Raw genomic sequence first — 138,524 nt, 5'->3', positions numbered from 1 at the left:
AAAAACAAAAAATTCAATTTGGAATAGTTTAATTAACAATAAATTAAATTTTAGTCTCTACTTGTAGTCAACGATCATGTTATTGTTTCAAAATACAAAAAGAATTCTTATGTATATAAAATTCGACAAACATATATGTACAAATAAAATATTATTATATATTTATAGACAAGTAACAAAAGCAGACTCATTTTTGCATAACACAATTATTATTCAATTTCCAAAGAGTTTCATTCTATAATAAATGATATAGAGCCGATTACACTATTTGCTGCTAAATAAATATTTTAAAAATTTATTATTATATAAAACGTTTGCATAAAATATGTTAAGAATTAATTTTAAAATCTATATTAAATGCCTTAAATAAAACTAATAACAACATGTCATCGATGAATTAACGCTAAAGGCCCGGAAAAGAGTGTTACAGTATTGCAAGATGAATATAATCTGCGGGCTCGATCGATAGCAGAGTAGCGCGGAGTTGGGGTGTAGGGGGTTGGGCAACTTGGGGTTTGAGAAAGGCTGGGGATACTAAGGGGGGTTCATTGAGAACGTGTGGGCGGCGCGCGTGGGCGAGTCGCTTATATAGCCGCCCGAGCCTCCTTCCTACGTAGTCGTGTTCCAAACGCGCCCGAGCCGTCAGCAGATAGTGTAAAAAATGTGCAACATGCAACTTTCGAGTTTAAGGTATGTATATCAATATTTTTTTTTTATTCATATTGGATTGTAACAATAATTACAAACATTCTAATCAAATAAGTAGAAACTATAAAATAATAGTTTTAATTATAATCAAATAATATTATAACTAATAACAATATTAAAAAAAATTGTAAGCCATTGTTTAAATATATACGAATATAGAAATTCATTATCTTATACTTTAAACTTTAATATTCCAAATACGTACTTAAAATATTACAGTTCAAAATATTAATAATAGTTATGAAGAAAATTTATTTAATATATTATTTTTTGTAGAATGTTGATCGTCTTACTCGGCTATTTAATAGCACAAGCTAATTCATACCCAATGCAAGGATGGCCTATGTATCCACAAACTGCTAGAGAATATCCTGATGATGAGTATTATTATGCTCCAAAAGTTCAATATTACTATGATGCGCCAGCAATAAGCGTCCCTGAAGTTTATGGGCAAGTCCCTTATCCATATTACTATGATCCATATGACCATTTTACGTCAAATGATGCTCCAAAGAGACACGAAGAGAGACTAGCTGCACTGCCTATTGGACAAGAGACATGGTTTGAAAGTGATACTGCACCCCGCTGGCGATCTAACGACGTGGATGACGTCAGTGCAGCCTTTTTAGACAATTTAATTCTAACTCAAATGGCTCAAGACGCACAGAGACGCCGTGAGAATGCTCGCGCAGCCTTTCCGCCTGTTGATTATGAAGAGAGAGATACTGAAGATGAAGATGTACGTGAACTAAAAGCTTTGGCGGGAAAACCTCTCTACCATGTACCTAAAACGGTTCCCAGAACTGAAGATGAAGACTACTCTTCTGACGATGGTTTCATAAATTGGAATGGTAACAAAAGAAGCATGACAACTGAATCACCTATTTCTAGTACGGAAAAGCAGAAAATGGGACAAAAAGAAGAAGTAATGCTCCGACCAGCGCAAACCCAAATACATCAAAATTATCATACTGCACAAAACAAAAGAAATTCATCTTTTTATGACACAATCGCCCAACTATTAGCGAATAAATCGAAGAACGCAATTGCACAGGTAAGTTGCTATATGCATCTAAATTGTCATGTTATATTTTTATTGCAGAAAAATATAATTATACATAATACTTAATACATAATAATTGGTTCGGATATGTCTATAAGAAATATTCACAGTTGTTTTAGAACTTACTAAGACCGTGGAAACCCCGACGTCTAAAAATAGCATGGCCGGGCCGGGGGTGGCGGGTGACACGACAGGCTGAGAGGCCGGGTCAAACAGGGGAGGGGAAGGGTACTAACACTAAATATCACCTATAGAGCACTATCTACACACGTTTTCGACTTTCATTTATTAATAGACAAGGTCATTGAGTTAACATTTTCCTATTTTGTACACAGGAATCTACAAAACCACGGAGGATCGATAAACGCTTTGTGGCAGGAGATAGCGACCTCGTCGTAGAACTACGTGGATTGAAACATCGCATTGCAACTTAAACAGATGCATCTGATTACCGCCAACAAATATGAGACTGAGTATTAAGTAGATTAAATAGATATCGACCACGGCGATGTCATGGAAAACAGCCGCGAGACTTTCAAAATAACTAAAAAAAATTTGCATATACAATCATATCCATTATACAAACCGATACATCACCACTTAACCATCTTTGTATTAATAATAAGAAAAGTATTCACAAGATTATAACTTTACTACGTCCTTTTTTCGATATTTTAAAATATTTAAGACGCAATATCTACAGATTAGAGTAGATGTTAACCGAGTACCGAGGGCGCGTTACGAGTGTAAATTATCGTACAAAATATGACTATAATACCCATTATAGAATGAATTGACTGTATATGCATGGTACATAATTAATAAGAAAAAGTTGCTCCCTTCAATTGGCAGCTAATATATCGCACAACATAGTGTGCATCTGTAAATATTGTAGGTACTGATTGTCTAAGACTTAACTATTATTTAGATAGAAATTAATTCATCGAAATTTGTGAAAATAACAGCAAGAAAATGAGTATTTTCTGAAAAATACTTGAATTGTAATTCTATAAGTTATAAACAATTGATTGAGCTTGATGAAGTGACACTATTGTGAATGAGAAAAGCTTCTAAACTTTATCTACTGTTAATATATTTAGTATCGTTAAAACATATAATCGAGGAATAGACTGTTGTTAATCTCTGGCGGCCTAAATATTCAGTTCACAATTAAAATCACCAATTGAAACCGTCATCTCTTAAAATATTTTAAAAATGAGATGTAGGTAGTTGTAGTGCTTATAAACATGAGTATTGTATATTTTTATCGGTATTGCCTATAGGTACAAATAGGTAAACACGTCTCTGCAAGTGTACCATACACGACAACACAAAACTACCTATCTATATATAATGTTATCAGAATAGCTATTGTTATTCATACTTGTTTTTTCAGATGTCAAACCTCTTTTTTATATCTAAACATAAGGATTAAAGCAACTAATTCATAATAGTTTTACATGTGTCTATTTTGTACCTGTTCTATAGCCAGGTGCTAAGTATTATGATTTTAAATTATAATCGTCTACATTGACAATATCACAACTTGCAAAGCAAAATGTAATATAATTTATACGAATATATATTATAATATACCTATATATAATAAAATATCTATTTATCTATACTAATGATTCTCGCAAAATGCTGAGGATTAGGTGATATTTTAGCTTTACAGCTTCTTAACTAACATTTTAAAATACGATTGGTCTATGAGACTTTAATGAAAGTAACGTTTAAATAATTGCGTCCTTTATCTTTTCCATTGACCTAATCCGAAATTGAAAGTCATCCTTAGCTTTTTTAACTAGTAATTAAGATCTTCCCTCGAATTTGCTATCCTGCTGAACCACTGCGATTTCCTAATGTTTCTCGCAACTACGGATTCGACATTAAAACGTAGGTAACGTATCTTACAAAGTACATATCTGTTTATATAAAGTCAAATTACTTACATTCCTGTGTTAATAGATAGAATCTAACCAAATCCTGTAACTTAGTTTGTAATAAAATAATTAGTACCTATGACCTGTAAAGTATTACTAGTTGATGTTAAAGTTAATTATCGATATTACATTTCAAATGTAAATTGTCTGCATATAACTCGACTTTTTTGATTTATTTTCTCACAACTTATACGAATATTACTCATTTTTTAATATTTTCTTAACATATAATTTTTATATGTTTTAAAACACTTTCACAGTTTAATAATAATGAATTGCTCAGATGAATGTACGTACAGTATAAAATAATAATTCCCTTTAATTTATAGAGAAATTAACATATTTTAATACATATATATTTTATTTTAATAAAAATACAAAAACAGTGTACCTTTGGATGGAAGTCCAATTTTATTAGAAAACTACATATAACAATGTTGTATCTAAATAATGAAAAAAGGAGAAAAAATAAATGCCACTTCAATACAATGTCTCATTTCATTAATCCTTTTTAATAACTTTTTTTAATATTTCAATATATTAGTAATAGCCTATATTTACCTACGGGTACTTAATGTTTATGTAATCTATCTACGATTTTGACATTTTGATCGATATATATGTATACATATGTAGGCATGTATGCCCATCTGTTCCCTTATAACTTCTATAGTACTTACCATAATTTAACAAATGAGGTATCGCTGGAAACATTTTAATCATCCGTTAATTATAGATATTTGACGTTACATTAAATTAAATATGGCGCTTTTTAGAGGATATAAAGTCATGAACTCAAAAACAAACAAACGCGATGTTAGATATATGAAGAATACGTACTTTCTAAAATCACAGGTCAAATATGAGCCAAACATTTTTTCTCTCCAAACCTACCAAAAATAGCGGACTAGCTAAATTATTACGCCAAAATAATTTAAATAAAAAATCACGCCCTAAAGAGTATGAAACAAAAAAACTTATTTGAAATTGTTATAGACAGATAGATACTTTTTATTGTTTCATCCAAAAGATTACAATAGTGAACTTATTATAGATACCAACAATTACAAGAAATGATCACAGTGAAAAACAATGTTATATACAAAGTATTTAATATTTATTTTCAACATAATAAATAACATATGCATATTTATAATAATATTCAGAAGATAGCTTTGATCGTAAGCCATCTCATATATATGGTCATGTGTCGCCCTCTAGATGTATAAAGTGTTGAACTTTGCCCTAAAGCTTACTATACTATATTTTTATTTTTATATATTTTTATATCCGTAACATATGTTCCTTTGTTAAATTTACTTATATATATATACTTATTACGGATAGATCTTCAATCTTATCCCTATTCGTCAGCTTATTTATAATTCCAAGTTACGAAATAAAATATAAAATCCTATTTAGTTACACTGCAAACTTAAAATTCAAACATCATGAGGTGTTCTTGGTAGAGGGATTAGACGAGAGGAAAATGCTTGCAATGTAAAAACACATCAGAATAATTAAAACCAATGAAAAATGGATACTGTTTGCAAATTTATAAATAATAAAATATACACGGTGATATTTGTTTACTAAAAGTATTTTGAAACAAGCACATCGTCCACGTCTAGCCAGATTTGAAAGTTTTTTCATAGTCCACATTATTCAAAGATGTGTCAGATTATGATTTTTCTCTGATTTTTATCACTTTTAGCACGAACGTGGTTAAAAAAATATTGGTCTGTAGTTCTTCAGTAATTTATCACTATACAGTGCAGCTAGAGTAACATTTCCAATTTCATCCCACAAAAAATATCCATGTTAAAATCATTTGACACCATTGCCGGGTGAGATTAGCTTATTGTTTGTCATAAGTATTGGTCTTAGATTTGTATTGTAAGCAGCAGTGTTGTATACAATTCATAGAACATAGAACAGTCCATAGAACTTCTTGATCTTACTCCAAATTTTGCAAGCACTTCGTTTGTGGATCACACACATCGTGTGTGTTCCACCAAGTAGAGGAATGAGTAGTAATTTTAAGTTGAAGCTTGTCAGTGCCACATAAGGAATAAGAATTGCTCTCGACAAGAAATACAAGATTTTTTACATAATGGGGTGTAACTGGAAAAGGATGTGCCAACTGCGACACAGACGGATAGAGAGCCACATGAGCCGTGTACGATATTGGGACATATGATAATATTTGCGAAGCCCAAATATGAACCGTATGCATAAATTCTGAAGACGCTCAAGTTTATTTAACTGCTCTTCGGTGACATTTGAGTAACAGGAATCAACGTAGTCAAGGATGGGAAGGAGCGAGATGTTCATACATCTCGCATCTCGCAAGCGCAATTTTGGTATCCGTAAGAAGAACCTTACGCAACCTGTAAAGTTGCCGCAAACATCCTCCTGCTAATCTCAGCAATCTAAGGTAACCAGGATAATGTATTATCAAAATAAATGCTTAAATTTTTGTCACGTTGACTGTAGTTTAACTTAATTTCTTTAAAGATTACAGAAAGAAGATCATTCAAAGACATTCTAGAAATGTAACTAGGGCTACCTATGATTATAACCTGGGTTTTAGTCGGATTTACAGCAAGATCATAGGATTTGTTCCAGACAGATATTCGTTCGAGGTCTTCGTTTATTGTATTTACTGCAAAAGAAATATCAGTAAAAGGAACCCGGCAGTAAATTTGGAGATCATCTGCATAAAGATGGTAGGCAGACAGAAGCTGAGACGTGATATTGCTGATAAATAAAGCAAATAAAAGGGGACATAAGACGCCACCCTGGGGCACCGCAGATGTACTACACCAAAATGACAAAGAGTCGTTAATAGGAATATGCTGACGCGCAACCAGGTCATTACGAAACCACTCAATTGCCGTTGGAGATATGTTGAGGGAAGTCATCAGTTACAACAAAATGTAGAAATCAACGGTATTGAAAACATTACTAAAATCTAATAATGTTAGGACTGTCAGATCTGAGTTATTCATACCGAAACGGATGTCATCAGAGAAATTTACGAAAGCAGAAGTCGCATTGCGACCTGCGCGGAAACTAAATTGCAAAGGATATTTTTGGACAGAAACAAGTTTAATTGCTGATGTACTAACTTTTTCAGAGCTTTGTAAAGGAAAAAAAGAATTAATATAGGACGATAATTGGAGAAACATGTAGGGATATTTTTTAGGTAGAGAAATAAATAAGGCTTCTTTCCAAATATAAGGAAAAATACCTAAGGAAAATGCATTATTAAAGAGAAGAGTAATAGTTGGCAACAGGATATCAAGGATAGGCATAATCATAGCACGACTGATGTAGTCGGTACCCAGAGCATTAGAAGATATTGACAGTAAGCTCTTCTCGAGATCACAATTAGACAATTGTTCAAAAACAAAAGGAGTTCAATCAGACGTTGGAAGCGAAGAAAGATAAGACAGTGTTTTAACTTGTCATTAGAATCAACAATAGTAGAGTAACAGAAATATCTATTAAGGTTCTCAATATCAAAAATAGAGAAACTGCTATTGTGATTTCTTCCAACTCTTAAAGTTTTAAGAAATTTCTAGTCTTTGCCTAGATCTCCGTTCTCAACACATTTATGGATGTGGCGACACACCCTACACATCTTATTATAGAGCTCTATTACCTTTTCCATGCGTGAACTGGAGTAGATACTTATTATACTACGCTGTAAGCCGACTTGGATATATCTATTAAGCTAATTTTAAAACTGGAAGACTGGACTTATTTACATTGAAGTCACAGAACTTTTTATTCAACAATTTTTGTTTATTGGTTAGCCTGCAAAATTTAATATTCAAAATGCTAAGTATTGACAAAATTTTAGCATTACGGATTGAAAGCTTTTAGAGATGTTATTAAAATGTATTGTGTATAAAAAATAAATCATATAATATATATTATAATAAATAATTAATAATATAATAAATACTAATTATATTAAATTAACTTTTATTCTACTTCTTTTTCTTAAAATTATTTTTTTCAGTAAGTTTACGTAAAAAGTTAGTCACATGGATGTTTTGTAATTTTTTTGCTGAAGTCTATAAAATGCCAACAATCTTGAAACTTTTACAATGAAGATATTTCTACATCAGACCTTGCCGAGAAGCAGTATGAAAGTTAAAACATTGTATTATCGGTATTCGCAATGACCTATATACCTACATATGTACCAAATTTCATGATGATAAGCTGAGCTATTGAAGCGGAAGAAGCAAGAATCAAACTCGCCTTCACATTTATAATAGTAGTAGAAATTGTACTAGGTACAACAGTTGAGTATTTCTGTCTTTAATTAAGTATAGCCTCCAAATATAGATAGAGGGCCTCATATTTACTATAAAATATAATATTAAGTACCTTAGTAGGTACTTGATTATTTTTAAGGCTTACCTTAACTGGCCCATGAAGACAGCTAAAATCATAAAACATTGCAGGTATTTGAAAAGTGTATCATACCCTTTGTTTTGTTTGATGAAAAGTTATTCATTTAATTAGATACATAACTAAGTAACAAAATAAACGCCAGCGGAGAGAGGAAGGCGGAATATAGATAGACACTAATGTAACATTTATACAAGTAATTACGTGATGTACCACTTCGTTGTAGGGTAAATTTCAAATTTGAATAATTTACCTGTATATTAATGGTACAAATTAATGGTAAAATATCTTAATCCTTATAAATAACTCAATATTAAAATCCCCTTCCCCCATTCAAGTGATAGGAAGGAAAATAAAAACTTTTGCACACTCATGAGTTTATGAAGCAAAAAATATGAAATAATACAGTTTATTTATTTGATCAACTGGGTGAGCTTTACAATCTTCCAAATCGCTCATCCAGTAAAGCATCAGTACAAGAACATATAGATTATAATTAACAATAAGAGTGAAATACCGTATAACTACATAACAATAATAGAAATAACATTATAAATTATATAAAGGTGTGAATATTACAGGAAAAATAAAACGATGTAACAACTACCGGTTTAACTTATGTGTAATTAGATCGATAAAGCTCGACTAGTTTCAGGACTAAATTGGGATCCTTAATCATGAGCGGCTGTGACGCGAACGCAAGCCTGACTACGCACTTCGGCTCGTCACAGATAAGAAAAACGGCGTTTGGAAATCTTCGTCTTCTTCTTCATCTATTGTGTTATTGTCGCTGACTGTGTTGGTAATCCGTCGTGTTCACAGTGTTGCTTTTTTACTTGACGTCTTCAGCATTAACCATAAATGAAATGAAAAAGAGGAATGGTTTCGAGTGTTGACAGTCCTACAAGCTGCCAACCCAAGTGAATGCAAGCTTTTATCTCATGTCGAAAGGGTATCTGTATTTCTACCATATATAAGTAACAAACAAAATAGGACGCACATAACATAGATTTTTTTTAAAAGGATCTTTCGTCCTCCAGGTCGAATAAGGCAAAAGTTGCATTGTGTTCATCCAAGAACTTGCATCCCCTGAATGTTCCGGGAGTATATCTAATACCGTGTGACTGTGGTAGGAGCTACAAGACGTGTCGAAATGTGTCCACTAGACTTACTGAACACATAAGACACATAAAGAACATGAACAAATTGGCAGTGGCAGAGTATTCTTATAACCAGGACACGTCAGTCTTCATACTCTTTAACAAGGAGAAAGTATTTGTACGTGAGAAATACTGGGTTCCTCGAAAAATAAAAGAGGCTATTGAAATAATCGTCATCCAAATCATCGTCTTATCAGTGACGGTGCCGCGAACGTCTACAGCTCGTGTTCAGCGGGTCGAAGCACGCAGTCAAACTCACTCGCGTCACAATCACTCATAATTAAGGGTAATAATTGGTCCTAAAACTAGTCCAACTTTCACGATCTAATTACATGTAAGTTTAACCAGCAATTATTACATTTAAATAGAATGTTAACTTATAAAACTTTTAACAATAAAATGAAACGATGTTTTTAAATAACATTATTTTTTTTAGAAATTATCCAAAATCGTCCAATAAATTATGTCAATAAAGGTAATTTTATTTCATACTCGTATGGATCCATGAATCCTCCACGTGTGAGTTCAAATCACACCGTTTTTTTTATTACTAACTGACCCGACAGATATCCTTCCGCCAAATATTTCAATTTGCACCTGAGAACAGTTTTTATGAAAAAAATGAGGTTTTACAGTAATATTTTTTTTATTTTCCTCTTCTCCTGAATTTATGTATTCGAATAAATATTTAGCGGATTGATCCAGCCGTTCTTGATTTTTACGCTTAAAAACACAGTCAGTTATTCATTTTTTATTTTATGTAGCTACTAACTTACAATGTATTTTTAAATTTGTATTTCAAACATAATATAGTAATAATATCGTAATAAAATGGATAATAAGTAGTAATAAAATGGTTTTTCTTTAAATTAACATCCACTTCAACTTGAAATAGTTACATTCTGTTAGGATGAAATATTTGCTTCAAATTGAAAATTTGAAAGAGAAGAAGTAGGAAATTGTTCACATGCAAAAATTATTTTCTCGTAATAAAATCTAGACACGTCAATTTGAGGAACATACGAATATCTATGTGAGAGTTTCATATTAAATGCGATCATAACTTTCTCTTGCCAAAATGTGTAAAACTATCGCAATTATTTATCTATTTTCAAAAACAGGTACTATCCTTGTTATATAACAATTTTCGATGTTTTGAGCCAATCATTTTAAAAGTTTTCACATAACAAACTAAAACGATATTCATGGAATAATATTTTTTTACCTTTTACTAAAAAATTGGATTTTAAGGCAAAACTATGTTTAAAAAATTAAGAAACAAAATATGAAGTAGGTTCAAAATTTTAATGGTGTATTAATAGGCAACATATTCTATGATTAACATTTTACTTAATTAGCAGAACACTTTTTAAATAATAAGAAGTATTGAAAACTATACAATGTTTTTAAAATTTGACAGATGAAGTAGGTTCAAAATTTTAATGGTGTATTAATAGGCAACATATTCTATGATTAACATTTTACTTAATTAGCAGAACACTTTTTAAATAATAAGAAGTATTGAAAACTATACAAATGTTTTTAAAATTTGACAGATATTGCGACGTTACCGTACTTCAATAAGCTAAAATATGAATGCTCCAAAGGTCTAGGTATATTTTCTTCAGAATATAAATAAATAGACTATTCCGTCCTTGTAACCTCTGACCTTTTTCTACATTATCTATAAGTCGATTTTATCAGAAAACACGTAGATACGCCCACATCTTGTTGCTCACCGCTTATCCCATCTTGATATTTGTTAACAAATACCTACTTATATGAATCAAATCGAATATTTAATGATAAGTGGAGTGGTAACGACAATAAGACAAGTTCAATTTAATTTTCATTTAAAGAATAAAAAAACACTCCCTACACCATGTACTCTGAGGCATAAACAACCTGCCTGTGTACGTAGCATGTATATAGCTTAGAAGTATATTAGAAGTAGTACATGAGTACGTTATATTACGTCTATGGTGTACATAACCTTTGGCGCATATCATCTTGTCCGTCATAATAGAATAAAATATTTGAAATACCTATATACTACTTACAGTACTGGTAAAAAAATGGCTGATACGAAGGAAAAATTTATTGGCCGCAAACAAAATGTCCTTTATTTTCATATTACTTCACTGGTCTTCAAAGCAATTTGTTTGTCATCGACATAACTAAACAACTTATAAAATAAAGATAATCTTGATTCGCCTACTCATATGTATTTTTCGTAGCTGTGTTATCTTACGCTACCTTTTAAGAAAAGTCAAAATCAATTTTTTTTTCAATTTAGTTTCAAAAGAAACCCAATGTACCTATAGATAGATATCTTTTATTGGATAAAAATGAAAAAGTGACCCTGCCTACGCTATCGGTATACACTGGCGGGGTATTAACGATAGCTGATAGGTGAGGATGAAGTCAGGTAAGTTCGCCCATCGTGTCGAGTTCAACAAGATTGTTTCCAGGTCAACGATGGTTTCCAGGGGGAACCACATAGAGGTCGACCTAATATATATATAATAATATTGCTAGCAATGGGGCTGTCAAACTCCATTGCTAACAATCCCTTTTTCCCCCCTAGATATCGGAGCTGTGTTGATAATACCTATGCCTAACGCTAAGGCTGCTTTGATAATATCGAAGTAATAGGATATCAAATGTGAATCGATCAATCCGTTGTACTGCTGAAGGCCTATTTAAATTTAATATTGCTTTTTCTGTCATATATGGAAATGTACTATTTTCATGTTAAATATTTTATATAAGTATCACTACGAGTGCTAGAAAAATGTAAGTAATATTTTTTAATCCGATTTTTTTTTTATTATTTTACTATAGGTATCCGACAATAGTAATCAACCGATATTTTCACTTTAATAAAACATGTATTAATTTTAGATTACATAGAATAACTCCATACAAATTCTTCGAAATAAGCGGGTCAACTTTTTATATAATTGTGTTACCAGATTAAAAACTATTACTTTAGATTAAGGTAAACAGATGAAAGTCGTAACTTAAAATATAATTATGATTAAATATATGTTTCTAATATTTAACTTTATTTATATGTTTAATTGTATTATTTATTATAAATAATGCGTAGATAAAAAATAAATATATGATAGAAAGAACTTCATAATTATTTCATATTGATTTAAAAATGAGTAAAATTTTGAAGTGAAGGTTGAAAATCACTATTTGTGGATCCAAGTATACTTTAAATATGGAAGGATAATATCACTAAAAATGATGGTCATTTTGATTTTTTTTTACCGAACCAATTTCTTTGAATACGAATATTTCAGAATATTTATACCTAGATTTAAAACATATATTGGTATTAGAATTAATCGAAGTAGAAGCCATTTTAATTTTATGCAAGATTTTTGTTTGTTATGCAAGACTTATGTCTGAGAATGCAAAATATGAGCCAATTAATTTTAATCAAGTTAACTAAATGTAAAAATATTGAAATGTATTGTATCTAAAGTTTAAATTCTTAATACTATATTGTTAATCCTTATCCAAAAAAATATTTTTATCACTTTAAACATAAATGGTGGCCGTATTGAATAATTCTGACTCCAGATTCATATCTGAAATATATACAGATCCTCAGATATTGATTTTGAAAGTCAAATAACAAAGAAAATAAAAATGGATGCCATTTAGATTAATTCTGACACCGGTTTTATATTTGAAGTATATAGGGATCATCCGATGTCGATTTTAAATGTAATCGGTCAAAAAACAAAAAAATAGCAGTCATTTTTATTCAATCTGTCACTGGATCCATATTTAAAGTGTACACGGATATCTAGATTTTCATTTTAAAAGCAATCGTTCAAATAACAATGTCTGCATAATACTCAATAACATTATACAGTACAGTATCGCCGTGTAGGTTCCGGCATATATTAGACCACCCCTTCCTTTCCCGTGGGTGTCGTAAGAGGCGTCTAAGGGAGTTTATAGTGGAAGGATGGGAAGCAGCGTTCCTCTTAAAACATTTGTAAAAGCCTAACTGCGGTTGCTAACCTGCCTGCCAAGCGTGGTAACTACTGACAAACCTTTCTTTACGGGGAAGCCTTATGTTTAGCAATGGACAGTTAACGACTGAAATAATAAAAAATCATATAGTACATACCTACATAAATAAAATCTAGATAAGTTGACTCGTTTTTAAAACTCCAGGCTCTTTCTATATAATCTAAGGTACTAATCTATACAAAATAGGTATGTCATCTAATACAAAACCTAAGCATGTCAAAAATAAAGACAGCAATTTTCAGCCATCAAAATTTTTTTATCACAGTATAAGTAATAGTCTATTACGGAGAAACACCTTCCTAATACCTCTAGTTGTGCCCAATGCGTTCCGTTTCATATATTTCCTTTTAAAAAAATTCTCCTACCTACGATATATACAGTACAGTATCGCCGTGTAGGTTCCGGCATATATTAGACCACCCCTTCCTTTCCCGTGGGTGTCGTAAGAGGCGTCTAAGGGAGTTTATAGTGGAAGGATGGGAAGCAGCGTTCCTCTTAAAACATTTGTAAAAGCCTAACTGCGGTTGCTAACCTGCCTGCCAAGCGTGGTAACTACTGACAAACCTTTCTTTACGGGGAAGCCTTATGTTTAGCAATGGACAGTTAACGACTGAAATAATAAAAAATCATATAGTACATACCTACATAAATAAAATCTAGATAAGTTGACTCGTTTTTAAAACTCCAGGCTCTTTCTATATAATCTAAGGTACTAATCTATACAAAATAGGTATGTCATCTAATACAAAACCTAAGCATGTCAAAAATAAAGACAGCAATTTTCAGCCATCAAAATTTTTTTATCACAGTATAAGTAATAGTCTATTACGGAGAAACACCTTCCTAATACCTCTAGTTGTGCCCAATGCGTTCCGTTTCATATATTTCCTTTTAAAAAAATTCTCCTACCTACGATAAATGTTGACTAATTTAAAAAAAAATAGTATATGCTAGCACGGTTGCGTCCATCGCTAGATGAGTTATACCCATAGACTTAGTATTACATACTTCATAATCTAAGATCACCACAGCTATCTGTCAAAATAGGTAGGTAATCACTAAGTTGTTAAAGAGTTAACACTATCCTCATACTAACGAAACTAGATAATAAATCTATGTTACTTCCTAGAAATATCGACACAATGAAATTAATTCATAATGTTTTATAATTATTTATAATATGTCTTTGTTCAATATATTAATATCAATAGACATCAGAAAGACTTATCTACCTATTTAAGTCGTAAATTCTTTAAATTTAAAGAACTAGTTATATACATAAATCAAATTTAATTTAATTATTTTGTTAGAATATAGATAGTTTTAAATGAAAGAGGTTTACATTTCCCATATACATTCTGCCTCCATGTCGGCATGCAAATTATTAACAATGTGAGAAATTTTCATTTATTCTACACTATATTTATTTTCATTAGGCATATAAATCAATACATACATAATTTATTATAATAAACAGAAAATAAAACTTAAGAGCAAAAGTGCCAATAACATTTTTAATTTAACTGTTTGACTTTATACAAATGTTTTTTGTTCGAAGTGACGGCCAGTTCGAGTCGAACTTCAAATCAGAACGCATCTTCAAATTTAGTTCGCTTTCTTTTATTTATTTACTTTTTCATTATTTTATCCATTTATTATTTTTTTATTTATTTTTACGCGTAACTTTTTATCTACAATTGTAATGTACTTGTAAAATGAAATCATGACATTAATTAATATTGTTTTGTTTATAATAAAAACTATTTTTGTTTGAAGAATGATGAACCACTAAATTCCCGTTATCCATTCATTGTACATTCCACGTCAATAGTGTTTATATTTCTGAAATTAAGTAAAATGCGGCGTGCTAAAGGATACCAAGATCTAGATGATAGTGTTGTGGTGACTCCTAGGGCTCCGGCTCCGCCTATGCCTCCTCCCCAAGAAATCGAAATGGCATCCGTTACAGTTGTTCCTGATGGTATGTTCTGATAAATACAATACAAAATATATACCATTAATTCATGTTAATTTCACAATTTAAAAATTTATAAAAACTACTTATTCACTAATTTTCTTTAGAATTAAACCAACAAAGTAGGCAAATGAGAAATAGGAGAGAGCTTTACTCTCTTCTTGTCGGCATGCTTACTTAATGAGATACAATTAATGCGAATTTGTTGTATGGGTTAACTATTTCAAAAATAATTTATAGTGTACAGTTTATATTATAAGCATTGCAGATCTAGACTACCATATACTATCAAATGTGTAAATTAATAAATCTAAAACAACATAAGTGCTCTTGCCAAGGCGAGCATGGATAATTATTTCTAGGATGTTGTATAAGCCATCCTATTTATAATTACATTAGCAAATCTCACTTTTTATTTACTGCTAGGTTTTTGCCCACTACTTTGTTCATATGATTTCAAAAATAAGATGCCCAATGAATTTTACTAATTCTAGGTGACATAACAAAATAAAACACACCAGATTTTAAATTAGACCTTCAGGAACACAACAGCAACTACATTCAAGTGATGCCAAAACAAACAGTCAGATAGACAAAATTCCTAGAAGCTATTGTTTTAGCCTCTGCTGGTTTTATTAATACCCCTCTTATTAATTTTTCTTGTATATCTTCTATGTACAGACATTGTTTAGTTACTATTTTATTATATTAATAAAATAGTCAAAAGATAAATTTATGTTCAATTAATGATTGTTTTGATATTTCAGATACATTTACAGTAACTCAAGCGGTCAATGCTCTTGGATTTGGATGGTTTCAAGTGAAACTGTCATTGTGCACTGGCTTATGTTGGATGGCAGATTCTATGGAGATGACAATCCTAAGCATATTGTCACCAGCTCTACACTGTGAATGGAATATTAGCAAGTAATATGTTTACTCTAGTTAATTAACATAATATACTTTAAGCTTTCAGAAACACATATATAATTGTATGTATAGCATATTATACTATATTTTTATAGATGTGAAATATATATATAATATTAGACTTTCACTATTCTCCTTACACTTAATATACACAATTAATGAGTTCTTATTATAATTATTTATTTATTGAGCACACTGATCCTTAAACCCAGTTAACATGTTCATTATGTATATTAAGTCAAAGTTTTATTGTTGAAAAAATATGCTCATAACTGTAATTCTATATAAGGTAACAATTGACTTCAAAAAGAAGGAGATTCTCAGTTTGTTTATATATTGTTTTTTTTTATATTAGCTACCTCGTAACTCTATCAGTCGTAAACTAATTTGGATAATTCTTTTTTTATCTAAAATCATATATCTACATATTGGTCCCATAGAAATTTGATCTAAATCGGGTAAGAAGTTGGATTTTTTTTGTCTAACACAATCTTAACTATCTATTGTTACCACTGTAATGATATAACATTCAACCTAATAGTACTATGATCCTTATACTATGTGTACTACATGATCATAACAATTAATGTAAACATGTATATCCTTAAAATATATATAATTCCCCATAAGGGATGTACCTTTCAAATAGATACCCAAATAGATATGTATGCAAAATATCATTCAGTAAATAGACTGGATATTGTTAACCAGGAAGTTTATAATTGAGAAATTTTAAGTTATCCTATAGGAATGGTTGATTTTTATGTAAGAAAATGTGCTTTTCACACCATAGAAATAAGAAAAAAAAATAGTTAAAATATTATTTATGGCCAGTCTAAATCAAAATGTTTCTTTTAGGTATCAACAAGCTTTAACAACAACTGTTGTTTTCATGGGGATGATGTTGAGTTCAACTTTTTGGGGGAACATTAGTGACAGATATGGAAGAAAAACTGTAAGTATTTATAGCAATTGTTTATGGTACAATTGTTATTTTAAAATTATAAGTGCTTAATTCAAATAGTACTTAAATGTATGAAACAAGTACAAATCTATATATAGATTTTAAATTTTATATTGATATTTTATTTTTATAATGGATGAGAATTTAATTAACTATGTTATTGTTGACTTTAAATTTGTGATTACTGAATCAAACTGACTTGTGACTGATGAATAAGTACTAGATACTCAGGTATTCGAGTACTTAATTTATGGAATTTAGATACATAGTACTCATAACAGGATAGTAGTTGCATGTTTATCATTAGTTTTTGTTGCATGATTTCAAATTTTTTTTTCCTTAATTATCCTTTTTTTTTACAAATATTGAAATATTCAAATACCAAAAACCAGTGACTCACATATCAGCACAACACTAGATATTAAAACTGATCTCTTGCCAAAACATAATTTCTATACATTATGTTTTCTTCTTTTCTATACATCTGTACAAGTACCCACTCAAGATAATCTCTAAATTAAGCACTCTAATTGATATATATATTATTTATATATATATTGATATGATATTGTTTTGTAGGCACTCAGCATGTGCGGAGTTTTACTATTCTATTATGGATTATTAAGTGCAATAGCTCCAAATTTTCTGTGGCTATTATTTCTACGGGGACTCGTTGGTTTTGCCATAGGCTGTGTTCCACAATCGTATGTATAAACTTTACATAATCAAAATATACACATTTAAATATTTATGATAAAACTCTCATCTGTTAATGATTTATTAGCAGAAATATTTATTTAAGTGAAATATAATAGTAATAAATTCTCAACTCACCTTTTACAACATATTTTTTGTGTTCTTTTATGCAATATCTTTACCATTTTTAAATCGATTTTGATATATATTTATTTTTACAATCGATAGTTATTGAGTGATTATACTCCCGTGAAATTAACTTGGCTTGGCCCTGACTTAGCATAAGGGCTGCATATTCAAATCCTGCTTATTTCAAACTTTTTCCATCATACCATTAGAAATATTAATAATAATAATTAGTAGAATATTATTTTTATATTTCATTAAAGTTACTAAGCGTCTGATCATAATTAATGTAAAAATACAGCAAGATATTGGATACAAATTGAAAGAGAGAACTAATTTAATATGTAAAATATTTTTGTTATTCATATTCACTTTTACTAAATATTCTGATTAACTCATTATCTTAAATAATATTTAATATATTGTTTATAACCTGTATTTTATTTTATTTTCAGAGTTACTTTATATGCGGAATTTTTGCCGACAAAACAGAGAGCTAAATGTGTTGTTCTGCTTGATGTAAGTTTTATTATTCTTATATTTTTTAAGCAACTTCAAATGGAAGAAAGAGAAATTCTATGATAATTTTGTGTGTAATATACAGTTCTAAACCACGTTTGTGTTTCGTCACACACAATTTGTTGTTATTTCACAATCAGATTTATGAAGTAAATAAGTGAAATGAGAAGGACAAAATTTTAATTTATATCTTTATTGTCCACCAGTTTGACACACTGCTAGACCTTATTAGTTGCTTGTTTTGTTTGAACCCCATAAAATCTATACAAATACGTGTATTCATAAGCATGTCAATTTGTATTGAACTACCACATTCCATTATGTATAAATATGTATATAATTAGTAGTTGAGGATGTGTAGCAGCATCCCTCTTCTAACATTATCAAAACCTAATAGCGGTTGCCAAACTGCCTACCAAGCGTGGCAACTACTGGCAAGACCTCCCCCCTATGGTGAAGGCCTATGTTTAGCAGTGGAGAGTTAATGGCTGATATGATAATGTCTATGTACACATAAATATGCTTATCAGTGCTAAACAATTGTCTAGTACTTTAGTGCAAGCTCTACGTAATTTGAAACTAGACATTGCTGTGTGATATAACTAAAGCTATTTATTTAGTTACCTATATTTTATTGAACTTATATTTTTAGTGTTTCTGGGCATTGGGCGCTTGCCTGGAGGTAGCGCTAGCGCTGGTCGTGATGCCGACCCTGGGCGTGCACTGGCTCCTCGCATTGTCCACCATACCGCTGTTAATATTCGCCTTAATATGCCCGGTACATATCTGTCTTCTATATATACATATAATTATTACAATTATCATTTTTCTTTTTGACTAACTTCAAAAAAGAGAAGATTCTCAATTCGGTTCAATTGTTATATGTTAGAACTTCGTCATTTATTGATTTAGAAAATTCTTCTTTTATTTTACAGGATATACTTTTAAATTGATCCAATAGATATTTCATCAAAATCAGTTCAGTAGATTAGTTTTTATATCAACTAGTTTTATCATGATTGGAGTCGGTGTTTTTTTTTTTTGTGAAACGATTTCAACTTGTTATAAATAACTTACGACCCGCTTCAATTTCACGTTATGTAATGTGTACGTACTAACCTTCCGAAAAATATCATAATAACAGTACAAAATACAGACAGATGCAAACAGGATTTTTTTTAAATATTTTAGAATTGTTTTTACATAATTGTAATGTAATTAATAATAAAAAAAAATATGTATACCTACAGTGGTTACCGGAATCGGCGAGATTTCATGTTGCAAGTGGACAACCAGATAAAGCTTTGTCAACTTTGGAGCAGGTAATAAATTAGACAAGTTTATTATATTTAAAGCTGGCATTCTTGTGTTTTTATTATGACAGATGTAGACTAGCAAACCGCCTGTAATAACTAATGATTTTGCGGGACTTGAACATAACTTCACTAAACCAAAGACATTTATTACTTAGGATTTGTAAATGATGTTTAAAACCTTTAGGGGTGGACTATATGAAATAATATTTTATACTTTAGTTTCAGTGTGAATTAATGGGCCTATTTGATTTTTTAATAGGAAATCTAATAGACACAACCACTAGATAATGGCTATATAAGTAGCTTTTATGTAAAAGATTTACTAACTGATTGAAGTATGTCTGATTCGTGTATGTTGAAGTCGGCCTAATAACTCTTGACCATACGCCTTTTGTATTTTAATTGGTGAAAATGGAATAGTAACCGCCTGCTCTATGATATACGCTAGCAGGGCACCATTGGGGGATGATAGGTGAAGATGAAGACAGATCAGTTAATCCATTGTGATGAAACTTTTACTACTTGTATCTGCGACAATTCACATATTCTCGCGCCGTTGAAACATGCATCTAATATCATGAATCTTAAAGTGCCCTGCGATTTTTTTTGTATTATTGTATTGAAGGGTTCCACAATCGATCACGATCTTGCCTAATGGAAAGCGATGATGTGATCTAAGATGGAGCTAGCGGGCCTCCAAATAGCTAATTCATATTTGCTTTAAATTGGTGTATATAATATACACCAATACACTATATAATCTACATTTGGATGGACACACATAAGCACGGGGAGAGTTTCACTTCTTGACCATACGTATTCGTATAAATGTGTGCGTGTAAATGTAAACGACATAAAGATGGATACTCTCGCCTCGTCTTGTTGTCCGATGCCGAAAGGGTAAAGGAGGAATCAGGTCATGCAGTTCTTGAGCAAACACTCCACTATCCTGTGGAACACAGCGAGTCGCCCTACGAATTGGTGTAATTATATAAATATTAGTGATATGATAAATTGCCTCAGATCGCAAAAGACAACGGGCGCCCGATGTTGCTGGGCCGATTGGTGTGCGATGACTCGGTCGGTATCGGCCAACGCGGGCGGCTCAAACACCTCCTCATACCACACCTCAGGAACACCAGCCTGCTGCTTTGGTTTATATGGTATGTTTAATAAGTCTATTTCGTCATGCCGTAAAAGGTTCAAAAAATCGATTTTTTATTTTCAAAAAAGCGTCCTACGGTACATTTGATGAGGATGACTTATAATAAATATAAACCGAATCATGACATTGACGATTAGTTTTGATGTGCTGTTGAAATATCTGACTATATATGTGTATTTTTGTTCTATATTAAATTATAGAATAAAATAGAAAAGAAAAATCTAGAAGAATAGAGAATTCTTTTATTTTAAATCCATTACATTTGTCAGTAACTGAGACTAATAACCCTATTGCTAACAATATATCTCATAATAAAGTTGACATGCACGTTACCCTCTCCTGCAAACTATTGTAAGTAAATTCGTCATGTTAGCCTAAACACCTGATCCATCTTCGCCTATTATTCGTCACTGACACCTCACCATTGTAAATTGGTAACACAAGCGAAGTTACCATACCATTATAAAAAAACCTATGTTCATCTTATGTTCAGGATGTCATGCGCGTTCTGTTACTACGGCCTGGTGCTGATGACGACGGAGCTGTTCGAGAGTGACGCGCACGGTGCAAGCGAGACGTGCGCGGCCGACTGCCGCCCGCTGCACACTACTGATTATATGGACTTGCTGTGGACCACGCTCGCCGAGTTCCCTGGTATATTAAACTACCCTCAAATTTCACCAGAACATGTTGTATTTGCGACGTATATTTTATAGAAATGGTAAACTAATTTTACGAGAGCCTATATGGAGACCCTTTTAAACTTGTACCAATACATGATATCTCATGATTTTTCACAAAAAAAATTATACGCTCAATATTTGATATAAGAGCGAAATCTCTCGTTTTACATTATAACGATAAAATTGCACAACTGTGACTCCGGCTTGTTAATATTTTTTTTTTTTATTCTGGCTGTAGTTATGTGTAAAGAGAGTGTTCATCTTAAAATAATACTGTTACTACAGTAGCAAATATATATATATATATATATATATATATATATATATATATATATATATATATATATTTTTTTTTTTTTTTTTTGTGTAGAAATAATATATACACAATAAATTTTTTTTACAGGAATATTTGCAACTATTTTCGTGATTGAAAAGTTTGGACGGAAGAAGACAATGGCGTGCCAGTTTGTTATATTCGCTATATGTGTTTGTGTGCTCATATATAATGGAAAGTAAGTAACTTCTATTTTACTCTTTATGTTCTGCAGTCAAATTTAAGTTCGTAATTTCACAAACAGCTTGATCGCATTATTATTTAGTAGAGAAACTTTAAAATCAAGTACACAAGTAACAAAGTATCTATCCTAATTAACTTTCATTCAAATCTATTCAGTTGTTTTTGCGTAAAAAAGAGATGAAGATCCATCCATACAAACATCCTTACAAACTTTCGTAATTATAATAGTAGCAGAATACATTTTAAAATAGGTTTACTAAATGATAGAACAATAATTATTATATTTATATTAATACTCATATAGCTTATTAAAAAAATAAGTTTTAAGATATTTAATACTATTCCAGTCGGACATTTCTGACATGCGTCCTGTTCTTGGCGCGCGGTATCATAGCCGGATTGTTCCAGGCCGCTTATGTTTACACTCCAGAGGTAACAACATTGTTAATTTTATTATAAACTCAATCCTTCAGATCTTTATATTTACTCCAGTTTACCATTAGCTCCATTCTAATCTTTTTTTCTACTGTAACTTATCCCTGAATCTGATATATTAATTTGATATTTTCACGAAATTATTGTTTTATGGGGCATCATCAACTCAATTTAAAATAATTTTGACTTAAATCTATTAAAGATTTAAATTACATATCGTCATAGTCGTAGAATACTGACGGATCTGACAAAGATTACATATAAAGATCCGTCGGTATTCTACGACTATGACGATATGTTGATACTTAGAATAATGTTGTGATATTAAGTTTAAAATCCGAGTCAACCCCATTATTGAATGCATGTGTTTATCTTCAACTTTAAAAACCTACCTATAGCTTGTAGATCATTAGTATTGCCTCAACAATAGTGTTATTCTATACAGTAAGGCCACATATAAGAGACAACCAGTGCTTCAACATTTTGTCATGTCTCAGATTATAATAGGGCAATTTAGGACACATATTATCATATCAAATGTTTAATTGTATATCCTCTCTCTCAAGTTGAAATCTTTTCTATTTCTGTCTATAGTAACCGGAGGATAATGAATTTTTAACAGGTATATCCTACTGCACTGAGATCAACAGCCGTGGGTGCGTGTAGTGGTGTTGCGAGACTAGGCGCTATGGTGACACCTTACGTTGCCCAAGTAAGTAACTTAAAGAATTAAAAAAAAATAGTAGTAATAAAAACACACACGCACACACATGCACACGCACACACGCGCACACACGAACACGCACGCACGCACGCACGGACGGACGCACGAACGCACGCACGCACGCACGCACGCACGCACGCGCACACACACACACACAACCACACACACACACACACACACACACACACACACACACACACACACACACACACACCACACACACACACACACACACACACAACCGAATTGAGAACCTTCTTCTTTTTGAAGGCGGCTAACAAATATTTTTTAACACGAATTCGGATGTTGAACTGTTAGTAGCCGTATTTTATTCGTTATCAACGAGACATTTGTTAATAACGGGTTCTTGATATTTGTATACAATAATATTTATAATAAACAATCAAAACTTATTTGCAGGTTTTGCTAAAGAACTCTATAGCTATAGCGACTGGAGTATATTCTTTGGCGGCGATCCTAGCAGCCGGCGCTTGTCTGGCGCTGCCTATTGAGACAAAAGGGAGAGAGATGCGAGATTCCGTCACGGCGACAAATTGATGAAACATAAGAATATATAAATACTAATCAGTTTTTCGCTTAAATAACATATCCCCAGGTGTAAATTATTACTTCGAGTGAGAATAATAGTATAATATTATTTATATTAGCTTAAGATTTACTTGCTATTTATTTACTCATGTATTTTAACTTACTAGTTAATGTTCGAACCAATCTTATAGATCAAAATCTAGTTAAGAATGTGTTGAACATCATATTTTGAAGTTTTAATTTAAGATTATAATTTGGTTACTTATTTGGTCGCTAACTCAATTTAACTCTTAATTTATTTATTCGTTATATATTTGATTCATATAGACATAGTAATATTCAAAATTAATTGCTCAGCAGTTTATTTTAATTTTACTGGTATTTTTGCCTACGGTTGACTGGTGATAACACCGTATTGGTGTCGAGTCCGTCTTTTATACTTATCTTGCATATATCTATAAAGCCAATATATACTAAATATAAAACGCCCCAAGATTAGTTTTAGCTATCACTATAGGATAGACACTCATGTGTATAAGACTGATTAAAATCCCAGTCACCTTTTGTTCCACATTATGTTATTGGCAGAAATTTTACTCTGTAATATCCATTTTAGAGAATTCAACAAAACAGCTAAAATTTTTTTAAGCATATATCTTACTTTTATGTGTAAGTATAAGTAATGTTAAACTAATTTTAATAATAATCACTGCCTTTTTATTAACATTCGACTCAACAAATTAATTATACAATGTTACTTTTTGATATTTTACACTCTATCATTTATATTATGTAAGAATTTTTATAAAAAGTTACACTTTAACATTTTTTAAAATTATCCGCTTTTAGTTTTATCAATAAGTAAAACATATTAGATCAAACCAAAGGAGGCTTAATTACAAATAAGTACGTATTTATAGAATGAATTGGCCTACCTATTGTAGTGGTTTGTTCATATAACATTACTGTGATAGTACTTTGATGTATTTAGAAACTTAAAAGTCACCATACTGCAATGCTGGCGAAAGAGGGGGGGGTCTCAAATGTAAGGTCAACCCTCCCCCCACCGCCCTCAATTTTATCATATTTCATGGCGAATCGCTAGCAATTATGATCATCTATTGCTTGGCCGTCATTTCATCAATAGAGCTTGTATTTATTTAAGAAAAAACCTTATAATATGTATCCTTATTCATATAAATATCCTAATTTGATTCTGCAGAGGCAACTCTCTTACTCATAAATTAATGATCTGGTATTAAATTCATTGTATCTTAAATCATAGATCTTATATGAATTTTACCGTTATGCTTGTTGACGGTAATAATAGTAGTACCATAGTGATAGTATACTTGATCTATAATATTTTTAAAAGATTTTATTAATAGTTTTTGTTTATCGTAATTTTTCACAAAGCTTTAATTGTAACAATGCAATAAAATTCTTCCGTCCTTGTCTTCCATAAAATAGAATAATTGTAAGCAATCATATTAATATTAAGAATATAAGTTTATAAAGATGTTTAAATCCTGTTGCTCAATGGCTTTTAAGCAGTTGAACGGATTTTAACAAATTTTCGTACATGGATGGACCATTCTATAAATTTATACATAATCTAATGTATGCGGACAAATGCATAATCAATTAATTTAAAAATTATCCTTATCATGATTGTTAAGATCTTTGATACACACCGCTAAACAAATTTGAATGAAGTTAACTTTCATGAACAGATATTATTCTTAACTTCATAATCGGAAGCGAAAATAATATCTGCCATTGAGTAAATACTAATGGATTTTTTTTTATTGTTTTATATCTCATCTTGACTAAGTTATTCACTCATTATTATTATCTTTTCATACATAGAAATTGTTACACATTACTGTATAATGTATATGCTAATGCATAACAATTGAATATTTCATTTAATGTACAATTCGCATATTGTACGTAATTTTACTTCTTGATAACTCGATAAGTGTCTATAACCATCAATATTCTTACGTACTTAACTATCAGTATAGGTATTTTGTGATATTATTACTGAATGTAAAGTATTATTATATTTTTGTGTAAAGTATTATATCCTTTATTGAAGTTATTGTTATATTTAATCTTAGCTTAGCATTCTTACTTTGTTCTACGTGATGTAATCACATGATAAACACCAAATATATTTATATCATTTATAATGCCTGATATATTTTCATACATTTTTTAAATAAATTGCACTACACAACTAAATGTTTTATTCGTAATAACCGCAATAACGATTTGGTAATTTCGATTTCAGCTTGCTCAATCATTTTAAATGCATTTTTTAATGTTCTTAGAGCTTGTGAAGTAAGCGAACGCCTGCTTCAAGTGTACATTTTTTACTAAACGCCATGTTTATTGGGGATTTGTTATATTTGTTAGTCCTAAATGAGTATTTATAAAAAATATTTACATGTTATATAACAGATCAACAACAAACATTACATTTAATATATACAAAAAAGGTAATTTTAAAATGAAACTTTTTCATTTTGAGATAAAGAAGTTTTAATTAGGTACTCGTTAATATTACAATCATCTAAACCAACAATACTCACAATTTCATTAATGTCTTCATAATTCAGTAAATTGCAAATAAATCTAATCACAGTGCAAATAAAGTCACACACTTGAAATTAATAATTGACAGTCATTTCGCGTTACCTAATATTCTTAAGAGTAAACCATCAGTCAGTCAAACGTTAACATAAAATTAAATTATTGAGAAAATGTGAATAAACATAAAAAAAAAAACTATTCTTATTGATATTTTATAACATTTATCAAGTGGGAAGATACCGACAATATAAATTCAAGTAAATTACAATGATGTCGAGTTGACAACCATAATTACTATACTTATTTTTAAAAGTTACGTTCATTTTTAATTATCTCTATATACATGTACAACGGGAATTGCATACGGAGGAAATTATCGGAAATGTTAAACATAAGTTCATAAAATTCCCGTTGTGTATGTACATATATAGACATTACTATACTTAATTAGACACAAAACAATAATTGTTCCACCTATGAAACTGAGGTCAATGTAGGTGATGTCTACTTAAAACATAATTCACACTCAATACTTGCAACGAGGGTATCATAACATACAGAGGGTGAAATCGAGATCATGAGCACCTTTTAAATGAGTGCTTTACCAATGAAACTAAACATTTTTCACAATGAAGAGTAAAAAAAAAAACAATAATATTCAGCTATTATCACTACTAATTGAGACATGTCACGTACGCAGTAAAAATTTGAAAAATTTTACCGCCTTTCGTTTCTTCCTGTTCGTTTAGGTTTTTCAAAATCACCCGTATTTCCATAGCGAGCGTTACAAAGTATCGCTGGTTTTATTATTACATTAATGTATGCAAATTATTATTGCATTAATATCAACCAAATTAAAAACAAGTACTAGGTGACAGGTATTTTATACAAAATAAATAGTAGTCGAGGATACGGTTCGCCTGATGGTAAGCGACCACCACAATGCCTGAACACTTGTAACACAAAGATATTACCAACATGTTACAGACTCCTCAAATATTAAGATCTTAAATTACAGTACCCGACAATGTTACATCCTTCAAAGCAAATTTTCGGTTTTGAACTTGTCATGTTACATACATACACATTCAATTACTTAGAATTTTTTACAGTAAGCTTCAAGTTAATTTATGTAATGTATTTTGTATCTACATAAAATTTATCAATGAGATCATAAAAAATATGCGTAGTTAGGCAGATCTTATTTTTCGTACACACCTTACTTACTGCTCCTCTGTAATCAATAACTATTTCAAATAGATACATTTGAAAGTTTCTGTACACTTTATAACAACCAAATAGATTCACAATTTATAAGCAATAAAGTAATTGAGTAGATAATTAGTATATTTATTATGTAGTCAATATATACTGAATTTCTTTCCAGATAACATTACATACATATCTCTTAAAGCAAAGGCATATGGCAAGATGTTTAACAGTAAGTCTGCTCTGCGAATTGTTAATGTTAATCTACTTATTGAATCTAATTTGATTCAGGGAATGAAGATGGAACAAAAGCCAAATTTTTGAAAAATATAAGCATAGCCTAGATACACCTTCTGTTTCTGGTTCTGAACAAAATTAAAATTTCCATCAAAACAAAAAATTATAAACAGAATCAAATGTCAAGAATAAAAAAGAAAACATTCGCAAAGATCTCATAATACTAACTTTATGGGAATATAATAACTAGCAAAACTTAAGTTCATGCAAAAAATCCAGTACTCCCCTAACTTTCCCCAAGTACTATAGTCTATTTTCTCCAATCTAAGGTATTAACTTGTAAGTAAATTCATAGATTACTGAAGGGGGAAGCCGATAATTAAACTGCCAATATTGTTTTTAAAATTAAATTGCCATATTTTACTGAATATATACATAATTATATCAGGTTCAGATGCAAGTATTTATTTATACAGTATTTTAATCTTAATGTTTATTATGTCACGGTGGGATTTTTACATTAATACCAATATATAATAAGACAAAATAATTACCCATTTCAATTAAGAAAATACCACACACCACACAATCATATCAATCCAATCTCTTTCTAGATATACATGAAATCAAATATTTACACTTTCTGAAACTAAAATATCCAGTCATATTAATATAAACTTAACTATTCTTAGATGCATTAGTCAATATAATTTAAGAAAAAAAAATACAAGGTATATTTCGTAGCATCAATTTAAGTTCAAAAATAGACATATAATTTAAAATTAAATCAAAATTATACAATCAATGACAAGCTGCCTATCTATGATGATAATTAGAAAAAATAAAATTCTCTTGCAATATTACCATCAGAACATAAAAATAGGTGTAGTTTAAGAGATGTAATCTAATTTTATAAGAATGTAAAATTTTGTACTAATACACAAGTTACAGTAAATTTTCAATCATCATCTAATTCTATTACAATTGGTTCCACATTTTCTGTGGCTTTGGTATACTCACTTTTCAATTGTGTTAATAAAATACAGTTTGGTATTTTAAGATCATCAGCTTCATCTACCAAAACTTTTAATTTTTGGAGTCTACCAATATCAGGTGCCGTAGGGAGTAATATGTTTTTTGTTTCCTTCATCCATTTATCAAAACTATTTACTCTTAAATCAATTGTTTGTAACATAATATGCAACTCATCCATATCATAGCGATAATTAAGAGTCTTTTTTTCCATAGCACATTGACAAAATGTATTTGCATGTTGTAAACATGCCATATGTTTACAATCAGCACATGAGACTGAAGACAAAAAACATGTTGTTTTACACACTTCACAAAGGCGTTCATCATCTCCAAGCAATTCAAATGCTGTGCGGCATACATTCTTTAAACCTTTTTTTGCAATTAATGCTCGAAGTGTACCTTCTTCTTCAGTTGCACGTACCAACTCTTTTTGTGTTTCCAATGCTGTTTCTAAATCAAGGCGATCACCATCCAAGGCCATTTTACAAATGAGCTCATCATGTGAAAATACACAAAATCTCTTTAAATTTTTATAATGCATAATGCATTCACGGCCAATTTTTAACCAATCAGGAGGTGCAAAATTAACAGCTTCAGCAAAATTGTATCCCTGGTTAAAACCAGCATGATATGCTCTAGGAAAAGTAACAACAAATTCCCCTGCTTGTTGATCAGTTCTGTATATTGGTACACCTGCAGCCATTAATATATTTGGGTTCATAATTGTGACTAGTTGATGTAATAAATCTGGTTGAGATTTGAAAAGATCTGGTGCAGCTGCTTTCATTGCATTTTCAAGCAGTTCTGCCCCACTCCCTGGCACACCATACCATGTTTTTGCTTCACCCCAATGCAAGTAGTTAATGGAGTAACTCCAATGATCTTCATTATGCCAACAAAAAGCTGAAAAACACATACCTACATACATCCATGGTACAGTCATTCCAGATATATCGGCATTAATAAATCTTAAAACAGACCCTTCCAATACTGGAAGATTGTTTAAATTCCATCCTGAATCAACATATTCTTGATCACTTGGATATAAATTTAAAGAAGACTTTGTTGGAAAGCCAGAACCATGATCCATAGAATGTAAATCAGCACCATACTCTACTGTTACATCTTCTTCTACTGAGGATATAATTCTCCAAAATTCTTTCTCAGCAACATTTGTAGGTACTAAATGTCCTGACATACCAAAATAATCAGATTTAAATTTATCAGCCATTTCCCCAAATTGTTGAAGAGTATATTCCCTTTCAGCCTGAGCAAACCCAAATGCCTCTGCTGGTTTATGAACCTCCTCCGCAATGCAACAGGGGCAACGCCAATCACCATCTGGCACTGAATTAAGTGGTGGTTTCAAGCAAAATGTATGATAAGTATCAGAGCAACCATTACAAATCAAAAGTAAATCATCCCTATTATCTTTTTGACAAATTGCACACACATAAATAGCTAAAGGATCCATATCATATCTAGGTCTCTTTCTTGACTTAGTAATATCAAATTCTTCATCATTTAGTCCAGGCATTTTTGGGCCTGGGCCATAACAAGCTAGTCTTCTCAATTCCCTGTTACGCCTTATTTCATCACTTTCAATTTTATTCTTTGTATGCTCAGTTTCAGCTCCAATAGTATCAGATTCAATTTTTGCTTTTTTAATTCCTACATGTGACTTATCATCTATGTCATCCTCAGTGCTAGTCTTTATTATAGACTCTACTGGTATTGCCTTGAATAATGGTTTAGCTGTTTCGCCATCTTTTGCCTCATTTTTTATTTCGGTCTTTTTAACAGTTTTTAATATGTCAGCTTTGCTTTTTTCAAATATTTCATATGGAAGTAATATTTTTTCATAATTGCATCTAAGAAAATTCATTGTGTTCGCGTTTTGACTATATCCCATAGCATTCGCAATTTTACGCCATTTTTTCGGAGAGTTACAATTTTCAAAACCTCCCTCTTCATCCACCCAGAATTTAAGACAATACAAGTCTAAGGTTTTGTTCTCTATCATGGGAATTTTCAGAGGTGAACCTTGTAGATCCCAAAACTTTAAAATCTTTTCGAGAAACAATAATTTCAAACGTGTTATGGCTTCCAATTCATTTACTTTTTGTATTCGTGGGACAAATTTCAGTTTATCTACATCCAACGAAAACGGTGGCTGCCATCGTGCTGGAGGCTTAATTTTGCATATTCCTGTTTTTTCTGCGACAGGACGTATTTTGGCAATGTATCCCAGAGGATCTAAAAATTCTTCGGGCGTAGGCTCAAATATAGGTGCCTCGGGTGGTGGAGTAAAAGTAAACTCAGCACTTTTGTGCATGGCATTTTTTTGAATATTTTTGCTGTCCATTTTAATACATTTATTATGACAAATCCAAACAAAAACCACTATCAAATGTTTACGACGAACTTTTCGTTCATAAAGTGTACGTGACTTTTCGCCATGTGTAAATGGCTCCTAAGTTTTAACAAGCAAACATTGATTACAATAATTTCACTATTTTTGTACTTAGGTATGTTCAAGTAAGCATTAACAAATTGTCCACTTTCTACAGGATAGAAATTTTCACAACACAAGTTTCAAACATAAACATTTTCACTGTTAAATCATATTTATTTACCGTGATATCGATCACCAACTGGTACATAAATACTTATAATATATATATGTATACAATAGTATAACGTACCGGCCGATGCCGTGACGTGACGTGCCAACAACAAAGATCTTCACGAAGACGATCACGATAATCAAGAACATAGATACTTAAATTATTATAGAGAATGCAAGCCAATTAAAAATTCAGTACTCTGTGGTCATTTGACGACAAATCTGAAGTACCATATATTGTCATTTGATTGCTACTTCTGTAAAGCATGCAGCAATTTTTTTTAATGGATGATAATGAAATGCTAACTCCACCTGCGCTATCGGTATACACTGGCAGGGCACTAGTGAGAGATGATAGATGAGTCAGAAGCAGGTCAGTTAGCCCATCGTGGCGAATGCAAGAAGTATTAATTACAATGGTTTCCAGGGGGAACCGCCTGGAGGTCGACCTGACAGGGCTTGCTACCAACGTGGTCATTACTGCACATTACTAACAATCCCTTTCCCCCGACTCAGCAATCAGGAAACAATCATACTACGTAATAAATTATATTTTTACTCAAATAGTAATTCTTCACAAAATACTGGTGCCTAATATATCGTAAGCATTTATCATCTTCATAGTTTGAAAATATCTTAAATTATGAAGTAATTACATTGTTAATGTAAAAGAGTAACCGTAATAACATATATGTTAGAGCGAGATAGACATATAGGTCACACACCTATATACTTGTATTAGCTCGAAGCTTATTTAGGAGGAGCAACAACAAAAAGTATATATATATATATATATATATATATATATTCTTTATTGCACTAAAACATACAGTAACAACAATAAGTTAATAACAATGTTAGCAAAGGCGAACTTATCTCTAAAAGAGATTTCTTCCAGTCAACCTAACGCAGTGGCAGTGGCAAAGTAACAGGAGTTAAAGTTTTAAGTGAAATTAATTTTAAGTAAATGTAGTTAAGTTTATTATAATAAGCGAGTGAACGTTGATGTTGTCTTTGTAGAACGATGATGTAGGTTAAATTGGCCCATCATAACGACCTTAAAAAGAATTAAATACTATGGTTTTTAGGTCAGGAGGAACCACTTATCAACTGACTTAAAAAGAAGAAGGTTCTCAAATCAGGTATATTTTCTACCGTATAAATCCATCCATAACTCGAAAATACTTTTTTTTATCTGACAGCATGTACCATAGATATATAAAAAAGTAGACCAAAAGCAGACTTAAGCGTAAAAATTTTTACACCAGCTGTGTTCAAATTTCAGTTATAAAAATTTTAAACGTAAAGTTTGCAACTAGATCATGTTCTAATTTTCTTGTTATTGTTCAATATGCTTGAATAGCATTTTAATTAGGAAGACTTATGTATTCTTAACTACCTTGAACTAAAAACAACAATAAAATAAAAAAACAAATATGATAACATTTTATATGGATATTTTTACCACATTTTTAATACAAAGCATAACTTAATAACCATAAGACTTAAGACTATAAGTTTTAGTATTTTTGTTAGATAATAGGTCTCACTACCCCTCATAGCCCGTTGGTCCACTACTTACGGGACACTCTGTATAATAAAACTGTAATATTTACTTTACAGTTTACACTGTTATTGTAAATAATTGCTAAACTTCAATATGGACATGCTTTTCAAAATGTTTTCAACACATATATGCTGTGATTGAAATATTTGGAATTTTATGTTTTGGTTGGTTTCCAATTTTTTTTGTTTTATACTGAAAACCCAGATGCTACATAATTATTCTTCTTTACCGATTATTCAATATTTCTATAATTCATTATAGGTTAACATCATAGATTATAATTGACATAAAAAGATGTTTATTGATATAAACATCTCATATACTAGAGGGAAACTTTGTACAAAAGTCGATTACTTGGGACCTCTGTTCCATTCGTGTTTCTACCGTGAAGCAGTTGTGTTTGCATGACTATGTTTCGGTTTAAAGGGTGGGATATGGCGTGAATTTACAGGGTACAGAGGAATAACACCTAAGTCCTCAGCAATGGCAACGCATGGGAGGTATCATGAGCAAAACAGTATACTCTATTATGTTCATGGTACTGCTCATGTCTATAGGCGACGGTTACCACTTTCCATCAGGTGGGTCGTTAGCTTGTTTGCTATTCTATGTTGTATAAAAAAAATATATACACACATACCTTTGAAAAGTTAAATCTGGTATAGCCCCATAAATTACATTATCACACGAATAGGTAGGTTTCACATCCTTTTCTCTACATGACGAACTGGCGTGCAATTGCAGACGGATGACAGTACTGGGAATGTCTATTATACGGGTCGCACCAATGTTCCATTGTGGAGGCCAATCGAGAACAGTTTGTGTCTGAAATCGAGAGAATGTTAGCCAAGGTCTTTGTTCAGGTGAAAGGTCTCTGAAAGGTGGCATCCAAAAAATTCGGCGTGCTTACTAGAGCGAAGCAATCAATGCTCTATAAAACGCAAATTCGACTCCATATGAAATACTACTGCCAGTTATGGGCAGGAGCAGCTAGATACCAGCTTGAACCCTTTCACTCAGTGCAACGACGAGCTATGACAATTGTCGATGATACCAGGCTTACAAACGGTATTGAACCCTTTATGTCTTTGTGTTTAAATATTTGAGATTTTGTCTTACTCTGCGTGCTTTTCTGCTTGTACAACGGACTGTGCTCAGAGAGATTATTCAATATGATGCCCACGGCCACTTTCTAGCATCATACGGCTCCACAGGGAATCAACAGGGAGTCAACAGGAGAGCTCAACAGAGAGTCACCCCCACACCTTAGTCTAGATAGTTGCGCACAACCCGGTTTCAAAAATATTTTTCTCATGACCACTTAGATTATGGAATGAGCTCCCTGTCGAAATTTTTTAAGAGACTACAATATAGGGTTCTTCAAAAAAGAGATAAAGAAGTTTCTTTAGGGTCGGCAACATGCGCTTAATACCCCTGGTATTACATACGTTCATAAGCTACACTACTATAAATATCCACTCGTGTTTCTGCCATGAAGCAGTTGCGTATAGCTGTGTTTTGGTTAGAAGTGTGGGATATGATAGTGAAATCATAGCATACAGAGACATAAGACCTTAGTCTTCAGGAATGGCAACATAAGGGATATCATGGCACCGTGTTCTCGGTTATGTTCATGATTATAGATGATGGTTACCATTTCCCATCAGGTGGCCCATTAGTTGTTAGCCGTTCTAAGTTGCATGAAAAAAAATTAAACAATACTGTATTGTTCATTATATGTATTCATTATGAGCTAGTGATCTATGAACAGTTGTGGCATCACATTAAAAATTACACTTCCTATGTATTCATTAAAGTAATTATAGTGATGCGATATTACGTTCTTACTTACATCGATATCGAAAGGTAGATTGCTATCTAATACCTAGTTGAAAAAATGTGTCAAGTTGACATCTCGTATGACAGTCGACAGATGAGCGACGACATCCGTTTCCCATACAAAACACTACATTATTCAATCTCATTTTATATCTATTTATCTACCTAAGTACAAATATTAAAATTTGATCTTTCTTCTCTGATGATCTTAGGATTATATAAAATAAAAGATTAGTCAAACTTACATTTATAGTTTTAATAATGTTAAAAACATTTCGCGGGGCATGTATAGCCAATATACAATTTCAACAGGTTCGATTTGCTCACAGAATAAGAGGTAAAGCTCCTATCTATTGTAGAACTATAAAGGAACGATTAGAAGAATTGAACTACAAAGATGAAATTTATACAACAAGAATAGATATAGGATTCCCACGAACAAAGTAAGTAATGCTGATTAAGTAAGCTAAGAAATTTAGGTTAACTTAATAGAATATAATTCTACTGTGAGAAGGAAATTGGATTGACTTAACGTATTCTTTTCTTATAATCAGAATATAGTGTGTACTTACGAAACTTTTATGAATGACAAAAAATTCATAGAATATTCCAATATTGTACTAAAATTTTTTTGTTTCTTGTAGTCCTGGCAAAGAATAGGTCACCCTTTTCTTTTTTATGGGTGTCATAAGGGGCGACTAAGAGATGAAACATTTTCACAGCGTAATTGTGTTTGTCAACTCGCCTGCCAAACATGGCAACTACTGGTAAATCTCCCCAAGGGCGAGGCTTATGTTCAGTAGTGGACAATTAAAGGCATATTTTTTTATGCAAATTAGAGGGACAAACAAGCTGACGGACCACCTGACTGAAAGTTGTAACTGTTGCTTAAAATCATGAATATAATAGAGCATGCTGTGTTGCCCATGATACCCTTCATGCATTGCTACTCCTAAGGACTAAAGTATTATGCCTCTGTACCCTGTAATATCATTATCATAACACAACTGCTTCATGGTATCACAATATCATGGATGGAATTATATTGTCATTTGTTGAAAAAAGTAATTATTCATCAAAAATTAAAAAAAAATGCTTATTTCATGTATAATATCTACATTATACACGAAATAAGCATATATATTAAGAATATTTGTTCTATCTATAGAACAAATATTATATATATATATATATATTATTATTATAAATAACATATATGATAAAAAGTTAAATCTATGTATTCTTGAGGAATTTGCAATGTGCAGACTGCTTGGCATCACATTTATTAAGTTCATGTGAGATGTGATATTTACAGATTATCAGCTGCTGATTTACGTACAAATAGATTGGATCATATTAAAAAAATTAAAAGTGATAAAAATTTAGAACAATTGGCTCGGAACCATAAATTGGAAATTGATCTTACAAAAGCAAGAAATGAATGGCTCAAAACTTCAGGACCATACCAAAAGAAACAAATAGCTGATCACTATGGTGTATTTGAGCATCTATATAGAGAAGGTTATTTTATACCATTTGTGAATTTAGATATTTATTATAATTTAAAAGATGGCTCCCTGTTACCAGTTTATTCTGGAAATGTAGTCAAACCAGCAGAAGCAATTGAGTATCCTAGTGTTGGTTTTGAAAGTGATGGAAAGTCTTTATGGACTTTGGCATTAACAAGCTTGGATGGCCATTTAACAGAGGCTAATAAAGAGTATGTCCATTGGTTAATTGCTAATATACCAGGTGATGCTGTGGAAAAGGGAGACACTATAGTGGAATATTTACAGCCCTTTCCATTGAAAGGAACTGGATATCACCGATATGTTTTTGTACTTTATAAGCAAGGCAAAAGAGTATCATATGATTTACCAAAAGGTATAATGTTTCAATAATATATTTTCATTGTAAGATTTTTTAATTTATAAGGAAATTGTATATAGATGCATTTTTTTTATTGTCTATAATTTTTACCAAAAAATTGTATTGCAATTTTGGTATTTGTTAGCTTTTTATATTTGATAATAAATACTCCATATACTATCCATGTCCTCCTGGCATAGAATTGTCAATCTGTATGCTAAGTGTGGCGAACTACTGACATAACCCCACCTTATAGGGGAGGCTTATATTCAGCAGTGGACAGTTAACAGTTGATATGATGACTCCATATATCAACTAGTTATATATATTTGTTTTATATCTTGTTCTTGGGCACACTGAATAAATATATATATATTTTTTTTTTTGAACATTACAATGTTCAAAAAAAAAATTCAAGATGATTAAGGAAAAATTAAAATTTTGGATATCTGTACCAAAAAATATAATGACAAACAACAAAATAATAAAGTCTACATTAAATGCAAAATTGTTACTATGCAGATCAAACACTTTGTAAATTGTATGCTCCAGTTATTCCTTGATATAATTACATATAGTCTCACTAATGTAATAAAATTATAACTGGCAATATCTGTATATGGAAACTATTAGAAAAAATTAATATAGGGGGTCTTAATAAAGGTAATAAAGACAAAGCAATAATTTTTAGAAATTTTGTCTGCATGTTTGTTCTGGTATTACATATAAACTATGGCATTAAATTGAACGTGGTACAAACTAGTGGTGGCTGGTGGTGGTAAAAACTAGTGTATATTTTATCTTAATACGCCATATAGAATTTGTTGAATTTTGTATTTCTGAAATTTATGCATACAAAGTAGCAGGGAAAAAGGTAGTTTTTAATAAAATAATGGTCAGCAGTACTCAGTTGTTCTCTCGTTTTTTAAACTAAAAAACTGTCATATTAATAGGTATATTTTTACAGTGCTACCCAGTTCGTAGTATCTTGAGTACTCGTGACAGGTTCATATTTTTAATAAAAGTAATGCTATTACTTAATAACTTTTTAGATATGTTTTTTTTTTTTTTCTTTTACAGCTAAATTTTAAAATATATTTTGTTATCAAATTTATTAGGAATGAGATTATTATTAATCCATATTTTATTTTCAGTAACCTCGTCATCTCCACTAGAAGCCAGAACATTTGTAACTAGAGATTGGTATGAAAAATATCAAGATGACATTACTCCAATAGGATTAGCATTCTATCAGACTGATTGGGATGACAGCGTTAAGGACTTCTTTCATAATAAATTAAATATCAAGGAACCTAGTAAGTTGTATAAGTAGTATTAGATACTTAATTACATCAATATATTTTGTTAACTAAATACTTCTATACACTGTTATAAAGCGGAAAGATTAGTTTGTATAAATTTAAAAACTGCTTAACATTATCTGCAAGTAATTTATTTTCAAAAAAATTGGAAATATCTCTAAACATTACAGTAATGTAATCCAAGGTGTCCTAAATTTGCCTATAAGTAATTATTTGTCGTACGCTGCGAATATTATTCAAAAATGATGGCGAAGCTATATATCTAACTCTAATTAGGTATGTTACAATAAACAGTTTTTGGTCAAATAATAAATAATACTGACTCGAAAGATGACGACAATCCTATTATGATATTAATATTTATCTAACTAAATAGTTGCATAATCAAGTTGATTGTATACATGTAAATTTCTCTAAATTATTTGAATCAGACGTTTTGTTTAAAACTCACGAGGCCTAGGAAAATGTAAAATCTAAAAAAAATCTCCCGGCGTGAGTGAACAGCCTTGCGCTTAATACTGTTGTTATTTTATCCAAGCACTAATTTATCTTTTTTATATGTTCGTGTGAAACGTGCGGGTGGCTAGAAGGTTATAAAGAAGGCAAAAAATATTTATATCGAAAGTGAGACACATATCTTTTCTGTTACGAGATTTCCATCATCATTCATGCTTTGCAGAATTCAAAGCTGCTTTCTGGAGAGGCTTAGGTTGGCTGGACTATCTACGCCTATACACGGGTTCAATAGCGATGCGCGACTATTAATCCGACTACTAATTATTTGACTGAGTAAATTATTTGGATTATTCGAATGATTTTCAAATTATTCGACTACTAATATCATTCGACTACTAATTTTATTCATTAGTAGTCGTTGATGTACGAGTCGATATAAACATAGCTGTGTCGACCCAATCGTTGGAATGTCTTTTTTTGTTAATGGGCGAGATTGTTGCCAATTTAAATTAAGTAACAATTACTAATTTTCGATAGTAGTTTTAGTAAAAAATTGTTTATACCAAATTGCGATAGTTATTATTTAAGTAAGTAGGAAATTATTAGGCAATACTTATTATGTACATTAGAAATAATTTATTATGTGTAGTACAAATGAATGCATAGGAAATTGATGTAATAGCGTTTTTTTCGTCGTCGTCATTACCGACATTGTGTTTCATTAGTAGTGGATGCAGAGAAAGGACTTTGTTGTAATTAGTACTAATTGGTAATTAATATATTAATTTCCATATTTGAATGTTTTTCATTCGAATATGGATAGTATATTACTAATATAGTAGTTGAATTATAATGTTAGTAATTATAGGAATGACAAAATATTTCGGGTTTGCGCATCGCTAGGGTCCAGTCATAAAGTTATCAGTGCCACATATCAATAGTCTATGCATGAAATTTATCTCTTACATTTACCAGGTATTTATATAAACCACATTTTTTAATTTCCAGTTTACGAGTACGATTTCCCAGAACCTTACATAAGACCGCAAGAGTGGTTCCCTCGCCGTAAGCCCTTCAATATCTACATGGACAAGTACCGTGATCCGAAACAAATAAATAAAGAATACTTGTTACGGAAGTTGAAAAATGAAGATCCCTTCAAGACACCACCACCTCCATTAAAGTTCCCCAATGCTCACCCATTACCTAAAAGTATGCCGTCTTGGTTGAAACTTCATGAAAAGAAGATTAGATTAGGATGGGGTAGAGTAAATGATGTATAATCACTTTTTATTTGAATAAAAATGGATTGTTATAAATTGGCTTTTCAATTTTAAATGACAACTTCCTCATCCTCTCCCACTCTTTTTTAGATTGACCAATCACTTGCAGGGAGACGAGACTGACATTTATGAGGGATTATGTTCAACAATAAAGATGTATATATTAAACAATACCTGATATAATTTTTTATAATGATAATAATTAAAAATAAATTGCAGCAGCAGAATTGTAGAGTACGTTATAATACGTCTATGAGCGAAATATGTGTTCAATACACCATACACATATAACGGTACATTTTAAAATTGTCATTATGATATCAACTGTTAACTCTCTACTGCTGAACACGGGCTTTCCTCATATGAGAGGTCTTGCCAGTAGTTGCCACGATTGGCAGGTGGGTTGGCAATCTTAGTTACGCTAGTGATGTTTTAAGAGCAACACTGCTGGCAATTCCTCGACCATTAAGTCTCTTATCACACCCACGGTGTGTCCTATTCTATGCCGGGACCATACGGCACAATATCTTAAAATGGTTGTCTTATTTTAGAACAGCTACGTTATACTTCGTTTGTATTAGATTAGACGAAGTTTGTAAGTTTTGTTAATTATATAAGGGTAATTAAAAGATCAAATATTTGCATAATATTTATTCATCATAATGAATAACACAAAAAATAACATTATTGAGAAAATTTAAAGTTTTTCAAATATGAAATTATTAAGTCTATATTATAATAATTAAATGTAAAGTGCAACTAAATGGCATTATTTCCTAGTTTATTGAAATGCATGCACTTGTATTATATGCCGATAATAACAGAATATAATTTTTTTTTTATTATCTGTATCAAGGCAATCTATTATTGCTATAATAAGAATAGTGTTATACTATAGTAGCGAATATTACTTAGATTGTTTATTATCGGCTTGTAGGATATCCAAGAAAGGATTAATAATTTCATGAGATTTTTTATGTTTTGGGTAATATCTTAACAATAAGTTAGAAATTTTTATTAACTTCGAATTAGAGTAATCTTGACATGGTACAAAATAAGGAAAACAAATTGGAAATGCGGCTAGAATAATGATGGTAATTATACATAATATAGAAAGAAAGAAAACATTACATTCAATCTTTTGGCATTAAATTTACATCAGTCCCAGTTTTTAATAATGTAAAGCTAATACTTTATTCAATGAAATACAATAACATAAATTAGTAAATATTAATTACCATATAGACCCCCAGCACCGATCTAGTACTATAAGATATATGGTTAATTATTAAAAAAAATATTTAAGGCGTCCATATCTTTACGATGCGTGTAATTTGCTTCATGTTGCTATATAAATGCAAGGAATATATATGTAAAATTCTTTAGTCGAGACCAACGTCATCGTCAGTTGGAGGCTTGGCACCAGCACCAGGTCCACCAGCGGCTCCAAAACCTAAAAAAAATTGAGAAAGATTTTATCACTCAAGTCAACACATGGACATACCACAAAGTGATAATATAAAAACAGAATATTAAAATCTCATATATACACGTATGTAAATTATTGTAATAATAATGTATTATTTATACAAAAATAAATAAATTTCTGAATATATATAAGAGCATCACTGCAAAATAGTTGCATCTATTTTGGCTAGTCCTTTTTCTGTAGTTTTAATTACAAACAAGGACAAAGTTTGTATGAAACAAAATGTTTGAAAAATCATATAGAAAAATAAAATTGGTACACGATTGCGTAGCAGGAGCGGTCGAATTAGTATGGGTGATCAATAAGGGATCAATAGTTTTAATCTAAAAAAGAATTATAATTATAATGATTATGATTAATGATGGTTTATAATTGACTGAGATACTGCATAACAATACATAAATAATATAATTGCAATTAAACTTTTAAAATATCCCTTTTGAAATTAGTTTAAAACTGGTAATTAGAGGATAATTAAATGTTATTAACATTTTGTTATTAATATTTTTGATGGTGCATCATGCGACAAATATAAGGGAATTTACCTGGGAAACCACCTGAGAAGGGTCCTCCTGCACCACCTTTGCCCAATTTATTTTGTAGTTTCTCTATAACAGCAGCAATTTTAGGATTATTTTGATATTTGATGAAATTAGCTGGATTTGATGAGACATCTTGAAATGCTGCAGCAACTTCTGGATCCTGTAAAAGTTAAGTTGTAATTAGAGTATACTTGTAATTTATAATTAAGAATGATATTAATTAGTTTTTAAAAATAAATATATTCAAGGCCACATTGTATTTTTTGGTATACTATGTTGAAAATTAAATTAAATTATATAATGACTTGTTGTAATTTTGTTCCCATGATTCAATAAAACAATAAAAAGAAACCTGTCTCTTATCTATGTTAAATAATATGTGAAAGCTCAATGTTATAAAGGTTGTGAATGTTATAGAGCCAAGAGGTCAAAGAAATATACTCTGTCAATGTTCATACAGTCCTTTCCTGGAAACAATCGTATTTAGGGGGGGGGGGGTGTGTACCATTCTATTTTTATTTATTGATATGTCCTGGGTTCTTAGTCATACCTGAAAGGCGGCCATGATCTCCTGGTCGAATAGTAAGTTGCTGAAGTCCTGTGGGTTGAATCCGCCGGGGAAACCAGCGCCGGCTCCGGGGAAACCGGCGCCGGCTCCGGCGCCAGATCCTCTCGAGTCCGCTTCGCGTGCATGCGCGGCCCGAGCTCGTGCTTCCTGTGCCTTGCGAGCACGTCGCACTTTTTCACGGTGCTATGATAATTATATTTATACAATATTACTTCTAAAATTCCTTCATATAAATACTAGTGTGTTTGGGTATTTACAATTACATACATCCATATGATTATAGAAAAATATTATTTTATTTAATGTCGGTGTTCTTAAGTAGATTACTTGTTATCATTAAATAACAATTTATTTAATGTTTGTTACAAGAAATCTCCTATTTAACAAGTTTGTAATTAACTTTTGAAATTAAATATATTTTATTAATATGTTTTTATAAAATGATGAATAATAGTGTTGATAGACATTTGTATGAACACATTGTAAACAGTAACTTTTTATAAAAATGTTTTGCTATATTTACCCTATAAGCCAACTTGTGATTGCCGATTATATTAACTGATAGACAAGGTACAAAGGCTATATACTAATAGTTTTATTATGCAATTTAAAATGATAAACAAACTGACCGCCTACCTGATAGAAAATGGTAATGGTCGCCTGTAGACATGAGCAGTACCATGGACATAGCAGAGTATACTATTTCGCCCATAATACTCCCAATGCGTTGCCATTTCCGAGGACTCAGGTGTTATTCCTCTACACCCTGTAAATTCACTGCCATATCTCACCCTTCAAACCGAAACACAGCCATGCAAACACAATTCCTTCACAGTAGAAACACGAATGGGATAGAGGCGCTCAAGCAAACGACTTTTGCACAAAGTCTCTGGTCCTTCTTTCAAAAACCAGCACTAATGATTAGTGTTAAACGCTAGTTAATCATGCAGTAGAATTCTTTCCTTGAGCTGTGTAGTTTAGTATTGAAAATATTAGGGAATTTTATAACTATTTATTTTTATATTTTTTTGACCATGTGGTATGTAAACAGAACTGCTTCATGGTAGAAATGTGAATGCGACAGAGGTGCCCAAGCAAATGACTTTTGTACAGTCTCCTTTTGGTAAATTTCAGCATTAAATGTTGGTGGTCTACTAATGTTAGTAGAATACTAAATAATACTTATAAAATAACCAGTGATATGGACTTCGTAAAATAACATCTACATAATATATACATTTCAGATCATAACTTCATATAGCAGAAGAGAGGAGAGACGGGTCAATCCTTAACCAGATTGGTAATTTTGGTTATAGTATTCTCATTTAGGATTCATACATACAGAAAGCTTGACGACAAACTTGAGCTTTGGTTAAACAAAAATATTCAGATTCCTCCACAATTTTCTATATCTAACTGTCAATTCTTTTGATGGTGAAGTGGATATTTTCAATATAGATTTGACTCCTTTTTTACATTTATGTTTTTGATAGATTTATATTTATGGAAGCCTAAACTATATATAAATATTATACCTCTTTCTCTTCCTTTTTACGCTGTGCACTGAGCTTGTGTTGACGTAGTCTTTCAGCATTTGGTTTCACTTCATTCAGCCATTCATTAGTTTGATCATCATAGTCAATCTTCAGTGATTCGCAGAGATCATGAGAGGCTTCTTCAAATTTTCCTAATAACCTACAAACAAAGGTATATTTAATGTATACCAGGATTGACTTAAATGTACTTGAGAATGTTTTACTAGTTTTAAAACCAGAATGCTTTGCTAGTTTCATAACCATCCAGAGCCCTTAGTTATGATCTGCTGTGACGTGAGTGAAAGCCTGACTGCGCGCTTAACGTAAGTCAATTCGATTATTCTTATGTTGAAATATAATGCGCATTTATGAAACTTTTAATATTAAAAGGTTTTTTTTTTACAATTGCTTCCACAAACAAACATACTTTCTTGACGATTAACAACTATTACAGCTTATGACAGTGACTTGTATTTTTTTTTCGCATGTATATCACGCTATATATATTTTTGTTAATGTGAATATATTGAGGATAGGTGAAAGATGACAGTGTAAAATAAATATTGCTTCCTACACTGTTAGTAATTTAGGAGAATTATTTCTAAAAATCAGTTGTTTTTTGAGATAATTATGTTTATATTTACTTTGATAGTCACAGGCTTCATAGACGTATGATCTGCTAAAAATTATTAACTTCATTAAAACGATAGAAATATTAAGTTATGAAAAGAAAATATATACAAACCTATAGGCACGTCCACGAAATTTGTATGCTGCAGCACTATCACAGTTGAGTTCAAGCGCTCGTGTACAATCCTTAATACAGGCATTTGGCTTGTTCAGTTTCAGATAGATCTAAAATAAAAATTTACATAAATTATTTGTTTAAAATATCTTAATAATAGTAATAGTAGTATCTAGAGAATACAATCCCGGAATTCCGAATGACAAAGGCAACTGGCCGTTATATATGCATCTATGATAATTATATATGCATTTATTATATAAATTAAAACCAATAATTAAACATTAGTTTTGAATAACCACAGATAAAAAAAAATGTCATCATTAATCAATTGTAATATAAGATTTTAATCTTATTCTTATTATGAGTATTACATAAGAATTTTTTGTAGAAGGTTAATGACAATTTTATTTTTGGCCTCTGTGATGACACAAAAATTATTTTTAATTATTTGTTTTAATTTATACAATAAATTTATATATAATTATTATAACTGCATATGTAACGGTTTGTTGCCTTTGTCATTTGGGATCTCGGAATTGTATTCTTTAGTAGTATCACATATTTTGCTACGTTTAAATAGCGCACAGAAGAACTTTTTATTAGTAGTAGTGTAATCCTGTTTGATTGACCAAGACATTTCTTTAAATAGAACAAACTGCTAGATTTTCTTATTTTACAGGATTTCTTACACGTTTTTCGTACATGGAATCAAGTCACTTGATTCATTTGGTTACTTACCTGTCCTCTCTTTGCGAATAATAAAGCACTCTGTGGATTTAATTGTATGGCCTCACTGTATAATTTAATAGCTTCATCAAACTGTTGCTCAGAGAATGCTCTCATAGCTTCTGTGCGTTTTTCATCAGATTGATCACGCTCCTCGTCTGTTACTTCCCTTGCCGAATCACCCATAGTCTGTGATTCATCTGTTAGATCTGGTTCAATGACACCTATAATATAAAGTGTATTGTATTATCTACATTAATACATATAAATTTAAAAATACATGCAGTATTTTTAAAACTAATTGTATTGTTAAGGTGATTTAAAACTAATTGTATTGTATTGTAAATTTCATATATGAATTTTGAAATCGTCAACCTTTTTTTAAATTTATTTAACTTATAATTCAAATAAATTAATTTTAAACACAGTTTGTTGTTCAAGGATTAATTTCAATATATACTGTTGGCCTTTTAAAAAGGAATATGCTCTTTTCACTAGTCACAAATATTCAAATTTTTGGGTGATTTTCAACAAGCTATAACTGTGAGAAAAATGATCTTACAGAAAAAATAAACAAATGTAGCTCCAAGTGTCTAGTTTTCAGACATGACCATGAATATTTTTTATCATGTTTGGGTCTGGAGTAATCCTAAGAAATGAACCAAACAAATATATTAAAATTTTTTCTTAGTTAAAAAAGGTCTATAGGCTTAATTTTTTTGTTTTTCATTGATTCTTTCAATAGCTCTTTTAGAAAATTTAATACTCTTTAATTTTATGTAATCATAAAGCTTGTAGGATGATTTGCCGTTGAGTTATCGTCAGTCAAAGCAAAAAAGTACTTTTTAACTTTGACAATCAATAACTCTAGAAATAATGATCGTATAGGAAATCGAAGGAAGGTTTTGGAAACTACATGATATTATCTATGCTGAAAAAAAAATTTGCATTGAAAACTTTGTCTAAAAAATTATTTAAAAACTTTTCTTTATATTTAGGTTTTTATCACAATTTTAATTTAATTCCAAAGATTTCAACCGTAATGGAATTTTCAGTCAGCAATGTTAACAACTCAATGTCATAAGTCTGGTATACACATTCTATTTTGGACATAGAAGAACATAATATAATATTTATGCCATCAATGTATCCAGCCATACAAATAAAGTCACAGGTAATAAATAAAATAAGAATACCTAATAAAAAGAAAAATACATACCTTCCATATCCAATTCTACCTCAGATTCTGGTTCAGATTCATCATTAGATGATTGTGCATTGTCCTCAGGTTTATTAGTATCAGTATTCCTGAAAAAAGTACTACACAATCACATAAACTCAAATGCTCAGAGTAAGAAAAACCTTAAGCTATTAATAAAATTATGAATTTTTAGTAAATTGAACTTTAAAAAGATTAATGCTGGACATAATATAAAAATAAAAAAAAAAAAAAATACCAGAGAACTGTTAATTTCAAGTAACATCTCAAAAGGTGGAGGTCATAATTTTCAAAAAGAAAACGTTGAAATCTAACTAAATTAATAATTTTAAAATTATTATTTATCTGTTATTAATTCCCAAAAAGCAACAATAGCTTTAATTCTAAGTAACGGCTATCAGCTTATTTACTATTCTTTAAAATAGATTAACTGAAAAATATATATCTTATATAATGCATGTAAAACAAGTTCATTATCATACTTCATATGAATAAAAATTTATATGTTGAGGAAAAAAGGTGAAAAAGTGATTTCTGTTAAGTATTATGAAAAACACTTGTCAGTAGTATCTATAATCTATCTAATTACAGATTTTAAACAGTTGATTAAATAAATACTTATTAATAAGCAATATGTTGGACTATAAAGTGATATTTATTTTGTCTTGCAAATAAAGTTTTCCATGACATTCATTATTTCATGTCAAGATGAAAACTAACAAATTTGTTGTAAAAAACTAAAAAGTTGAAAATTGGAGGAGAGATAAAAGAATTTGTAAAATTGAATTGCATTATAATTATATATAGATACGTACGTGTCACCAGACTGGGCAAAATTCTTAGCACCAAATGTGGCGGTAGGTAGTGTGACCCCAAGTGAAGTCAAGTAATCTTTAAAGAACGTTAACTTTGGATGTTGAAGGATTTGAGGTTGATTTTTGCAGAGCTCCACGAAAACCTTCAACTGGACTATATGCTCGTCGTTAATCGGGCAGCTCATTTTTATTGTCTCGCTGCCGGCAAAACAAAAATGACCGGTATGAACAATTAAATTAACAACAGACCTCGGTAATTATGTAGTAATTTAGTATTTTAAGAGAACTAAAATAAAGAATTAACTGTTGTATTATATACCTTTTAAAGAATTGAAATTAAATTTTTCACAAGAGAATTATAAAAAAAGGAAATTTAACGCAATTCAATCGTAGTCTGGAAACATGGAGAAGTTTTTTTTTTTAATTTACTACAGATTACAAAAACTATTTTTACTTTACTGATTTTTTTTAGTACGTTTGTTCCATTGTGGAACAGGCTAAGGTCGGAGACCATGCTGCCTAGTCTTCAATATGATAATATGTCTGGAATTTACTGATTTTTATCTAATCAAATAATGCAGACCGCCGTCACATCGAACAAAAAATTTATTTATGCAATCGGATAAATTTGAACATTAAAATAAAATGTAAAATTAGAGTAAAATGTTCATAAGCGACCTTGGTTGCTTTATAAATACTTTCACATTGTAAATATTCAGTTGTGTTTTGCCTTTTAGGTACCTGCATATATTAATTTTCCAGAAACTCAGGAATGCAAGTATAGTGCCGACTCTTATAGGAACAACAAAACCGTAGATCAAGTATACTACTTGCGGTCCTAATAAATATGATAATAAACTAAGATTAAGGAATTATATAGTCGAATGATAAAAATGTCAATTCATAGCAGACTAATGTATTGAAAATGTTATACGACCGTATAATCCTACTAAATTCAGATACAACCTGCTTTCATACTTTCTATATAAACTGTGAATTAATTAATGAATATATATTAAAGACAAACTATATTGTTTTATTTTCGTTTATGTCGATGAAATGATCTATAAAAATAAATATTTTTCACAAATAAATAAGATTTAATATTACAATCATAAGTTTTAATTGTGAATTGATAAAATCCAGTTTTTAGTATTTAGCATTAAGTTTACATTATCCGCACGAATGAAAAGTTATGTTACTAATATTCTTATTTGGTCGATTGCTTAATGATTTAACTCTATTACTATTTCATTATGCATACGTTCATAATTCTTCTATAACATTCTTTTCTGACGGACAAGAAAGACATTTTAGATTTATGAAGTAAAATTTATTTATTTTAGTAAAAATATAACTGTAGTTTAAATAAATTACAGTGCTAATTCATATTATAATTTTTAATGCTAAATTATTATGGAGACAAAAAAGACAAAAAGGCACATTAGTGCGTTATCGCGTAATTAAATTAGTATCACAGAGCAAGTAATTACTACGTTATAAGACTTGGCAGTGGCCTTATATCTACGACACCTCGAAAATTTAAATGCATGTCACATTTTTGAAGTAGCAACTTAATGAAAATTATAAAACAAATTAATAAATGAAACTCTATAGTGTTGTGAATATCACTATTTATATATGCATCCGTCCAAAATATCTTTATCGATTGTTGTCATAAAAAAAATTATCTATTTCGTACAGATGTAGATTTAAATACTATTTATCTTTGTATTATATCACTTATAATTAAATTTGAATTTACATAAATAAATAGTAGGAACCATGGTAGGCACTAATGGATTTTAATTAATTTTACCAGTGTTCATCAAACTTGGGAATGTTGCATAAAAATTTGCTCCACTACTATATGACCAAGTAATTAAATAAATTACATAATGCATGCAAACTTTAATTAAACTTAACTATATTATTTATAATTATTATTTACTCACTGGTTCATATATATTGAAAATTATGCTAAAACGTCATTAATTCTTTGTATTATGTTACATTGAACACAAATGTATTTATATTTTTGTTTATTACTACGTAATTTATAAAAATACATATTAGTTATTTTAACTTAAAAAAATATTTATAGGTGAACCACTGTTTTAGAAATGGCGCCAAAATTCTGACGTTTACAGCACCTATTCAATTCTGCCATGATGGAATACAGTTTGGTAACATAGTTTCATACAAAAACGTCATTTCAACAACAATGTTCCAACATACTTTTTTTTTAATGGGTGATAATGGAATGGTAACCCCATCCGCGCTATCGGTATACATGGGCGGGGCATCAGTAAAGGATGATAGATGAGAATAAAGCAGGTCAGTTAGCCCATCGTGACGAATTCAACAAGAATTGGTCATGATGGTTTTCAGGGGGAACCACGTGGAGGTCGACCTAATAGGGCATATTGCTAGCAACGGAGCTATCAAACTCCATTGCTAACAATCCCTTTTCCTCCGGTATAACGTACTGTTCCAACTGTCGTTGGCTTGATTTTTTTAATGGATGACAATAGTGTGGTAAACTTGCGCTTACTTTTATGCTCTGTGTTGATTTTTTCAAAATTTGAAATGTTGTATGATTAAATTATAAAAATACCTGATGAGACCGATTAGTTAAATTTGAATTGGAAACTATTTCTAATTTTCTGATATAAATATACATATGCACGTATTGCTTACAATTAAAAAAAAAGTCACAAAATTATAATTAATTATTATTATAATATTTTTAAATTATTATTATAATTAATAAATTAAAATTTAATTATTCATGTTTTAAATATTTAGCTCTATAAAGGCAATATAATTTATAATTAATATAAAAACACCAACAGCCAGTTATTTTCATATAGACTATTTTTTAGATAACCAAATAGATTCTCAAACGACTCGGCACATCACAATGCTTCTTATGCAAGAACATTGTTTGCGTAGATTTTAAAGCTTAGGCATTTAAATAGTTGTTTTCTAAAATAACCATAAGATTATTTCTGATTATAAATAGGTAGTTATCTACTCATATCTATTTACTATCTTACCTACTCACAAATTTATAGAAAGCGGAATTAATTATCTACGTACCCTACAATAAATAAATAAATAAAGAATAAGTTATTGATTCTATGTAGATGCTCACTATGATACACCCTATTCATCGTGGGTAGGCACATATAATTTGTTGTGAAGTAGATACGCGCTTGTAGTAGGTACATATATTATACGAGTAGTAGGTATACTTCCTATCCACTCGCAACTTGGTTTTACCATGTGCGTGGGTACATAAAGAGTGAATAAGTTCTATACTAAATATAGCTTTTAATATTTATAATATCTTTGTAAATATGTGTCTATTAGTATTACGCATTCGCATTATAATGCAATATAGGTCTAACCAATCACGTATCTTCTTATAATTTAAAAAGCCATTATGTCTAATGCTAATGACTACAATTAAATATATTTGTTTGATCGCCAGTGAACGTTTAGTTTTAATCAAATTCACACAGAGCTGATGTTTTGATTTTGCGTTATTCAAATAACTGTATTTAAAATGAATGCTGTTGACCGAAGTAATCAGACATTCACATGGTTTCTAATAAGTAAGTTTTTTGTATACTTTGATATATGTGTTTACTCGTATTTAGATATTTATTGTTAGTTACCTATTATTCATATGATAATTTTTTTTATTTGAAATTATGAACTGTCTTGCCCGCGTCTGATCTATTCTCAATTTAACACATTAACATTTCAGTTTTTAATATTTCGCCACAAAATGCTGGAATAATCTATCTTCTCCCATCCTTAATCCAAAATGAATCTTTAAACATAATTTGAAAGCTGACATTGTAGTTTTATTTTTATTATTTTTAATTATAATAGGTAAGTTTATAATAATATGTCATATCAGGGATTTTGCGTGTGGCATTCGGATTGAGAATTTGCTATTTTTTAATTTTTACTTTATATACATCTATATTTACTATACTGTATATAATAAATAAATATTACTTTGTAATAATCATATATTAATATATACATTATCTTTATAGATTTCATATGTATACATACATTTGATATGTGATAAATGTTTTGCATTTCTTCATCTTATTTTATGAATGTATTTATGTGGCTGTCTTTTTTTGTAAAATTCTTGAAGAATATAAATAAATTTAAAACTAAGAAATCTAAAAAAAAATTACTTTATAACTCTAAGGTCACATGTATGAACGCTGTTTCATGTTCTGTTGCCCCACTGCAAATCAGATCGATAATTAATTACAGTTGAATTTGAAATTTTAAAAAATAATTTTCTGTATTGTCTTACAGTATGTATATTACTTCCATTTATTGCTTCTGAGAGTGTTAAAAAGACTGAAACTGAAAAACCAATGACCACGGAAAAAAAGAACGAAATTACGCCTGAAATTAAATCAAGATTTTTTGATTATAGTGGCCCTTTTAACCAACTAAACCCTAACTTTAATCAAGGATCCGGCGGGAATTCTGGGACTAATTATTTACAATCTCCTCAGTATTATCCTGGTGATGTTCAGGTAGCCTTAACTTATTATTACTCAATTATAATTTTAGAATACTTAAGTCTAAATTTGGATTTTGGAGTACATTAATTAGAAATGATAAAATTAATTTGAATATGTACATAAATCGTCTTCTTACAATATAATTATATTTGTAAGATTTTAATCCGATAGAAGTATCTATATTATCTAACTTAAAACTTACAAATATAATTACATATGAGATAGATCTAGTACATAGGAGATATTTAAGAAAATTAGATATGGGAGATCTTAAAAAGAGTAGTAGAAAAAAAAAAACAAAATTTTTAGAACCTTTGTTTGCCTTGTTTCGGTATTTCGCAAAATGTACTATACTAAATTTAATACGGTATTCAGAGCTATGTTCCTGAAGGTCTAACTTATAATCTAGTAGTAGTCGTAGTAGTATTCCAAAATACACGCGTATGAAATTACGAGCAAATATTAGCCCATTATAAATTTAGTTTATACTGACTCCTAGAATAACGGTGTCGTATAATGACATCTTTATCATCACATTGAAAATTTAATTTTAGAGATAAAGACAAAGAATGATTTTTCAGAATCGTTTCCATTATTTAGTATTTTATCTACTGCATTAGAACATTAAATAATAATTCTTTATTAGCGAACCGGGTTTAGTGAATATAGTCATTTAAGTTAAAAAAAATATCATAATCACGAAAACACATGTTTGATTCAATAAGCCTTGAAGAGTATCGACCTACAACGTAATCTAATTCGTTATTTTTAGAAGGCAGATATCATCTATAAATATATAGTTCTAATATAGAAGTAGTACTAATAATTAGGGGAGAGTCGGGTAGCCTCGGCCACATAAATAAAACTCATGATATCTTGAAAATCAACCGAAATAAACATTTATTTTTAAACTTTAACTTAAACTAAACATATATCTTATAATATTAATTAAGTTAGAAACTGATAGTTTTATTATATTAGCTTAAATCAAGTCTCAAAAGCAGTCTTCAATATTTGTTAAAATAATTTTTGGAGGGTAGCCCCGGACATAGAATTACTGATGACCAAATCGTTCTTTAGCCTTGCATACGTCACAATAGTAGTAAGCCAGCGATGGATCAATATCCACACACGCTTCGTGCGCCCAGTCTTTGCATCTATGACACTGGATCCAATCTTCCTCGAACGTTTCTCCACAAATGATGCATTCTGTATCGTGGTCTCTTTCTAGCTGAGTCAAACTTTGAATATTCTTCTTTGTTTTCATTTTATTAGTTGCCGCCTTTCTTTTATTCGTTGTAGTTTTATTGGTTGCAGCCTTGGTTGTGTTGGTCGCAGCCTTTTTCTCTACCAACGCATTTTTGAAGGGCGAAGATGTCAGAATCTCACTTTTTTGTGTTTTTCGTGAACGCGCTGCAAGACGCCTCTTGGATGCATCGGGAAGAGGGGACAACTGCTTAAGCAATTCATTTACAGTAGCAGGTGCAGTTGATTCTGTAATTTCTGACGTTGATGCGGGCATAAATGATGGCTGCGTATTGCCACTGGCTGATGGGTGTGATATAAGACTGGTAGATGGTTGCTGGTTACTACTAGTGGATGGCTGCTGGGTGCAACTAGTGGATGGCTGCTGGGTGCAACTAGTGGATGGCTGCTGGGTGCAGCTTGTGGATGGCTGCTGGGTACCACTAGAGGATGACTGTTGATTGCAGCATCTGGATTTCTGCTGATTGCAACTAGTTGATAACTGTGATCCCACGACTGTCTCTTCAGAAAAAGCTGGTTCCTGTTCAATATTGGTCATCAATGATGGCAAAAAATCCAAATCACTGAAAATTTCCCTATTGAATGGATAAATCCCTGTGCATTTGAACCCATTCTGTGCTATTTCTAGTCTCGCTGCCTTAACGAAAGCTGAATTGACTAAAGCAGCGATGTCATAATCAGTGATCCTAGCCCCTGGATTTTGTCTCATCCACATTGCGCTTGCTGAACCAAATGCAGACTTAAACGGCTTGAAAAATACCCTGTCCAGAGGTTGCACCTTGTGTGTTGTGTGTGGTGGAGTGCTAATCATATGGATGTGATTAGCTCGAGCAAATTCTATCACTGCCAACTCTTTATGGCTTCCATGTCCATCGAGAATCAGAAGGACAGGGTTCTCCTTCGAAGGCTGTACGTGCTGTTTGAAATGCTGGAGCCACATTAAAAATATCTCACCATTCATCCAACCACTTTCGTGTGGAATAGCAATGCTATCTGGTGGAGCTCCAATCATCAAACGACCATTTTTATCCATCCTTTTCCTCGGGAAAATAAAAAGTGGAGGTATAAAATGGCCGCACACGCTCATAGCAAACATCAATGTAATGTTTCGTCCTCTTTCACCAGAAGTCAACTTGCCAACTTGCTTTTTTCCCTTAGTAGAAATAACTTTCTCATTCTTGTGTACAGTGGAGACCCCCGTTTCATCAGCATTGTATATTCTGGAAGCAGGGAATTTGTATTTATCTTGTAGTTGGTGGAGCTGATCATAAAACCGATAGACTTGTGGTTTATTAAACCCAACGGCTCTTGCAATGCTGGTTGACTCTGGACTTCTGAGAGCAATATCTGGGTATTTCTTTATGAAGCTATAATAAAAATCTTTGCCGGCCATTTTCTTTTCTTTATTGAACCTATGAGGTATTTTTAAACGTTCTGCAAATTGAAATGCCAATTTCAAAAACTCTACTTTGGTCAGCGGCATCAGGCGATTATCGAGGTCTTTGACATGGTTATATAATTGCAGTGATTGATTTTCTGAGAAGGTATGTTCATATCTCCCTAGTGTTGGCTTGAACTGTGCTTCTTGTCCACTACCGACAGCTTTTATCCGATCCTGAAGGGTGCTTCTCGGCACATCATATCTCTCAGCTGCTTCTCTCACCGATATCTTTTTTTCCAGTACACATCTTATAGCCTGTTTCATTTTATTTTCGTCCCAATTTCCTCTAGGCGTAATCCTTCCTTTGAATTTTGGCATTATCTGCAAAAGACACAAGATTTTATACACTTGTCTCAACATTGTAATAAAAAAAGACTGTAACATAGAGATGCATAGACAAACAGACATGGTGAAACTACCACGTTTCTTAATTTCACTATGCAATCCAAGAAACTAAACATTTCGTCATAAAAGAAATGTCCGGGGGTACCCGACAAAAAAGTGTCCGATTGTACCCGACCGCCTCGATCCTATGTTTTTATTCCTATAGGAAATATCAATAAAAACAACGTCAAGTATTTACCTAATTTGTTAACTATAATGACTAACTTACAGAATTAGTAATATACTATGGTGAAGTACTTACATTGTATAACCAATAACCGCACTCAAAAAGTAAACGGCGCACACAAAAGTATAGGTACTGTTAAACAAACGAATGTCACGTGTTGTTCGCACATCAGTCGCAGCGCGTTTGATATGAATATACGGCTAAATGGTGCTGCGGTCGTGTGGATGTGACACTTGTGCATGTATGTGTGCGAACTTTCCTGTAACTAGCACTGACCGAGGGTACCCGCCGGCCGGGGCTACCCGACTCTCCCCTACTATTACTTGTACCACAGATAATATAATACTATACTAGTACTTGTACTGTGTTCGTAGTTACCATTTTCAAACAGACGAATTGCTAGATTATAATTTTCAATAGCTTAAAATGTATTTCCAAAATACGGTTTTCAGAATGGTGGTTTTCAACAGTATCCCAATCAAGAAAACTTTAGACCTACTCAAAACCAAGGTTTTAATCCCCAGTCAACTAATGGTTTGAATCAATGGCAAATCCAACCTGGAGTTCAAGTAGGTGGAAATAATCCTAATAGTTTTCCCAATCAGCAAATAGGTAATATTAGACCAGACATGAATAATCAGATACAAAGTCAAAACCCAAATCAAGGAATACTGCCTCCGGTATCTATTGGACTTCATACTCAAGTTCGACCAAACGGGTGGGATCAACAACAATATTTAAACCAGCCACAACCAATAAAGGATCCGAATTTTAGAGAAAATCAATATCCTAACCAAATATACCAACGTCCCTTCAATAATCCTGGACATAACTTCCCAACTGGAAATGGACAAATTAATCAGTATCCGTTTGGACATCAAGGCCAAAATTTTAATCAAGAAGTGAATCAGTATCCAAATGCAGGCCATCAACAAATGCCTAATCAGTATCCAAATCCAGTATCGCATGGAGGTAATAGTGGTGGAACTTTAGATGACATACCACCTCAGTATAATGGATCTCAGAATGCTATATTGGGTAAACCTGTACATATACCAACTAATACATTTTCACCGGATCAAATATATTTTGAAGACAGGTTGGTTGCCTTCATTATATTAAATATAAGTGAATATAATAGTATCATGTATGAGTCTGATCTTGCGACATCAAAGGGCTTTTGTAATAGAAACCTTATGAAATTGTCAACCATTTTTAAATGATCATCATTGTTTTAATAAATTATTACTATCTGATATGAATAGAGGCAATTAACCACGCAAATAGGCACTTTGAGCTAAAGTTTTTAGGGACCCGTCCCGAAAAGGCACAAAAAATCCTTATGGTGGGTTTTTGTTCTTCCGTCCGTTCGTCCATCTGTCACAGCGTTATATCTCATCTCAACAACTACTAATACTATTAATTGTGCTATCAATTTGAAATTTGGGATAATTTTGTATATTATTGTTCCATATATATTGCAATGGAAATAATAAAAAAAAATGATTTTATTTTCTTTAATAGAGGATATCAAATGAGTATTAAAAATTTCAAAATAGACTTGGTAGTCTAAGTGAGGTATTGTTACAAAAGGTTTCATTTGTATATTTTAAAATAGTTTTTGTTTTAATATTTTTTATGCTGTACAGTTTTTTACTTACGATCGAAAATATGAGAAAAAGAAAAACCATGCCTCCTTTATCTTCGAAATTAGTAAAGTGAAAAATCTCAAATAATTACAGATATACCTATATATAACAGAAAAAATAAAATAATGATTCTTACTAGCAGTTTTTGATAAATTATTAAAAATCTTCATAAATATAGTTTTGCGGTTCAGTTTTTAACCACAATTAGATAAGGTCTTAATTAACAAAATTACGAATTGCAGTATCAATAATAATAACCATTAGAAGTCTATTTCTAGCAATTTTATCTCATATGTGTGTACGTACAGAAGCCAGGTGTGAGTATGACTCGCATCTGACTGGTTTTATTTATTTACTTCTTTTTTCTTTTGTAGCTTCTTAATGTCTAGCAATAAAATTTATATCTTTCTTCTTTTTTTCATAGCACGGAAAGCCCGTCGCAAAGGCAATGTGTACAGGACTGTCCAGCTACACCTGAATACCAACCAGTATGTGGTTCAAATAATGTTACTTATTTTAATGCAGGGAAATTTGTATGCGCTCGCAACTGCGGCATACGTAAGTATTTCTAGCCAAATACCTATCTAGCCGGAGAGCGGTGATTAATATTATAGAAAAGAGAACGAAGTATTTACTACAATAAACATAAAACAATATTATTTACAATTGCCTAGCTACATAGAACGTATGCTGTGGTAATATGGAGTATTTTATATTTTTTTTCCAATCGAAAACAATAAATATTCTGCAAAGTACACTTTCTGTTGTCGCAAACATTTTATTACACTTTAGAGATATTACCGGCGATATTGTTATCAAATTTATTCTCGTCAAAGTTGCTTTTTTTTAATGGATGATAATGGAATGGCAACATCGTCCGCGCTGACCGGCATTTGTTTTGAATACATCTGGGATTCCCAGGGGGACCACGTGGAGGTCGACCTGAAAATAGATATAAGGTATTTTGCTAGCAATGGGACTGGTATTCTGAATTACTAGTAATCCCTTCTCTCCCGTCAAAGTTGAATGCATCTAATTTAAGAATTAAATGTTGTTGTATTCTGAAAGCTATCGGTATTAATACAATATATAATCATTGAGGAACTGGCCTGTTGATATTAAATTTTATATTAATGTCAACTTTAAACTAATTACTTTAAAAAATACCGAATCTACATTAAGTATACATGCCTATAAATTTATATTTTTGACTAAAAGTTTCATTTTAATTTTTACATTGTTAGCGTATATGTGTAATTGACAAATTACTGTTACAATTTTGTTTCAGGAGTTTACGTTTTACGACAAGGAATGTGCACCCGGCGGCCGATGTAACTAAGTATAATTAAGGATGCTTCATATTATTGTACTATTAAATATTGAAATTATGTTTTTATTTGAAATTAAGTAATATACATAATCAATTAAACTGTTAACGTATGTGTTTATAATTATTATAAAATATAAGGCTTGCTCCTTTGAGTATGTAACATCGTTTAATTTATTGCAGTTGTAAAATATCATTACATATTGATATATTTCGTTTATAGACATTAAAAAAAATCGTGGCAGAAATGGTACCGTTCTATAATATAATATATACAAGTTAAAGTTTTATTTCGACTTTCTGGATGAGTAGTGATCCTCCTTCATGCATTTCTGTAAAAATTTTCTTCTACGCACGACTAAAGTATGAAACCATCTCCCAGCAGCAGTATTTCCGAACAGATATAAAATTAAAATCTTCTAGAAAAGAGTATTAACATATCATATCAGCCGTTAACTGCCCATTGTTGAACATAGGTCTCAAACTTAAAAGGAGTTTTGCCAGTAGCTGTCACGCTTGACAGGCGGTTTGGCAACCGCTATTAGGCTTTAGTGGTGTTTTAAGAGGAAGACTGCTGTTAATTCCTCGACCATTACTTTTATTTAGTAGCCTTTTAAGACACCCATGGAAAAGGAAGAAGTGGCCTATTCTATGCCGGGACTACACGACGATGTTGCGCGTGCCTATGGGCAGCGGTAATAACTTACTATCAGGTAAACCACATGCTAGTTTACCCTTTACGTTATAAAAAAGGTTTGCTATTTCTCAGGACTAAGATGTTTCTGTATAAATCTTAAAAAAAAACTTATTAAAATTAATGAGTCTTATCAATAAAAATATACACATCAAAAAAGTCTAAGCAACACATACTATTTTAAATTATTAATCTATTATTATATTATTTATTTCCAAGTAGATAATACCTATGTAAACTTTTTTGATCTAGAGGGCATACTGGTTGGTTGTAAAAAAAATCGAGTATCATTTGTTTTTTTTTTTCAAAAATTCAAAAGCGAATGCATTTGTTCAAGTTTTATAGCGTTTTCTTTGCTTATTAAAATTTAGTATTCTGTATCAATTTTATGATTTAAACAACAATTTGAATAAAGTTTTGAACAAATTTAGATTTTGAGACATTTTTTACGGCATGAAGCGACGTCATTTGAAAGCAGATGAAATGCAAAGAGCTGTAGGGATGTTGCAAGCGGGAAGAAGTCAATCTCAGGTATCTCGGTATTTTGGTATTAACAGAAGCGTTATTTGCCATTTTCATCAGCGTTACACTAACACGGAAGATTTTGCTAAGTAGCACCCAGGTCGAGGAAGGTGTACAATCACTCGGCAAGATCGATACATACATATTTCTTGCTTTGTATTCATTTTTTCCAAAGTGGATGGATGCAAAATGCGATGGACTACCGGTATTAAATGCATTTTTGTTTAAAAATATATTTTTAACTTTTTAGGGTACCATTATTATTTCAAATACATCGTCCTCGTAATATTAATATTATAAATGCGAAAATTTGTAACGATAGATGGATGGATGGATGGATGGATAGATGTTTGTTACTCTTTCATGTAGAAACTACTGAACGAATTTGAATGAAATGGGTAGATTATATTTTAACTTAGCACATAGGATATTTTATATACCGATCACACGGGTGAAGTCGCAACATATTGTTAGTATTTAATAAATATTTTAATAATAAATTTAAAACTTCGTTTTCTTACTCTCCCTTAAAATTATGTATGAAAACAATTTGGCGTGAAACACCAACAATAGGTTACCATAAAGTAAGTAAATGTCTGAAGCGGAATTTTGAAATGAAACATAAACATTGTGCATTTTCGTAACGAGATTCGGTTATCTTGTCCCTGAATCAATTATTTAAATTTGAAGCTGATAACAATGTGGCTATGGAATATTACTCTGTCAACAGTCCATAAAGGTAGGTACATTTATATTTCAGTAAGCTTTTACAACAATGCCTCGATTCATAACGTGAGCTCCCGGTTTCCGAAACTGAACACAATTTATTGTTGTGACGTAAGCAATTTTATTTTGTAAAAACATACCGACTGGTAAGTTCTGTGTTTAGATGAATAGTCTGAATTTTTTTAAAAGTAGATAATAACCGATAACCAGTAGGAGACTGTACAAGAGTCAACTGGGTATCTCTGCCCCATCTATGTTTCTGCCGTGAAGTAGTTGTGCTTGTATGATTGTTTTGTGAACTTTTGTGTAGTTTGAAAGTGGGATATGGCAATGAAATGTCTGAATAGGGCGGCATAATATCTTAGTTCTTAGGAACAGCAACACATCATACTATATTTTACGATGTTTCTTTTTAATAGGTGGTAATGAAATGATAACCCCGCCTGCGCTATCGATATACGGTAGCGAGGCACTAGTGAGGGGTTATAGGTGACAGTGAAAGCAGGCCCGTTAGCCCCACGTGACGAATTTCACTAGAATTAACCACGATAGTTTCCAGAGGGAAAGTTTCAAGTAAGGGCAAGGGATGGGCAGCAGCATCCCTCTTAAAACATTTCTAAAACCTGATTGCATTTGTCAATCTGCCTGCTAAGCGTGGCAACTACTGGCTAAGGGGGAGGCTTATATTTAGCAGTGGACAATTAAAGGCTGATAGGATGATGATGATTGTATACATTGTATACTCTATATGTACCAACCAACACTTCTTTTGTGATATGAGTTGTATTTTTAAAAGACATATATACATGAAATGCCTTCTATGTTTGCGTTGTTTAATCTACCCAAATTTATGTAGGTGTTTCTTCGAAATTATTTCATGTCCTCTCGTGCCAAATATTCATTTCATTTGGCTTGTTGTCATAGGATTCGACAAAAAGGACAAGATACAACGTAATAATACATATATATTACTTGGTACCTATTGTACGAAATTATCATAAATGTGAATTTGTTCGTAGTCTTTTGACGTCATAATAACTTATCCAATCATAAATTTGTAGTCAGCTCAATTAACAATCTTTGAGCCCGGCTTGAATCAATTTCTACTGCAATCAATTCTTTGACAACAGTACTTTATGTTAGCGCTGTAAGCACTAACGGTAGCTTAGTAATTTAACAGTTCTTCAAGTAAGTGCTACTATAGTGCTGTATTGCATGGCAGTTTAATGTGAAAGTGAAAGCTTTCTAAATGGCTTCTTGATGAATAAATAATATTTAACAGTACGTTTTGCTTTGCAGCAAACATCAATTTCAATTATAGGATAATAATGATGAGTGACGAGATATTTTGTACATACTATACATTTATAATTTAGAATTATGTGTCTACAAATAGACAAGATTCAGATTTTGTTTCACAGCAAAGTTTTTATTTCTAAAAGAATAACAGCAGCTTTAATCGAATGTAATAAAATGAATATGGAACTAACATGACAGTAAATCCTATTAATTCAATAAAAAGTAAATACTTTTCCGCTTTCAGGAAACTTTCTTAGGGAACCCAGATAAACATGATAATCTGTGTACCTACTACTAGATTTCTGCTAGAAGTAAGTTTAAAGGCAGTGGGGAAGTGGCAACCTTAATAAATTTTTTATTAGTATATTCTCCCACGTGCAAATTTATACGCCACTTACCTACATATTTTAATTTATATTATAAATTGATGACAAAAAATCAAAATATTTCATTTAGGTATATAGATATTTAATCCTAAATACTTATATGTTGTTTTTAAGTATACTTGCTAACCGAATATCAGTAAAGCTTGATTAATTTAAACAATTCATATTGTAAAATATTTAATATAAAATATGCCCCAATTATTTTTAGTTCAGTTTTCAATATTAAGCATCCTGAAGTGTGGGGAAATAACTATCTATGTACCTATATGCAACAATCGAACGTGCTTATAAAATTACTATAATTTTGTAGTGAACCATTAGAGTAAAGTTTACGTAACGAGCGCACGTTCGCGATTGTCGAATCAGTGGGTACTAAATCGGAACTGTCGTTACGCTTATCGGGTCTGACAGGGCTGCCGTCCGTCTGTGTATCCTTATACATTACTTTAAAATCATTTTAATATAGTCTTAATACAATTTGTCGTTGTAAGTGCATTAAAAAAATTGCAATGTCATATCTGGATATGCCTCCAATGTAAGACGGAAATTCATAATGCTTATAAAAGACTTTGTTAAGTTTGTCATAATTGTATTTGAAATAGGTTATAAAATACTATATTATATATGCAACTAAGATGTCTATACCAATTACGTGAGTTTTGTGGATTAACAGGGAATAAGAATTTAGTAGGTATAACGACCACTATATTATTATAGTAAGCAGTATCAGGAACAAAAGAGATTCAGAAAAATAGTTGCAAATACAAATATTTCCTTAGAAACCTGAGTTTTATTTTTCGATAATAAAAATAAAATGAAAATAAAATATTTTCCATATCTTTCTTTATTTTGCTCGTTTTATGCATGCTCATTACATCTACGGTATGAGCTTGTAATACATAATTAAGTTCGTGAAGACGAACTTTCTAAAAGTTATACATCTCTTTTAGGATATATTTATTAACTAGTTGTATTCCGGTATCAAATTTCATTCAAAACTGTTCAGTAGCTTTTGCGTGAAAGAGTAAGAAACATCCCATCCATCCATATAAACTTTCGCATTTTTAATATTAAAATGAATAGTATAGTTGTTATGTTCAAATATTGTAGATGTTACTATTATTTGTCCTAAATAAATGAAAATATAAAATAAAATAGATTCCCAAGTAATGAATTGCTGAGCCAAGAGTATTGAGTGAATCGTCGTCGGCCGTAAAGAAGCCACTTGGCTAAACTTGAACAAATTTAACCAAATTTTATGTGTGTTATCACTGTGGTCCCCCCACATTCGTTTTTTTTGATTGTTTTCAAATCCTATAATGTATCTTTTCAAAAAAAATATTATCCAGTACTAAAGTTAAGTTTGAAATAGGTTCCTTTTTTGGAGATAAAATTTTAATTGTCTTTAGATTAGTCATGGCAGCCCTGACAGTGTGACTTGTTCAGGTAAAATTACCTACGTCGCTATTGTTATAACGATCCAACTTTGTAGATAGTGACAGTCATATGTAGGTACTGACTAATTCCAAAAGATTAGTTAAATTTCGTCACGCGACATTATTCTTTTGATTTACGAATTCAGCAGAAGAAAGGAATAGGTAAAATGAACATTTGTGTCATAGATATAATTTGATTGATGATATATATGATATATTATATGTATGTTATTATATTTATGTAATATATACTATTATAAGTACTTAGATGTAAGTAAGGTATGCATATGATTATCTGCATAATAATTTACCAGAGGAAGACTTTGTACAAAAGTCGATTGCTTGGGTACTTCTGTCCCATTCGTGTTTCAACCGTGAAGCAGTTGTGTTTGCATGGCTGTGTTTCGGTTTGAAGGGTGGGATATGGCGTGAATTTACTGGGTACAGAGGAATAACATCTGAGTCCTCAGGAATGGCAACGCATGGGGGGTATCATGGGCGAAACAGTATACTCTGTTCCATGGTACTGCTCATGTCTATAGGCGACGGTTACCACTTTCCATCAGGTGGGCCGTCAGCTTGTTTGCCATTCTAAGTTGTATAAAAAAATATATATGTTTTATTATCCTGAGTGTTTTTTTATTAGATATGCTTCTTACGTTAAATAGCTAACGTCTATTTCTTTTCTCCTCTCTCTAAAGGTTGACTTAAACAGAGTGCTTTAGCGATTAGACCGACTTTTGTATTTCATAAGTGTAATATACTATATATATGTATTATTCTTTAAGTGGCGCATTAAAGAGTAAATAAATAAATAAACCAGTACTAGATGGGTGTAAATATATAAAATTATCTAAAATGAAATTGTATTAATTGTATGACACGTAAATATTTAACTCATATTTTAATCTCACAATCACACATAAAATGAAACAGCTTTAAAAGACATGCTTATTTATTTTTATAAACTAACACATGAGTTTAAAACCTATGAAGACAGTTAGGTTTTAGTAGAAGTTACTTAATTAAGAATGGCCTAGGTATATTATTATAACTTTATTTTTCTGCCAGTATTTATTTGATATTTCTTAGCATAAAGTCGACTTTAAAGACAATGTTCTAATATTGATTGTAATTATTTATTTACCTTATTTTAAAATAATTATCAAAATATATCCTGAATTAGCGAAAATATCACGTTGTATTAAGATGTATCAGTCTTTGAGGGGAACAATAAAGTGAAACTCTTTATTGTTCCCATATTTGAATATTATTATATTAATTCAATAATTTATACAGAAATGTATGTAGGTAGTCATGTCGTATATGTAGTAAGCCACTTTTAACATTTTTTTTCTAATGTGACTACATTAAAAAAGCGGTTTGCTCCACATCAATTCGATGCCGATTTTATCAAAGTTGAAGTACAATTTACTAACTTACTTTTTATTTGAGACAATCTGAATACATAATATACTTGTACATATTATTATTTGATTAAAATAGTTAGGTCCATGTAATAATGATTAATTATGGAAAATAATAAATAATATACAATTCTATGCCTATAATTATAGGTAATAGAATTGTATAAAGTTATATATCAGCTACCCAAATAAAGAAAATAAATCGATTTTCGTAAATTCCTGTTCAATAAATGCACGGTAGGTACTTGGCCTTCTTTGATTATGAAAAAGGTGAAGAGAGGTGCTGAGAGGCAAAAAGGTGGAGTGTCGAGCAAAAAGGGTATGCTAGGGGAAATTGTGTAAAAGAACCCTTGAGTGAATCTCGACGTCTGAGTACGTTTATATTGTGATGCGGCGGATACATCGAATGCTCGCTATTTATTAGGTTATATTGACTATCAGGACTTATCGATTGTTACATATCTCCTATTAAGTATACTTTGACACTCTACTGAGAGTAATATTAGAAAGGCGAATATCAAGATTTTTGCTCTTTTAAAATTTTTTTACTATATAAGAAATATTTTTCTTCTGGACTGTACTTCAGGTTGAAAGGCAAATTAAAGCAAAAAAGTCATATATTAGATTCTAGTGGCAAAATACGTGTAGTCCAGTAGGTATGTGTTTATATGATACTAGGCCTTAGAATGTAGGTTAAAACAGTATTAGAAGGGATATCTAAGTGTGCAGTTAACGTTTCTTGGTCAGAAGGTATCAATTTTTTATCACGTAAGCCGTTAGCATGATTGCTATTCTTAAATATGAGTTATATTAAAATCTACAGAATACAGTGATCGACTGAATTTGAGGTTCTATGCATTTTTTCGAAGTGCTAAATTAATTATAATAAATTAATGATAAAATATTACTAATTCTAATTATTAATATTTATTCTATTTATTTGCAATATTATCAAAATTAGAAAAATATAAAATATTTAGGTAATTTAAATGCATTTATTAAATTGTAATGAAATGTAGATTATATATGATATAAAATTATTTGGATATTTAGATGCACACTTCTAAATGTGCATCTATATTGTTATTTCGTTTAAAACTTAGCTTTTATTTTTTTTTGGGTAAAGTATTAATCAAAGACTTCCACTTCGTCTTGCATCCCCGAATTAAGTAGCTCAATGTTTGCTAACTAAGTCTTGGTAAACACAATTAAAACGGCATCTCGCATGTGGACGGATTCCAAGAGACTTAGGTATAATTTTCCATTGTAAATCCGGGCTTTAAGGAGCCTTTGAAAATTCCCCATCTGTCCTAAAGGAAATTTTAATGATACTAAGATACTTTGTATTAAAAGGTGTCTGCGTTTTGAATAAATAAAATCTAATTACGCACTTCTGCGAAGTAATTACTTAATTGAAGGTAAGGTATTGGGTAATTTCAAAGTAAATGGTTGGTTGTTAAGAAGATTTGAATCAAAACATTGACGGGCGATCGACGGTGATTCTGATATAGGGACAGGTATTTAGTTGTAGTGTCTAGATTTAAAGTGATGTACTTAAATTTAGGTTTAGTAATAGATTCAAGGTTGTGTGGTCCCGGTATAGAATAGGCCATTCCTTTCATTCCTGTAGGTATCGTAAGAGGCGACTAAGGAACCTTAATGGTAGAGGCAGCAACATTCTTCTTAAAACATCTTTAAAAGTAACTATGGTTCCTAACCTGCCTGTCAAACGTGGCAACTACTGGCAAATCTCTCCTTATAGGGAAGGCTTATGTTCAGCAGTAGATAGTTAACAGATAGTTAATATTACGATACGCATAAAATTCGCGAAATTTGAACTAGTTTTTGAATATTTAAACTAATTTTAAACAAGGTAAAAAGTACATAATTCGGTATTTTTTATATTTATTATGTCATAACTCCGTTAATTATTAACAGATTTGGACATTTTTTTTATCTGAAAACATATTTTAAAATTCCCGTTGTGCATGTACATAGATATTGAAAAGATATATTTTTAGATCGGTCCCATAGAAATTATTGCAAATCGATTAGGTAGTCTGTAATCAAAATATATGGATTTTTCAAATCAAAATATGCAATTGATTTTGCCACGATTGAAGTTGGTTATTTTTGTGGAACGCAATCTGATGATATAAGCCTATATAATTTTTATTTCGCTAAACAGTTTTATTAATGTTACCATAACGCAATTTCCCGATGGTGTCAACATCTCTGGGGACTTTCATCAATCTCTCGTTAATACTATAGGTATACATAAAGTTGCTTGTGGGTAGTAGTCATTTTAAAGTTTACGGTAACTTCGAAATTTGTCTTCGTAGTATGTAGAGATAGTTAGACTGTAATTATGGATCCGAATAGATTACTTTCATAGGTTATAGGTATTATTACTATAGGTAAGATACTGTTAAACAACATTTGATGACGGTTCAAATTATCCTTTTTATCTGATACTGTTCTTAAATTTTTCCTAAGTACATTTTTTTTTTCTTTTTTATACCACTGAGGTGGTAGATATCAGATAATATAGCATCTAAAGCTGTTTTAAGGATAGTAGTCATTTTATATACTGTGACTACCAATTCAGAGTAGTAACTTCAATTTAATGGTCAGTAAAAAAAGTCCGATACATAACGAGCACGAAAATTTAAAGTAGGTAATACAAAACATATTAATTTTTATGTCCAGGCAATAGACGCGATTTAGACAATAAAAATGTAATATAATGGTTGATGTATATTGAAACATCGACTCTTGGACTGTTTTATGGGCTATTAAGAGCTTTTATACTTTATTTGTTGCCTTTTTATTACAGCTAACCTAAATTTAAAATTCCCAATTGTGGTCGACAGAATTGCATTTAAATAGGACTCGAAAATCACTGTTGAATCATATTTAAAGCATTTTGCAGTTCTACTGAAAATCTTTGAAAAGAAACGACTCATTTCATGCTAATGTGGCTTCATAAACTTTTAGTGTATTTTTTTTATTTTGAAATACAAACTAAGTTTATTTGGAAGTTGTGAAATGTAGCTGGTGTATTTCAAAGTACTTCAATTCAATTCAAACTAACCTTTATTTTTCTTAGAACTTTATAAACTTTTATATAACATGAAATTTTAAAAACATTATTTCCCAATATAGAAAGCAAATTAAGTGAAACATGAAAACAAATTTGCTTATTTCTCTTTTCAAACAATATTTGAATTTACAAGTTTCATGTTTTTTGTGACAATATACAAAATTATATCTAAGCAAAAATATATCTATCCCTGCAGGAAATGATAACTGGCTCTCCTCACACTCTTTCATGAACATGAGGTATCAACTACGCCATTTATTCATGAATTAGTATGAATATATTTAATGTAAATATGTGTAGATTATTTAAATACAAATGTATTATTTACGAGGGATGGAAAGTGTGAGAGAGATATTGAAAGGAAAATGAATGCAGTAAACAGTATTAACCGTGCACTGCTTTCATTGCAAGCAAATATGTATCGAGCAAAGCTCGTCTTTCCATAATGTACGGTAACGGGGAGTACTGACACCAACCCGCACCGGTAAACGCAGTGTAGGATGACCCCCACTAGATGGAGTGACAACCTCAAATGCATTGTAGGGAGTCAGTGAATGCAGGTGGTTCAGGATCGTTCCTTATGGGGGATATCCAATGCTGAACATAGGCCATGTTCAGCACTGGACAGATAATGGCTGAGATAATAATATCAACACTTAGGTATATGTTTGGAAGCGAATCGTAGGTACAGAAAAAGAAGTATGAAAGTAGGATAAGTGCTGCAGAGATGAGAAAAGGGTGATAAAAGATACAATCCGAAATAATGTGATTAGAGACAAGTGTAGACTGAAAGATGATATATTGACAAAAAAGGAAAAAGGAATGTTGCGTTGGTTTGTCCATTTGGAGAAGATGGATGAAAGAAGAATTACGAAACAAATTTATGGAGCACGAATGAATAAAGATAATTATCACTAGGGGCCGTTCTAGATGCACATATGTCCACCAAATAGGCGACGTGGTAAAAAGGACCAAATTAAAAGTACCCGTAACCGGCGAGCGTGTATGAAGTGGTTCATAAATGTAGAGAAAGCGAAAATGTTCGAATCGAAGCATTTGGCGTACCATCGTTTCTGTCTACTTTAATGGGTGACAGCCATGATAGATATGTGTTTATGTTTGTTTGTTTGTAATATTTATTGTCTTAAATTATAGGATACAGAGTTCTTAAGAAAAGATTGAGTACAATGGCGGACTTATCTCACAAAAGAGATTTCTTCCAGTCAACCATTGAGTATCTGATAGAAATATTGAATTAGTGGAGACAAAAAACTGCTAATTAAATAAATTGAAATACGAGTATACTGAACAATATCAAATAACACATCTAATATTCTAAATAAAGAGGTAAATAAATATTATCCGTAAAATTTACTAATATAAGAATATAAACAAACAATATAAATATATACATATAATACGTTTATATAAATTCATAATCAAACATACATACAAGAAAACTAAGTTTAGCGTATCTACAGAATAACCCAGAGTGTCTTAAGATAGAATTTTAAGACATTTACTGAAGAGGACTTTTCATATTCATTAGTAAGGAGCTCCAGAGGCGAACAGTTTGAATCGTAAAATTTTTTCAAATAGATGAGTATTATGGACAAGTAACACTAGAGCCAAATTGTGATTGGAATAAAGGTGATCATTAGAATCACGAAACCGGAATCTTTCATGTAGATATGTGGTAGATTAAGGGTTAAACAGGATCTGCTACAAGAGAGTGGGGATATGAATATTCCGACGAAGACGAATAGGGAGCGAATTGAGCTGCCGAGATCAAATTTGCATAGACCATAAATGAATCTGATACATAAATTCTGTAGGCAGCTTATCGAGCAGTTTTTCAGAGATATCTACAAATGCACTGTCGGCATAGTCTATCAGGAAGAAAGAACGAGAAAGGAGAGAATGAGCAAGAAGCAATTTAGTACACAGGGGAACTGATGCATATATGTATATATGTATGTAAATGTATTGTTCCCTATTAGCTTAATCAAGATCACTTTTCAATGGGACCTGTTCTCCAAAAAAGCTTTGTATATACTCGTTGCGTATTTTAATTTGGATTCTAGGGTAAATACTAGACGATAATGAGGTGGGTACGCTATTCTGCCCCTAAATACGTCTATCTTTATCGTTTATGTTATTACTGCTCCTTTTTACCTCAAGAATCTTGTAAGGGACGACTTGGGGAAAAAGCACTACATCAATGCAAAAGAAGGAAATCCAAAACCGAGCTCTTTCCGAGTGATTTTAAAAGCCACTCATTGTTATTTCAGCAGATACTTAAATATTTATTACTTTTCTTGATTTTGTGAAGAAACATGAAAGTCAATTCAGAGACCAAAAAAATACTATATTATTAAATGTGATAATGCAATTATCGAGTTTATCACATTGCCAATAGACTTCAAATGCCATCTCGAACTTCCAACAAACAAAAAAAACAAACAAGCAAGTAAAGAACTCAAAGAACAAGAAAAGAAAGATTATTAATATTAAGAATGTGTGGAACCGTATTCTTTTAAAAACGTATCTTACTGATATTGTACTCAAATGAAATAAACTACGATAAACAAGTTGCACAGCGTTCTACAAAAAAGGTGTAAAAAGATTTCTTCGGGATCGGTGATGTGTTCAATATCGCATACTGCATTTGTCCGTACTCTATGATAACTTTTATATTTTTTTTTTTATAATAAGGTAATCGATTTGTTTGCATCCGTAGCTATAAAAGTAAATAAATATGTATGTTCACAAAATTAATCCCAGAGTGGAAGGATACGTGGAATTCCATTTTCAACATATCTGTCGACTTTTACTGCTATAGTAATATTATTTATTCACAAGTGCAATGCTTGTGTCTACTGTAATGTGGTGTAATTAAGAATTAAAAATTAAGATACTATGGATTTTTTTTTATTTTACCTACAGATTCCAATACATCTATGAAGGAAACTCATGAAAGAAGCTGTTCTAATTAAATAGTCAATGAACGGTCGGCGTGCACAGTAATTAGGTCTCGTCAAACAGGACACTCGATTAGTGTCGGGATGTTGTGCAAAGCATAAATAGCTAAATGCTTTAGTTATTAATCATTCAACGTCGATAGCTTAACCTGTTATTGAGGGGAAGAGATTGTTAGAAGCTGTTGCATTGCTAGCAATGTAACTCGATCTCCACATAGTTATATAGTTGTCCCTGGTGAGTTCGCCACGATGGGCCAATACACCTGAACATTACTGATTGGAATTCGCCAGCGTATATATCGATAGTGTATCATTTGAATTTTATCCCAACAAAAAAATAGATCATCATGTATCTGCTGAGTAGTGGTATTTATGTTGCTTTGTATAAATGAGGCTTTGAATTCGATTCTCGGTCGGGCTGGTTTCTGGGTTGCATCCCTACATTTTTTATTCTTAGTTTGATGATGTTTAGTTTTTCATATCAGCTTAATATTATTGACTAGAATATCAGTTTATGGTGTAAAATGAGGCAATTTTGTGATCGTTGCAGTCGTTTGTTTATTTAATTAATTGTGCCGCATTTTGTTTTGTCTAATTATCGGAGTAATGTTTAATGCATGTCAATCCTATTAAAGCATAAATAAATATAGTTATATAAATGTATTTTCCCTCATACTAACTAAATGGGAGGTTTGAATCAATTTGCACCTATAAACTAAGTACCAAAAACAAAAAGTCATTATGGTAGAGCAAATGATAACAAAATGATTGCATAGATACATTTTCCAGATAATATAAACATTTTAAAATTGTTCCATTCCATTTTTAATATTATATGACCCACAAGTTCCAAGTTTAAAAAAATAAAATATGTATTCTACTCTACGTAAAAACAAAGCTGTGATGATTTTTCTATTTCAGAGTTATATTGGAGTTCGATTCAGGACCCTAACGTAAAAACCAATTATTTTTTCGTGGAAACAAACTTTATACGTCCACGGCTGAGAAAACATGCGGGAAACAATTTAAATTTTCAAAGAATATGCTGGTGACATGACTCAATTTGTAGATAATAGAGGTCTACAAATTTCTAAATTTCTATTAATACTGTAAAAAAACTTAACGGGAACAATTAGATACATTTTATTGCAACTCGTGAATTTAAATATAATTTTAAATAAATAGCATTTTTTCACATTGGTGTCTGTTTGACGTAATTATAAATATACAGAGATAATAATAAGTATAGATGGTATTTTGTATTATTACTTTGCACATGTCACATATCTAGATAGTCAGTCAGTGTGTAATAGCGTAATATACAAAAATTAATAAGTCTGTACTACGTATGTAATGATATATTTATCAATTGTAAGCCATAATACAAATGTTGTAAAAGCCGATTAAGAAATACTGAGTTTAATTTAGACGTAAAATTGATACACAAAGCACATGCGATAGCTACATCTATTTCAATCCATATTTGTGGTAAGCACATAGCATCAAGCGTGTAGCTATGTATGGAAAGATATGAAAGCTCCGTCTGTCGAAGTAATGGGTCGGTCCGGTTCGTTAGTCTGATTCTGTCCCTCCACTCTGATTTAACTGGTTTCAACTTTTAACTGAATAGGTACCTTCGACTTTAACTCAATAAATTTTTGTGTATATAATGAGATTAATATGAATAATTGAAAGTAGACAAATGTCTCGAATCATTTCTAGGTATACACTCAGAATTGAGATTTGTCGACGTTCAATTATTCATACTAAAGTTGATATAAAGGTGATTGATCTGGTTATTTGCTTTTTACGGCTAAACGGTTGAATTGAATTTAATGAAATTTAGTAATGAGTATATTGAAATCTGAGGAGTAAAATAAGCATTTATTTTTTTAATAATATCTAGTAACTCATTACAAAAAAAAAAAAAAAACATTGATTTGACTACCATTTTGATTTAGAATTTTCCTTATTAATTTGGATTTCCTCTTAATTTTCTCTTTGGTTACCGTGTTTATTGTCACAAACTAAATACCTAGCATCAATAAACATACTTTATTAATGAAAGATATTGCGTAGACATGACTCCTGCTACATCATGTAATCAAATAAGTTTTATGATACGAGATAAATGTAATGTTCATCACAGTTGTGTTATATATGATTTATTAGGCGTAAAATAATCATTATACTTAAATAACAAAAATATATTATAATTTCGTCGTAAATAAAAGGGAAAGAATTGACAGAAATTGCAAAATATTAAATTTATTTTTAATTATATTTTGTAGATTAGAAATAACGGTCAAACAAGATTTTGATTATATTATTTCCTTGTTAGCGAATACCATTTCCTTGCCTGTTGGTTGTAGTATGGTACATCATGGCGTCTCTTAATTACTTAATTTCACTTTAAAAAGCAGCAGGAGCGTAAACCACACAAACGCTAGGGATCTTGCTAGTCTAAATTGAGTGATTTAGAAATGAGAGTGCCTCTCTTGTTTATTTATGAACGGTAAGTAAGTCGACTATGGCGTTGCCTTTTATACATCTTGGAATTTCCATTTGAAAATCAGACCTATTTACAAACGTATCGTTGCAGAAATAATATTTACTATCTAACATAATAATCCTGAAATTCTCTTTACACAATCAAATATATATTTTCAAACCTTAACCTATTTACCTACACACCTAGGTTCTTACATATGAAATTGTCGTTTTGTACGGGAGGAATATAAAGTCAATTTTTTTGTAAAATATATTTAAATAAACAAAGCATGCACTGTTGTTATCACTCGTTGCATTTTTGTCATCTCCAAGGCGGTTTGGACTGCTGCGTCGGAGTTGAATTTTTTTCCTTGTAAGAAGTTGTTCAAATTCTGGAAAAAATGGTAATCTCTTGGAGCAAGGTCCGGGAAGTATGGTGGATGTCGCGGACATTCTAATTGTAGCTCATCTAACTTAGGGATTGTTTGTTGTGTAGTGTGTGGTCTTGCGTTGTCGTGGAGCAGCAGTGGTCTAGAGCGATTTATCAATCTCGGTTGTTTAGCAGCTAGTTCTTTCTTCATGATTTGCAGTTGCTAACAGTAGATATCTGCCGTAATTGTTTAGCCAGATTTTAGAAAGCTATAGTGAACAACAGCGACGCAATTTTCATTTAGGTCAGGATTTCGCTGGGTCTCCAGGGTTTAGCTATTGTGACGAGCAGTTCCGATTATCGTAAAGTATCCACTTTTCATCACAAGTAGTGATTCGATTTAAAATCTCTTTATTATTGTGTCGGTTGAGCAAAGTAACACAGCAGTCGACGCGTGTTTGCAAGTTCGATTCACTCAATTCATGAGGTACACATAATTCAAGTTTTTTACTTTTCCGATTTGCTTCAAGTGCTTCAGGGTGCGGTAATAAACAACGCCAAGGAAAAAAAAAATAATGAGGAAACAACAAATGAATGACTGTTTTTAAAACTCAAATGTACCAGCTAAATGAATTTATAAATTAGAATTTGAAATTCTTAACCAAAGAGGAGATATTTCAGATCAAAGTGGTCAGTACGACAAAACGCTAATTTAATATGTAAGGACCTAATACACACACACACACACACACACATATATACATACATATATATATATATATATATATTTAAAATATATATATATATATATATATATATATATATATATATATAGGTATTTGAAAACATATATTTCATTATATATACATATTACAATTTTTAGATGAGTCACTACTTTTCTTTCTACTTTGAATGCGAGGCTCTTTATCGAGTTCTACTTGACAAATATGAATCGAACCCATAATCAGAAGAAGGGAAGGACGGTGTTATTCGCTGTCGGGTTTGGCCTTTAAAATAATGCATATGTACTCTTTGACATGAATTTGCAAAGTTAGTGCTCATATTTTGGGGTATGCACGGTCTTCCTGGCTACCCTTTAAATAAGCCTACACCTAAAATTATATTAATAATAAATAAATAATAACAATGATGTGAACAAATTAAAAAATGACACATGTAATTATATTTGTGTGATATATTGTTAAGATTATTCAAATTACACAAATAAATTAATTATAGAATAAATATTTTTGTTCTAATTTGACCAAATTGGCAAAACAATGTCATGACTAGTAAATTTCTGTTTTAGTCAAATACTTATTTCCTTGAACTGACATTCTTACAACACTTACACCTTACATTATAATAAATTTGGACTCGGGCAAAAATGAAACTTAAAAATGGACACCGAGAAGTTAATAATAAAAATGGTACTCGGAGCAAGTAGTAAGACCTCGACACTGGCTGCATATAAAGCTGGCTCATTTTGATACTATTGTTATACTTTTGAAAGAGTGCTCCCAACAGTTGATCCCGAGTTTATTGCATATCTGCACAGTGATGCAGAATCGTACCGTAGTGTATCGTATTGTGTGTAGTGTATCGTATTATCTGTATCATTTTGTATATTATGAAACATAAAGACAATACAACAATGAAGTTCAGTACATAGGATTTTCATCTAGTACACATATATGGAATATATTTATTTTATATTGAATTGGTAGTTATTTATTATTACCTGTAATTTTAGCTGCGTGAAACCTATTTTTATAGGAATTTCTTGAAATGCCTTTTCAACGAGTGTCTGCACACAAAAACACCTATGTACTTATTTTTTAATTTATAAATTTGACTGTATTTATCACACGGTAACGTATATTAGTCAGTCATTTGGTTTCTTCGTTATATATCTATATAGGCATTGCGAAAAGCTAATGTAAAATATATTTATAAGCTGCCCGCAACCCATGAAGAAAAGCGGTTATCTTTTATAATATAAACAGCATCATGAATTTCAATGACACACTGCCACTGTCGGACTCTGTTTGTCTGAATGGACTGTCGCTCCCAGCAGGAATTTTAAAAGTGCTACGTGATCGAGAAAAAAATGAAAATCATCCGTCATATTATTATAAGGTTTATTAAAATAACAATAGTGAATTGATATTCTACAAGTTTAGTAAGTATTCATGATTGTGTGGTATATGTGATTTGATGCCATAGAAACGAGTAAGAACACAAAATAAATTTAAATACAATAAAATAAATAAAATTGTGGTCATTTATAGAAATGAATTTAAAATTCTAATAAGTTAATAATAATTTGCGTGTATCATACTCGTGAACGGGTCCTGTTTGTGCAAAGTGGTCTGCTCATGTTTATACGTTGTGAAATTTCACATTGAATAATACATATAAATCGAATCACTGGTAAAAATGGAATGGTAACCCCGCCTGCTAACGGGATACGCTGGCGGATCACCAGTGAAGGGTGATTGATGAGAATGAAAACAGGCCAGTTAGCCCATTATGATGAATTAATCAGGAATTAACCATGATAGTTTCCAGGGGGAACCGTGAGGAGGTCGACCTGGTTGGGTACATTACTAGCAATGGGATTCTTAGTCTCTATTACTAACAATCCCTTTCCCCCCATATAAATATATTGTCTTGTATATAGGCAAATTAAAAAAGAAATTGTTAATTTTGTTATGTGTGTCAGCAGATAATAATATTCCGAACCGAGGATTAGAATCATAAAAAATTACGATATTAAAGAGCCTGCAAACATTTTCATTTAATAAAGATTATTTTTATTATATTCTATTCATAACAAAATAACAGTTAAAAAATATAAGGTAGTAGTTAAATATTTATTTACAAGAACAAGAACTGTGACATTTATAACCGTTCTCACACTTTTCTTAATAAATTAAACATGTACAATTAAGAAACCTGCTTAAAAATATTGGTAATAACACGACGTTGATAGCTTTCGATTTTCTATTATATTATTATGAAAAGAATCTGAAATGAACTGGTTTCATAAAATCACCCACACTTGCCGAGCGGGCACTCATAAAAACTTACCACTTCATCGAGTGGGTTTCTATGAATCGGGGAGTGTTCGGCAAAACTCGGCGCCCATCGCCACTGTTCGTTGCTTTTGGGCGGGCGGGAATTCAGTCTTTGAATACTGTGCTTAAGGTTAGACGCGTTATTCCGTTCTCGATAAGGTTTCACTGTGACTTCGTTATATACATAGTAATTATTGTTGATAATCAACGCTTGAGCAAAGCTATTAAAAGATTCTTAATAAATAAAAAAAAAACACTTTAATTAAGTTTGGAGTGTAGTGTTAAGTCAAGTTTTTAGTGCAATTGGATTGTGAATTTTATTATTGACTTAGTACATTGGAAATGATATTAAGAAGACCTAATAAATGTAAAATCATGAAATTAAATAAGGTAAGGCTAAGAAATTTTTTAGTAATAATTTTTAATACAATGATCAGTTTCTTAATTAATAGGGATATTAATACTAACATATCTATATTAATTTAAATATTATAATATATATATATATATATATATATATATATATATATATATATATATATATATATATATATATATATCTAAGTAGATAACGAATTTTAATATCTCATTTGTATTTAGATTGGTACTGTTTATGGAGTAATAAAGAGTATATTTAACAGAATATGTCAGGAAAATATAATTATGTATACTCTAAAATACTGATATAATTATATTAATATTTTAGAGTAAATTGAAAAGCTACTGATGGACAAAGGTTTTCCGTTATTAAAATCATATTAGTGTTACACTAATTGAGATATAAATATAAATTGTAGGCAACATTGTTGTGAATATTATTTCTGGATTCGACGTAAATATCTTAATATTACACACATTACACAAAAATGATATTGAATTAATTGTCTATATGTGTGACTGTTTGTCACAAGAGTTATAAGCAACAAAGGGTCTTGACCTCCTCATGAGGGATTATAGTCGTGAGCATATTATTGTTTTCTCGATAAATGTACGGAATTTAATATGCAGTATACTTTTATTATTTTTCGCAACAGACGTTACAAATGGCTTACGCTATTATAGTCAGTTTATTTAAGTGTTGTTTTTTTTTCAGAGCATGAGAAATGGAGCTTTATCGCCATATGATAAATTGTTTTGTATTGTTCTATGTCAAAATATAGGGAGGCCGTTATATTCTATTTTCTATGGATATTTAATTTACGAGTATCTTTTGTTTTTAATAAAAAAAGACCGACTTCAAAGGGACTTCAAAGTCAAAGCAAAGATAGCGCTTTCTTGAAAAAGTGGTTGCGCTAATTTCAAACTTCGTTTTTGACAAAGAACAAACCGTGGGAGGTGATTATATTTATAAAAAGGTCTTTTTTATCTAGGGACTTACGCGTTAAAACTCGTTCTGTATCCGCCAGACTGCATTGTTTTAGTTAGTTGGTTGAAAATTTTTTTGTAATTGACGTCTCCATTTGACGATTTTAGAATTGAGAATCTTATTTAGGCAATATTATTGCCACCACCAGTCCGTCCTTAACGCTCCTGTCAAGTTCAGTCCAGGATGCTCGAACTTCCTTTGTGTAGGACACATTTTATGAGCAACTCTTTCTCGTATCGAGCTGCCCAGTTGTGGAACAAACTCCCTTTCCACATACAAAAGAGTCCTTTTATTACCTCTTTCAAGAAAAGGTTAAAATAAAATTTTCTTTCCCTTGAGTCATAATTTTTTATTTTCCTAATTGAACTGTCAAATCCTAAAATCATTAAACTAAATTTCTAATGTAAGTAGTATATTCATTTATTTTAACATTTATTATATAAATAGGTAGGTATTATATTTATTTATAGTATATGTGTTTATGTAATATTATATTATATATTTTAATATTTTATTTAACTGTATATTTGTTTATGTATTAATAGTTGTAGCACTTCAGCTGCCCGCTAACGAAATGCTTTCTCACTGTATTGGGTTGACTGGAAGAGATCTCTGTCAGAGATAAGTCCATCCTTGCTCACAACATTTATAAATACATTATTTTATATGTAAATTACAAATGCAATAAGGAATATATATTATTTATATTTAATTTTTTTATTACAACGAGCAATTAATCTTTTTACCAGAGGGAGACTTTGTACAAAAGTCGATTGCTTGGGTACCTCTGTCCCATTCGTGTTTCTACCGTTAAACAGTTGTGTTTGCATAGCTGAAACACAGAACAGCGGTTTGAAGGGTGGGATATGGCGTGAATTTATATTATAGGGTACAGAGGAATAACATCTGAGTCCTCAGGAATGGCAACGCATGGGCGAAACAGTATACTCTGTTATATCCATGGTACTGCTCATGTCTATAGGCAACGGTTACCACTTTCTTTCAGGTGGGCCGTCAGCTTGTTTGTCATTCTAAGTTGTATAAAAAAATGCATTTATTTATATAGATTAGGAACAAATAATATTTTTTAATAATATACGTACAGATAATTAGTATATATATATATATAAAATTAGGTTTGTCGACAAATATTGAGGTTTTATAGTCGTAAGCTACATAAAACGCCGATTAAAAACACAGTTACAAAGTATCTATATATAATTAATTACAGAAGTATAATATTCTTTCATACAAAGATCGTATTTAATAGTAATGGCGTTAATGATAGCGTTTTAATGATATATTGATTAAAGTGACTAATTATTATTTATTGTTTATTACTTATTAATTTCTTATTGGTTGTCTGGAAGAGATAACTAAGCGATAAGGCCGCCTTTTGCATCACTTCGCATTAAAATTCACTGTATTTATTATTTTTATAACTGGTGCAATAAAGTATAAATAAATCAATTGCCGAATATATGTGAAAACATTACTTCAGAACGGATTTACCTATTTGTTTATTTTATTGTTCTATTTGTAATTGCAAGAATAAAGTTTATATGAAAGAAATGTATGACGAATGTATGAAAAAGTGAAAAAAATGGGCTAAAAACCTGTATACAAAAAGTGAGTAAGAGAGCTAGAAGACAGTAAGACATTTTCAAATTTATTGACAGAATTTATAGATTGTTTGCTCTTATCAACCGACTTAAAAAAAAGGAGGCTCTTAATTCGGTCATATTTTGTTTTTTTTTTGTTTATTACCCTATAACTCCGTTAAATCTAGACCGATTTGAAAAACTCTTTTTTATCTTTAAGGTTATAGGTACTTACAGATTGGTCCTGTAGAAATTTTATCAACATCAGTTCAGTAGTTCAATTTTTAAATCAAAATAAATGTTTATGTTCCTATAGAAGTCGACTTATTTTTTAGGACACAATATTAATTATCGTCTTCAGAATATGCGTGTGAAGCTAAGGCGGGCAGCTAGTTATTTATAATTGATTTTTACATATGTGTAGTACTAACTGTATATTATTTATATATGACATTATAGTTTTTGTAATTAAGAAGTTTATTTATAGGTTAATGTTTCAGAAAATAATTTTTTATAGTCATTAGGACAAATTTGTGTACTTAATGATGTACCTTATATATTTCATTGTCAATAATAATTTCTAATCATCTTGATATTTTGGTAAAAATCATTCTATTGTATAGTATCTATATAAAATAATTAGTTTATTCTTTGCTATCATGACAAATAATGCATCAGATACATTTTATTACTGTTTCTATTGAACGTAGATGATATGTGGACAAACAAACCAGTATGAAAATATAATTGCGTATATTATTTATAAGTGGGTTTTAAAAAAGAATTATTAATAACAAATTATTTATGAATGAATGAATGAATGAGTATACTTTATTTGGATTATACAATATAGGGGGAAAACAACACAATTAATAAATATAACGATACAATTGTATAGGTACAGTAAAGCGGTCTTATTGCTGAGAGCAATCTTTTCAAGACAACCTTAGGGTAATGGACTAATTATTGTACAAGTAGGTATTGTATAATTAAGAAACTTAACAGAATAAAACGTTAAGTAATAATAAAGTGATTAACTATATATAATATATAATTCCAGACATGTTAAAAATTTACCTAATACTAGAACATATATATAATTATAGGCAAATTAACATAAAATAAATAATTATATAAATACATAAATAAAGAATGCCCATTTATCAAATAAAGAACCAATCAGATAGAGAAAAAATAATCTTTCACTTGTCACAATTTATATTTATTTTTTGAATTAAAAACATTATTTACCTATCGCTCTCGTTCATTTCATTATATACGCAAACTTGGCTTTATTAGTGTTTTAAAGGATTAACTTTAGAATAGCTATTGAAGAATGATTGAAGAAGCTCGTAGATTTTGTCCTCATTAGGATTCATTTGTATAGCGAGGACAAAAGTTTCCTTCCCAAGAATGATAATGCAAAATTCTGTCCTCTTATACTGTTCCAGGTTATTTTAATCAGTTCTGTTTCCTAAACGACTAGCAAAACCCTGTTGACTTTCTCCTACTAATGTATAGGTATATTATGTACTCATGGCAATCGGTTAAACGGTACAAATGTGCTGCATTTAGTGGTTAATTATATCAAAGTGGATAGCATATAAGCCTCCATGAAAAATTATATTATGTGTCAAATTTTAAGGTGATAAGTCAAATACAATTATATTACAGTAAAAATTACATATATATCTTTTTTCATTTTGATATAAAATAAATACCTATATAAATTTCAGCGACAAATATAAATAGTGATGTAAAGTATTTTACAATTCTAGATATTTCAATTCGATTAAGATGCCTGATATCTAACAAATGGAAAAGATTTACGTAGAAATCCATGTCAAATACCAATGTCTTCCCGTGTTGCTAAGGATATACAGTGAATGAAATTAGTGTAATGTGTAATTTACGATTTTGTCGATAGAATAACCAATAGATGTAGGCATGTATTATTAATTTGTTAAGTATAAATAGGCCGCTACCTATCAATTCGAATCTATTATACTGGTAGTAATTAAAAAGTAATAGATTAAAATTGGTTACCGTAACAAGAGGTACTTTTTTGTTTCATTTTTAATTTACAATTTTGTCAATAATTCCGTCATGAAATGGCTACAATTAAAAAATTATAAATAAGTAGTTATTTAATTTGTCCTTTAAGAGTAACTCACAATTTTGAAATGTGTCTTGAGATATTTGGCATATTAATGATCAGAACTGCATATCTCAATAATTTGTTTGCCATTTTAAATTCCATAAAATTAAAACTATATCATAATTTTTTTATTTATAAAATAAAATGTCATTTTCAGCGGACTTCACAAAAGAGGAAGTTTTCCATTCGGTAGTAGATATATTTTTTTATGTTTGTAACCCTATTACTTCGTCATTTATAAACCGATTTGAAATATTCTTTTATCTAAAAGATAATACTTTTAAAATAGAATAGAATAGAAAACAATTATTGCCAGTAAACACACAATCACAATATAAAATATACAAAATACATATACTAGACGTATCCCACACTAGGCAAGAGGAACCGGCTCAGCTGATACTGTGAGTGCCCAAGCGCAATGAGAACAGCTGTACAGCGCTAGTTTTCAGCCAGTCCTCTCTCTTTTATATGTAGTAATTATTTTTTTTAATAAAAATAACTGGTATTGCCACAATTCATAATAGTAGTCGGTATTATTTTGTTTTTAGAACAAAATCTTAATTATATGTTACAATTAAACAGTTCTATTGAAATCCTATTTGTTTTGCTATTAGTAAATATATACAGACTTTAAACAACATTTGGCTTAGATAATTTAATAATCGTTAATGATCTTTATCTATATCTGTATTAAGTTCCTGTAATAAAAAAAAGTAAAAGGATTCAAGCAAATAGCTGCACATGACTTATTTCTTATTTTACTTATTCTCCTTTATTTCTTAGACTATGGTGGAAATTTACTGACTCAAATGCAGTTGAACATAAGCAGTGGACAAATAACAACCAAAATTACGACGAGTGCTTTAAATACAAGCAGTACTAAAATTACATGAATTAAAGTGAAATTACGACAGTATAATCGTCTTTAAAAGATTTCTAATAATGAGTCAAATTTCCAATACGACTTTGATAATTGTAAATGACAAATTGAATGTCCAACTCGTTGGGAAATTTTAATTGTCGGATACCTACTAGGCCTCGACGATTGGTTGGTAAGTGATTCAGTCAGGAAGTTTTCAACTGACAGACGGAAGGTAGTTACGACAACTTTGTTGCGATCCAATTTGTGAATAACAATTTGGACAATTTAACTCTGAGTTTTCAATAAAATCCACCAAATCGGTTGGAATCCACCAAATTTCTCTATAAATGCGTGAAATATAACTACTATGTACTTACTAGAAAGCAAATGAACATAAATATTCTATTCTCAATAAAGATTAAGATTTTGCTTCACAAAAAACAGCGATTTCTGTTGTTACAAAGTTAATAGGATCAACGTGAGAGTAAATAATAAATATGTATTACCCATAGAAAGAAATGATTAAAAGTTAAAGATTTTGCTTAATATACACACGAAATATAGGTGAATAGAAAACTATTATTAAACTTCCAGTTTTAAAAAGAGAATCAATAAGAAAGTAAGGATGTTATCACACATTAATGTAGGTATAAACTAAACGAAATAAACTGTACCTACTTATTCTAAGTATATGATAGGTAAGTAGGTATATTATTATTTCCATTCCTTACTAAAAATGATAAATAGCATAAAATATTTTAACAAACCGCTATCAAAAGCGTAGAGATAAACCTTTTGTAATTCGTAACGAAATTTGAAGTTTTAATCCATTTATCATTAAATCGTATTTATTATGAGTGAAATATTTTATTTAAATTCAGAAGCAGTAAATTGCCTAGCTTTTGCTATTAGGTTCTAAATATCGTTATTGGGCTTTGAAACTTTACTTGCATAGCTGGAAAATAGCCTGAAGTGCAATGGTTGGTTATCTGTCCAGTAGTTGGCTGGTTCGTTACTCACTAAGGGGATTATCGATGTCCCTTGCTGCTCGGTGTCGACACAAGTAACATAACTACAACAAATGTAAATCTAGTAACTATAAAATACACATCACACAAATAAACACACATAGCATCTCTTTAATATTCACATGTTGCGTATTGCTCTTATATCATATACGTAGGGAAATATGTGATATAGGTTATTTTATAATTTCAATTACTGTGTCAGATTTTCAAGAATCGTAGTATTTAAATTAGAAAATAATTTATAAAGAATAAGTAGGTAGTATAGTATGAATACTTCATCACTCTTTTTTATTCTTCAGAACGACGAAAATGAGCGCTAAGGAAATAAAATACAATATACCAGTTAACAGTGCAAGACTAGCAACACTCGAAATAAAATGGCAAAACCATTTTGATAATAGTAGGCAAATACCCTATTCTTTTAGGGAGATACGAGTAACTGTACTATATAGTGGCTCATTAATGGATGATTATAAACATACCTAATGCTTTAGATTTAATAAAACCATGATGTCCATGGCTCATACAGATGTTGTTACGTCTAAAGATTACATTGTTATTATTATTATTCTTTAGAAATTCAGATCCGAATACCATGTCATGGTCCATTTATATAAAAAATTATATTAACTGCTCCGGCATATCATCAAGTGCAAGACGATCTATGGGCACGACCCTGAACATTCAGATCAATGAAGGCAATCTAGATAAGTTCGTTTAATATTGACCAAATCAAGAGTCGAATTCGGACTCAATTTACGGAAAGCAGCCTGTTACTGAATCAGAGAGGTCATATAAATTTTGAGTACATCATAAATAAGGTTTTAGGATTTTTACATCAATGTGTTTGTAATATTATAACTTAATTGCAAGGTGAAGATTAGAACGCTTGTCACTAATCACATATATTTATGTATTTTTTTACTATTCTATCCCATTAATGGTCATATTACTACTGCTTTTTAAACTTCTAAAAAATATAATCTTTTAATCGATATAATACTTTTACGTCGGTCTATTTATTTTCAGTCTCAATTATTCAACATTTAAAGTACTCGTACATTATTAAAATAATATTGTAGTATTATCGGATTATCTTAAACTCCAACTAACATTAAGCAGCAAATATTGCTTATTGTCTTCTATCGAACTTTTCATCACAGAAAACACAATCCTTAAAAGTTTTTTCACTTAGAATTTCGCATGTAGTAGTATAATGCAAAATTGATAGTGTTGCTACCGAGTTATTCACTACTTTGACGAACTACAAAGGACGATGTTGTGTATTTTATTCTAGCTTACATAAACATAATATAAGCCTTACTTCAATTTGTATGATCAATTTTTTGGATAAGGTAGTGGGGTATTTTGTGTTATTTTTTGTTTATTAAAGGAGAAAGTTCTCAATTAGTTTTCATTTTTTTTTATTGTAAATTGATGGGGCTTAATAAACTTTCAGATTAGTCTCATGTTTTATTAAAATCTATTTTTAAATCAAAATTACTGGTTTTGGCACGATTGAAGTCGCTTTTTTATGGAACACGATCTTCATTGATCAAAGTCAGTTTTATTTTATTATGACTTTTCTATTAAAAGCATTCTTCATAAGAATTGAAAACGAGTACATTTGCCTCTGCAAAAAGGCTACTTCAATTCTAATAAAATATAATACACCAATGTTATATTGCAATTAGAACATGGAGTGATGGGTTTTAAATAGATACATTTTGCTTCGTAAGAAACAAATTTTTTCTTTGTTTAATATAAACAGTAACTTCAATTATAGCAATATTAATTTAATTAATATTATATGGAACCAACACAGCAATCATTCAGTATAGAACATAAACGCGTAATAAAATGAATACATATTAATTAGGAACTACTTATGATAGCGGAATTAAATAAAATAATGCTAATCAGTTAATTTTTGTAAGTCGCTTGATAATAATAAATATTTTCATTCTTGCTAATATTATACGTGTAAATGTAAAAGTGAGTTTATTGTTTCTTTGTGTGATACCTTTTAGGATTCTAACGACTCAACCAATCATCATGCATTTTGATATGTATACACGTAGTATTTGGAATGGAGAAGAAGTACTACTACTTTATTGCCCCGGTCAATGTTAAGTTCATTTATTTGTGAAAACCTGTAATTAGTTTCTTGTTTATACTGTCTTTTTTATTATGAAATTTTTAGATGTTGGTTTTTCTTTAATAAAATAATAAAGTATATAATATATCTGGGTTACGCGGACGAAGTCGCAAGTCAATATATAGCATTATATAGCTAATATAATAATGCCAATTAAATAACTTCTAAAACAAGTAAAATTAGACACCTACGCACTTTTTGATTGTTCGACCCACGAAGGAACAATATTGGACTACTTGGTTACCCATAAAACCCAATATTCTCATAGACAAACATTATTGCGGCTCTAAACATGAAAATAATCTAAATTACTTTTAACTGCTGTTGATACAAGTTATTAACCATTCTCCTGACCTTGAGAATGAGGATAAATTATAACTTGGTTTAAATTGTTCCTAATTTGTACATTGGCACTTGTATAGTTTATAGTAGAACCATCATTAAGTATATTATATGTACTTAATGTTGGTAAAATTGATAGTCGTACTCTCATTACCGCCTTACTTATTTATATTATAAACTGGAACAACTGTATTGTGACAAGTTTTTGTTCAGTCAAAGAAATGTATGATGCTCAAGTTAGAAATATCTCTAAAATTCCTAGTTTGAAATTATAATTATAACAACTGTAATATAACAATATTACATATAAGTATATAATATATAATAAATATTCATATTTATCTTAGGTATTGCCTTGATTTTATGATTTGATTGAAAGACGTAGCAGCATACTCTTTAGCACTAGTAATGCTCGAGAGATCATCAGTAATCGCTAATTTCCATCAAATAGTTTTTATTATATGTGAAAATGAAATGATAACACCGCCTGTGCTATCGGTATACACTGGCGGGATACCAGTTAGAGATGATAGATTAGGATGAAAACAGGTCAGCTGACCCATCGTGATAAGTTCAACAAAAATTAACCATGATGGATCCCCTGAAAACCACGTGGAGGTCGAGCTCATTATTAACATATTTATTCCTATTTTTCTAATTAAACTGTTTACGATTTTAATTAGAAAAGTAATATGTTATAATACCTATTATATTATATTGACATTAGTACTCGTAGTAGGTGGACTTGAAAAGAAAGGTGATATTTATGAAAGTAGTATAATAAAAAAAATTAACTATTCTGTGTCATTTATTCATGTGAAATCATCATATTATATCAGTCGTTATCTGTCCATTATTGAACAGAGGATTCCTCCATTGTGGGGGGGGGGGGGGCTTTTTTCAGTAGTTGACATACTTGGCAGGTGGGTGGGTGGGTTGAAAATTGCAAATTTCTTTTGGTGATATTTTAAGAGGGACGCTTCTATCCATCCGTCAACAATTAAGTTCTCTTAGTTACCTTTTCAGACATTCATAGGAAAGGAACGGGTGACCCATCCTATGTCGGGATCACACGACAATTCTTATGTGAAATGCTACATTGTTATTTTTATTATTATCATCTTCATCATTTCAGCTATCAACTGTTCACTGTTGAACAAAAGCCTTCCTCATAAAGGAAGTTTTGCCAGTAGTTGCCACGCTTGGCAGGCAGGTTGGCAACCGCAGTTAGGCTTTTAGAAATGTTTTAAGAAGGACGCTGCTGCCCATCTCTCTATCATTAAGTACCCTTAGACTCCTCTTATGACAACCAGTTGTAGTGTTGCCAAGTACAAAATCATATTAGCATGAACCAACATTTGCACTTTATTGCCAGATATTGAAACAGAAATGAATGATAGTTTCTAACACTGTACACATATTTAAATCTAATAGTAAAGTGTTATAATTTTTTTTTACACTTTATTATTAGATTTAAAATAATTATTTAAATTCAGAACGTGGAATTATGTGTTAATATGAGATAAACATAATAATATAAAAGATTAAGATTTTATGAAGATACATAGATACTAAAAAGCAAAATACAATCGAAATATCCTCCTTTTGGAAGTCGCTTAAAATGTCGCATTTAGATTTATTACATTTTTGTTTTTTGTAATTGTATTACTAAAATTTTATACTAAGATAGAATACACAAGTATTTTTTGTATCTTTAAAGAAATCTTTAAAGCTTTTATTTTATAGCCGTCTTGTGGTGTAACCGTGCGATTAGAGTATCACGTGCCGCAGCGCACCAACTTGTAAATTGTGTTTTGTTTGAATAGGCAACTTTATTTTATAAAGGCGTATTAAATTTAGGTATACATTTAATAAATGTCCCGAATATTGAAGCAATATTTCAAATTAAAGGCCTATAATATAAATGGATGTGACCAAGTCTCAAAAAACCAAACAGTTATATTTGATAGTTTACGACCACCGTATTTATTTTATATTGTCGCTATGCAGCCGACGGGTCCTTTTTTTTATTTATCGTTGTACAGCACGTACTGGTTACCGTCACGATATAATAAGAGAGTAAAATATATGCAATCGTACAGAGACCCTTTTAATTTTCCACGATGATATCGTGGAAGCGAACGGCATGACGATATCGTGGACGTGAACGGAAATTTAAAAGTGTATTTAAAAATTGCATGCAACAACAACATAATGTTGTTCTATTCTGTTGTTTTGTGTGTGATTGTATTTTTTTTTTACATATATTTTTATATATATCTAATTTTCACCTGATTTGTGAGCTTAATTATTTCATCATTACAAGGTTGTAAATATTAGCAAGTATCATATGTAAAGATTGTTAAAAGATATTGCTATCAAGAAACAATGTGTCGAAAACTGACAAAAATATTTGGGTCTCCCCACAAACTAATAATAAATAACATTATTAATTAACTAATTAACTGTATATCCGACTGGATATGCAGTATTATGACCTTCTCTTGAAAGAATGTTAAAGACCAACATAAACCGAAGTTTATATATCTTTAGCGTTAGAGACTATATATAATAGGTAATTTCACATCAAACCGGAACCATAAGAATTTATCCTTACGCCGGAATACAGCGATGTAAGCACAGCTTACTAAGTGTAGTTATTATCTGTATTATGGTGCTATGTCTCTATTGTAAGAGATTTTTATAAGCTTTGAAATGGCAAATAAACTGACGAACCACCTGATGGAAAGCAGTAACTGTTGGTTAATAGACATGAAGAGCACTATGAACATCATAGAGTATACTGTGACGACTCACGTGTTATCATTTCTGAGGACTAAAATGTTATGCTTCCGCTTCCATACTCAGTAATTTAACGGCCTTACTATGTAGATTACATTGGCCATTTTAGACAAACTGAAACGTAACAACATACCTACTTATTGCATTGCTGCTTTATAGGGGAAATAGGTAAAGTGAAGGTAAATTACCCAGGTTAATCACATACAATTCTACCACGAAGGCAGTGTAAGAAAATTTAAATTAATCCCAGTAGAGATTTTGTACAAAAATCGTTTGCATAAACATTGTTTTCTCACTAGTATTTTTGTCGTTAAACAGCTGTGTTTTGGTTTAAAAGGTACGAAGGTAAGACTTTTAGGCTTCAGGAATGGCAATGGAAGAGGGGGTACACAGTGTAATCTAAGATATCCGGGGTACTGCTTATATCTATAGGTGACAGTTAATGCTTTCCATTGAGCATGTTTGCTCTAATTACAGTTGCATAAAAATAAAATCTCGTGACAGATAATCAATTCATTCTTGTGTTACAGTTCGTATTTTATATCAGTTACCATAATACACGTATATTTTTTTGAAAATATAAGTATTAGAAATCTTGGAGGAAAATAATTACATCAGTCTCGAAGCAGTTATCGATACCACGGGCCCTGATTTATTAGCGCTCGGTCATTATAGGCACACCCTAATAACGTGGCCATTTAATCTATCGAATATCACTTTATTATGAGTATCAATTTCCTAGTTTTTAGTGTTTTTATTAAATAATATACTTTAATTTCAATTCTCGTTCTAGTAAAATCAAAATCATAGTTTTACTAATAAAACTACGAGTAGTTTTTCGAAAAAAAAAATGTGGATTGTAAATCGCCAAAACCAAATTTTTAATGCGAAAATGGTCCATTAAATATTCATTAATATAAAATGCTGTAATTTTTTGTTGTTTTTTTAAATCGACCTTTTTTTGAGAATAATATTCAGTTTTACCGGTAGAATGCTCCTTTTAGCAAACGTTTTCACCCCAGTGGATTTTTATATTTTTTAACCCGGTAGTATTGGCATTGTGTTGATGATTATTTATTACTTATTTAATAAATAAAAGAAGAAACTGACTAACTAATTTACTATGCGCATACTTTCTTGAAGATGTATAGTAAGTAGGTAGATAAGTCTTTGACGTGGTATTGGACAGCAACAACCGTCAACTGTTTAGATAGGACAAAAGCTCTAAATGGGTCTTTACAATAGCTCTGACACCTCCTTGTCCTACTTACAAGCAACGATATTTATGAATACGTATAACAAATATGGTTTACACGAGACGTAAATTTATTCAACTGCAATAACGGAGCAGTCGGCGATTTATACCTGAACTTTAGCAGTAATGTACAAAAGTTTAGATCGTGGGTTTATTTTTATTTAACACTGTCTTGTTTAAATAAAAGTATAAGGAAACCAACTCATAAACAAGCTAAAAAGGATCAAATACATTAATAATATAGCTAATGAAAATAGGTACTACTTACATTCGTTTCTTTGACATGGGATTTTAGTGTTTAGACCGTTAGTGTAGATGCATTGACCTTTTGATTGATGCGTTGATTCAACGCATGAGTGATTAACAAGTGTAATTTGTTAATCACTCGTTGAGTGACAAGGTTGATTCTGAAGTATTATTTTTTTATCCAATCTTTAAAATAAAAATTTAAAATTTTAACTATAGTTTAATGATAGTTACCAACGAACAAAAATTAATTTTAACGTAGTTCTGACTCAAATCTATTATAAATTAAATTCATACTGGTCGCCCATAGAATGTATAATGACATTACAGCAATATCGAACTAATATTTTAGTTTTAGTAACAGAGATAGAGAATAGCGTATCAGAATGGACTTCATTATATATGTTATATATATTATAATATGTAGAGTTCATGTTTTGTGGGCAACCACTATTCCATTTAAAGTCGAAGACTTTTTATGTTGAGTTTGCTCGAGTCTTACGATTATTAGTTAACTGAAAGATAGTCCGAAACCCAAGAAACTCAAAATAATACTGTAAAAATTTATTACACTTTATTTAGAGGAGAAAGGCACAGACGTATCCATACACATGAATATATAGAACTTCTCGGTATCTTACATATTCTTAGAAATTGTAAGAAACTCTATGTTGCTTGTGTACAGGCAACATATGACGCGGTGATAAAATTTAATGTACTTACTTTATATTACAATGTACCGATTTGTATAATGGAATATATAATAGATTTTTTGTTACAAACTTAAGATTAAGTGTCATTTCACATCAACCGTTAACAGTCCACTGCTGAACATAGGTCTTCTTCATAGTGGGTGGTGGTAACCGTAGTTAGACTGTGGTGATATTTTAAGAGATACGTTTCTGCCCATCTCTTATTTAGTTCCCTTAGTTGCCTCTTACGACATCCACGGAAAAGACAGCAAGGCTCGGAAAATCATTTTACACAACTACATTAAAGAGTCATATGTCACATATTGCACTGTTATTTAAATATATTTATACATAAAATATAGTGACGACTTAAATGTCTATCGTCGCAATTTACTTTCTATTTAAATTACGTATTTAACCAACAATTGCACAAAATGCAAACTATATAGTTGAAATTATATCGTGAAATTAAATAAAAATTTAAATATTTTATAAAAATATTACACAAACTAATTTATCAAGTAGCTCAAGTAGTGTTTTAAAAGCAAAGGAATACTCGTAGAAATTAATAAATTTTCGTCTTATCGCAAATTAGCATCTCAACTCACTCTCAACTCAAGATAAAAGATTTGGTCTTGAAGGACAGTTAAAGTGGATATATGGAAGGTCTATCTTTAGACCTACATATTTGGGGGTACATATATTATATTCCAAATTTCTATAGTTTCCACATTTATATAGTTTCAGTAAAAAACGACTTTACAACCAATGCCGCATAATTGATATCAGCATATTATTGAAATAACTCAAGTCATTTATCAGGCAGTAAAATACAATATTTTGTTAAAATAATCAATTATTAACATGGGAGATCTATTTGTATTTAATGATAAACTTTGTATTAAGAATTACTTTGATCTATGATTTATTTTTTATATATGTAATAAGATATGCAGGTATATGTTAAGGACAGATATAGTTAATCTATGTATTAAATAATAATATATAAATATATACGAGAAAAGCTAAGTAAATAGCTAATATATAATATAATATATATTTGCGGCCCTTTGAAAGGTTCAAAAGCAAAAGTAGCATTACGTGGTCACTGGCCATTAAGCTTTAATCGCCTCTTTTGAAAGCAATCATAAAAATACTTCAACGGAGTTTCATTAGAGCGATACCGTATATGTACAAATACCTAATTGATAGGCAAAATAGTTGTATGTATATGATATTTTGATTTGTGGTTTCTTGTCAAGGCTGGCATTGTTTCAAATATCGGAAAACCAAGCACGTTCTTAGTCTGCGTGTGCGGAATGGTAACCTAACGTTTTCAATATTTTTTCTTATAAAGCGAATAAAATATTACGTATTTTTTGTATCGATTCCAACAACCTGTACTGCCATGTCGTGTTATATAAAGATGGCTATTACGTACTAAAGGATATGTAATAGCTGCCTTTAATAAATAAACCACTTGTATGCTACCTTACTGAATACTTAAGTGTTCGTTATTCTACTTACACCCGAAGAGACAGGAGCTAAGGTTAATCCTAAGTTGAAGATGTGACGTCATAATGATTTTTAAATACCGCAAAGAAATACATAATTATAAATTTTATTTTGTTAGTGTCACATTGGAAAATAAAAATACACGATATAATTTTTTATCCGGGGCAGATAAAGTATAATTATTTATAAGATTATTACTAGATAGATATTTAATTACGATTATCTATTTTGTGAATAATTTTAAATGCTAAAAAAAAACTAAAATATGCCTAAGACTTCTCGTATAGCTCAATATGAGTTAGAGATATTATGTCGATAGTCACTGTTGTGGGGAATTAGCTAGTGATTATGTCCCCGTGGTAGTCAAAATTAACTTAATTAAAAACTATAATGTGATACATTATTAATAATAACAAGGAGAGTTTTCGTAAACATAATAATCCAATTATGAAAGAAAAATAGATTAAGTACAAAAAAATCTAAAGACTAGTTCTTTATAATAATTACGCAATTATATTTCGTCGAAATTTGTTGGTAAAATAAGCATACAAACATAAAATTGCATAGCATGTAACCAACATGGTAGAAATTGTATATAAAAAGAAACAAAAGAATAGATAAAGATTCAAAATTATTAATATTATTATTATTTAAGTTTAATAAGTATTATTATTATTATTAAAATTGCACTTAAGTATGATTCTTACTTAAAAGTTATTAGGTACATTACATACAGATGGTGTATATGAGACCAGAGTAGTCCGGCAATCCTATCGTAATTATAAGATAATGCGCTAATATTATTCATTATGCCAATATATTATCCAGTCACATAAAAGGTCTATATGAATTTAAATGAAATTTGGTACATAGGTCTTGTAGGTAGTTGGTCTATTAATAATTTATAGTATCAACATATCCCAGGTAGCATATTGCCATTTGAAACTTTATCTAAGAAAATATTTTGTTATTTAGTAATTTTATAATCGAACTGTCATACATTCTGATTACGGTTGCGACTTCGATAGATATGCAATATAAACGTTTATATTTATAAATATATCTGTTTGTATCAGTGTAGTGTTTTATATGTACAATATATATGGATTTATCCGTTATTTTGTACCCATAGTAGAAGTACTGCTTAGCTTGGAACTAGATGGCGCCGCATGATATATTTAGTGGTATTTGTTATTATTATTTATTTATATTTTTAATTAACGCAATAATAATTCTATTATACAGCTTCTTATTTAATATATATCTTAAATTTGATTTAAGCGGAATGTGTTTTTTTTTTTATTTTGCAAGTCGTGTCATTAATTTGAATGGAATATAAATGTTATGGGCATATGGTTGGGATGTTCTGTTTTAGGGTGAACAACGGATGTGGATACTTGGCTAATGGAGTTCTTGTTTTTGATGGAACCCGAAAAATTACAAATGAAATTAAGGGAAAATCGCCTAAAACAATACGCAAACCATATGCAACAATTACAGGTCTCGTAAGCGTAATTATAAAATGATTACTCACATTACTTCATTTAATGTGAGGTGGAGCCGGAATCCCTAAGCGAATGTAATAACTAATTTCTGTGTTAGATTGCGTTCAAATTATAGGAAAGTTGATTTAATTTCTTAAAAAACAGCAATTTACAAAATTTATATGAGACAAACATAACAGAAAACCTTATACAAAAAGAATTATTAAAATCGATTTAAAAAGAGAATCTCCTTAATCTTCAGTTACAGAAAATGGACAAGTACTTCCTTATAAATTTAGAATTCCGAGTAAAAGAAGTTTTCCTTTCCGAGTTGAGATCGATTGTGAGACCCTTCGTTGCTAAATAATACTGTGTAACATCCACAATCATGTTCTGAATAATGTGCCTAAGCTCGACAATACAATTTGTTCTAAAAAATTTCATAACGCATTAAAAACTTTTTTTAAGTTTCTAGTAAGCACTTCGGCAATTGTATATCTATAGTTGTATTTATTATATATATACATATAATACATGCATTAATTTAATTGTATTATTAAAATAATTAAAATGATAACCTAGTACCTAATGGAGCGGTCGATGATTGAGATTAAAAAAAAGAACTAATTTCTTTTTAAAGGGTAGTGTCTTTATATTTTGCCTATAGATTAAATATAGTATTTTGTGTCTCTTTCGTTTTCACTTGTTCTGTCAACTTATCTTTTTTCTGTCGATAAGCGGACAAAACCGCTTTACGAGGCCGCGTAGTAGTTATTCAATTATTTCCCTACACTCAATTTCCTATATCGTACGTAGGTACTTACGGCTAAACTGAGGGTGCGTAGAACCAATTTAAAAAGAATTTCAGCAAAAGATTGCGTGAAAATTGGATTAAGCAACAAGCATACTATTATTGGTTTCAGCAAATTCCCAATCAAATGTTATACGAGATTTTTTATTAAATATATAGAAAACATTTTGTGCGTATTTTTGTGAATTTCTCAGTATAAAATTGCTATATATTATTGGTAATATATATATATATATATATATATATATATATATATATATATATATATATATATATATATACGTACCTTTTTACAATCAAATGTTATACGAGTATTTTTTTAGTACGTAAATATATAGAAAACATTTTGTGGTATTTACTTGTTTTTTGTGAATTTCTCAGTTATAAAATTGAAATATTTATTTTTAGATAACACTGTTCATGACAAATGGAAAAGTCTAAAGTCTAAAGGTATATCTTATATATATATATATATATATATATATATATATATATATATATATATATATATATATATATATATATATATATATATATTAGCTTGACCGATTTTTATGATTTTTGTGTGCATATCTGATAGGTCTGAGAATCGGCCAGCATCTATTTTTCATACTCCTCAATAATAAGGGTGACCTACCCCTAAATATACTTTTTTATTTTTTCGATAATTTTTTTTATTATTATTTTATTATGATTTAGCATTGAAAAATACATACAAAATCAAATTTTTACGCTTTTAAAATCAACCCCTGTTTTTTAATCGCGATTTTTATATGCCGCAATAGGGTTGAAAGATGGCAATCGAATATAATGATTCTAATACGAGAAAATTTCATGTATAGTTCTCAAAATAATGTATATGGTTAATCAACGTTTGCCGAGTCAACTAGTATAGGTATATATAACGTCCTTACATATGAAATAGGCGTTTTGTCGTACTGACCACTTTGATCTGAAATATTTATATATAATATATATAAATCATATTTTAATATCAAAACTATCTGATAGTGTTTTTAAATCTAGAAGTCTTAAAAATAATTTAAGAATAAATCTTAGGTAGAACTAATACCCTTGCGAATTCATTCTACTAATATTATTAACGTAAAAGTTTGTAAAGATGTGTGGATGTTTGTTACAGAACCAATAGATCGTTATTTAGTGTGTGATTTGAATGAAATTTGGTATACAGATAAGTTGGGATAACTTATCATATACCAAATTTGATCTTGGTGGACAGGGCCGCCGGAAAATGGCAGTCGATAATAACTACATGGCCTGTTTAATGGCTTGCGTCCAGTTGGCGTCTCATTAAGTTAGGGCTTGGAACCAATTGACAATGAGAGCGTGCATCTCATCATACGTATGCCGTCACATAATTTTGCAAAGTGATTTAACAAATTTAAATAAATTTGCGACAACAATCTCAGCTTATTGGAGTTTGATAACAAAAGTACACTTTAGCGGCACTAACGCAGTAGAATAAAAAGTATAAGGATGTCTCTTCTATTCAGACTATTTATTCTTATGTTATGCTAGTCCCAGTATTGTGGTTAGTATTATAAATAAGTATAAGTTCCATATCAAAGAGAAATAAAAAGGAACTCCTAGGGCGTTTAAGATTTTTAATAGTAATAGTTTCTAGGTTTCTAGGTTTAAAGGGTATATTTTGTTAATGGGTGATCATAAAATGGTAACCCTGTCTACACTATTAATATAACGGCAGGATACTAATGACAGATGATAGATGAAGCTGAAATCAGGTCAATTAATCAAGATGATTTCCAGGTAAAACCGCGTAGAGGTTGATTTGGCAGGGTATCACCCTCATATGAGTACATCTGCATGTTGTGAGTTATATAAAATCTTCAGCTCCCATTACAATACTAGGTACACTATAAAAAGATACATTCATGTACAAGTATGTCTGTACAAGATATTACTTAAACTTAAAGAACTAAAGCAAACTAGAAAAATAGGGAAAGAAATTGTTGTACATTTTTTTACAAAATAGTACTATCAGTGCTCCGACTTTCGGTATATCGGTTCACTGATCCAGAATAATGCCTACATAGACCGAGATGTGAGCGTAGAATTAGCACTGCATGGCTGAAATGGCGACAGGTTTTGTTAACAATATGTGATCCCATGCCCTTTAAATTGAAGGGTATTTATATAAGGCGATTACACCTCTGTTACCCTATATGGATTTGAATGTTGAGCTGTTAAATAAAACGATGAATAAAAGATTGCATGTGACTGAAATGCAAATGTTAAGTAAGATTGATATGTACGGTGACAAGGGATGTCAGAATTAAAAATAAAAGTTTATTATATTATATCCTTATTTATAATATATCCTTATTATATCCTTATGTATAATCGTCATCGTCACAATTTATTATACTTATTATCTCACTGTTATGGACACAGACCTTTTCCCATAAAAAAATAGTAGTTTATTGCCTCTACGTTGACTAAGTGATTTGGCAAGGTAGGAAGTTTATGCTTATATTGTACCTATACTTTGTATCTAATTGTCTCTCGAACCATTGGGCCAACTGATTTGACTTTATCTTTATTTATCATCATTATATTACTTTTTTCTACTCTTCCAGCATATAAAGCAATCAGAATTATTTTAAATAAAAAAGATCGTCTCTCATGTGGATGGGGATGGGAATTGAATCTTGGCTGGATCAGCTCCATGCGGGCTCTCTTGAAAATCATCGGTTAATTGCTTTTGAAATAGCCGCGGTATTAACTCGACATTATCCTCACGTCTCATCCTTAATTGTTGTTGTACCATGTATATCAATGGTATAGGCGAATGAATCATTCCATCTCCATCTATTAATAAACTAACGAATAGCAATATAGCAATGAAAGGGATGTAGCATATTATATTATTAGATACTGCGTTAGAGGGGAAAGAGATTATTAGTAAAGACGAACTAAAAGCCCCATCGATATCAATAGACCCTAACAGGTTGATCTCCATGCCGTTTCTCTTGGAAACAATCGTGGTTCTTGTTGAATTTGCCACGATGGGCTAACTGACCTCACCGATCATCTCCCACTGGTGTCCCGCCAGCGTATAGAGATAGCGCAGGCGGGGTCGCCATTCCATTTTCACCTATTAAAATAAACTGCGTCACTGTACTTATTAATTCAAATGGAGTGGACAAGATTATTGCCTTTTAAAATAAATACCAATCGTCTTCAGCGGCATTTAGATCACGTCCCGCTTCGGAGTTGATTGCAGTATAGTTTCTGCTTACATTTGTTACATTTTCAAACAAATGTTCGTTCTAGTTTGAACGTTGGAACGATTTAGTATTCGTTTAAGTGGATTACTGCGTGTTGAACCCTTGTCGTAGTTTCGTTATTGGTTAAAGTAGATTACATTATTAGTCACTGTAATCGATTTTGGTTCAAGATTTTAGATTCACTATCAAATAGAGAATCCAAGATGGAACTGCAGTGCATACATCATTATGAGAGAGTTAAAAATGTACATGGAGTAATAGATATTTGTGAGGATGATTTATAATATAATATTCTCAGCTTATTTTATAAAGGAGCGTGAGTAAAACTTAATTATAATCTAATGTCTAACATTATAGGTATAAATAGAACTTTTCCATTCATTCATTCCAGCGCATAAATTAGGAGTATGTAAATTAGTGGTTTTTATAAAACATTTAGAATGTTACTCCAGAAACATTTTACCCTACTAAAAATTTATCAATGAAAACTTAAGTTTCTCTGCATCATTCTATCAGCACATAATCTAAAAGAAAAATATTTCTTTATTATATAATTGTCATTTACATAATCATGACTCTTGTACGAAGTTGTCAAAAGCGTCTTCTATTTTGTTTGAGGAAATTAAGTACCCGCTTAAACCTTACTCGTTTATATAAATCGTGTAGCATTTTTTATTGTCATTTTAATTTTTAACAAAAGGAAAAATTATGTATATTTTGTTCGTTGGGGCAGAACGTAACTTTATCTTCAACAGAGATGTCTATGGAAGAATTGTTAATTTTCAACCGACATTATAACAGGGAGGTTCTCATTTCGACTGTATTTTTAATTTTTTTGTGGATGTTACTCAATTATGAACTGTTTTGTTAGTTATTTATATGTTTATAACAATGGGTTAATGGGCAAATTACTATATTCAGTACGAGATATTGAGCCTATACTAATTTTGTTACGACGAAAGTAAATTCTGTAGATGTTGGAGATTTTTGGCATTTGGTGGAGTTTGGAATTAATTTTAAAAACAGTCAAGACTTAAAAAATTGCTAAATAAAAATTTGTAGAAGTAGTACAAGTGTGTTCGAAATTATAAAGTTAACTAGCTTTTACTCGCAATTTTGTCCGTGTTATCTGGATATGTTTACTGACTGGAATAAAAAGTATTCTCCATCCCATATAGTATGTGTATATCAAATTTCATAGTGATTAGCTAGGTCTTTAAGGTACAATAAGATAACAAACAAGTAAGTTCACTTTCACATTTAAAATCATCATCATCTTCCTACCCTTATCCCAATCATTTGGGGTCGGCGTAATATGATTTTATCCATATTACAAAAAGATTTGGTTTTTAGTTTTACGACCGGCCACCTGCCTGACGTCAACATCACATTTACAATATTAGTAAAAAAGTAAGGATTAAGCGACTTCCAAAAGAGGGAGGTTTTCATTTCGTGTGTATTCTTGGGATTACGTTACGTAATTACTTCGCCAATTTTGAATCGTCGATTTTGATAACTCCTTTTACAATAAGGTTTACTCCCTCGTCGGTCCCATATTAATTTTACGACGATTGAGGCGACATTGATGTAGATTCTATAGCGTTATTTCTCTATCTGTTATCCCAATGTTTTAAATTTGATAGTTTCGCTAAATTTTTATTTCTTGGATGGAAATTTGTGACAATATTAACTTAAAACTCTTAAAATTAGTTCATATTGATTCTTAGAATAAAAATATCTCTAATATGAAATTAAAATGCTAATTTTATATGTAGGTTTAGAGAAATGGCGCGTCAAAATTGACCCCATCATTACAAGGTTGAATAAATGACAGACAGACTGTTCAGGCAAAATTTGTCTGAGCAGTTTTGCGGTAAATTTTCTTAATGACGAACGTTTTATTGGTATTCCGACAAAGTCATTAAATATGTAGTCTTTTTAACCTTATCAGAAAGTTCGGCAATGAGTACAGTGGACAGTCTGAATAATAATGGACGGTTGCAGTTAGTTACAAAAGTGAATTCAGTTTCAAACGTGTCTTATTCCAACAAAGCGATTAGCTAATTGCTGCCGGCAACTAAAGTTAGTTAATAAAGTATGCAAAAAGCTTGTACCTGCTTCCTTCACAGTTCATTACAGTAATTCGATGATAACGACGATGTAACGAATTCTATTAAACATGCGGACACTAAGATAGATTCTGTAGCGCCATCCTCTAAACGTATCTCTGAAAATTATTGGAAATTCTAATTTTAGAGAAAGATTTAGAAATAATTAACTAAATTTAATATTAACGCAATAGCACCAATCATATTTAATAATTTAGTTATACATCTGAAAACTAGCGTTAAAGATCTTGGCCTTTACATAGAATCAACACTCAGGTAGTCAGATCAAGTTGCGGCGGTGAGCCGCTCAGTAGTTGCTACTCTACGCACTTTGTACCGCTTTAAGATATTTTTGCCTACCGCTACAAATATTTGTCTTGTTCGTTGTCTCTTTTAGAATCTCAATGAAGTTCTTGTCGATAAGCTGGAATGTCTCGTCAATCAAGCTATTATCTTTAACTTTCTAAATTTTGATCACATTTCTATCTATCGGTATCAGCTCAAAGGGCTTCCCATTCATCAACACAGAAAACTTAGAATTCTCTGTATACTATTTACTCTTCTTCGAAATCCGCTGTCTTCAAATATCTTTTTCAATCTCACAATCGTAACCTACATTTCTGTAATACTTTCTAACTCTATCTCTTCTCATCGTACTGCTGTTGTATGATTTTTTGTTTTGCATTCTTCTCGTCTCTGGATCACACTCTCTGGTACCATCAAGAGAATCCCGCCTAAATTTCATTAAAAAATGAATTCATGTTTACTTTTATACAATAAAAGTTGATACGACTTAGGGTATTTATTTATTTACTTATGTACTCTTTATAACTTATCATCACTTAAAGAATAATACAAAAAAATATTTTATATAATCTACAAATATTACTAATTAAAATTATTTTCTATTAACACAGAGTATGTTTTAAACAGCCGTGTGGTCCCGGCATAGAATAGGCCACCCCTTCCTTTCCCGTATGTGTAGTAAGAGTTGACTAAAGACGGGCGAGGGATGGGCAGCAGCGTCCCTCTTAAAACATCTCTAAAAGCCTAATTGCGGTTGCCAACCCGCCTGCCAAGCGTGGCAACTACTGGCAAAATTCCCCTTATGGGGAAAGCTTATGTTCAGCAGTGGACAGTTAACGGCTGAAATAATAAACGCTTTAAACAAAGTACAATTATATCTATAAATTGAGTTCTGCATTTCTTAGCCATGATAGGTATGTAAATATATTATATTAGTTTAATTTTTTTTTAAGGATATTCCTCTATATAAAAATAGATTAAAACAATTATACGGAATTTTGAATGAAACAGGAAATGTAAAATGTATTGGTTTTTGTATCGTAATGTATTTTATACTACAGATAAAAATTTATTCACTTTTCACCTTTTATTATTAGATATATCAGCCTTTAACTGCCCACTTTTTATCTACGTGAAATTAAAAAAAAACATGTATTTGAATTTAGAAATCTAACATAGCTTTAATTAAAATAAATTCAAATTAAAACCAAAGCACATGGTTACAGTTAACTATTTTAGATTAATATTATTTAATCTGTGTTTAACGAAGTTTTTTATTATTTAAATAAATGTGTACAATTAGTTCTCATCTGTAAAATTAGACATATTAAAGGCCACAATATATATCTATGCGTTGTTTACAGAAATAAAGGCCGTAATAAACGTTACACGGTTGGCGGTCGCGAATAATTACGCGTATTGTGACAAGGCGCTAATGTTGTCGGGAGACTGTCCGCTTCTGATGAGGGTTGCTTGTCCTATTTGTTCAAACTTTCTGGGACACTAATCTAACTGGTCTCGATTAACTAAGTTCATGCAATTTCTGATTTGTGAGAAACATATTTCAAGCTTTATTCTATCTTATAGCTTTAATAAATTGAAGATTGTAACATAAGAATGGTTTTAACTATGATTTCTTAGCCTCAGTTTTGGTGTTTATAACGTTTAATTTAGGGTCTTCGGGAATAAAATAATTAATATTTTGTCTTATACCAGGGATATCATATGTATCATACGTTACGTCCTGTATTCTAAGATAGGATACGTTTATCTATTTATTGCTTTAACTATTTCTTACATATGTTTTAATAACAACTATGTTAATAAAAAGAAACAACATTTAAGAAGACAAAGATCACTATTATTTTGTCTCGATAACTGAGCATAGCAGCAAAGAAATATTTTTGTATAAAAGGAAAACATTCTATTGACTTTCATATTGTTGCGATACATGAAAGAATTGAAAACCCATTAAAAATATATGTATTTGAAGATGGTATTATTATATTTGAAAGTTTATACTGAAGATAATTGTTAGTTACACTGCAGTATTTATATTGAAACGAGTTTGAGCTAGTAACTTTATATACTGTGAACTCAATTTAGCATACGTTGTAACAATTATAAGTACATTCACGTAGTTGGAGGTTAATACTTGTATAATCTTAAAACATTTATACTCCATTACAAAGTTAACTCACTGTTTTACTTCCTGAGGGGTTGATATATAAACAGGAAGTAATTTGTGTTTAATCATTTATTTATTAGAGTGCGTCGAAGTTGCCACTTGCCAAAATTTACTAATATTTCTTTTCATACAAAAAGTTTGAATTACCGACTAACTCTTTTCTTTGGGGATAAATTTTGAAATACTTTCCTTTAGTCATTTTATTACGCTTACTTTATTACTTTATTTAAAGACAAAGAGGTTTTAAGAAAAAAACAAAAAGTCAAGAAAGAGGCAAACTAGTTCAACAGTTAAAATAGGTTTATGGGAGGTTTGATGTTTTTATGAATAAGGACGTATTCGTATACAGTCACATTAAATAATGTATATACTTAAGTAATTTTAATTCATAAATAAATTTTAGATTATTATTTAGTAAAAGTTATGTTTTACTAATATAAAGACGATAAAATTGGTGCAATAAAAAGTAAATAAAATAATAATAATTAAAATTTACAAGAGCATAAATCGGCTACTGTCTTGTATAAATCGGATAGTTTTACAGCAAAGATGAGGTATTAAAAGTAATTGCATGTAGCCGAGATATTGAAATCGATATGTGGTGTGACAAGAATAGTAAAATTAACAATGAATATAACAGAGGAAAGAAGAGAAAAAAGTAATGCTAGTCATAGAAAAGTTAAGAAGTAACCGTCCATCTTGGTATGGATATCTGATGCGCAGGAATGAGAAACATGTTTTAATAAAACCATTAAGTATTAATGTGTATGGTTATAAAGATAGAGGAAGATCTTAGAAGACCTAATCTACAAAAAGATGAAGTTATGGATATAATAATATATAAAAATATAATTGTCAGAATGGGAATTGATGCGAAAATTAGTGCTTTTAGAGATAAATGGAAGAAGAAAACATTACTCCAACTGTAAATAATTAGGATAAGATCAGGGAAATGATGATGATGAATAATCATTAGTGTTTGTATGAACAAATACGAATAGTTTGATGTTCACTGATGAACATAGGCCTTCCCCCATTAAGGGGTTTTGTAGTAGTTGCCACGTTTCGCAGGCGGTTTGGCAACCGCAGTTAGGCTTTGGTGATGTTTTAAAAGAGTCGTTGCTGTCCATCCCTCGATCATTAAATTCCTTTAGTCGTCTCTTACGACACCCACGGGAAAGGAAAGGGTAGTCCATTCTATGCCGGCACTACACTAATACGAGTACTTTATTACAATTTATTAATAAAGTATACACAGACCTTAACCTTTGTTGACTTATTGTTAATGCATATTTTTATAGGTAATATATATTTGTATTATTAGCAAACATTTGAAAAGATTCAGTTGGTAAAATATACCTAATATGTAGTTGATTTTACACCATACTGATATGTAGATAAAAAATTTAGGATAACTGAAGGTTTGTATTTCATTCTCAGAAATGAATGGAAGTGTAATGAATCTTTAGTATTATTGCTCAACTCTGATTCGAATTTTGAATAAGTTGTCTTAAAGTTTCCCTACTAAACATGGGTTATTTATTATTATTTTTTGTTTTTATTGGAAGTGAATCATCTAATAAATGATTTGAGTGTTTGTGTTAGGGTCGCGTACGACTGAATAAAGCGAAATTTGACAAACCAATAGAATAGGTAAGCCGATTCGTGACAAGAATAAATTATGACTCTTTTTTCCCCTCCGCTTCACTCCGGCTTGCAACTTAGAGTGCTGTGCGATTTGTTACTACCGGTGTGGGTACTACTGTTTGTTAGAAACAAAGGATATTAATCACATTCACTCTTTTATTTATGATAACATAAAAACAATATAATTGGATTATAGATTTAAGAGAGCTTTAAATTCTTGATATTGTTTGCTACTGGAACTTGGGAAAACAATGATGAAAAGGCCGCTTGTAAAAATGTCACAATGGTCAATGCTATAGATATTAGAGATGTACTACAGGGTTTACAGTAGGTATTCTGTGTAGAAACTCTTAAGAACAAAGGAAAGGATTACTTGTACCTCATCTTCATCACATCAGCTGTTAACTGTCTACTGCTGAACATAAGTCTTCCTCTTGAGGGATTTCCCCAGTAGTTGTCATGTTTGGCAGGCAAGTTGGCAACCACAGTTAAACTTTTGAGAAATGTTTTAGGAACGATGCTGCTGTCCATTTCTTTACCATTAACTTCCCTTAGTCGCCTCTTACGACGCCTACCCGGTTTGTACTTCTAGGTACTATAACATCTATAAACAGGCGTATAAGAACTAACACTATACAAGCGTTCTTGATTGGAGGATAAAAAATGAAATAAATAAAATTATAACCTCTATTGTTGTGAAGACAAGTATACATTTATTTCATGTTACATAATATAGATTTAGATTGTTTTTTCACTATTTACGTATTTCCTGTGGGTTCTACCATAAAACTGAAATGAGGTGTAGGTAGGTATTTTGGACATGGGATGGTCTTGTGTAATGCATTGAGCCACTAAAGGTTTTGTACTTATTGCTTATCACGACTCCTTTAATTTCAAAAGATATATTTTTTTTACAACAAAACCTAATTAGTTATTTAGAAAAAATGGCGGGAAAGAATTTGAAAAATCTATTAGATTTTTATACTGCATATTCGTCAACTAAAGTGAAAATGGAACCAACGCTAGATTTGAGAGCAATTATTGTTTACGATTTTAAGTAATTTTTCTTCTAAAAACTGTGCCGCTTCGTTTAAAAGTGTTTCTGTGAGGGAAGTATCACATTTAAATACTGTAAGGTCATGATACACTGAATTCCAACTTAGATGGATTTCTTTAAATTATAAGATTCATGAAGTCCGTCCTTTCATTGCAGTTAACGATGAAAATGTGACTACAGTTAAGTGGTTAATTAAAGAAAACCGAGATATTACTTATAAGATGATTGGGAGACATCTAAGGATTGGTACGAGTTAGATTAAAAACAAAAATACATAAAGAATTAAAAGTTCGGAAATTTTGTTGTTGTTAGATCTCTCATGAATTGATGCCGAAACAATAACAAGCTCGTGTTGAATGGTGTTCAAAGATGTCGCTTATATACGACCATGGACATTTAAAAGTAGTTTATGACATCGTAATAGGAGACAAAACGTGGATTAATTGTTTTGTACAATTCCACTTGAGGATTAAAGGAATGCTGAGTGGTACACCATTATTTGTTTATCATCTGTCCTAAAAAAAGTCAGAGAGAGAGAGAGAGAGAGAGAGAGAGTTCCTACACTTCTTCATACGCAGCGAATAAAAGATATTTGTGACCTCCGAAAAAGTCGAGCTCGTGTCCAAATCTACACACAATCCAGATCTTGCACACTGTGAAATTTTAATTTTTCCTTAAATAAAATACTTGATGAAAGATTTTACATTTACAAACTTAAAAGAGGTGGTGATGACTTTCAGTGAGCACATGGAAAACATACCTTCACACGAATGGTTCTTGTATTTTAAATAAAACCGATCAGGTGCGAAAGTGAGGTATGAGATAAAATGACCTTTGTTCCATTTAATATAGTTATTAATATTGATACTGTAACTCTAACTGTTATTTTGAACTATAATTATTTTTAAAAATTAGATCGTAAAAATAAGTCTGTTTTTGCAAGATTTTTAATAATTTATCAAAAACTATGATAGTTACAAACATTGTTTTATTTTTTCTGTAATACTCGTATTCACGTATACGTGTACGTATTATGTAAATAAACTAATAAAATATGATAATGATTTAGGTCATAAGATTTATTTCTAATGAAATAAAATTATATATAATAATAATTCATATAAATTATGAATTTTAATTGAAAAAAGAAAAGGAAATATCTGTTACCTACAATCTTTTTACAATTCAAAACAACGGAATCTTTATACAAGTAATGCAGACATCTTGTTCTCTACAAAATTAAAATTTATTCATTTTTATTATTTACAAAATTAATATCGCACGTTACTTCGTAAGCGGTTTCCCTTTTTTGTGAAAAGTTTTTAACAAGGGTCCTTAACAAACTAGGGTATTGCGTTGAAGTTTCTTGGAGCTCCACTTATTCCTGCAGATTGTTTTTGTCTTATATTAAAAAGTTCTGCGTAAGAATTCAAGCTAAAAAATATATAAAATGTTAATGATTTATATACGATTACGTAAAATCACTACTTAGAAGTGAGAACGGCGTAACTACCACTTTTGGCAAAATGGCTTAATAATGCAGATTTATTCAGAATTAAACGCTCCATCGATCTGAATATTTAAAGTTTTAAAATCCTTACCAATATTATACACATGAAAATAAGTTTGTTTTTTACCCTTTTGCTCCAATTTCACTAAATTTCATAGGAAGATAGGTACTTTTTATTGTTTCTTCCAAAAGATTCATAGTGATTGGTTAATGGTAAATCTACATCTAAACTAATATTATAAAGAGGAAAGATTTGTATTTTTGTGTGTATGTATGTTTGTAATGAATAAACTCAAAAACTACTTTGGCGATTTCAGAAAATCTTTTACCATTAGAAAGCTACATTCACCCTGAGTAACATAGGCTATATTTATTGATAGAAAAGAGTAGGGATGCTTACTAAAACTTTAGTAACATAACTCAAGGTGTAAAAAAATGCTATAAAATATCTTTCGTCGCTTGCGCTACGGAAACTATTGGTGATAGAACAAAAGTATGTTCTACAATATTGAAGAAAATATTAATAACTACAAAAAACTTCGCGATACTATATGTCCAACTAATATCGTTATGTAACGATAACCACTTTTTACATTTTAAAAGTTGATAGAAATACCGACCAATATTACACCATGTTATTCATACTTCTGTTTAAATCCTTATCCAAATAAATCATATTGTTTTCAAAACTGTTTCAATTTATGTAGATTATATTTTAAATTGCTCAAATCGGCTATTCCACTCAATAGATATTAGGAGTTTTTGATATATTTTTTATACTAAATACTACCAATGTATATTTATTTAATTTTTACTGTCATCCTAGACCTCATTAGTAACAGTCTCTTCCCCCCCCTCCCCGAATTAAATAGTTAGTAATATATATTTATTAAAGTGCGATATTGTTCTCATATAATCTAGTCTAGATTTTTTAATTATATAGTGGAGATTGTTAAATTTAGTTAAGATTGTAAATTCATTTATTTTATATACACTCATAATATTATAATATTTAAATAGTTCTTTTTCATCATTTTTATTATTTTTAATTACAATTTATATATAAACTCGATATAGGTGTGTGTGTGCAATAGAAATATGTAGGTAAGTAGACAGTTTATTTATATAAAATGTCAGATTTCATATTCAGTGTAGATATCCTAGATATCTACTCTGAATATGAAGCTGTGAGTAAACTGCATAAAATCTGGAAGAACCGCAATATTACAAAGAACACCAAAATGCATATAATGAGGAGTTTGGTTTTTCCAATTTTTCTGTATAGTGCAGAAACTTGGACGATCAGGCAACAAGAACGCCGAAAAATTGATGCTCTAGAGATGTGGTGCTGGCGACGACTGCTGCAAATACCTTGGACTGCCTTTCGAACTAACGTTTCCATTCTGAACGAACTGAAAATCAGAGAGAGATTGTCGTCAACTGTTCGTATACGAATTCTCAAATACTTCGGCCATATCATCCGGAATGAAGATTGTATGGAACGTTTAATTGTCCAAGGAGCGGTACAAGGCAAACGTTCTCGGGGTAGATCGCCAACGCGATGGACTGACCTCATCAAAACGGCCACACAGAAATCTATTGTGGAGTGCTCTCGCTCGGCGGCGAACAGAAGTAGATGGAGACATATTGCGAGGACCTCAATCGCGAAGGAGAGCCTCACCGACGATCCACCGTCATTGTGAAAACCACGACCACTCTGCCAAGAGTGTACGACTGAAGAGAGAGAGAGAGATATGAAATCTGATATTTTCTTGAGCAATAGAATTAGTCTCGTTTGCTAATGAAAATATTCGACATCTCTGTGCTTGCTACAATACGTATCAATATATGGACCAGTTTGTGTTTGATTTATAGATTTGACATTTTGCGCGGCATAGATTTCAATTATAACCAGTCTGGTAGGTATTCGGTTGGGCTTTTGATGTCATCTGTCTCGTATCCAAAATGTAGTTGATCAATTATAAATATTTACCAGACTTTGTACAAAAGTCGATTGCTTGGGTACCTCTGTCCCATTCGTGTTTCAACCGTGAAGCAGTTGTGTTTGCATGGCTGTGTTTCGGTTTGAAGAGTGGGATATGGCGTGAATTTACAGGGTACAGAGGATTACACCTCAGTCCTCAGGAATGGCAACGCATAGGGGGTATCATGGGCGAAACAGTATCCTCTGTTATGTTCATGGTACTGCTCATGTCTATAGGCGACGGTTACCATTTTCCATCAGGTGGGCCGTCAGCTTGTTTACCATTCTAAGTTGTATAAATAAAAAAAAGAAAGAGGTGGCCTTTTTATGCCGGGAACACACTGCAATTCTATACAATAATAGAAAATAATACTATAAAATAAACAATAATAATATACAATAATTAAATATGTAGAAAACCTAGAACGTTAATCGCTATATATTACGCACTATACGAAATATTCTGAGTATTATTGTCCATTATATACTTTACCTAAGTAATATATAAACAATTGTAACAATACTTACGGACTGTATAGAATACCTGCCAGTCTACTGGTAATGCATAAAGTAAATAAATTTTAGGTATAACTTTACTCAAAAATATTTATTTATTTTTAGTTTAAGTTAGGTTTACATGAATTGTTACTTGAAGTATTCACAGAAAATATCAATTCTGTTTTTGACTAGAGATATTGAATCGTAATGTTTTAATAAATGCTAAATTTACTTTCCCTGCTCTCATCTTTTACACATATGTATGGCCTGTTGTGTATTCGGTATTGTATAAAGTACCCAGACAAAGTATTAATTAAGTAATATTTCATACATTATTTAAATATTTTAGGTATTCTATACATTGCCTAAGTATTGTACAGAACACTGGATTGTATAAATTGTCAGTAACACTATGTTTATTTACTGTGTACCACTGTCTGTCTGTGTAATGCAGGCATATTATACTTTTCATTAAATTGAAATTAGAAGAATTGTGTGTAGGCAATTTTATACGAAGTACTGTAGTGTATATCTATCGAATTTGTTCACTGTACATAAGTACGACGTGCTTGGCATCTAATACTGGTGGCTAGGGCACGCGATCGCGTGATATAGAAAGGGCACACTACAATTACACAGAGAATGACCGTTGCCCATTCTGCACGCGAATGTTGGCGTTAAACAAGACCTAAAATTGGATTATTAAAAATTAGGTGACTATGGAGCCGCCACTCCGGTCGAAAATATGTTGAAAATTGTGATAAGCCTAGCGTATAGGACTAGCGACTGAATATATTGATAAATATGTAATTACTGCCACATGCATGAGATTTGTTCGGCGTTTTGTTCCTTTTCATGTGTGTGGTAATGAAAACAAATCTATCAATCGATTTATTTGTTAGTAGCCACGGCCGGTTAATTTTGTTATTTTATTTTGAACTCTGATATATTTTAGGGCTTACGTCTAGAAAAGTAGTGAACGATTGTTTCTGAATGCTATTCAGAATATAATCGTTCACAAAATACATGTGTTTAATTGCTTAGGTAGGTGGTTGTTGTTATTGGGAGGTTGTAGTTTTGTAGTTCATTGATACAATTCAAGAAATATTATTTTATAAACTGTTTTTGAATGATTAAAATAAATAGATAAATAGATCTAAAACAAAAACAAAATTGTATAAACCTAAAAGTGTGTATATAGTGTATACTTTGTTTAATATAAGGTATATTAAACAAAGTATACAATATATACACATTTTTAGGTTTTTTTTTGTTTTTTTGTTGAAACACATAAAAATTATGACAAAAAGATAAGTCTTTTTTCTTGTTCTGCCTTTGTTACTTACTATTATTTTCTTTTAAATTAATTATTAATATTTAATGAAACAAAGTATCTATAATTTAAAAAACAAATAATTTTATGAAATTTATGCAATGTTCATAAGGTTGCCACGTTGGTATAACGAATAATACATTCAAACGTATGCCATAGCGAGTTATCATGCCATTAGTTTACTTTTTAATTTTTAATGTTTTAATTTTCCCCTCATGTACAATTAGTTACAGCAAATATTGTTTTCAATATCTTGACTTACAGGATATATATTGTAATGGAAATATAATAACTAAATATTAATAAAAAATCACTAAAGAACACTAAACTACCAAAGTTTACCGTTTTTTGGTGATTTTTTGTTTTTTCATCCCTGCTTCCGAAAAATTAAATGGCAAATGTTGTTTCACCTTTACCGTCATCTACTGGAACCATTTTTAGAGTTCCGTATATCAAAAGGAAAAACGAAACCCTTATTGGGTGCTTTGCTCTCCGCCTGTCTATCCGTATGTCAAGACTTCTTTTTTCAGTAACACGAAGAGTCTAGAGTTATGCTGAAATTAATATCAAATGCTCAAGTCTGTAGTTCTTTGAAGATATGAGAAAATCAAACTTATAAGTATAATCTATATGTATAATCAACATAACTAAAAGATAAAATGTTGCTTTTGTTGCTGTTTCATAAATTGCTGCTTATAGCGTAGGTATATATTTGCAAGCGGAATCTATCAAAACATGTAAGGTAACATCTGTTGATGTACAGTCATGAATCATATTTAGCAGGAAGTAATGCCGTACCATACAAAAAATTATAAATCCAAAAATAGTACATTTATAATTACAATACATCACAAACATTTTTTCCAATTATAATTTGTACAGAACCCTCGGTGCGCGAGTCTGTCTCGCACTACGTCGATTTTTTTTCTCATCGGGTAAAAACTATCTTATCTCTCAAGTTTTTGCTGCGAGCAAAAAATATACATTTACAAAGTTTCATGAAAATCGGTTGAGTCGGTTTTATTAAAATTACCTGAACTTGCCATTTCGTCTACGTGACTGAGACAAATTAATTTCTGCATAAAAAGTAAGTAGTTTATTTTCTACTCGATGCTAAATATATGTATTCGATATTGGGTACCGATATATAGTATACAAACAATTTCAATTTCACATTAATAAAATAAGTATGTACTTATATAAACTAATATAGAATATTGTCTTCTAAATTCGTAATTCACGCGGGCAAAGCCGCGAGAAATAGCTAGTAGATATATAAAATATTACACTACCATCTTAATTCGCATGAATCGGTTAATATTATAAACTACTTATGCTATCTAATTATACGTTTCTATCGATGTAATAAGTTAGGATATAACCTATTCGTGTATCAAATTTAATTAAAAATTGTTCAGCTGTAACAAACATCCAAATATTTTTACAAATTTTACATTTATAATTTTAGTAGGATAGGATATATTTCAAGGCTTGTCTGAATTTTTTATATATAAGTACCTACTAACCCATTGACTGCATGATCATTATAATTTTAGCCATTCACCTTGCGACCTTGACATTTCAGAGCGCTGTAGCTGCTTTTTTCGTTTAATTTTCTTGAGTACAAAAATAAAATACAGGTAGGTGCGTAAGTACTAGCCACACGTTTCTTAATTACGTTTACTTTACTGTACTCCTTTTACTATCTTAATTACATTTAGGTTACTCCATTATATTCTCTATATAGATTTGTTTTAATTGTATAAATCTATTAAAATACACCAAATGAATCCTTCTAATATTACTAATGGGAAAGTTTTAATACGTGTTTGAGTATTTGGATGCTTTTTATGTCAATCAACTACGTTTAAACAGAATATATTTGAATGTTACGTGTTACTCAAATTGACCACCCTGAGTTAACATACAGTATAGTTTTATTCTAATCCATACAAGCAGTCTTGGGATTATAAAAAATAAGATAAATGTTAATATCGTAGTTGATGGATTCATCATGATGGGCTAACTGGCCTGTTTTCATTCTCATCTATCACCCTTCACTGGTGCTCCGCCAGCGTATCCCGTTAGCGCAGGCGGGGTCACCATACCATTTTCACCCATCAAAAAAAAATATCGTAGTTATAAAATGACAATAATTTCAAAAAATGCTTTTATTGGTGATTAACTTCTTTTGATTATTGTAAAATATTAGATTCTGCGAAAGTACTTAAGATAAAGACATATTAATGTCCAAAAAAACTCTTCATACGTTTCTTATTTTTGTTTCGGCCATAAACTTTTACGTGGATATATACTATGTAAACATACTGTGTAATATGTCGTATTAGATTACACGCACGCACCTGGCCCAAGAGAGATATCTAATATAGAGTGCAACAGGATAGCGATAGCTTATCCTTCTTTATAAGTAAAACCGCTATGAGGTTATAAAACTTTAATGAAACGTCATATCTAACTAACAGTAACTTGTTATTATTTATTAAACATTATTTGCATGAATCAGGATAAAATATATTAAACTAAGAACAAGGACTTCAATTCCGAAATCTTCGATATTAATACAGATATAACCTATCTGTATACCAAATTTCATTTAAATCCATCTAGCCGTTAAGGCGTAATTGAGTAATAATTATCTAAACATTTTTGTAATTCATATATCGTTAATTAGTTTTCTATAGTTAAAATGAAAATCTATCCTAGCATTTATCTTTTTCATTTTGACGCCAATTGTAAAAATGATTATTTGGATTCCATTACTTATTTCTAGTCTCCTTAGCAAATTTTCGCGAAAAAGCTTTAACAACAAATAAACATTAAACAAATTTAAGACGTACAATTTTATTATCGTGATAAAGCTCAATTACTATATATAAGATAACAATACAATTGTTAGCAAGCTATATATAATATATTATTGATTTTTATAATAAAATCCTCTTTACGTCGGACTTATTTCACTTCAATAAATCTTGCTTTAAAAATATGCAAATCTGTCATCTTCCATTTAGGTGATAATAGAGATGGATCAAATTCCGCCGGTCTTCTAAATATCTGGTGGATGCTAAAAATGATAACGAGATTAAAGTATTATGTTAATAAAATCAAGTATTTTAATATAATAAATTAAAATAAAACAAAAATTTTAAGATGGTTTTTAAAAGTTTTGTTTCCTCAATTATATCACATAATTTTAATTAGGTTTTATATTATACTTATTATTCATATTATACTCGTAAAGTGAAAACATTTGAAACATACTGATTTTAAATTATTTTCTTCTATAATCTATAGAATGTTACCAGCGAATAGTATAGTAGTAGTAGTAATAGTAGTAGAATAGTATAGTTTCATTCATTAGTATATATATATATATATATATATATATATATAGGAAATCAAGCCAGGTCGCGCTAGTCCTTACTGATATCATACATATGAAAATAAGCTTGTCTGTCATCACTTCGAACCTTTAGGGTTTAACCAATCACTATTAAATTTGGTACACGGTAATACTATGAGAGCTATGTTAATCACTTTAGGTCTTCGTCGAATTTTTGCGTTACTAAATGGTATTAAAACTCCAAGTATAGCTCTAGCTCTCTTCATCATTCTCTGTGTGACTTTTAATTTATGCACCAGCCTTACGGTTCGGATTCAGGTCTCTTCATCGTAAGACATAGCGGGGAGAATGCGTTAGATAAGGACTTTTGTCTTCAAGGATTGTGGAATTTGTGGATTGTGAAATTATGGAGATGTTGTAGCATTTTCCTAATGTTGTTCATCCTAGTTGAATGTATCTATCGATCTCTTTATTGAAGTGATCCCGGCCAAGCCGTAATTTGCCCGAGGTATAGTATTATTTCACTTCTTTGACGTTTTACCGTCGACGGTAATTGGATCTGAAATGAAGTTATTGAACATGGCTTTCCTCTTGTTGAGATTCATATTTAGTCAGCCAATACAACTAAATTATCGGCATACTGGAGAAGTGATATATATTATGGATTCGTATATTACAATTCAGCATCTTGAATACATTTTCTATAGCAGTCCTGAACACTTTAGGTGAGATTACATTCCCCTATCTCAGACCCTGCTGTAACTGGATAGGCCATACACATTCAATATGGGACGAAGAAGGACATATATAGGTAACTATTTATCTATTAATAAATATACTCGTATCTCGGTTATGCGAACGAAGTGAGAAGCAAAAATTAGTAAAATATTAAACTCAGTTTTTTTTCGATTTTTTTAGTCACCAATAGTTACAAAATTTGCCATTCTTATAATATTTGGAAATGAAAAGAATAAAGGTTATATATAGTGTACCGGGCAATCAATAGGTATATTTCGGTCATGCGGACAAAGTTACAAAAATAGCTTTTTGTTTAATTTATCCACTTGTACTCGCAATTCTCTGAGTATATTATTATTAAGCAACTTAAAATTCTATTCTAACCTGTTATGCTATTATTGTAAGACAACAATATTTTAGACATCTGTGGAAACTACCAGTATTATATTCAAATCCATCAGTGTTAAGTCATTCGACCCTTAATATTATAGAGGCGTATAAGGTAAATATTTAACAACATAACAAATACGTACACGTAAATTATAGGCCTTCCTTGAAATAATTCAAATCATTTGTCATACCTAGCAACAACTTGGCTGTAACCTAACACAGGTTAAATAAGCTTAACCTAAAAGGTTTGATTTTCAACCGACTTCAAAAAAGGAGGTAGGAAGTTCTTAATTTGGTAGTATGCATTTTATTTATGTTAGTTACCTCATAACTCTATTTAACATTTATAAAACGATTTAGAAAATGATTTTTTTATTTGAAAGTATATTTTATCCGTAGAAATTTTGTCATAATTAGTTCAGTACTTTAGTTTTAAATAAAAATAAATAATTGGTTTTACCACGACTGAGGTCGGTTATTTTTGTGAAACACAATCTTAATTTATATATACACATATATATATATACACACATATATATATTTATATATATATATATATATATATATATATATATATATATATATATATATATATATATACTAATATTATTGTATAATTATTTTTTCATAGAATTAATATAAATAGAGATATTTTAAGAGGGACGTTGCTGGATATCCCTCGTTTTTCCTTAGTCGCGTCCTACGACACCGACGGGAAAGGAAGGGGTGACCTATTCTATGCCGGGACTACATGGCCATAATTTAACATATTTATATAACAGGGATCAATTACGCAAAGTCGAAATTTCAAGTTATCAATCATTAAGATAATGAATTATTTACTGCTTTGGATATGTATATTTGCAATCAAATTTGAATTAAAAAATACCTAATTGTTATTGGTTGGCCCCGTGGTCTCGGTATGGAATAGGCCATCCCTTTTTATCCCGTGGCTGGCGTAAGAGCCGGCTAAGGAATGGCGAGAGATGGGCAGCAGCGTTCCTTTTAAAACATCTCAAAAAGCTTAACTGCGGTTAACAACTCGCCTGCGAAGCGTGGCAACTACTGGCAAAACTCCCCTTATGGGGGAAGCTTATGTCCAGCAGTGGACAGTTGACGGTTGAATTAATAAAATAGTAATTACTGTACTTTATATTATTACGAAGTTACAGTTTGAAATAGAATAAAGTCTTGTACTGCAATTTTTTATCCTACCTAATTGCAATACGTTCGTCATTGTTAATGCGTGCGATAGGCAGAAGCCTATCGTATGGAAAACTAGGGGTCTATCATAAAATGAAATTCCAAATTTACGGATCCAATTTAATCATATCATATCATCTTTTGTTCATACCAAAATTTGCCAAGTAAATAAAATTTAATGTTTCATTCGTCATAAATTCTATCATTAAAAGTCCAAAATGTCGACATTTTACTATTTTACATATTTTGAAACAAGTTTTATTATGTGGTAATTTTTAATGTGGTATTTATTAAAAATACCAAATCTGTGTTCCGATCGGCTTTGAAAATTCGGAAAAAAATTCATGGTAGGACCAACCATCTGATCAATGTTGCTATGTTGTAAATGTTAGAAATTTCTGCTATTGAGAAAGAAAAGCTAGTTTGTGTTGCCTGCAGGGAATTAAAGTTTTCTCCTTGCAAAAGTTATAGAAACCGCAAAAGCAAAGGTAATCTTTGGGTACAAGGTACGAATCTATGGTGAATGCCGAAGGATGTTATCTTGTATTCAAGAGTAGTAGCTGTAATTTAAAATTGTTATTTTTTATCTATCTATATTATAATAAAACAGAAACAGCACCTTAATGCACGTTAAATATTTTTCCGAAAATTTAATCTACCAGTAGATATGTGTGTTGATATACTCATAGAACCCAATTTTTTGAAATTCTGTGTATATATGGTATTTTGAATATCACGAAAGTACTCCTTGGATTGGTTTTGATGAAATTTTCATTATTGTATTGTACAAGGGTCGGGAAAGGACCATATACAAGGGTACATATCATCACGCTATCTATTTACACATTGCGTATTGTATAAAAATATGGAAGGATTTTGATGGGACTTTCGTTTTTGTGTTGCATGTTGATTAGAAAAGAATTTGGACATTTTGTTTGGAGATGAGTAAAAGGAAGGAGACTTGACTTGACCAGAGGGAGACTTTTTACAATAGTCGTTTGCTTGGGTACCATTGTCCCATTCGTGTTTCAACCGTGAAGAAATTATGTTTGCATAGCTGTGTTTCGATTTGAAGGGTGGGGTATGGCAAAAAAATTACAGGGTATAGAGGAATAACATTTGAGTCCTCAGAAATGGCAACGCATAAGGGATATCATGGGCGAAACAGTATACTCTATTATGTCTATGATACTGCACATGTCTATAGGCAACGGTTACCACTTTCCATCAGGTGGGCCGTCAGCATGTTTGCAGTTCTAAGTTGTATAAAAAAATATATACTTTAGAAAGCATATTACGAGAAACTATGGAGCCAATTGTATTGGAATCTTAACAGTATGTTTAATTTAATATCTCACTATATGTTGTCGATATATATATATATATATATATATATATATATATATATATATATATATATATATATATATTTTGTTGTGTTGGTATTTTCTGTATGGGTGGAGTATAATGCTGAACCTCGTGAACGAATTTTAATGGAATTTTAACTTAGTTATTACCTGAGCATCTGAAAATAAACTAGCATTATATGTCATCGCACTATTCTTTATAGGAGCAGAGGAGTGGTCATCGTTCTTTATACTTGTCACAAACATGATTGACACCACATTAATGAACATCATAGAAGTACAAAGATTATAATTTCTATTAGTTGTGTAACAACAAGTGTCTACATATTCGTATTCAGCTGACTTGTATTAATATATAGCTGTTTTGTGTGGATAAAAATTTGGACAATAAATAATGTTACGCAAAGATAAATACTGTTTATTAAAAAAGAAAAAAAAAATCACAGGAAATGTACAAAATTGGAAAGGTAACGAAGGGCATAAACAAAAAGGCAGAATAAAATAAGAGACAAGTCCATGGCTTTTTTGGGTATAAAATAAATAACGGAGACTGTTAGGGAAATAGGTAAACAAAGACACAAAATCCCTGTTCGTAGAGCGGCTTTACCGTAAATCGGGAGCAGTCAGCAATAGAAGCTTGTTAAATCTGGTATTGATATTCAAAGTCGGTGAAGCACGAGTAAGTTAAGGAAAGGGAATGTGAATATGTAGATCTAAGTATAATTGTAAGTTACTGCTTGTAAATAAACAACATAAAAACATTCTAGTTTTTACGCGATTCCCACACGTAGGAGGTACCTTCTTCGTGTCCTTTCTCTCTCTCTCGGTGTGTGTATGTGTGTATGTATATTTGCGGACGAGAACAAACACTTCCGCTTCTTAAAATATTTTAAATTTATTATGTATACGAAATTCTGTAGAATACAATTAACCATACGCTCCGTGTACCTAATTTGGTTTCATGAAGTTTTAACCCTCATGTTTATTTTTTTTGCACTTTTTGTTAAGTTTACAATTACAAATTGTTAATTTTGAGATTTTGTTAAAAATTTCATTTCAGACTTAACAAAGTATGAGACTACTACGGGAATGCCTAAACTCTTAAGAAAAAGATTGATAATAATAATAATTTATTTATTCTGATTCGATACATATAGCACGATTCAAGTATACACATAGATCTTACACAATGTGATGGCTTAACAACTAGAACATATTAAATATTAAGATCAGACCAGAAAAATAAAAAGTATTCTGTAAAACAAATAAGTGACAATAGCCACATAGCAAAGTTAGTTTTTTTACATCAAAATATGGACTACAAAATAAAATAAAATATATCTACTTTGTAACATCAACGCCAAATAATATGAGGGTAGTTTAGGCAACGAAAATGTTTTATGATTATGAATATACCTTATGTTTATCGTACCTAGTCTTAAAGATTCTGTTTTATATAATGTAAAGGTAATAATAGTATTTTTTAATTAACTGAGTTGAGATTTAGCGAGAATTACACGTAACATATACACAAAATATACTTGAATGTAGGGATAAACTGGTAGTTAAAGTAGATAATCGATATTATGAGGAAAAAATTACTTTTTTAATATTGGCTGAAAAATATTTATTTTTGCAATCGGCCCTTACTGATTAACTTACTTAAAAAGATAAATAATAAAATTTTGTATATTAAGTGAATAAATTTATCATATATATTATTATATAATTATTTCATCGTTTTAATTTTTTTATTAAATTCTTATATTTTTTATTTAATTCTTTCTTTTAAAGCATGTAACAAATATTTGTATTAAAATAAATTATTGTTGACCACCGTACTTAAATAATTATTAAATTCCAAAGTTAAGAGCGTAATTATAATATAATTAATGCAATGTGATGATAGCTCTCTAAGCGGTACGTCGTAAATTTCCGGTAAAGCCTCGTTGACTGTTTATAAATCATGTGAATTGGGAATCTTCACAAAGAAATAAGAATAATGGAATAGGAGAGAACTCGAAATAAGACATTGTCAAAGAGTTAAAACGATTTTATAATTAGGTGTAATTATTTACGTGTTGTAAGTACTTTGATGAATTTTAGATAAATATTTTTTTTTTATATTTTAACTAAAAATAACCTAATTAATAATACATATTTTTACATGTGAAACTAGTGTCAATACAGTAATTGCAGATCTTGATTTCATCTTAAATTCAATTCTATTTGTAATTTAAAGAAAAAGTTGTTGTTTTCATATTTAATAGTTAGAAAACTGCGTTCATTATATATATATATATATATATATATATATATATATATATATATATATATAAACGAACTGTGTATATATTTTATATTCATACGTAATCGATCTAACAAAGTATGCAAAGTTTTACCTTCCAGTGTAATAACATAAAATATGGACTTTTATAAGACGTAGAATTTATTCGGGGCGTTTTCGTAGCCCATAGATAAATTCCCTATAAATTATCTGCAGGATACCATTACAGCAGCGGCAAAAATTCTTTTTATTTTATTTCAGTACTCGCCTGTACACGATTATTTGGGAGCTCTATCTGTAATGTTACTTGGTTTAGTCTATAATAACATGTTAACTAACTTAAAAAAAATTCAATTTGACAGTATCCTTTTAAGAATTTTAAGATATAAACGTATTGTGTAGGTTACTCGATATCTTCATCAAATAAAAAAAAATATATTTATTGATTATATAAATCGGTCAATATTAGTTTCATATTAATTTTGTTGAAACAGTAGGTCTTGAAATATTCGTATATTTATATTAATGAATGCATTTTTCATTGTTACCCTGAAAGAAAAATATTATTATTTGGTTAGGAAATTATTGTTCTATGTTCAGTATTATGTAATATTGGACCATTTTTTTTAAAGTAATAAAATAAAAAAAATTATGTTTATTGTTTGTCTATAACTTGTCTGTAATTTGTCTATAACTTTAATTTTTTTTCCTTTTCTTTCAGATTCGACTGCGTTCAATAAAGCAGTGGACAGTGCGAATTTGAGGTAAGTCCGTGAATTAACGCCATCCTTTGACGCCATCGATCATCTATCAACATTCTACGTCCCGCAACTATAGGCACAAAGAACTTAATGGACATTTAATGTGATATTTTATCCCAAAAAAATCCTGATAAACTATTGCTTCACGTAGGTATATCTCGTAAAATATTTTGAGTGATATCAACTGTCTCTGATTACGTGGGCTTCGGGAGGATAAGTGTCCATTTAAGTAGTCGAGTATATAAGTAGTGTTTCAATATACGTTAATGCTTATAAAAATATGCTAATTTAAAATTTATAAATTAGCTTCATTTATCAAAAAAAAAACGATTTAAGTAAATGTTTTAGGTATATCTTAAAAAGTACAAAATATCTAAAAAGTTTAAAGTATATAAGATATTTATTTACTTGATGAATGACGTTCTTACAATTATGGCTAAACTCTGATTTTATAATTTAAATATAGAATAGAATTTAGGGGAGAGAAAATAATAACTGATTTGTTGCTAGCTTTGATTAACCCGGCCATGTTAAGGCGTAGAAACATTAGATTTGTTCACGTCACCGTCGCCTCGCCTTCGAGCTTAATCTAAAATACATTTTCATTCTAATTATAATCGCCAAAAAACTTGTGTAAAATCTCGAATTTTTAAATCCTTGGAATAATTTTATGTTTTTTAAGACATGGGAATTAAAGCAATCATTTAAGTAAACTATGATAATTCAGCTACAAATAATACTCCTTGGAAAAAAATTGCTGTTAAATCAATGGTGTAAGAAAGCAATTAAACAAGTTAGTTAAAATAACTACACTCACAGATATATATACATATATATATATATATATATATATATATATATATATATATATATATATATATATATATATATATATATATATATATATATATATATATATATATATATATATATATATATGTTTGTATATATATATATATATTTATATTTTGCCGAAGTATTATATACAATATGATGATTACTTAATGACATCAAAACTAACGATAAAAAAGTTTTGATTTAATTTTAATCCGAACATTTTCTTTTATAACTGAATAGTAGTTTGACCACGCCTCGATAAATTCAGAGCAATTTTTCGAAGGATATGACGGCAGCGCTTATGAATAGAATTCGTTGAAATGAAACATCTTTTTCTTGTATTACCGCTGGAGAGGATATTTTGATGATAAAAGTATTAAGTTTCTATCTATTACAGTTACTATACATTATTATTATTTATTACGGAGCAAGAAACTCATAAAATCCATTTTTATTATAAATAAATGAGTGTTTATAATTTCTTCAAATATTGAATATTTAATTTATTAAATGGATTAATGTTATTTTATATAACTAAGTAACGCATGAGACTTCATTTCATGACTGTTTAATTTAGAATAACTTTCAAATATTTTTTTACGAATAAATTTGCGAAGTGTTTTTATAGTCTTTTAGTATTATTTGCTATAAAGAGCTACAGTTCTTTGCGTTTATCATCATCATATCAACTGTTAACTGTCCGCTGTTAGACCTCCCTCTATTTTGTCATTAATTGTGATGCTTGGCAGTCGGGTTGGCAATCACAGTTAGAATTTGGTGATGTTTTAAGACGGACGATGTTGCCCATCCCTTGACTACTAAGTTCCCTTAGTCGCCTCTTACGACATCCACGGAAAAGAAAGGGGCAAGCCCTTCTATACCGGAATTACACGGTATAGACTTTCAGCGCTTTGATCGCATTGATACTTATTCAATTGATACTAAGTTTGAAAAGAAACAATTGTCATTTTATACATTCTAATTTTATATAAAGGTATATTATTATTTTTAAATCTATGATATGACGAAAAATTTATACAAAATTTTAAAAATTTATTAAATTTACCATATCACAATTATTTTCTTAAAAAGACAAACTGCTGGCAAAACGCCCCAAGAGGGAAATCCATGTTCATCAGTGAATAGGTGATGGCTGATATGATGACGACATAATATGATGTATATTATAATACAATAATCCGAATAAAATTCAAATACTTATGTTTAGAATAAATAATAGTGGTTCCTTTATAATCTTACTGGGAAAATTTATTTCCAAGGCAATATATAATCACCATGAATAATTTTTATATAAACGGTTTAATGTTTTTATAAATAAAGTCATCAAATTTAGAGTAAATCTTTTAAACATGGTACGCTCAATGAAATAGAATTGACTTATTAAATAAAATAAACTCAACTTAATTTCATCGTTTTGCTAAAGAGGCGCAATAAAAAGCGCTTTCGTTTTCCTTCGAGGCTTGAAAGGTCGAATGTGAAAGCGTGGTCGTAAATAATTGGGACATTTAACCTCGGGATGTATTCAATGGGAAATTTACTCCAATGAAGAGGTCCGAGTTTTTGTACACGGCTATGAGTAACGACTGAAAATTAGTATTCTTCATTCGAGCACCGCCTGTGCGTGTGTGAAATTTTTTATTAGATTAGATAATTTCTCAAGATATTACAATTCATATTAATTATTTTATATTAGTATTTTTACGTATATAGAAAATTTCGTTTAAATTATATAGTATTACATTTTTAGAAAACTTTATTAAATTTCAAATATGTGTTAGTTATTTTAAGTTAAATCTTGCAAACAGAATTACTACCACTTTTGGCATTCAAATTGAACATTGAAATTTTATATACAAATTTAGATCTCGTGACAAAAGAATATTGAAAGACCCTTAGTATTGGTATCATAGGAATAAAAGGGTATAAAAGGGTTTGAAGAGTAGATAATGATAAATAAATGATATCCTTTGAAAATGCTCATAGCTGCAGGATTACATTATAAAAGTTAGTTTTTAAACATATTTATGATAGCAATATTGTCACATAGAAAATTATATTTTAAAATATTGTTAAACGTAGAAAACACCGGCCTTATAACTCAAAAAGTAACCAGTAGGGATGGAAGGTTTTTGAGTGGCGACAATACAAACAAACACAGCGTAAGACGACACCACTAGATGAAGCGACGACTTCAAATTGTACGAGTATTTCTGGGATGAATAATCGTTGAACAACGACTTCAAAATGCTCTGCTGAGATAAATGATCGTTTCTTATTGAGCGTATGATATTATTGAGCCTGAGAGGTTTAGCATGATTAACGGTTATCAATCTCAAAATATTCATGCTCTTAGCGTTCACCAAGGATTCATATAGTAACTTCTACTTACATTTTTTTTTATAAATAACATAAAAATAATATTTCTTTAATATCTATTTATCATATCATGAGTTTAAGCTTTATAAATATAATATTGGTGGTGCATAATTAACATCGAATGGCAGTCCTTTCGACGACTGAGAGTTTAATCCCTGCACGATACAAATGTTTGTATTCATATGTATGTCTATTTGTAAGGGTTTACTGTTCAATTCAAATAATATTCTTTGTGAGTCATTATTTTGTGGAAAATATCTGCACAGGCATAAAATAAAAATAATTCTCTCGTTTCGTTGACAATCTAAAAAAAAATATGAGAAATTTAGTTACCTATAAAGAATATAGAATATAATACGATGCCCCGAACTGTTACTTTATTCCTGTATTCCGCTGAATGTAAGGAAAACGCTGAATGCCGAGTTATCTCACAATGGCAAGCAAACGAGTTTTTGCCTAAAATTGATACGGAGCTACTATTACGGAAATGTACACTAATTCATTATATAATATAGAATTATTTACTTTTCTGAAGTAGACGTTACTTTGCGGAAGTCCATATCACTGGTTAGTTGATTAGGGAGCGTTCAAGTAACGCAACGTAAACGTAACACAATTGTTATGGGGGGTGGTTTTGTGAAATTTCATGATGCATTACAGGAGCGAGAAGGGGGTTCGAACAACGCGTTACGTAATATAGTTTTTTATTTAAATAAAAAACTAGACAATTAAAATCTCCCAATCTCCCAAGTTGGCGAAAGGGTTGCCTTGTTGATTTACGTTTTACAGGGAATTTCTTGACTGTATTGTACGGCACTTTTGTTTTGTTTTTGTTATCAGTATTCTCTAGTTTTGTGACTTTTAAGTCATTTTAACGTAACAGTAAAAAAAAAACGCGGGCTTAGCATTTCGACGACGATATAGGTACGCAGGTAAAATTTAAGCTCAATCGTGTACCGAAAACCGGCCAAATTTTAACTTGTAAGATTTGTTCGCAGACACAGGGGCAGATGACGTTAAATAAAAACAGTAAATACATAATTATGCTTACGGCTGTCATCCTTTCTGTCATCCTTGAACGTAAAATTTGATATGTTTCCACATTTTACCGTGTATATTTGAATTCAACGTGGTAGGGGGCGAGATTACATTTGTTTATAGACTAAATTTGATTTGTTAATGGTGTTTTCTATTGATAGAGAATTAAAATAAGTTTAAAGAGACAAGTCAAGTTTGTAATATCGGCGTGATTCGAACTTATAATCTTGAGATCTAAATTATTTCTTGTACATAATAAAGAAAAATGTCCAGACCATTGAATCATCAGTGCATAGTATTAGTAAATACTACAAACTGGATACAGTAACATGAACAACGGCCAAACAAGATGTTATAACATTATTTAATACGAGGCCATCATGAACACAACTTCAGTCATAAATCCAGCAAATATACAAACACACGGGCATTTACAGCTGGCTTTGTACGGGTGGCCCAAAAGTCCTTAGAAAAGTAAAATTTGAAGTAAACGAAAACGGCGCGCGTGAGCGGTGCAGGGGAAGCGGGGGCAGTATCTTCGGTTTCTGGGAATTTAATCGCGATGGAGCGTTTCACCGGAGCGGACCGTGCGTTTTGTGTGCGCGAGTTTTATCAAAACAACAATTCGGCAACAACGGTTGCAACGCAACGGCGAGGCGTAAATTTCGAGAACACAAAGGTTTACACAACTTTGATGACACCCCAGCTCTCCAAACGATTAAGAATTGGGTTGCTAAGTTCGAGGAGACCGGTTCGATGTTAGATAAACCGCGGTTGGGTCGCCCAAGGACATCACGTACGGAACAAAACATCGATACAGTGGCACAATCTATTCGTGAAAATCCTACACAGTCAACTCGTAAGCGTTCCAGTGCATTAAACGTATCCAGGACATCGTTACAACGGATTTTGAAGAAAGATTTACTTATGCACCCTTACAAAATTCAGTTGGTGCAAGAATTAAAAGAAACTGATGCTATTCAGAGAGTGAATTATGCTAATGAAATGTTTAATCGGTTTACTTCGTTCAATAACATAATGTTCTCTGATGAGGCACACTTCCACATTAACGGACATGTTAGTAAACAAAATTGCCGCTATTGGAGCCCGATTAATCCAAAACTTAAGCACCAGAAGCCCTTACATAGCCCTAAAGTTACAGTTTGGGCCGCTATATCAGCCCATGGCATCATAGGGCCTTACTTTTTTGAGGACGGCAGAGGGCGTGCTGTTACTGTTACTTCGGAGCGATACGTGGCCATGATTGAGGAGTTTTTCACACAAAAATTGCAAAACTTTCCAGGCTTTAATGCCCGAACATGGTTTCAACAGGATGGAGCAACTTCCCACACCTCCAATACTGCTATGCCCGTTATCCGTCAACTTTTTCCAAACAAAGTTATCTCTAAGAGAGGAGACATTTCCTGGCCACCACGTAGACCGGATCTGACTCCAATGGATTTTTTTTGTGGGGCTACCTTAAGGCTAAAGTGTACGACTCTAACCCGCGGTCAATTAATGACCTAAAAGAAAACATCCGCAGAGAAATGGCAAGCATTTCAGCAGTGCCGTGCCGCGCAGTCATCGACAATTTCAGAAGGCGTTTGCAAGAGTGCCGTGACTGTAACGGATTACATTTGGACGACGTTATTTACAAAAAATAATTCCCGTTTTTCTAGCTATATTTACAAATAAAAATATTATTCATAGTGTAATTAGTTTTATTTTAATTAATTTTTTTCATTACTAAGGACTTATGATATCTATGGGATCACAATTGTAGGCATTTTTATTTATATAAGATAAAGAAAAGACGAATGGGCATTAAAAGCATTGAAACCCTTTTTATAGAAACATTTCTTTTTTGTTTTTAGAAATAACAACTTAATAACAAAAATAACTAAAATGCAAAAATTCAATGGTGAGCATGAATTCTCTCGAATAAGTTTTGTGTATTTAAGAAACTCATAATAAATTACATTTAGTAGTAAGTAGTAATGTATAAGGCCATGTGGTCCCGGCATAGAATAGGCTATCTTTCCTTTCTCGTGGATGTCGTAAAAGGGGACTAAGGGAGGGCGAGAAATGGGCAGCAGCGTCCTTCTTAAAACATTTCTAAAGGGACTAACTGCGGTTGCCAGTCCGCCTGACAAGCGGAGCGACTATTACCAAAACTCCCTAAGGGGGAGGTTTATGTTCGGCAGTGAACAGTTAAAGACTATTATGACGATGATCATGATGAATGTATCGTACTAATATTATAGGTAACTTTAACGTTTTATACATGTAAGGTTTTTTGGAATAAATCGATGTTAAGCCTAGAATAGTGGGTTTAGAAAATTATCATTTAAAATATAGGGAATATACCTTCATCTTATAACTCAAACTTGACGTTCAGAATGGTAAATACAATTTAGGTTTTAATTGTATTTACCTTTCTGAATAAAATACCTATTTCCAAACTCTTATAAAACACCATTATTAATTTGTTTCATGTAATTAAATATTTAAATAATATTGGTACAATGATTGCAAAGTTCGATTCCAATAAAACGGTACAATTTGTTACACAGAATGAACATATTATGTTCAGCGGAAACCGAGCTCAATTGTTGGTTTTTAGGCCATCCCAATGAATATGGATGAAATCAGTAAATTAACATAAATGATTTCATTAATTTCTCGACAGGGATTGGTTTTCATTGGAAAGTATTATTTTGGAATAGTATATGATTTGTTGCTTGATACGTAAATAATAATATACAAAAATAATAATATAGAGTGTAACGAAGAGAATTCCTTACAATATTCCATATAATTGTGAAAGTGAGTTTATTTATAATCTGTTACTTTACAGCGTCTTAACGGCTAAATAAATTACTATAAAATTTTGTATAAGTATACTTATATGGGAAGGAGAAAGACATAGGCTATTTTTTTATTCTAATCAGCCTATACCAGGGTATAATATTGTATTATATGTTTTTGTAGGTTATTTGCAAGTCGTAAAAGATGTGGATTCATAAATAACCAATTGGCGTATCTGATTGAAAGTGGTAACCGTGACTAATAGATCATCTCAAACGTTATGAGTTTATGTAGGTACCCATAGTATCCCATGTGGGTTGTCCTGATTGTCATTTATGAGAGCTTAGATATTATTATTCTGTAGCTAGTAATTTTACTGCCTTACTTTGTCTTATAAACCGCAACTAAAATAAATAATCAGAAACACTAATATACTTTCCTTCGTGAGTGTATCGATGTCGACAAAATCACACTTCTCTTATTTCCCTACTTCCCTTTACTAAAATAAGGTTGTTACATATTTATACTCATTTAATAAATAACTTTATCACACATAAATAATGAAAAGCAATCTGTTATGATTTGGCAATCTATATTACCTTGTATAGACAAGTGTAGAGTGAACTCTTACCGACAGAAGTAATAAGAAATAACTTAACCCTTCATTGCATAATGGTGGAAATTTCTATCATAACATTGAATGCTCAAAAATTATATAAAAGAACAAGTTTACTTTAAGATGATCGTGTCTGGATACCTTTTTAATGTCCATTGCAGAAAAAAAAAACATAGCTGTCTAATTTATTTTGTTAATAATTTTTCCTATAATTTTGAACATGAATTATATCACCTTGATATATGTCACCAATAAAAAAAAAATCATGCAAAGAAGGGTTAACAATTATATATAACGTGAATAAATTTGAGTCATGTACAATTCATATCTAGGAAACATTCTATGTGTATATCCCATGTAAAAAATGTTACGTCTGTAATATTTTTATTATTTTTGAACTTGGTACCACCAAATGAGTCGACAACAATAACCATATCGAAAAAATAGATAAAAGATTTAATTGTGACAGTCTTTTATAGACAAACATAGTCTAAGGCGTAAGTCATAGTCTAAGTATACACGATATGGATAAATATCAATAATATATAATATTATCAATGTATTTAAATAGTTATTACTAATTAAATTAATAAAGAATATTATAATCTACTTTATAGTAAAATGGATCAAATAAATAAATAATAAACTACTATAAAGTATTAATTTAATTTTTGCGAAATTCTGTACATTTTCACGACTGCTAAGTAGATAAATCATTAACATTAGTATTTAAATTGACATAACAAAAAAATATATAAAGCGCCATCTTATGGCTCAAAACATGATGATGAGCATATTTTAATGTTGTCTGAGTGGCGGACGACCGCGCTGATAAAAGGAATTCAATTTTTGTGGAAGGCTCGAACAACGAATGTGTTATCATTATTATTAAATTGACGAGAGTGTTACTTCTACCTAGTCAATATTATGCCGATACATAGCCTAAATGCTATATACTCGTATGTATGTAAATTAAAAATAAATCAATCTCGCGTGTATTGTTGTACGTTACATACTAAACTGTTTTAATATGAATTCTTTTGGTTACAGGAAAGGCGTCCAGGGGATGACGCTCGGAGGTGAAGACGAACGAAGTGGTGCGGGGTGAGCTGGTGCGGGGCATGTGGGTGCTGTTGATACTCGCTTTGGCGGCAGCCGCCACCGCCGACTGTCCCCACCACTGCGAGTGCAAGTGGCGGAGTGGCAAAGAATCTGCATTGTGCGCACACGCTGGCCTCACCGCTGTCCCACCACGGCTCGATCCCACCACACAACTTCTTGATCTTGCCCAAAATAGCTTACCTATTCTTCGTAATGATGCTTTTGCTGCTGCTGGTCTTCTTAATCTACAACGCCTGTATCTTCCCTCCTGCAACGTGCGAACTATACGAAATTTTGCATTTCGTGCTCTTGTAAACTTGGTTGAACTTGATCTTTCTCGCAATCTACTCGATAACATACCATCGCACGCTTTTGATTCTATTCCGGAGCTACGTGAGTTACGCCTAAGTGGAAATCCTATAACAAAAATATCAGATGAAGCGTTTTTAGCTTTACCTCATTTAGTACGGCTAACTTTGAGTGCCTGTAAAATATCTGAAATTGGACCCCGAGGTTTTATTGGATTAGAAGCATCTCTTGAATACTTAGAGTTAAGTAAAAATAAACTGCAGGTCCTACATGTTGCCGTTTTAGCGCCATTAAGATCGCTAAAGGGTTTGGAATTAGCAAATAACCCGTGGGATTGTACTTGTGCTTTAAGACCAATGCGGGATTGGATGATAAGAAGAAATGTGCCTGCTACAGTAGTACCAGATTGTGCTCTACCACCCCGGTTAATGTCTCAATCGTGGGATCGTCTTGATCTAGAAGATTTTGCGTGTCGACCAGAAGTAAGCGCAGCTAGAACTCATTTTAAAGGTGTAGAAGGGGAAGAAGTTACGCTGGTATGTCGAGTATCGGGTGTACCTGCACCACGAGTTAGATGGATTCGAGCGGGCCGTTTACTTGCTAATACAACAGCGACTAATGTCAATTCTGGAAGGACTTTTATGTTACGTAGTGAAGGAAAAACTAGTAATTTAACTATTAAATCAACAGATATTCAGGATACTGGATCTTATACGTGTAATGCTGAAAACCGTGCAGGAAAAGCAGAAGTGACTTTAAGTTTGGTAATTGAAAAGAAACCACAAAATAGAAGTTTTGGTGGGCGAGCTCTTATGGCAGGGATGGCAGTATCTGCTGTGATAGTATTAAGTTCGTGTTTAATAGTATTATGTGCTTATGAAACTCGTAAAAAAAGACAATTAGATAGGTGGAATGAACAGATTGTGACAACAAATCATCGTGATGATAGCTATGAAAAAATAGAGGCAAATATTAAAAACAGTGTTGAAGTTCCAAGAGTTATACCTAACGAAGGAGGTCGAAAAAGAGGAGATTATAGAAATGTACCTTCACATGATCCGGAAGATGACTATCAAAGTTATTTGAGAAATGAGGTACAAGAAGAGGTAGATACATCTATAACACCACCTACAGAAACGGCATGGCATCAGCCAGAGTACAGTTCGAGAAATACAAGAAATAGTGTTCCTGAAAGAGATCTTCATATACCGCGATTCAGCGACTACAACTTACGGTAATGATTATATTTATATAATAAACTTGATTTATTTTATTTAATTTTAATAAAGTATGCATTTTTTAATTTTTTTTTGGTTCTCTATTCGCTATAACAACTGATATAAACATTTACATACGATAAACATTTTTAACACATCACTAAAGCCTTACTGTGGCTGCCAACCCGTCAGCCAAACGTGGTAACTGTTGGCCCTCCAAGGGGGAAGCTTATGTTCAGCAGTGGACAGTTAACGGCTGAGATCAATACTTAAACTTTACTTACTTTATTACTTAAAAGAGAAATATCAATTATTTATCAATAATTAACTTCAGAATTCTGAAGTCTACGAGTATAAATATAATGTTTCAAAGTGTTCTACGATATACAAATCTACTTCATAAAAACCTCTATGTAAAACCTACAAAAGTTTTCTAGTTACACTCAATACTAATAATTCCGTTCCTAGAAGTAAGTAAATTTCATACAGGTAAAGTTATGAGGTTTTTCATCTAGTGGAAATAAAATGCTGATATTTACTGATTAGTAACTCGTTAATGGTATTTATTTCTTTAATTTGAACTACGAAATAACACGAAAACAGATATTACTTAATTTAAATAAGTTTGATTAGTATATCTAAGGGTATATATATATATAAGTTAAATACTTAAACAAATTATTTATTTAATTTATTTTATAAAATATATTTTGTATACCTGAGTTTAAAAGAAATGGAATGTACAGAGATTTATTTGATCGATTGCTGAAATACTTAATGGAACACCCTAGCTAATTTTGTTGCAATATTACAAGTAATATTACATTTCTGGGGTACATAAATAGAATTCTTTAAGAGGTGAGTGGAGAAGAATTCTTCAGACTTCAGTTGACAATATCCACACGATAACCTTGGTTTTGCAGTATTTGCATAATTTTTTAACTATTTATTTATATTTACAACAATGTATATAATAATATATTTTTTTATACCACTGAAGTAGCAAATAAGCATACGGTCCATCTGATGGTAAGCGGTTACCGTAGCTTATGAACACCTGCAATAACAGAGGTATTACGTGTGCGTTGCCGACCTTGAAGAAACCTCTTTACCCCCCTTTTGAAGAACCCCATGCTGTAGGCTGTTGGAAAAACCTCGGCAGGGAGCTCATTCCACAATCTGAGTGTTCGTGAAAGGAAACATATCTGAAACCGCGCAGTACGCGACCATTGAGGCTGTAGTACATGAGGATGAACACCCTGTCGACGGCGAGCCGTACGATGGTAGAAAGTGGCTGTGGGCATCATATTCCTCTGAGCAAAATCTGTTGTATTATAATAAAATATAATAAAAATATAATATTCTAGCCATGAGCTTACAACGAAAAAAATTAAATAAAGTAACTATAGCCTACACTATTATTATCTTTGGTTATGTTAATCACGCAGGTAACAATTATGTACCTTGTATGCTTACCAAATTGTTGCCTGCGTGATACAACAAGAATTTATTAATTCTATTATTATTATGAATGTGCAAATTGTAATATCATTTATAATAGTTAATTTATTGACTAAATATTAAATGGCCACCGTTATATATAGAAAGACATCAGGCTAAATTGGATACAGGCTATAAATCCTTTAGTCTGAGAAATAAATAAGTGTAATTGTTATTATTATATTATTTATAATTAAATTTTAATATACTGATTCTTTTGTTACAGCGCCGATGAAACTTTAGAATCAGTACAGAGTTCAAATTCAACAGGAGTCCTCAGTGCACATGTAGAGATTTTATCAGAAAACAATCGATTTAATAATAATCTTCGATCATGTCCTCGACCACGAACACGCGATCGTCTTGATAATGACCTTTCGGGGAGCGATAGTGAAAAAAACTACCCGGACTTAATAGAAATGAGTGCTTTAGGAACTTCTTCTTATTTACGGAATGAATTGAAACATGACCCTTATTATTTCTATACTATTCCTCGAAGAAAAGATGGAGATAGTCGTAGTCCTTTACTTAGTAGTAGAAGAAATAGTTCTGGTGGAGATTCAGCTACATTTTTTGATAGACCTTATGAAAAAAATAGACAAAGGCATTCTGGGCGACGATCAAATAGTTTTTTAGACCTTTCTACGGGTGGTAATAGGATTCATCGTAATCCTAGTCTTCCCGCATCGCCATCGAGGGAACAGCCCACAGTACCGTCCGCTACACCTCTGTTAGATCTTTCAGGCCTTCGTGATTATAGTCGAACCGGTCAACCATTGGAAGATTTTGACTTTAGAGCATCACAGCTTGAAAAATTTTTAGAAGAATACAGGAGCTTAAGAGAGCAACTTTCAAGGATGAAAGAAACTAGAGAAAATTTACAGAGAAATAGAGCAGTAGATAACGAAGAATTGAGATCTATTTTGAAAGGAAAACCAAGTGTAGCTGTGACAGAAACCTCATCCTCTGTAGCTCTAGCTGATGCAGCGTCCCCGTTAGCTCTTAGTCCACCAGAGTACAAGCCACAACAATCCAGACCTGAGTGGCTTACTACTTTGTTGTATCGTAATTAAATAGATAGCAGGTGCTGTGTTGTGAATTTTTATCACCACTGACTAAAAGTAAAGTGTGTTAAAAAAGAACCAGTCGTTGATCATTTCTACTTTAGTAATTAAGTAGATTATGTACAGACAGAAGTTCAGTATTTGTTAGTAACTATAAAATTGTAAATATTTGAACTGATGATTATGATAAGGATATAAATTGTTTATAAGCGAAGTGATATCATGGAAGCATTCTTTTAAAGTTGAAATAAATGAAATTCGAAATATATTTTTGTAGTACATAATTTTCATTTCCTAAAAATGATTTTCCAAAACGAGTAATATATGCAACATATTACTTATTTTGGAAAATCGTGTGAGGTTACATTTTGGTATCAAGTGTTTTTAGGCCGCTCTCGTTATATACGAATCCCTTTGACATGGCTTATCGGATGAAAGTAAACCAAGTCAGAACGTTATAACTAGTAATTATGATGCAGTTGCATTCAGTGACAGCTTGGTTCTCTCAATACATGTGAGGTCTTCGTGCCATATCACTGCATTTGTCTATACGATGTCACCATTTGAGCTTTTCTCGTAAACTCAAACTTTTCTTAAATTGGTACTACTATATAAATTTGACTAAATTGACTGTTATTTATACTAAAGAATCTCAAAAAAACTGCTTTATATTGAAATTTTAATTCTACAATATATAAACAGTATCATCAGCAAAAATATTAATTTTGTTATTATGGTTTAGTTATAAATTTGATAACAGTTTGTTAGTTGTATTACATGGAAGTAAATAAATGTATTGAATTGTGTAGATGTACATTGACTTATTAGGTATAGTAAATTATAGGTAACATTGATATATAAGATTGAAAAACATTACCAGCTTTGCTTACGACTTTTAGGATTAAGATAAATTCACGTAAGTATTTTTACCATACATTACATTTTACATTAGACACTTTACAGAACGCCAATTGCTACTACTACGCTACACTTAAAAAATGGAAATCAATAAAAATATTATTCAGATAAGTTAGATAAGCCTATTTTATTTATTACTAACTTATAATTTCAATGGAAATCACGCATATTATAGGAAGATATCTTCCTAAATTACAAGCATTATAAATGTTAACAAAAAATAAAGGGTGACCCTTATTCTAGATTCACGTGCTGGAATCGGCAAAATGACTTTGAAAGTTATGTAAAAAGTTGGTGTAACAGCCGTTATGCTCGTTAGTGCGTTATATGGGGCCATTGATATGTCTAACTTATATCACATACCTATTTTATTAGGGACTTTAATAATTTGGATTAGAAATAGAATTATTATATTATAATATATTTCTTATCAAAATGTAAATTAAGTAGTATCTAGTCAATTACAACTAGCTTTTACCCACAACTTCGTACTCTTAACCAAGGTATGTTGATTGATCGACATACTCGTAAGTAGTAGCCTATTTTGCTCATAATTTTAAATACTATGTGTATACTAAGTTTTATGACAAATGGTTAAGCCGTTAAGGCGTCAAGAGGTAATAAACATACTCACTTTCACTGTTATAATATCAGTAAACATAAGTCACAATGATGATCAGAATTATCAAATTCGGAAAATTTTATTTCAAGAAATGTGAGTTGGGTGACTCAACTAGATATCTGGATATCTAGTTGCCTTATCTAGTTGTATTGCTTTGCTAATCTGTGATCTCTGCGATCTAAATCTGCGAGTAAAAAGCAAGTCAGTGCTTTTGTTTCGAATAGCCTCGGCTACTAATGGTGACATGATTTTAATAAATTGCTTTATATATTTAATCTATTAATACCTAAACGTGAAAATATGTAAAAATGCTTGTCTGTATGTTTATGTTGAAACGGCGGAACAGATTTGAATAAAATTTACAACAAAGACTGACCACATTTTGTTACAACTAGTTTATGGAAAGAGAGTAAAAACTGCTGTTGAGCTGACTAATCATGAAATGTCTTTCGTTAGAAAGGTTACTAATTAAAATTTTTCTATAGAGCTTCTCAATGGGATTGTAGATATTGTGGACTTACTAAGATAGGATTGAAGGTTATAAAATACGAATACTCTAGAATAAAATTACGGTTTCTTTTAACATGAAAATTATTTAAAAGTTTGCGCATAATAATATAAAATAAAATTACCTATCTATGTACAAAATATTTGCAGAGAATTTGTCATAAAAATATTTTTTTTTAATGTGATATATCTATATAGTACAGGGAATATAGCACACAATTTCTCGTTCTTTTCTGTCTCTATAGGTGAAATAACATCGTGATAATAATTGTATTTGAAAAGAGTGATTAATAAATATTTTATCGGATCTGTCAATGTATTGTATGTCTGTTTGTATTCAAATAATTATTTTGTGTATAAAATAAATATTGAATAAATACTGTATATTATATCATATAATTCACAAGCTGTCTATCTTCTTGGTGAAGAATGGCATTATACATAGATATGTATATGGTATATATGTATATACTTATACTAATAAAATCGTTTCCCAGAACGTATAACAAAACGGCACTCCTGTTTATTGGGTCTACGAAATCCAATTAAAGCATGTTGTACAAAGACTACATTTTCATAGTTTCCAATTTGTACTGCAGTTTGAAAAGATAACGATCCGCTTTGATATCGCATTTTTCTTTGAATAAAAATACTTTTGTCTATAATCGTCTTCACTTATCGCTCGATCGCATTGTTGCGATTTTAAGTCAATCTTGCTTTCGACACAATGCTTGTATTTCGCGCAAGTAAATAAATACAGACAGTGAAAGGCGAGATATTCCTCAATTTGAGATTCACGTCTATCTTGGTTTACGAGGTAGGTATATGAAGCACTTTCTATTACATGTATACGCAACTGACGTGGGGTTATTATTTTAGCGTGGATGTGCGTAAATAATGGTGCATGTGTGATGTGGTTGTTTCAGTATAGATGTTGCAAGTAGAATATTACGAGGTTATAACCTCATTAATATCTCGGTGAACTAATTACGGGGCGGATTTACAGCATGATATTAAATTCGTATCGTTTAGCAATTAGATTTCAAGAACTACCTATGTTTTAACAATGAATTTTTAGTTTGCGAGCCTTCAAATATAATAATTACTGAGCAAAAAACATTGAAATTACCAGTGATAGTAGATTATTTCAGTAATACTTACGGTATTAGAGTAAAATGAACGGAAACATAAAATATATCTATGTAAATGAGGTGAAACCGAAAAAAAATTATGGGGAAAAAAGTTCTCAAATTCAATTGAGGTGATGCAAGTAAGAGAAAATGAGGAAAAATCGTTATTAGTACTTGTAAATCGTTTGGTTTATGACTTTAAATATATTTTTCTTGATAATCTAGGTTTTAAAAAACTGATTTTTAATGAAAAGATATAATGCATATATTTTATAATGAAAATAGTTTATTCAAATAAAAAATAAAACATACAATAACATTTGGTTACAAAAAAAAAAAAAATTAAAATGTTAGTTTTTACTTTGAAATACCCATTGTATTTAAAGTAATAATTAGCATGCAAACTAAAACATTAACTCGTTATTTTAAGATTGCTTTACAAGATTAGAAAACTTCATTATGTTTTTCATAATATTTAACATTAGCAAGCTACGTGGATCAAATTTTATTAAATTGTAAACACCAGAAACATTTATTAGTTTTAATGAAAACCAAATAATTATTAGATAAACACATATTGTCCTTCTATTATGCTTATTATTCTTTTAAATGCTCATTTACTTTGTAATGATACTGGCAAGGTAACATTAAATTAACAATGAAAAGAAAAATTATTTAAAAAACTTATTACTTAAAGTTCTTTTAAGCATTGTATTACTTTCAAACAACCAAACGCAGATTGACGCTTGTTTTCTAAATCCAAGATTTATCACCTTACCTGTAGCAATCTCATGAACGTGTCGAGACGACCCTACTTCAAAATTTGTTATCATGACGCGCCATCATTCGACACGAACTTGTTTTTGAGTTTCCTAACGATTGTGCAGCTTCAATGGTAATTCGCAGACTTCATTTACGAATCAAGATGACACACAAAATTTTCAAATCGATGTTATTAGTATTTAATATTTATTGCTCCACATTTTTTTTCGTTGTTAATTTGATTTATTCTTCAACGATGTTATTTTTCTCAACTAAATAAAATTCACACAAAAAGTATAACATATCTGGGATAATTTTATGTAATAGTAAATATTAATATCTTCACACCAGAACCCCTATGGAGAAGAAATAAAGCTTATTATTTT

At 30.9% G+C, this 138,524-nt stretch overlaps 8 protein-coding genes across 9 annotated transcripts; 5 read left to right on the top strand and 3 right to left on the bottom strand.

The window, feature by feature from the left end:
- Positions 1-556: 556 nt before the first annotated feature.
- On the top strand, positions 557-4,206 carry LOC113512636 (uncharacterized). The gene is made up of 3 exons (XM_026896549.3): positions 557-690; positions 985-1,762; positions 2,107-4,206. The coding sequence occupies exons 1-3, from the start codon at positions 662-664 to the stop codon at positions 2,203-2,205; spliced, it is 906 nt and encodes a 301-aa protein (XP_026752350.1). The 5' UTR covers positions 557-661; the 3' UTR covers positions 2,206-4,206.
- A 10,727-nt stretch (positions 4,207-14,933) lies between these two features.
- On the top strand, positions 14,934-26,147 carry LOC113512444 (synaptic vesicle 2-related protein). Its single transcript, XM_026896333.3, has 13 exons — positions 14,934-15,345; positions 16,107-16,266; positions 17,128-17,224; positions 17,813-17,937; positions 18,511-18,574; positions 19,227-19,352; positions 19,825-19,896; positions 20,914-21,053; positions 21,549-21,709; positions 22,142-22,250; positions 22,603-22,687; positions 23,313-23,402; positions 23,835-26,147. The coding sequence occupies exons 1-13, from the start codon at positions 15,222-15,224 to the stop codon at positions 23,970-23,972; spliced, it is 1,491 nt and encodes a 496-aa protein (XP_026752134.2). The 5' UTR covers positions 14,934-15,221; the 3' UTR covers positions 23,973-26,147.
- A 51-nt stretch (positions 26,148-26,198) lies between these two features.
- LOC113512355 (lysine-specific demethylase lid-like) lies at positions 26,199-31,798 on the bottom strand. Its single transcript, XM_026896182.3, has one exon. It carries the CDS (start codon positions 31,405-31,407, stop codon positions 28,966-28,968), a length of 2,442 nt encoding a protein of 813 aa, XP_026751983.1. The 5' UTR covers positions 31,408-31,798; the 3' UTR covers positions 26,199-28,965.
- A 3,363-nt stretch (positions 31,799-35,161) lies between these two features.
- LOC113512356 (39S ribosomal protein L38, mitochondrial) lies at positions 35,162-40,040 on the top strand. Its single transcript, XM_026896184.3, has 4 exons — positions 35,162-35,517; positions 36,390-36,958; positions 38,098-38,259; positions 39,730-40,040. The coding sequence occupies exons 1-4, from the start codon at positions 35,336-35,338 to the stop codon at positions 40,002-40,004; spliced, it is 1,188 nt and encodes a 395-aa protein (XP_026751985.2). The 5' UTR covers positions 35,162-35,335; the 3' UTR covers positions 40,005-40,040.
- A 600-nt stretch (positions 40,041-40,640) lies between these two features.
- LOC113512536 (hsc70-interacting protein-like) lies at positions 40,641-48,119 on the bottom strand. The gene is made up of 9 exons (XM_052900152.1): positions 47,966-48,119; positions 47,647-47,844; positions 46,832-46,920; positions 45,625-45,836; positions 44,884-44,993; positions 44,139-44,298; positions 42,586-42,786; positions 42,039-42,195; positions 40,641-41,457 (listed from the first exon to the last, which is right to left on the bottom strand). Exons 2-9 carry the CDS (start codon positions 47,829-47,831, stop codon positions 41,387-41,389), a joined length of 1,185 nt encoding a protein of 394 aa, XP_052756112.1. The 5' UTR covers positions 47,832-47,844; positions 47,966-48,119; the 3' UTR covers positions 40,641-41,386.
- A 2,751-nt stretch (positions 48,120-50,870) lies between these two features.
- LOC113512455 (circumsporozoite protein-like) lies at positions 50,871-58,574 on the top strand. Of its 2 annotated transcripts, none has more exons than XM_026896351.3 (5): positions 50,871-51,266; positions 51,997-52,223; positions 55,942-56,588; positions 57,563-57,626; positions 58,427-58,574. In XM_026896351.3, the coding sequence occupies exons 1-5, from the start codon at positions 51,218-51,220 to the stop codon at positions 58,475-58,477; spliced, it is 1,038 nt and encodes a 345-aa protein (XP_026752152.2). In that variant the 5' UTR covers positions 50,871-51,217; the 3' UTR covers positions 58,478-58,574. The 2 variants fall into 2 exon arrangements, with proteins under 2 accessions (XP_026752152.2, XP_026752151.2); XM_026896350.3 differs by having other exon boundaries at positions 50,873-51,266; positions 57,563-57,696.
- On the bottom strand, positions 53,086-55,799 carry LOC128201874 (uncharacterized). Its single transcript, XM_052900169.1, has 2 exons — positions 55,565-55,799; positions 53,086-55,239 (listed from the first exon to the last, which is right to left on the bottom strand). Exon 2 carries the CDS (start codon positions 55,234-55,236, stop codon positions 53,266-53,268), a length of 1,971 nt encoding a protein of 656 aa, XP_052756129.1. The 5' UTR covers positions 55,237-55,239; positions 55,565-55,799; the 3' UTR covers positions 53,086-53,265.
- An 18,502-nt stretch (positions 58,575-77,076) lies between the features above and the next one.
- Positions 77,077-134,458, top strand: LOC113512626 (leucine-rich repeat-containing protein 24). The gene is made up of 4 exons (XM_026896530.3): positions 77,077-77,369; positions 121,273-121,315; positions 130,059-131,652; positions 133,362-134,458. Exons 3-4 carry the CDS (start codon positions 130,130-130,132, stop codon positions 134,206-134,208), a joined length of 2,370 nt encoding a protein of 789 aa, XP_026752331.2. The 5' UTR covers positions 77,077-77,369; positions 121,273-121,315; positions 130,059-130,129; the 3' UTR covers positions 134,209-134,458.
- The last annotated feature ends 4,066 nt before the right edge of the window (positions 134,459-138,524 follow it).

This window comes from Galleria mellonella, unplaced genomic scaffold, assembly GCF_026898425.1.
Source record: "Galleria mellonella isolate WM207_F2 unplaced genomic scaffold, CSIRO_AGI_GalMel_v1 utg64, whole genome shotgun sequence".
Classification (NCBI taxonomy): Eukaryota; Metazoa; Arthropoda; class Insecta; order Lepidoptera; family Pyralidae; genus Galleria; species Galleria mellonella.
The sequence above is the reverse complement of the archived record's forward strand: the minus strand, read 5'-3'. Positions and strand labels throughout refer to the sequence as shown.

Excerpts from the sequence above, each read along its gene's own strand:
- LOC113512636 (XM_026896549.3), top strand. The coding sequence starts at position 662 with ATGTGCAACATGCAACTTTCGAGTTTAAG. Across the intron at positions 691-984 it reads ATGCAACTTTCGAGTTTAAG|AATGTTGATCGTCTTACTCG; the intron begins GTATGTATATCA and ends TATTTTTTGTAG. Across the intron at positions 1,763-2,106 it reads CGAAGAACGCAATTGCACAG|GAATCTACAAAACCACGGAG; the intron begins GTAAGTTGCTAT and ends TTTTGTACACAG.
- LOC113512444 (XM_026896333.3), top strand. The coding sequence starts at position 15,222 with ATGCGGCGTGCTAAAGGATACCAAGATCTAGATGATAGTGTTGTGGTG. Across the intron at positions 15,346-16,106 it reads CGTTACAGTTGTTCCTGATG|ATACATTTACAGTAACTCAA; the intron begins GTATGTTCTGAT and ends TTGATATTTCAG. Across the intron at positions 21,710-22,141 it reads CACGCTCGCCGAGTTCCCTG|GAATATTTGCAACTATTTTC; the intron begins GTATATTAAACT and ends TTTTTTTTACAG.
- LOC113512355 (XM_026896182.3), bottom strand. The coding sequence starts at position 31,407 with ATGGACAGCAAAAATATTCAAAAAAATGCCATGCACAAAAGTGCTGAG.
- LOC113512356 (XM_026896184.3), top strand. The coding sequence starts at position 35,336 with ATGTTAAAAACATTTCGCGGGGCATGTATAGCCAATATACAATTTCAA. Across the intron at positions 35,518-36,389 it reads ATAGGATTCCCACGAACAAA|ATTATCAGCTGCTGATTTAC; the intron begins GTAAGTAATGCT and ends TGATATTTACAG. Across the intron at positions 36,959-38,097 it reads ATCATATGATTTACCAAAAG|TAACCTCGTCATCTCCACTA; the intron begins GTATAATGTTTC and ends TTTTATTTTCAG.
- LOC113512536 (XM_052900152.1), bottom strand. The coding sequence starts at position 47,831 with ATGAGCTGCCCGATTAACGACGAGCATATAGTCCAGTTGAAGGTTTTC. Across the intron at positions 46,921-47,646 it reads TTTGCCCAGTCTGGTGACAC|GAATACTGATACTAATAAAC; the intron begins GTACGTATCTAT and ends TACTTTTTTCAG. Across the intron at positions 44,994-45,624 it reads TATTCGCAAAGAGAGGACAG|ATCTATCTGAAACTGAACAA; the intron begins GTAAGTAACCAA and ends TTTTTATTTTAG.
- LOC113512455 (XM_026896350.3), top strand. The coding sequence starts at position 51,218 with ATGAATGCTGTTGACCGAAGTAATCAGACATTCACATGGTTTCTAATA. Across the intron at positions 52,224-55,941 it reads ATTATCCTGGTGATGTTCAG|AATGGTGGTTTTCAACAGTA; the intron begins GTAGCCTTAACT and ends TACGGTTTTCAG. Across the intron at positions 56,589-57,562 it reads CAAATATATTTTGAAGACAG|CACGGAAAGCCCGTCGCAAA; the intron begins GTTGGTTGCCTT and ends TTTTTTTCATAG.
- LOC128201874 (XM_052900169.1), bottom strand. The coding sequence starts at position 55,236 with ATGCCAAAATTCAAAGGAAGGATTACGCCTAGAGGAAATTGGGACGAA.
- LOC113512626 (XM_026896530.3), top strand. The coding sequence starts at position 130,130 with ATGTGGGTGCTGTTGATACTCGCTTTGGCGGCAGCCGCCACCGCCGAC. Across the intron at positions 131,653-133,361 it reads TTCAGCGACTACAACTTACG|CGCCGATGAAACTTTAGAAT; the intron begins GTAATGATTATA and ends CTTTTGTTACAG.